This window comes from Schistosoma mansoni, chromosome 2 (assembly GCF_000237925.1).
Source record: "Schistosoma mansoni strain Puerto Rico chromosome 2, complete genome".
In the NCBI taxonomy this organism is placed as follows: domain Eukaryota; kingdom Metazoa; phylum Platyhelminthes; class Trematoda; order Strigeidida; family Schistosomatidae; genus Schistosoma; species Schistosoma mansoni.
The window spans coordinates 22,650,602-22,794,780 of record NC_031496.1 but is presented as its reverse complement, the minus strand read 5'-3'; the positions used below and the strand labels follow the sequence as shown (position 1 = coordinate 22,794,780).

Sequence of the window (144,179 nt, the reverse complement as noted above, 5' to 3'; positions counted from 1 at the left end):
GAAACAACTGATATCCATGAAGCGCTAGAAAAACTGTTTCGTCTTATTTTGAAACTACGCAGATGAATTTCGAAATAAGAATAAAGGATAATGACTATTAGTCTAGAGGTTTTGTACTAAATCTCAAAATGATAATAATAACGCTGCTTACAACACCAACTAATACATTCACTTTATCTTGCTTCCAATCTATGTATATAAAGTGCATTAATTTGGAGAAAAATGTTTCACTAGTTTGGTCCTTCAGTAGACTAGTAATAAAAAAGAGGATCCTTTTATATGAATAAATTTAGTTTAGGTCGAATTTAATTAAGTTGTCAATATTATTAGCTATAACAACCAAGAGAGCTCCGTCCCCATTACTGGCGGTGTGCTAAATATGCGCGTTGCCATTTACTCATATACATAATCATTTCATCGAGTGCTTTCTAAGGTTAAATTATGGGAGAGAAATTAACCAATAATAGGAATCTGTGACAGCTTTACTATTGGCCCATTTTGATGGCTATCTACAGTCTTGCACAAGTGAATATTCAAAATTATCCTCTATAGACAATAATTTCAACATTTTTATCTCGATTTAAGTGCATTCCATATTAATGAATTCTGAAAATGGACTTGATACATGTTACAGCACTATTTCTGGTAGAGAGCGCATTGTAAAGGATAATATATGCTGTCGAGATTTGTTAAGTAGCTGAAAAAATAGTGAAATTACGGTTGATGTAAGTTTCGACAATTTGGACAAGGTTTTTAGAGATTTTATCGAATAGATTAAATAAATTACGCCAAAGTTCTCCGGCTGTAACAAAGGTTAAAGTGAATAGGATTTCGAAAATCCAACTATATGATCAATGAGTACTTTGAATTAGTCATCTTCAATTTTGATGAATGTGTGAGTTGCTGTGATCAAAGCAGCATTACATCAGCATCAGAGAGATGATTGGAGTACTTAACTACGTTGAATTCATTCAGATAGAATCTAGGACAATGATGGAAATATCATAAAGGAACCAGATAAAGAAGTTATTTAGTTTCATATTCCATAATAAGCCAAGTTGGATCATTTATAGTCCAAAAGCATTTAAACAGCTTAATTTATCTTATGTAATTAATTGAAATATTTTTTTTTATTAATATCACGAACGAACCTAAGTTGGAAAAACACTGAGAATCCCGAAGCATTAGAAAGGCATTTTTCTTGGTGTGGGATTTTCGTGGAGTGAGCTTGCACGACACTGCAGCCAGGAATCGAACGCAGGACCTTCAGCTTCGCGCAAGAACACTTGGCCACTAGACCACCACATAGGTTTTCAAGGGTCAGTCAGATAAAACGTAGGATCAGGCACACATACACATCGGTCCAAGTTGCCATACCTCATTAGCACAACAATATTAACATCGAATTCATAGAAGTAGTTAGTTTAGTGGTGGTAATGTATAAAAGAAAGGTTGTACATAAGGATATAGTACAGGGAGAAAGACAGATATTAAGTAGCTTCAATCTCAAGGTTTAAGGGAAGATAAGGAGTGTATACTCATGCGTCATTGTGATCGATTCTGAGCCATGTCACCCACAGTCTCCGGCCATTGGGCGGACCCCAACCAAGGTTTTCAAGGGGTGTCCAAAATAGATTGAGTTCGTGATATTAATGAAATGTAATAGCTTAAGGATATTTAAAAATCAGAATCCATTGCTTTTGTTATATCCTCGATTGGTGAGCTCGACGTAATCCAGTATTCTGAAGACCGCTCCATGGACTTGTTTTTCTTTCGATATCAAGTTACCGTATTTCTATCTACTTAGTGTGTTCTCGTAGTTTTATAACATTTGTAACCTTGTCGTGAAATAAAATACACACGAAGTGAAAATGACCGCACTCCACTGGAAATGTTCTTCGTGTTCAGTAACATCGACGTTGTATTTTTGTTCATTAGTGTGCTGGTAAATGTCGGACGAGCTGCTTTATATGCATATTGTTATATATATTTTTTAGAGAAAATACTTTTATCCAAGTTATCCGATTCATGCGCTAATCCATTTTAAATTATTTTTATCCGGATTTCCGCTTTTACGTAACCCCACAGCCTTTTCTGTGTATATCACAGACGTTTACAAAATGTTTTTTCCAAAACGCACTCATGTCTTTCTTCTTTAGTTTCGAGCTCGAAAAGAAAAGAAAAACAGCAATCTTACACTTCTAACTTATTTAGACGGGTAAAAGTCAATGGTCGTACAGTTGCAAATTCAGCTCTCTCCCTAAAACTAAGAAATCTGAAATTTAATAATTTCGAGAAGTGATTGGTTTGCAGCACCATACAAATAGATCATAAATATGAAAACGTATTTGCATTGACAGTTGAGCGTCTAGACACATGTTGCAAATGCAGTAAAGAATAACTGAATTGAATTAATCTTACCAATCATATTGAAAACAATATCTTTAGTAAAACGGTACGGTAGATATACGAATATTATTCATTATTCGGACGTATAGATTGAGCGCCGAGTATAGAGAAAACATAATTTGTGGAAATTATATATGAAATAATTTCAGAGATTGATGTCAATATCTGAATATGATTAGATGAGCATTCAGTACAGATTTAATTTGTTTGCTAAAAGTTATACAGTCTTTGACAACTTTGGTCATTAGTTATTCTGAAGAGGTCGAGACAAGTTTGCTGAGCGAAACACTGAGGTACAGTAGATAATTATTAAACAAAATAGTGCACATCGAGTAATTCGTATTAAACATGGTATCAGAGAAAGCTTTCGACAAACAAACCATAAGAGCACAGGCATATACTACATATCGTCAAAATAATTCCAAGGGTACATTAACTAGCTACATAATTCTACTGATCGACACCTTTAATGATCTTATATTGCTTTCCCTCACATTGTTCTTAGCTATTCACTATAACATTTCACATAAGACTTAGCTGTCATATGGAGAGTAATACGTGACTTTACTTTTTTTCTGATTACTTTTTGCTCATTTAATTCATTGGCGATCATGTATCTTTCACTAAACTCAGAGAAATATTTGGTAATAACTAATATATCCTGCATAATCTAAGGGTTTTCCCCAGCTTAAAAAATTCTCGTATACAAAGCAACCAAGCTGCAGTTATACGAAGCATCCATAGACTCAAAGATTCAACTTATAGAAACCTAAATGAAGACAAATGGATTGTGTTAATTTTAAAATTGCAGAGTATAACTCCAGGTCACGAACAGACAACATTGAACTCAGGTCTTCAGTGGCTAATCCAGACATTAATATATCCCAACTGTGTATATTGACACATGCTTGCTAGCTCAGTTATTCAAAACGTACAGCCTGGTTCGCATTTACATCAGTCCAAGTGGCCATACTCTAACAGCACAGTGACATACCAGAACGGTAAATGTGCAAGGTTAACATATTTCTTCAGACAAGCTGGCAGACAACCTCACTATCACAATAGTCGCATGCCAAACTAAGGTCAACGACAACTATTTCCGTAGGTCAAATAGTATATCTGTATCCCAGAACATCCTGGAGGGTGAATATTTAATCTATACATAAGAATCAAAGCCTAAATCTAGCCTGACTCTTTATGGTATGCTATTTATAAAGGCAATTTCAAAGTTGTATTTAGGTTAATATGAAGGATATTATACTACTGAAGAGACTGAGAAGATAGCAAGTGAGACCATTCAAATGAGTTTCTCTTCAGCCCCAGATTTTAGTTAGGGTTTCAGTTTACCTAAATGGTAAAACTGCACCACTAACCCGAAAAATTCCAGGGGTTGGTTCATCAGCACTGGTAACTCTCCCTAGCTTTAGACTACTTATGCCCTTTCCAATCTCACTTAAAGTTGGATCAGGATGAAGTGAATAGTAACCCAATATTGGTTTCCTTGATAAGTCTGGATAGTTGCCTACTGTTATCTATCGCTGATGTCTTTTCCGTCTCCTACTTGCGCTACATCCCACTGCTTACGATTATTGCATAGGTTTCCTATCAGCCTACTTCTAAGCTGTTTCCACTGCTTATTGTGTTCGGAGCCAGGCGAGATGAGTTTCCGAGCAATTATTAGCTCTGTAGACCCCGCTGAAATCCACTTCCCCTCCATAACCTTTTGTTTCAAGTTACTTACTAGTAGATATCATCGGCATTTCCAAAGCTGATTGCACACACTAAATAAACGTTATTCAAAGCCATATGCAAACAAATAGGCCATTACAGTCGATAAATTATATCAGAGACAAAATCACCAAAGTACAATATCTCCCCACCGCTCATTGCCCACAAAACATTTGCAGAATAAATTCGGAATCACGACAACGCACTTTCCAGCAATTGCAACGACTTGAGGGTTAAATACTCAGAAACAAAGAAAACCCAAGTCTGGCTAGGTGAAGTAGAATGCACCCACGTGTGACGATTCACAGTCACACAGGAACTATTCATACCAAACACCAACAGACTCGGGTCTTCAATGCTTGATTGAAACGTTGATATTTCCCGACTGTGTATACGGATACATACACGCAAGCTTAGAGACTAATCTCACCATTCCATCCGTAAAAGCAATAAGCATAGAACAACCAGTTTTTAGTCATTACTCCAACCAAAGACAACAATAACTAGGAACCACATCGTGCCAGATATCCCTATAAGTATTACAATATTATGTCTGTATAGTGCAATCAGCTAACTGATTCAACTAATAAGCTATGCATACGCCGAGTGGTTCATAACCAATAATCGCAACAATCGCCATACATGTATACACCAACCCACCACAAGCACCATCACCTACTTCGTCTAGGAAAATATGCATACTACAATCCCTTGTCTAACATAATTAGTCTCCGTAAACTGTCACCAAGTTGTATGTCGCAAACATGATGTTCCGTATGGAAAATCCTAGGCAAGCAGTAGGTAATTCCAAATCTGCAGTGCCGGCAACATCCCGTATAAATAAAAGCCAGTAGTTAGAATAACAGTTGAGGGAATAACTACGTTTCCAGTGTAACTAAGTTGTTTCATGGCTTCGTATAACTAGGAAACTATACACTTGCGACACTACGCGTTACCATCACAATCAAGTCCCTCATTGAAATCACTCGAAAATCTAACACACTAGAAACTTCTGCTGGGTATGATCAACAACAACAACTTTGCATACTTATTCACTTATTCGAACATACAAACATTGGTACAATGGGGCACCAGATACATATGTACTACAACTTTACATCTAATGCTCATGTCACTACTCTATGGAATAAGACCTTCAGTTCCTTGCAAACTTACACCCTACCTTCCGTACTCTTCAATAACTTAACGAGGCAGCACCGAACATGAAACGTCGCCAATGAACATAAAAACATAGACCAAAACAGACCGGTTCATTATAACTAACCAAATCATACGAATAGCCCAATCGTTAGTGTGTTAGGTCGCATAATCAAATCGCAAACAGACATACAAAATGTTTTTCAATGTACATCCTTCTGAATGGTCATAATTTATGTCACAAACAGGAAACTGTCATGAGAAACCAGAGTGATAATAATAGCCACCATAGCACTATACAAGCAAAGCAAACTAGGCAAAATACCAAAGGTAGCAGAGAATAGAGCTAAAGGAATACAATTTTAGAATTTAGCAGGTAGGATAAAAAAAACCTTCAGTACAACTTCTGCTGACTTCAATCCGCATCAGTTTAAGGTACAAACAGTTCACACCTACCTACCAAACGACAAACAGAGCCTAGATCCTTCCACTGCCCTCAAAGTCCCAGAAAGTGGACCCATGGACAAATCTATTGTTTTCATGAGGCTAACCACAGACTTCCAGTGTAGTGTGAAGCTGGTCAGCATAGCATGAATCCGTACATCACTAGTTCTAGCCGCCTCAGCTGGCAAAACATCCCACATTTCTAGTATATATTCGTCCACTTAATCAGTAGATTCAACTATGATGTCTATAACCCCCTCTCAGTGACCTAAACCTATGTAAGTAGTGTAGTTAACATATTTATAAACAAACACTTCAAGTCAAAAACATCTGAAAAGTTATATTTCATACAGATAGCACAACCCATCACCAACAAAGGCAAGCATCAGAGAGTAGACACAGCACATCTCGCTCAGATAGGATTTCCTACCAATAATGTGTCCAGCATCTGGTTGTTTCAAGTCACAAGCACTGTTTCAACAGTCCATATTATTCATCACATTGCGTTCAGCAATATAACAATTAGCATACACCTAGAAACAAAACAAACCTAAGTTAAAATGATCAATTATTTGTAATATCTGACACTTATAGTAATATTCACACGAAAACTAATCAAAGCACCAAATATCTCGTCAAAAACACGAGTAACAGCGGCTAATAAAGCCCAAACACAATCTATTCGCTAAGATATACCTCAAACCAACAGACCAACCGGAACGAGACACTCCAAATGACTAAAGCAGGCAACGCAATGTATCAGCCTTACTTATTGATGCACTATGGGTCGAACTCCACCTGTCATGAAACAATATTTTGTTATTGGCTACTGAAAAACGGCCTACACATTCTCAGTGCTCCGACTACTATATCTTCCCACTAACACCCAACAAGAAAATGTCGTACGACTACTGAAAGCCAACAGTTAGAGGACAGCTGGTAACAAGATCAACACATCGGTCGAGCGAAAACAGTTCAATATACACTAGAAAATCACCACTAACAAAGTTCGATGAAATATTCGTAGGTCCGTGGTAACTTCAAAGCGACATATACGAAAAAGCCATGGTCGAGTAACCTACATCAGGAAAACTTACTCACAGTAGACTGCTGTCCTGAAGCTGTGCACACAATTGACGCTCATACTGCAGAAAATAATAGAAACAACAACAAAAACTGACTACGAATTTTAGGTCTGAGACTATCCACCTCCTCATTTCTAAAGTAAAGAGAGAACTAAACTACTATCCCCGTCAGACAACTTGCAACTACTGAATTATAAATGTGGGGTAATATATTTGGAAGAGTAACACCGCCATTATGGACCTCAGCACATCTTACAACCTAATGAGTTTTTAGTATTATGCAAACAGCTACCCACCTCTGAGACGAGACATCCCATCACCACTCATTTTAATCACGTACAGAAAAACTCTTGGCAGCTAGGTAAGTAATCATAAACTAATAACACCCGAACATTGGATAAGAAAAGTCACATTGGTCGTCACCCGTTTGACAGTGGAGCCAGTTATGGAGTACTGTACAGTCCATGGAAATGATATTTTTGCAAACCTTAACAACCGAGAACTGACTTGATTACAACAAATTGCTGCTAATCAGGTGGGAATTTCTCATACAACCTCACTTACAAACCAGTTAAGACAGTTAGTAAGCAAGACTTAATTGAAAACCTTCCACACTAAGCTCAGTTGACGACCACTCAGACAACATCCTAAGAGAAAGTCGGTTCAGTGAACGGAAAATGGTCTTCTCTATCACATTTTGTTTACGACCAATCAGGGGTGACCTTTAAGTGGCAAGGTCAGTGTCTCATTAAGGCCAAATGAAGTCAACCAATGAACAGTTAATGAGTTATTTGTGAATACATTAGTCTAGATGCTGTCAGTTTTATAATAAATACGCTCGTGCACGCGAAAGTCGATGTGCACGTTTCTCGGCTCTTACTGACAATGAGTGGACGTGGCAAAGGTGGAAAGTCTCGTGCTAAGGCGAAAACGCGATCAGCCCGTGCTGGCCTGCAGTTCCCAGTTGGTCGTGTCCATCGTCTCCTTCGCAAGGGTAACTACGCAGAACGTGTCGGGGCTGGTGCACCTGTCTATTTGGCAGCTGTCCTCGAGTACCTGGCGGCCGAAGTCCTTGAGTTGGCTGGCAATGCCGCTCGTGACAACAAGAAGACCCGTATTATTCCTCGCCACTTACAACTGGCCATCCGCAATGACGAAGAGTTGAACAAGCTCCTCGGTGGCGTAACCATCGCTCAGGGTGGTGTCCTGCCTAACATCCAAGCAGTGTTGCTGCCCAAGAAGACCGACAAGGTGAAGCCCTAAGTGCTTCGACCATGTGACTGAAGAGCTAGAGAACGTGAAACCGGCCCTCTTCAGGGCCACCACAATTTGATTCGACTTGCCTTTTACTTGCCTAGAGTTGGGTTGTCGTTTACTCTGTGCGTGACATGTAGGTACCTATTTGGAGAGTAGTGGGGGACTCGGTGTGAACTAATCTACCCTAGGTCGTAATCGATGTGTATTGACAGCCACTGACTGACTAGCTACGGCCCTAAGTCCGTACATTTATGAATGTAATCATTAATGGGCATGGCTGCATCTCGAAACTAGTCATTGAGGAAGTAAACTTGCCCAACGGACAACAGTCTCGTGGCGGGTTAGTTCCTAGTGCATAGATCGGGTCTAATCTTAGTCAATGTGACATCGGGAGACGGGACTGTGTTACCCAGAGACCTGTATTTAATGTCGGCAACAAAAGCATAGGATTGGTAGTGGTCCAATTGATTCAGCTGACAGTCGTCTGCTGTCCGTTATTCCTATGTTTGTATTCCAACATGCTAGTTCATACAAACTCCACCCGGGGCGAGGCGGTTCATCATGTCGGTATAAGTTCACCTGAACGTGTCTTATTCCCATGGAGCTCTCGCCTCCGAAACTGAGTCAGCACTGTTTTTACACTTGATATAGTAGGTGAATGAGAGGTCAGTTATAGGAGAGAATTCGGTGAATTGCATTACATTACAGAAATAAGCCGTAAGAGATGACAGGAAATCCCATCAAATGTAGTCACAATAACGTCTGTATCGTTGTATGTTGTCGCCGCTCGCATCCGGGTTTATGCACCCATATCAACCTGTCTCGGAATTTGTTAGTTGCCTTCACAGAAACCGATATACCACGAGCAAGCAAGAATTTTAACGCAAATAAACGTTCCTTTATCATCCAGACAGTTCTCCATGTGGGTGCTTCTGATCATAATTTTTCAATAATTAAGTTTTCCCACAAATTGAATTTCAATACTATTCTATGGATATTTGCTGAATATTTAAAACCGGTTAGAAGAAACATAGAAATAGAACCCCTAGAAATATTTGGGAACAACCAACTACCAGAAACAATATCGACAAACATCCCGTGTATCACAGCGTTACATCCAGACGTTATTTCTCAAAATCTAATTATATGCATCAGAGCTTATTATTCTGGGTTTTGCATGTTACTAATTAAGAAAATACATTTAGTTTACCAATCATTAGTTTCCCATTCTCAACTCTCGCTTCGATATTATTGTTTTCTCGACAAGCAAATAAAACTCAACAACACGGTTCTGTTGTATTTATCATCCAAATCGCGCGTTCAGATCGACATGTTTGCATAAAACCATTAACTTTTGATTGGAAAGTGGTAGGTCATCATTTACTTGGTTGGAAAGAGTTGTGAAGATTCACTAGAATACCCAGAGGAATGAATTAACTATGCTGGGAAAATATCCGACAACATTAGTATATACAAATACATACATTAATAAAATAACAGTATGAAGAGTAGTCATTTTATTTCACTCATATTTAGAAATTACTTTTGATTACAGAAGCATCTCGTCCATGACTCGCAACTTCAGATAGAGCATTAGAAACTAAAAAAGTAGTCATCACACATCTTATCTCAAATGGAGTTCGTTTATATTTAATCACTTTAACACTAATTGTGTTTTGAGTAAAATATGGAAACTCACTTTTCCTAAATGTCCATACTACTAAATTACAATATATCTAGCAAAGTGATAAATTTAGAGGAACAACCGATTATTTTTCGTTCACTGTGAAACAATAACCACAGGATAAATGATCTTGCGATGTAACCTGTTATATAAGTACTGTCTAGGTTGATGATCGAGTCATTATATTATGGCTAAAATATTGACTACCAAAATGAGGCCATAGTGTGTGTGTTGTGGCACTAAATTCGCTAAAATAAATGATTTGATTGGTGCTCAAAGCGGTAACTTAATAAATATTTCTGTAATCAACTACATTCTCCAGGTCGTATACATTTCCGTTTACTCAGCATTGGTTGTAATTCTCACGAAAATAACAGTGATAATTTGACTAATTCGAAAGTGGTGGGTTGTAAGCTTGATGAATGTTTTTCATGTGGTAAATTCCACTCACGCAAATCATTCAAAAATCCATTCACATATTCGACTTATCTAATTCCGTTATTCACCAAATCGATTTAAGTCGATGAAATATACGAGGATAGACGACATGTGTATTTCGATGACAATCAGCATATAATCCGATTGGAGTCAGATATAGGACCTTAGCGAAAGGTGTGTAAACCTACTGTTAGCGACCAGCTCACATGGGACTGCATCTCGTAACATTGCTCCACTCCGTTGTGGATTAAACAGCTAGGTCAATGATTAGTGGATTGGCTCTCTAACAAATCCACCTCCTTCGGTTTGGGCACCCGGGCAATATTCGAACCCTCAGACGAATCGAATGAGTTTGTAGATGGCGTCGAGTCGCAATTGACTATGAACACCACTACAATAAGATTACGCGCCAGATAACTACTTGGATCCCTCGATAGGCCGAAAACCAGAAAGCTGCTATTGACCCAAATAAGATATATTTATTGGCGATCTCGTGGTATCGAACGAATACCAAGACGTGCCAAAGAGTACAGGCAAAATGGCAGAGCGTAAGAGAGTTCGCACGAACAAGACGGACAACGGAACGAAAAGTGTTTTTGATACAGTTAAACCAAAAGTAGTACAGTAAAACAATCACTGGTATAATTGTTTATAATAATAAACGCTTCCATTATGCCAACCGCGTTCTCATTGTAAAAATAAGTCACTACAAGTTATGTGACGCAAATATATTTCGTGCCTTCTTATACCAATGTTTATATGTTTAAATAAATAAATAATCATATTGGAGTCGCGATGGTACCTGTGACGAAACAGTTGAACATATATTCAAATCTTCATGCTTTTGAGGATTATTTTGTCATCGAAATACACATGTCGTCTGTCCTCGTATATTTCATTCGCTAATCATTGACCTAGATGTTTAATCCACAAATACAATACGTTCGTTTGTGCCCACCTAGTTCTACCTCACTTAAAGTGCATTATTTCTGCGATTCCTAGTTCGTATAATAATCTGAATGCTCCGAATTATTACACCCATGTAATCGAATATAAGTGTCAAATTAATTTTCAGGTACTGTAAATTGATAAGACGGAATGAGAAACAAAAATTACATGTTAACTCAATATGATTGTTGTTCAAGATTACTACCATTTTTAATTCTATTCAATGTAATATTTATTTTAACTTCAGTGTGCTATTTTATTCGGTAAAACTATGACAATGTCATAGTATATACTTCAGTATGATGTTTGCTAAAAATATGATATTCTTGTATTAAATTAAAGTGGATTATGTTCAGCATGACAGGAAACGTACGATATTGCTATAATCTTATGTGACCTTTGACTAATTAATAATCAGGTGTGTTTATGAACCAATATATAAATGAGATCACTTTTGACTAGAGGGATCGTCGTATTGTGGGGTTGAAAAATCTTCACTTGTATCAGTCTTGATGTCAGTCAGTCAGTCACAACGTAGAACTTCGTACGTACGTACATCAGGTCCAGTTTCCATAATACATTAGCACAGAGATGCAGTTGTCGATTCAAATCTCATAGTGGTAGAAGTAGTAATAGTATAAGCATTATGTGAAAGATTAGGATTTGAAGATGTTATTTAAGGAGTATAATCCAATGAAATAAATTTGGAAAGAGAAAAAAGATAGTAGCATGAATAATTCAGAAGATTAGAATTTGACAGAACACAAAGAGTGGATGCACCTTCGCAATTGCAAACGATTTTGAGCCATGTCATTCAAGGTCTCTAACCATCGGTTGCTATCATCTCGCGATTCCCAACCAGGTAGTCTTGATGTTCTTACTTCGCGTCGTGCGAATTGGAGGGATTCCTCGGTTTCGAGTATAAGTAATCAGCGATGCGAATATAACATGAGTAGAGAAGTATTTGTCCTCCATCATTTTCAACAATATTAATGAGATTCGAATTACGAGGCTTACTGTTATTATAAGACTCAGTGAAATGAACAGTAATGCGATGCCTAGTCTGAATGTGATCAATCTTGTCACATTTGGCGCTTCGAAGAGGGCATGATTTGCGTAAGTGGAATTTACCACATGAAAAACATTCATCAAGCTTACAACCCACCACTTTCGAATTAGTCAAATTATCACTGTTATTTTCGTGAGAATTACAACCAATGCTGATTAAACGGAAATGTATACGACCTGGAGAATGTAGTTGATTACAGAAATATTTATTAAGTTACCGCTTTGAGCACCAATCAAATCATTTATTTTAGCGAATTTAGTGCCACAACACACACACTATGGCCTCATTTTGGTAGTCAATATTTTAGCCATAATATAATGACTCGATCATCAACCTAGACAGTACTTATATAACAGGTTACATCGCAAGATCATTTATCCTGTGGTTATTGTTTCACAGTGAACGAAAAATAATCGGTTGTTCCTCTAAATTTATCACTTTGCTAGATATATTGTAATTTAGTAGTATGGACATTTAGGAAAAGTGAGTTTCCATATTTTACTCAAAACACAATTAGTGTTAAAGTGATTAAATATAAACGAACTCCATTTGAGATAAGATGTGTGATGACTACTTTTTTAGTTTCTAATGCTCTATCTGAAGTTGCGAGTCATGGACGAGATGCTTCTGTAATCAAAAGTAATTTCTAAATATGAGTGAAATAAAATGACTACTCTTCATACTGTTATTTTATTAATGTATGTATTTGTATATACTAATGTTGTCGGATATTTTCCCAGCATAGCTAATTCATTCCTCTGGGTATTCTAGTGAATCTTCACAACTCTTTCCAACCAAGTAAATGATGACCTACCACTTTCCAATCAAAAGTTAATGGTTTTATGCAAACATGTCGATCTGAACGCGCGATTTGGATGATAAATACAACAGAACCGTGTTGTTGAGTTTTATTTGCTTGTCGAGAAAACAATAATATCGAAGCGAGAGTTGAGAATGGGAAACTAATGATTGGTAAACTAAATGTATTTTCTTAATTAGTAACATGCAAAACCCAGAATAATAAGCTCTGATGCATATAATTAGATTTTGAGAAATAACGTCTGGATGTAACGCTGTGATACACGGGATGTTTGTCGATATTGTTTCTGGTAGTTGGTTGTTCCCAAATATTTCTAGGGGTTCTATTTCTATGTTTCTTCTAACCGGTTTTAAATATTCAGCAAATATCCATAGAATAGTATTGAAATTCAATTTGTGGGAAAACTTAATTATTGAAAAATTATGATCAGAAGCACCCACATGGAGAACTGTCTGGATGATAAAGGAACGTTTATTTGCGTTAAAATTCTTGCTTGCTCGTGGTATATCGGTTTCTGTGAAGGCAACTAACAAATTCCGAGACAGGTTGATATGGGTGCATAAACCCGGATGCGAGCGGCGACAACATACAACGATACAGACGTTATTGTGACTACATTTGATGGGATTTCCTGTCATCTCTTACGGCTTATTTCTGTAATGTAATGCAATTCACCGAATTCTCTCCTATAACTGACCTCTCATTCACCTACTATATCAAGTGTAAAAACAGTGCTGACTCAGTTTCGGAGGCGAGAGCTCCATGGGAATAAGACACGTTCAGGTGAACTTATACCGACATGATGAACCGCCTCGCCCCGGGTGGAGTTTGTATGAACTAGCATGTTGGAATACAAACATAGGAATAACGGACAGCAGACGACTGTCAGCTGAATCAATTGGACCACTACCAATCCTATGCTTTTGTTGCCGACATTAAATACAGGTCTCTGGGTAACACAGTCCCGTCTCCCGATGTCACATTGACTAAGATTAGACCCGATCTATGCACTAGGAACTAACCCGCCACGAGACTGTTGTCCGTTGGGCAAGTTTACTTCCTCAATGACTAGTTTCGAGATGCAGCCATGCCCATTAATGATTACATTCATAAATGTACGGACTTAGGGCCGTAGCTAGTCAGTCAGTGGCTGTCAATACACATCGATTACGACCTAGGGTAGATTAGTTCACACCGAGTCCCCCACTACTCTCCAAATAGGTACCTACATGTCACGCACAGAGTAAATGACAACCCAACTCTAGGCAAGTAAAAGGCAAGTCGAATCAAATTGTGGTGGCCCTGAAGAGGGCCGGTTTCACGTTCTCTAGCTCTTCAGTCACATGGTCGAAGCACTTAGGGCTTCACCTTGTCGGTCTTCTTGGGCAGCAACACTGCTTGGATGTTAGGCAGGACACCACCCTGAGCGATGGTTACGCCACCGAGGAGCTTGTTCAACTCTTCGTCATTGCGGATGGCCAGTTGTAAGTGGCGAGGAATAATACGGGTCTTCTTGTTGTCACGAGCGGCATTGCCAGCCAACTCAAGGACTTCGGCCGCCAGGTACTCGAGGACAGCTGCCAAATAGACAGGTGCACCAGCCCCGACACGTTCTGCGTAGTTACCCTTGCGAAGGAGACGATGGACACGACCAACTGGGAACTGCAGGCCAGCACGGGCTGATCGCGTTTTCGCCTTAGCACGAGACTTTCCACCTTTGCCACGTCCACTCATTGTCAGTAAGAGCCGAGAAACGTGCACATCGACTTTCGCGTGCACGAGCGTATTTATTATAAAACTGACAGCATCTAGACTAATGTATTCACAAATAACTCATTAACTGTTCATTGGTTGACTTCATTTGGCCTTAATGAGACACTGACCTTGCCACTTAAAGGTCACCCCTGATTGGTCGTAAACAAAATGTGATAGAGAAGACCATTTTCCGTTCACTGAACCGACTTTCTCTTAGGATGTTGTCTGAGTGGTCGTCAACTGAGCTTAGTGTGGAAGGTTTTCAATTAAGTCTTGCTTACTAACTGTCTTAACTGGTTTGTAAGTGAGGTTGTATGAGAAATTCCCACCTGATTAGCAGCAATTTGTTGTAATCAAGTCAGTTCTCGGTTGTTAAGGTTTGCAAAAATATCATTTCCATGGACTGTACAGTACTCCATAACTGGCTCCACTGTCAAACGGGTGACGACCAATGTGACTTTTCTTATCCAATGTTCGGGTGTTATTAGTTTATGATTACTTACCTAGCTGCCAAGAGTTTTTCTGTACGTGATTAAAATGAGTGGTGATGGGATGTCTCGTCTCAGAGGTGGGTAGCTGTTTGCATAATACTAAAAACTCATTAGGTTGTAAGATGTGCTGAGGTCCATAATGGCGGTGTTACTCTTCCAAATATATTACCCCACATTTATAATTCAGTAGTTGCAAGTTGTCTGACGGGGATAGTAGTTTAGTTCTCTCTTTACTTTAGAAATGAGGAGGTGGATAGTCTCAGACCTAAAATTCGTAGTCAGTTTTTGTTGTTGTTTCTATTATTTTCTGCAGTATGAGCGTCAATTGTGTGCACAGCTTCAGGACAGCAGTCTACTGTGAGTAAGTTTTCCTGATGTAGGTTACTCGACCATGGCTTTTTCGTATATGTCGCTTTGAAGTTACCACGGACCTACGAATATTTCATCGAACTTTGTTAGTGGTGATTTTCTAGTGTATATTGAACTGTTTTCGCTCGACCGATGTGTTGATCTTGTTACCAGCTGTCCTCTAACTGTTGGCTTTCAGTAGTCGTACGACATTTTCTTGTTGGGTGTTAGTGGGAAGATATAGTAGTCGGAGCACTGAGAATGTGTAGGCCGTTTTTCAGTAGCCAATAACAAAATATTGTTTCATGACAGGTGGAGTTCGACCCATAGTGCATCAATAAGTAAGGCTGATACATTGCGTTGCCTGCTTTAGTCATTTGGAGTGTCTCGTTCCGGTTGGTCTGTTGGTTTGAGGTATATCTTAGCGAATAGATTGTGTTTGGGCTTTATTAGCCGCTGTTACTCGTGTTTTTGACGAGATATTTGGTGCTTTGATTAGTTTTCGTGTGAATATTACTATAAGTGTCAGATATTACAAATAATTGATCATTTTAACTTAGGTTTGTTTTGTTTCTAGGTGTATGCTAATTGTTATATTGCTGAACGCAATGTGATGAATAATATGGACTGTTGAAACAGTGCTTGTGACTTGAAACAACCAGATGCTGGACACATTATTGGTAGGAAATCCTATCTGAGCGAGATGTGCTGTGTCTACTCTCTGATGCTTGCCTTTGTTGGTGATGGGTTGTGCTATCTGTATGAAATATAACTTTTCAGATGTTTTTGACTTGAAGTGTTTGTTTATAAATATGTTAACTACACTACTTACATAGGTTTAGGTCACTGAGAGGGGGTTATAGACATCATAGTTGAATCTACTGATTAAGTGGACGAATATATACTAGAAATGTGGGATGTTTTGCCAGCTGAGGCGGCTAGAACTAGTGATGTACGGATTCATGCTATGCTGACCAGCTTCACACTACACTGGAAGTCTGTGGTTAGCCTCATGAAAACAATAGATTTGTCCATGGGTCCACTTTCTGGGACTTTGAGGGCAGTGGAAGGATCTAGGCTCTGTTTGTCGTTTGGTAGGTAGGTGTGAACTGTTTGTACCTTAAACTGATGCGGATTGAAGTCAGCAGAAGTTGTACTGAAGGTTTTTTTTATCCTACCTGCTAAATTCTAAAATTGTATTCCTTTAGCTCTATTCTCTGCTACCTTTGGTATTTTGCCTAGTTTGCTTTGCTTGTATAGTGCTATGGTGGCTATTATTATCACTCTGGTTTCTCATGACAGTTTCCTGTTTGTGACATAAATTATGACCATTCAGAAGGATGTACATTGAAAAACATTTTGTATGTCTGTTTGCGATTTGATTATGCGACCTAACACACTAACGATTGGGCTATTCGTATGATTTGGTTAGTTATAATGAACCGGTCTGTTTTGGTCTATGTTTTTATGTTCATTGGCGACGTTTCATGTTCGGTGCTGCCTCGTTAAGTTATTGAAGAGTACGGAAGGTAGGGTGTAAGTTTGCAAGGAACTGAAGGTCTTATTCCATAGAGTAGTGACATGAGCATTAGATGTAAAGTTGTAGTACATGTTTTGGGGAATAACTTGGTTGAGTAGTTGTTTTATCAACACAATGTCATGCTCAAAACGAGCTTTCGGTTCTAATCTGTCACTCTCCTTGACTCTATGGAAAGTAACTGATCTGTCGCTGTGATCAGACCTCGGCTTGTCAACCCTTTTGGTGGGGGTAGGATTCCCTTTTAAGTCATTTTTCCGTTTTCTCCTTACGACCCGTACCCAATCGCCAACGTTCTTTGGAGTAGTAACCACAGTCGCGTCAGGCGTGCTGTGGGATTCCGGAAGGTTCAGGACAACTTGGGAGGTTGGGTCATCTTTCGCGCTGGAAACCGATCGAGCCTTGCGATTTTGGGTTCCGGATGTTCCCTTCTGGGTACCATTTTTGGTACGAGGGACAGAAGAGACTTTTTTGCGCGAGTTTCTGGTTGTGACAGACCTCTTTGGAGGATGTCCATCCTCCTTTGGACAGTGAGGGTCAGCATTTTTGGGACTCACTTGGGCCTGCCTTATGTCAATCTGCGTGTCGACAGATTGAGTTCTGACTGATGTGTCCCGACCGCGCTTGCCGAGACACTTTTTCGCGGCATTTACTATTGAGATGGCCTCGGTTAACAGGCTATTTGCATCCAAACAGCACTGTTGACATAGCCATATGCATCCATTTTTACTGAACCGCTTGAAAGCTGCAGGCGTTAGATTCGTGCAAACTTCGTGGTACCAACCTTTGCACTCATCGCACTGCATGCCGCTGTCAACGGGATATCGACATCCTGGGCGGTGGCAAATGCTTTTGTTGCATCTTCCAGTCATTTTAGGATGAGAAAGTGGGTTTTGACTAAAAGTAGAAAAAGCTATAAATAGTTAGGACCAAAGTACTAACAGATACAATAGAAAAACAAGGTACTCTGGAGTACCGACGATAAAACTATTTAGGATACCAAAAATGATACTCTAGTCGAATACTTTAACTGAAAGAAATTCAAAGTATAAAACAGTAGTCTTGATACGTTAATAACGATCAAAACAATAGAATTTACTCAACGAGGAAAAATACCACTGTCCTTTTTAAATAGCGCGCCGATTTGTCATAAATCAGCGTAAGACCTGGTACACATTTATATACACCTAAGTAATCATACTACAGTCCTACTGTAAGAGGCGGAAACCTGAAGAACTACGAAAGCCATCATCCAGAAGATACAAGTGTTTATTAACAGTTGTCTACACAAAATGTTTCGGATCCGTTGGCCAGACACTATCAGCTACAACCTACTGTGGGAGAGGACAAACTAGATTCCAGTGGAGGAAGAAGCGCTGAAAGTTGAGAGCACACACATTGAAGCAGCCAGCCGCGTCACAACAAGCCCTCGCATGAAATCGTGAAGGTCAAAGGAGGGCCAAAGAATACATTACGTCGAGAAATAGAGACAGACATGAGAAAAATAAACAAAAATTGTGTAGAGCTAGAAACGAAGCTGCAGGACAGAGTGGGTTGAAGAATGCTGGTCGGTAGCCTATGCTACATTGGGGATAACATGAGTAAGTAAATAAGTTATACTACACATCAGAGCAGTGCAAAGGAAATCAACAATATGGATTGAAAGTACTTGAAATAATATCATTTACAGTAGAAAACTAAACAAGAGATGCACTTCATGAGTAACAGTTAAGAATCATAGAATGTTACTCTAATATCAATAAACGAAAATAGGCAATTATATCTACTACGGTTTCGGCGAGACTATAATTTGTGGGCGAACCAATCAGGTATAAGACAACAGGTCTCGGACTTTGAAACGAGATTCACTCATCCATTTGGCTAAATATAGTTTTAGCATTATAGCTTATGTCAGATCGTGATTAAAACCCTAAATCTAATTCCTAACCTTAACCATCGACTTTGAGTCATAATTCTTATTCCTCACACTGGTTTATAACACTCATTCGGTCCTAGTTATTAAGTGGATACTCTGAAGGTCAGTTTAGCGTCACTCAGAGGTCGTCTATAAATTATAGTCTTGCCGGGGTTTCTGGTTGACCTACGGTAAATTTCTGATAACGAAGGAAAGGGACATGAATGCATTGGATGTCTGACACAAAGTCAGACTTCAGGATTAGTTATCTACACACTGACAGAGAAAACGGGGCTTTTAGAATAGCTTGATGTTCCGAACAGGAGTCAAAAATTGTAAAGGGACAAATCAGTTTATGTAGTAACCTGCAATGACCTTGGAGGGGGCAAGAGTAAACTAGAAGCGATTCAAACTAATCAGAAAACAGCAAAGACCATTGCAGGAGTATGAATTAGGAAAGTGTCATCAAGGTTACTATCTGAAGAGACGGCCAATTTATAATAACAAAAGACGGATAACTTGAGCTCTCCTTAACAGTTACTTAATTCAGGATTTAGAGAAGGGAAAAGAACGAATATATCGACAACGCCAAGATTGATTTTGAGTTATCCAGGAAATTTAATTACAGATTACGATTATGACTACTACCAGGAAAAGTGTAGTTAGATCTTTAGGACTTACGAATGTGTAAAAAGTGGCAGAAAATCTCACTACACCGAACGAGCAGTTTGTAATGTAAAATTCTTTTCCCATATGTGTGGTTGCATGTTGCTGTGCAGGCTTGTTCACTAGATAATAGTCGAGGTTACAATCTAAACTCAATTGACATGGCAAATCTTACAACAAAATTGTGGTAAAATTTTATTCAAGTTATATCTTGTAGTCGTACAGCTTAGGTTTAAACATTGTAGTTTTTAATGAGTAGAATGTAATTGAAATTGTTGAAAGACTTGTGCTGTGTGTAAAATTTTGGACGAGGATTTTTTCAGTGGAACAAACAGATTTCCAAAACTAGACACGTAGAATTGTGTTAATTATGTTAAAATCAACAACAACTATCATAATGACTGGAAAGAACACTGATTTGTTTTCAATATTAAATTGTATCTCATCATATATATATATATATATATATATATATATATATATATATATATATATATAATGTAATATAATATACAAAGTATTTCCCTCACTTATTAAAGGACTCTAACAAACGGAACCGGCAAACAGTCTCGGACTAAAACTCAACGTTCAGTGGAAGGAATTATTTGACACTTTCTTTTTGTTAATCTGTACAATGCTGCAATCTTCGCAATTGATTTAAATGGGCCACAGCTTGATCATATTCTTTCATAGCAGAATACCATTCATTATAAAAATAATTTGCATAGTCTACTAATTTATGATATTCATACCAAGCTGAAATTTGTCTAGAAGTCCAGTGAATATCATTTGTTGTTGAAGGATATTTCTTAAAATATGATGTGGAGTTTTTCGTTTTGACGTTCTTATCGTTCACAGCATCGTCGTGATTACTATCATCATCTGCAGTAGTACAACAAATATCGCCTTCATGGTGATCATGACGGTTAAGTTTCTGATTAGCTTTAGGATTGGTAACAAACTTGTTATCAACACTGTTTGTATTTTTTGAAATTTCTGAATTATTCGATATCTGCATACCATTTTTATGATAATTGGTGAAGAAACTTAGAAGATTTCTTTCAATTTCATCCACATTTTGTGCAGATTTATTTTCCCAAGCTATAGTTGTACCCAACGGCGATACAGAATCGATCTAATCAATAAGAAAAGGCGACAGAAAAGCTGGTGTTCATATAAATATTTTTGACTAGGAAATAAAAATCATTGAAAACTAAGAGGTGGTGTACTATTGCCTCATACTAGTTTAGTATTTCTAGGAAGTGCGCACCCAAACATCGTGGTTTCAGGGATATATCCTTCACCATTCAATTATTGAATCTAATGTTCAGCAGTTAACACTTTTAAGACTCAATTAATTCTTCACTACAAAATAGCCATTATTCATTGTTATTTCTAAGCGTCCTTCTTATTCATCCTGATTAATCATACATTTTACGATTTTCTAATTGAGCTTCAAGGAATTCATTTTTTTGAAATCAGTTTTTATGTCATCACAGATGTCGGTGTCAATGATTATTTGGATTCGACCAGTTTTTATTGAAATATGTGTATCCTAAGTGAACTGCTTCGATATTGTCATTTAATTACACATTTTTAGTCAATTTAAATATTGGCTAAGTGTAGGATTTGGGACGCGTGTACTGTTCTTTTTGAGAATCGTCAACTGAATGCACACGTATTCCATTGTTGGTGCTTCCACTGAGATGAGGTGTATTCAGCTGACAATACTCAAATAAAACAAACACACATCCTGTATTCTAATATTATCCACTATTAAATTTAATAAAACATTTTCAGAATGTTTCGATGGTAAAGTCAAATCTAGACGTTCGTCTGAAAAGAATCAAACAGATTTGTGCAATAATCGTAAAATTCATTCATTTATATAAACGATATGTATGTACGAATTTGAAACCTACTTCAGATTCTATTATATCCATATATTTTGATAACTGTACAATTAAAGCATTTTGATCATTCATTGACTGATAATGATTATCGTTTGTGTTATATTTCACTTGTTTCTTTTTTGAATCTGTTAAATTAGTAGAAATAAATTTTTTCTCGCCAATATTCTCTTCATTTTGTTTAAACAATAATGATGATGATGTTAATTCATTGGATGATTGCATTGAATTATTGTGTAGTTTACTATTAGTTTCAGTTCTTTTGATTTTTGGTGTAGTCGTCTTCCTGATTGCACGTGGTTGAATATTATTCATACGATTTGTTACTGTCACTAGATTATCCAGCTCGATTGAGCAATTCGGTGTTGCCAAATCTGATGGTATAGGATCTATAATAACAGTTTGCGTTTTTTTTTAAAAAAAGAAAGAAGAAGGAATATGCAAATATTTTTGTTTATTTGTATAAAGCTTAATATGAGCATTGAACTGTGAATATTAAACTTAAGAATTAAACAAATAGAAGGATTAATGTTATCGAAATAATTCGAAACTTTATAAGTTTATAAACAATGACATAAGTATATGTAAGCGGACGATATTGTTATTAATTAGATCCTTATCAGACTTTATTTCAATATACAGTAATATTTATATGAATATATGAAAATAAAAAAACCAATCGAGGGAGCTTAACAACATACACTCAGCAATCAGATTTCCATATGAGGAGGAATTCGATAACAAATAACATTTCCTTGACGTTTAGTCAGTTAGTTCTGTCAGCATAAATATGTATAGAAAAAAGTTCTTTGGTAAGCCAATATGTACATTTCTTGGATATGATGAACAGTCAAGTAATCACATCGATGGTTAGTTAGAAACCTCTCTGCCCGAAGCTACAAATCAACGAAGATATAGCTAGTGATGTAGTATGAGACAGACTGACTAAAGCAGTGTAGAGGACCTTTAATGCAGCTAACATTTGTCTATAGTTTTCTGGCCGACCTGTCGTAGATCCTTAACTAAACAGTAAGTTATCTGGTTTGCCACATCCATTCGCACCTACGAATTCAGCCACTCCTGTGGAGAAAGATATGATGGGTGTGCAACCAGACAACTGGGTCAACGAATTATTGAACGCCTCTCTTCGTGGTTAGGAAAGAGAATCGTCAAAACATAGCTCTTTTCTATCACAATTGATCGATAACGGTCACGTAATGGACAGATATAAGTCATTTAAAGTGATTCATCATCTCCCTAGTAGTTTTCCTTGTGGAGTTCGATCTCATCTCCGACACATAGCAGAAGCTATAGGAATTCGAGCTAACAATCCAAATCTTTTTACTTATAAGAAATCTATAACACCCTTATCTCTTCCTTGGATGAATTAGCTTTGACAAAATATTTTATTTATCACTATTTTCCATACTATATATTTACTCTACCAGTGTAATCTGTATAAAGTTATTTAAATGACCTTTGACTAGAAGGGAAAAATTATCCTGGTCAGTATTTCGATAAAAAAAAAACCGGATAGCGTCTTGTGCTTTAGAGATACTTTATAGCATGATCAAATATGACAAATATTGTATTTTGAAAAGTATAGAAAACAAAAACAATAAGATAAAACTTACCCGGTAATTCACGAATTTGTGTTGGACAGTTAGCTTGTAACTTTTTTAATAGATCACATTCATCGCCTACATCTGAAACAATAATTACAGAAGCTCCGTAGCTTCCTAAAAAAAAAGGAAGTTGATATTTTGATACCAATCAATAATATGCTTAAAATTATTTCGAACTATTGGTACAGTTAATAATACTTTCAGAAATTCAAGACGGTAGCTTATCAAAAAAACATTAAAGGATTGAATAGGATAGGGAACTATTTGTTACTTCAAAAAAAAGAGATTTATACAGTATTTTTTTAAGCAGGGGATTGATATCAACTGATGAACCATTGGAAACTACAAAGTACGGGACACCCGTGTTGTCTAACATTAGAATTCTTTGTCAGTAAGAGTTTACAACTCCGCTTAAGTTCTAATCCATAACATTTGAGTATTGTGGCCGACACATTAACTTCAAGTCACCAAATGGAAATCCAATTGTACATACTTCAAGCGTAAGTTGCTTCACAATATAAGGCAACGGTCAACGGATTACATAGGCAGGAGATACGTAACCATGACCCCAAGGGACCGAACCCAGAACGTTCATGTATCGCGACCAGTCAGAATTTATGGGAAGCGGATTCTAAATGGAAGATATTATTCGGAGAGCTATAACCTATTAAATATAAGAAGACTTTCGAATAATTTGTTCATGTAAAAGTGGTGTTAATTAGTACTAATTTGAGAACACTTCATTCATTAATCCGATGTAATTATTGATTGATAGAGAATTCTAATTATATCTTAGGACTTTGGCGAGAATAATTAATTTTACTTTTGGTCAATTGACGATCGTATATTGAGCTATAATTTTTGTAACCTCCATGTGTACACCTTAAAAAATGGGCCTAATGATACATTTAACAAGAAGTTACTCATTTGTTTATATTATCTATCTCCTTACATATCTAAAAGACTTATGAGTGTTTGCAAGTAGACCACCTCTAAATAGTCAAGCTTAAGATGTTAAATTCTACACATAAAAATTTAGGCCAACTTACGTATTATGATCTATCAACAATCCGTATTGTTACATCTACTATCTCGGAAGAATTAAATACATACAATGTGGTAATTATCATAATAAATTCTAATTTATGCACATTCATAAATGCTATTAAAAATTATTACTACTTCGAAGAAGTTATCGAGCAAAACTAGGAATTTCATGAACCTGTACCTATGAGTTAAGAAATAGTTTTAACGGGCAACTGATAAAAGCTTATGATGTATTTGAGAGAGTTACAAAACTCCAATGTCATATTAAATGAATACTTTTGTTATAGTCAAACTTTAAACCAAAACTTGTTTACTGGTTCGCACAAGTACTATTTACATACTTTTAGGATGAGTTGAATATTAGGCAAATAGGTGTAGTTTTACTGATTAAAAATAGTAGTTAGTTAATTGAAAATAGGTTAATCGGTTTGTCATCAAAAAGATCTTATTGAAATTTATAAATTGCACTCTATTATTTTACTTGTGCATAATCACGTGAGTTATGCATCAGGATTATAAAAATACACGTGATTACTGGTCTGAATCGGTTATTTTGATTGGAAGTGACAAATTACGTGGTGTTATAGATCGTGCAAAGTACAATCACTTGGTTGGTAGGTTTAATATTGGTAACATAAAGAGTAGAACATACGGAAAATAAATTGAATTACAACTGTTAGTTTGTAGGTCACCGTTCTAGTGTTCATCTTTGTCATAAGGAACGTTAACCAGAGGTGGTGTGGATAAAAATCTATTCTAAGTGCATCTACGTTTATGTTTTTTTCTTATTGTGGCACTTATCATAAGCATAATATTTTGTATATTATTCAAATATTAAATGGTAAGGCAATACGATTAAGTTCCTCAATTCTTCCGAGTTAGCAGACGTATTCTGAAGCCGAATCAATTTGATAACCGCACTCAATTAAATATAGCCTTGATTACACAGAAGAAATTGTACTTTTTTCTTCATAAAAGTGTTTATGAGAGTTTAAAAAAAACGCAACGGATACATATTACATGTTAGCTATTTACATAGGAGTAAGAGGAGTATGTTTTCGTATCAGAACGCCGGTATAAACATACAACATGAAAACTTATATGATTAGTGAGAGATACTGCTGGGATTGTCATAATTATTTGTGAAAGTGATTTTGATACTAATTAGAAGAGAAAAATAATCTGAAAACATTTATCATGAAATGATCTGATCTTAGAAGAAGATATATGTGTATGTATCAGAAAGGTTTGCTTCGTTGTTACATCTACATGCTCAAAATATACAAGGGAGTAATCTATATTCAAATGATTATCATATTTTATTGGATGAATAGCACATACGTCGGAATAATTCCCTGAAAATAACTACGGAACTGTTAGCTAATAGGACGTCGTTAATGCAGAAATCCACATTGTACGGTATCGACCAACAAGGCACAAGTTTCTTCACTTCAAATTTTGATTTCATCAGTCTTATATAAATCACAGAATTGAATGACAAAATAAGATCCGAACATCATCTACAAAATAAATTATTCCCACTGCGAGAAACACTACATCGGACAAAGTGGACGCCTCCTTCATATTCTGCACAAATATCAACTAGCGGTCAAATGCCATGATGTCTTCGCTTGTAGCAGTGGATGTCGACAATTGTAGACAAACATTCGACTGGAAACATGTCAAATACTTGGGTAGAGAAAACACTAAGAACAGTAGAGAATTTTTAGAAACTTATGACTCAGGTCAATCAACAACACACATCGAATTCGATCCAATTTATCAATCAGAAGATTTTTTGGAGAAATATATCGAACTAAGAATCAGATTAAAGGGAGAGACAATCAAAATAAAGATACAGACAACGACAATGATAGGTCAGCAATATATGAGAACTTTCGTCTAAATTTGAACGGATAGTTCCACAGTATTTAGGCTCTGAGTTAATGTAAGACACTAAAGAGAAAAAGCATGAACCAGATTGCCGGGAGAAACGTTGGACTTCAAATTCAATCGTCGAGATTTTACAAATATATTCTTTCTCCTTAAACTAAATAAATCTTTTAATTAAAACAGGAAATATATTACAGATGTTCGGAAGATAGAAAAAAAAACAATGAAAAATCGACCATTCACATACATCATGATGGTTATATATGAGTGCAAGACAGAAATAAAGATTATCATTACCGAATCTACCAGCACGTCCCACTCGATGTACATAAGTTTCATGCTCCCAGGGAACTTCTAGACTGATTACGAGATTGACATTTTCCGCATCGATCCCACGCGAAGTCTAAGAGTAAAGTATTAATATCGAGGTTGAATTATTTTATGAGTTGAGATGATTAAACTTCCTAGTTTGATAATGGTGACGCTAACTAATCAATTCAGTCTGGATGTAATCAGCATGCATGTGTATAGAAAAGGAATGTATAATGTCGTGAACAATGAACTAACTGGTATAAAAGACGCTGTAAGTTCTCCAAATAGTCGAGTATGTGTGTTGGTTTGCTTTTCAACTTGCTGTCAAGGCGAGTGGAATAGGTGAAAGCATGAAACTTTGGAAGTTGTTCACAGGAAATTCAGCATATATATAACTGTATTTATCAAACAGGTGAGTTATGGTACTTCTGAATTCTTTCGATTGTAAGCTTTCATTTATTTCTAATTATTGTTACATGGTTTCCCGTTCAAAAATAAGGTCAATTAATCAAAAGCCCACTACTCAGTTTCGTACCATAAGTGTTCTAAATATGTAGATATTGAGATTTATTATTAACGGTGATCTATCTTGCAGTTTATATGCATAACCGGCCTAGTTTTAAAGTCGGACAACAAAGAATATTACAAAGTAGTTGTCTAATTTTTTACTGATTTTCTGATTGGGTAGTCTGGGGAAACGGATTAGAATATCACATGGGCCGTAGATCATTTTGGCACACACAACAAACAGTGTTAGCAGATTCATAGATAGTGGGACATATCAAGAAGACTATCATAGCACTTACAAATAAATCAAGTAATCAAACACTAGCATAAGGGAAATATAAAAAATAATACACACATCTACCACTATGCCTTTATTCTTCTCTTTAAAGGAAACGTAGACATTACTTGTCTTGACAAAAAGTTCCAAGAGTTGATTATTCAGTAAGAAAACCTGTGTTCCATGAAGTGGATATGGTTCGTGTTCATCATATAAAGTCAAATTCTATATCCTATAGGTCGATATTTTTATCTCATTCATAGGATTCATAGTTTGATGCAATTTACAGTAGTAAATAACTATCGTTTCTACACAATTTAATCAAAATGAACGCAAAGAAAACAACCCATTTGTACTCTGTAAGACAGATTATTCTACTTTCTAGTTTATATCATGCACTGACCTTAGTTTGACAGCCAGTGAAATTCAAGAATTACTAAACAACCTTCTCGTCCTGTTATGGGGCTTCTTAGCAGTGAGCATTCAAAGGGGATCGGGACCAGGACCTTCAGGATACATGGTAAGTATTCAACCTTTAAACTACTGAGTCGGCGTCTACTGGATTAAATTTGGGCCATTTTCTTTCTCTTCCTTTCACTTGTTTATATCTCACTCGATTTGATGATAATGTATTTTATAATACTGATCTTATGTATCTGAATTATTTAAAACCAACCTACTGTTTACATTCTGATACCAAAAATAAAACAAATATAGTATAAAATTATACTTACTAAATCTGTGGTAATAAGTACACGACACTGGAATGTACGCAATTTATTGAATGCACGAAAGCGTTCACCTTGTTCTAAACTACTAGATATGTAACTAACTGGCCAACCACGTGAACACAATGCATCACATAAATCTTGAGCACTGTAGGAGGAGTTTTCAAAAAAACAAATGGGTAAGAGTTGTGATTTATACCGCGACAATTAGTAGTAGCAGTAGTGGTCGAAGGTAGAATATATATTTCAATTTATATATTCGAATGTATACCTTTTGTTTTACACATAAATAAAGGTTGTCATAAGGATGGTTAAGCTTTGGAAGCATTTTTTGGAGGGGAATGGGAGAGATGAGCGGTGACAATTGTAGTGCAGTTATTTAATAACAAAGTTCTAATGAATTATTTCGAATAATCCTAATAATTTGAAACAGAGTGCGGGGACTCATTTCATCTAAATGTTCACATTCCTTATCTTGAAACACGCAAATATTGTAGCACAGTTATAAAATTGACTGAGCTGTTTGCAAATGTTTGGTAATTAGAGAATGTTCAAACATCATGGAATGAATCGATAGTTGTCCCTATCTTTAAAAAGGGTTCATATTATTTCTGCAACAACTATCGGGGGATAAGTCCATACCCGATTACGTCCAAACTATTGACTTCTATCATACTTTGTAGATTGTTCAAAACCCGAGAAAAATTGACTCGCGAGAAGCAGGCTGGATTTCGTTCTGGTTGAGGATCAAATGATCATTTCTTCACTCTCTACCGAATGTTAGAACACCGTCATACTTATTACAGGCCAACAATCGTATCGTTTCTTGACATTAGGGCTGCCTTCGATTCGTCGGACAGGACTGTTCTCTGGGATCGTCTATTGATGGAGAGTATGTCTGAGAAGTTTATTAACATCTTAAAGGCCCTGTACACGAACACATCAGGCAGAGTGAGGGCATACAACCACCTCTCCCCATTGTTCCATCCAAACAGTGTGGTTAGACAGGGTTGCCAGATCTCACCATTCCTTTTCACCTTTGTTATCGATGACGTTCTGGAAACAGGTCTGATGGATGTAGATAATGGTGGTGTGGATGTGTTGGCTGAAGAAAGACATTTTGACATTGAGTATGCGGATGACACCCAAGTCATGCAATCCGCACATAATCAGTTGGGAATCAGTGTCAGTAGGTATGGTGTGTGCTTTGTACCTTCGAAGTCAAAATTAGCTTTACAAGACTGGCAAGACCCTGATGTCGTACTCACCCTGGGTAGTGAGCAGATGGAAGCAGTCAAGAAGATCGTGTATCTGGGTAGCTGAATAAGTGCTGGTGGTAGCATGGGTGATGAGATCAATTCACGTATAGTGAAAGCCAGAGAGGCTTATGCTAATCTGGGCCATCTTTGGTGCCTTCGTGATGTTAGTCTGGCTATGAAAGGTCGGATCTACAACGCGTCGGTGAGAGCGGTTTCGCTCTAGGCTTGTGAAACCTGGCCTCTCTGAGTTGAGGATGTTAGACGACTCTCTGTGTTTGATCATCGTTGTCTCCGAAGGATTGCTGACGTCCAGTGGTAACACCATTTTAGTAATGTAGAGGTTCGGAATCGTTTGTCAGGGTACAGTAACGCTAATTCAATTGGTGTCATTATTTATTTATTTATTATTTATTTAAACACATATATATTGGTACAAAAGGGCACCAGATACATATGCGCCACACAAAATAATGAAAGTAGGAAGAGAAGGGATGAAAAGATAAGGCGGACTGAAATGTACAACCAGAAGACTCTTTCAGCTAGGAAAGTTAGAACCACTCTTTATGTAGAAAGTAAAAGAAGGTTGCAGCAGGATCGCCACTGGCTTCTATTCTGAGCCATATCTGATAACGTCTCTAGCCACTGTGTTGCACCATCTCTCGGACCCCAGCCAAGGAGTCGTGAAGGACCAACAGAAGCTAGCCCTTTGCAGCTTTCTTTCATGCCACGACACCATGTCATACACTGACCTCCTCTCCGCTTTTTCCAACCAGTCCCAGAGTCGGCAAATAATGCACGACGTGGAATTCTCTGGGACGACATTCGTAAAACATGTCCAAGCCACCGAAGTCGGTGTTTCAAGATGGTGACACCAATTGAATTATCGTCTCTGCGCCCGAACACACGATGCCGAACCTCTACATTACTAACATGGTGTTGCCACTGTATGTCAGCAATCCTTCGGAGCCAACGATGATCGAACACAGAGAGACGTCTAACATCCTCAACTCGGAGAGGCCAGGTTTCACAAGCATAGAGCAAAACTGCTCTCACCGACGCGTTGTAGATCCGACCTTTTACAGCCAGACTAACATCACGAAGGCACCAAAGATGGCCCAGATTAGCATAAGCCTCTCTGGCTTTCATTATACGTGCACCAATCTCATCACTCACGCCACCACCAGCACTTATATAGCTACCTAGATACACGAACTTCTCAACTACTTTAATCTGCTCACCATCCAGGGCGAGTACAGGATTAGAATCCTGCCAGTCTTGTAGGAGTACTTTGCACTTGGAGGGTGCAAAGCACATGCCGTACCTGCGGACACTGATTGCCAACTGATTGAGTGCGGATTGCATGCCTTGGGCATTATCGCACAGTAAGACAATATCATCCGCATACTCGAGATCGAGAAGTCGTTCTCCAGGCAACATATCCACACCGCCATTACTTACATCCATGAGAGCTTTTTCCAGGATGTTGTCGATGGCAAAGTTGAAGAGGAATGGTGAGATCGGGCAACCCTGCCTAACCCCACTGCTCGAATGGAACAAGGGAGAAAGGTGGTTGTATGCCCTCACTCTGCCTGAGGTGTTCGTATACAGGGCCTTTAAGATGTTAATGAACTTCTCAGGCACACCCTTCTTCAATAGACAATCCCAGAGAACAGTCCTGTCCAACGAATCGGAGGCAGCCCTGATATCAAGAAACACTACGATTGTTGGCCTGCGATAAGTATGACGGTGTTCTAACATTTGGCGGAGGGTGAAGATGTGATCAATGCATCCTCGACCAGAACGAAAACCAGCCTGCTCCTCGTGAGTCTATCGTTCTCGGGTTTTAAACAACCTATGAAGAATGACAGAAGCCAATAGTTTGGACGCAATCGAAAGTAGACTTATCCCCCCGATAGTTGTTACAGGAACAACGTGAACCCTTTTTAAAGATAGGGACGACTATTGACTCATTCCATGATGTTGGAATACTTTCTTGCTACCAAACCTTTGCAAACAACACAGTCAGTTCCTTAGTCAGAAAGTCACCACCATCTTTAAAAAGAGCTGGAGGTAAGTCATCTGGGCCAGGTGATTTGTAGCGCTTCAAGAGTTGGAGTTCCTTGCGGACTTCCGCCTCGTTTGGTGGATCAGTCGTCACCGGTCATGGGGGGCAGGACAAATTGGTTGATGTTGCCGGAGCAGCAGGCCAGTTGAACTGCCCTTCGAAAAATTCCGCCCATCGTCCAAGACGTCGAGAGATGTTAATTATTGGCATCCCGTCATCCTCGTAGATTGTTTCACTCACACCAGACTTCTTGCTGCCAGTGGCTCGGATGAGTTGGAAGAGCTTCCGGCAGTTACCAGATGCAGCTGCTGCTTCCATCTCATTAGCACGCTCCGACCACCAGGCTTCTCGGTCCTTACGCAAGCTTTGCCCGATTTCATTAGGTAACAGCCTTCGTTTGTGTTCAAACTCACGGTCACCCGGAGTAGACCGACGGGCTTCCATCAGTTGTAAGGAGCCAGAAGAAACCCAGTGCTTGTAAGCGGGACGTTTCGCGAAGCCGCAAACGGCTTTACTCGCCATTTTCATGGCGTCGTGAAGATGCGACCAATGCTCATCTATACTTTTCGGTGGGATGGTAGCTAGCCTAGAGGCTAGCTCCGCTCGATACTTACTTGCAACAGAAGTTGCAGCCAGTTTACTAACATCGATCCGTTGGTGGTGGTCAATCCTTCGGCCACTGAAAAGTAAGGTGAGATTGGCTCAGACCAGGGCATGATCAGACTCCAGATAGGTACTCCAAAAGGAGCGGCAGTCTTGTACACAACCACGCCAGCGGTAGCTGATCGCGATGTGATCAATCTGAGTCCAGGCTTGAGATGCAGAGGGAGGACGCCAGGTGGCACACCGGCGATGACTGTGCCGGAAGTTAGTGCTAGCCAGAAACAGGTTGTGGTCTGTGCACAGTTGCAGCAAACGGTCCCCGTTATCTGTCCTGAGACCAACAAGTCCCCATCGGCCACCTAAACGACTCTCTTCTGTGCCTAGACGCCCTACCTGAGCATTCAAGTCTCCGGCTAATGCTACAATATCTGTCGAACGCGCTTTCTGGAGAAGAACTGTTAACTGGTGGTAAAACTCATCCTTGATTGCATCCGGGCTGCAATCTGTCGGGGCATAGGCGGAGATGACGAAAAGACACCGTTTCTCACGCCGGTTTTTCTCACTTTGATGGAACTTTCTAATCTAACAGCACATAACCGACTGTTAATGGGGATCCAATCGATTAGTGCTGCCTCAGCCCTAGCGCTTAGTGCAACACCAACGCCTGCAAGACCAGACGAAGATGCCACAGAGTCCCCGGATAAGCGCACGTGAAACAAGCTTTTCGAAGCGACAGATGGAGAGCGAATTTGTAGTACTTCACTAGAGTCTTGAATACGGGTCTCGGATAGACAGCAAACATCAACATTAAGACTTTCCAAAGACATAGCCAGCCTCATCCGTTGTCCGATCTGCATTAGTGTGCGAACGTTGAAGGAAGCCAGCCTGAACGGCGTACGTGGTTTCAGAAATACTGCTTCAGTATTCGTAATCGGTGGAAGTATTCACTTTCAACCAGACAGTGACTGGAGATCGTTTAGATAGGACAGAGTTTCCACCATGGGCGAGCTACTGCATAAGTTGGAAAGGAAGGATACACAATTTGGGAATAAAGGGAGTGAAAAAGCGACGTAGTAAATAATAGTAATAATAATAATAATAATAATAATGGTAATAATAATAATAATAATGTAAATTGTCTTGCTTCTAGTATGAGCGAGAATAGTATCGTCAATAGAATTCATCATTTCATTTATTTGTGTGTGGGCTGTGATACTGCCCGGGTGCCCAAACCGAAACAGGTGGTTTTCTTAGGGGGCCACACCCCAAGCCTTTGACCTAAAGGTCTGATCCACAAGGCAGTGGAGCATCGTGAGAAGATACAGTCCCATGGTAGCCGGTGACCAACAGCAGGTTCATTCGCCATTCGTTCCATCAGGATACTGGAGCCCATGTGCACCATTGGTTTGGAATCAGGGTTTCCCAACTTCCCTAGGTGGACCCTCCATATCTACCAACCCGGTTAAGACGCTGGACATTCGCTTTTCGTCCTCTCATTTTCGTAAACAACACCCCCGCCACGAGAAGGCAGTGAGTAGGACTTCCCTGGCAGAGGCTATATATTCGCGTGGCCATGTGAGAGCATTTCGAGAGGGAGAGTGGACTCTCCCCACTCTCGGCCGTACCAGGGCATTTGGGGGCATTGGTGTCATTATCGTGAAACATATACTTCGGTGGCTTGGACATGCTTTACGAATGTCGTCTCAGCGAACTCCACGACGTGCATTACTCGTCGATGTTGGAATCGTTTGGAAAAGCGGAGGGGTGGTCAATGTCGTGGTATGAACGAAAGCTGTACAGGACTAGCTTTTGTTGGTCTTTCACGACTCCTTGATTGGGGTTCTAGAGATGGTTCAACACAATGTCTAGAGTCGCTATCAGACATGGCTCAAAATAGAAGTCGGTCATGATCCTTCTGTAACCCTCTTTTACGTTCTTCATAAAAGTGAACGTAACTTCTTTAACTGAAAGAATTCTCCTGGTTGTATTTGTCCAAACTGAACTGTTCCATTATTATTATTTCAGTCTCATACACCAATTTTTATTCATTTTTTCTTCTTTTTTATCATACCTTCCTTCTTCTAGCTTTTTCCAATCTTCATTTTCACTATGTGGCACATAAATAATTAAGTGTCCCTTTGTATCAATATTTACGTGTCTAAATAAATAATAAACGTACAGTCAATTATCTTATTGCTCTATTTAATGAGATCATCGTTATAAATCTAGAGATGTTTAATGATCATACCTTGTTGTATGAAATATCTTCATATAGGTTATAATAAATAAGTGATTATCTCATTGATAATATACGTAAATCTAGTTACAAATCGATATCGAAAATTTATTAACAACCTGTAATATAATTGCTCTTGCATAATGGAAGGTCAATCAGTTACCTAAATTCAAATACAGAGCATTACTTCAATATTTAAAAACAAGGATAAACCTATTAAATTCAAATAAATGATTATTTTTCATTGTCAATACTGCAAAAAACGAAAAAAATCAAAGATGGGTAGTGGCTAGCAGTGCTTACAATGCTTGTGAAATAAGGCTATATCGAGGCAATACGCACAGTATACACATATGGCCAATAAGAGACTGACCAGTTGCAGTCCTAAACATCAATGGGAAGATTTAAACAAGTAATACTAAGTGAAAAAAATCAATTTTATTTTCACTATACTACGTAGTATAATGAATAAAATGTTAAAGAGAGTAAAAAGGGAAAAATAATGTTGAAATCAAATTTTCATAGTTGAAATTATGAGTCAATTGAAGCTAGACCACTATGAAAAAGCTGGAAGCACTGGACGGTTAAGTGCTCTGGCGCGAGACTGGTAGGTCCTGGGTTCGAATCTCACGGATGCGGGATTGTGGATGCACACTGCTGAGGAGTCCCATAGTGGAACGAAACGACCGTTCAGTGCTTCCAGGTTTTCCATAGTGGTCTAGCTTCAATTGACTCATGATTTCAACTATGAAAATACTGAAATCTCCAGAAAATCCCTTCTGAAATCAAATTCTTACTTGTTATGAAAATTTGAAAAAATTAAGCATTGTTGAAATTCAGTAGCATTAAGTAATTTGCATAGAAATTTTATTTTAGCATCAAATATTGAAATTGGAGCAAGTGTTGTTGGTTGAATAATATGGAAAAATTGTCGTACACCTATACAACAAAAAAAAAATTATTATTAATAATAATGTATAAGAACTTTTGTCTAAATTAGAGCGAATAGTTTCAAAGTATTTGGGTGCCGAGTTGATGTAAGACATTAAAAATAGGAATAATATATTTGTAAAATCTCAGCGAATGAATTTGAAGTAAATCCAACATTTCGCCTGGCAATCTGGTCCAAGCTTTTTCAAGGAATTATAATATAATGATTTTATTTGAAAAAAGGATGAAGTCAATTTAATCAGTGATAATTTAATTATGTAGTAATTTTATTGAAATCATGAACCCATCTAATTTAGATAACGATTGAAAATCTGGGAACACTTAAGGGTTGTTTCGCTATAGTGTTGGACTCTTTAAGAGTGCCAGTACACGATCCCGCAATCGGGAGTCGGACCCAGGATTTTCGGTTTCGTGTGAACTTTTACATTCTAGACCACTGATATAGTACGCTACATGAAATTGTAGAAAATAAAACATATATGAGCACACGACAGCAACAGCTTTTTGATCGATAATTTTTAATATTGTTCTTTTAGTAAGGTCACCTTGATATAAAGGATAATGTTCTGTTGTCTAAGTAATTTGAACAATACCTTAGTAAGTGTTTACTTTTATAGAAACAAATTCCCAATAAACACGGTAACTTTCTGTCGAGAAGTAGGAAATGAACTGAGACTCATTCTAGTGATAATTTCACGTTTATGATTATAGAGGACTGTAAAAATTGTTGAATTTGTAGTTTTACATCACGGAACGACTGTGCTTGGACGATAATGGTGAAGCGGAAACCACTAAACAAATTTTTTTTCATGGTATGTATGGGCTTTGGAACAAGTGTGTAAATTTCAGACCGCATTGCAAAGCCTAACGATCTGGGTGAACACTAGTGAAGAAGTTCGCATACTGCTATAAAACAGCTAATCAGAGAAATTTGGTTTACAATGAGTTTGACTAAATCGAGAAAGTGGTGTAAGCACACATACATTCATCATAGGCCTACTGCTGGAAATAACACTCTCGTCAACTGAATTCTCAGGAATTGATCTCCTACCAGGAGGTCCACTTCTCGACTTAGGATACGCAGATGACATAATCCTGCTTGGTGAAGACGCCGACAAAATGCTGAGTCTTTTAATAGCACTGAGCAACAATCCCAGTATGTTTGGAATGCGTTTCTCCCCATCTAAATGAAAATTGTTGCTTCAGCACTGGCCTGCGTCAACACCTGAACTAAGGATAGGGTGAGTGAGTAGTCGAACGCGTTGACAACCCCACTTATCTTGGAAGTCTGATCAGCCCTAGTGGGTTGGTGTCTGACGAAATTTCAGCACGGATTCAAAAAGCTCGTTTATCTTTTGCCAACTCACGTCACCCATGGCAAAGACGAGATATCCATCTATTAATTAAGGGACGAGTATACTGCGCAGCAGTTCGCTCTGTTCTACTTTACGTCTGTGAAACATGGCCATTAAGAGTAGAAGATACTCGTAAGTTACTAATATTTGACCACAGATGTCTTAGAAATATTGCTCGCATCTACTGGGATCACCGGGTAAGTAATAGTGTGGTTAGACACAGTGTATTAGGGAATGACGGTATATCAGTTGGTGAGGTTGTGAATCCTCATCAACTGAGATGGTTGGGCCACATGTTACCTATGCCCGAACACCGATTATCACGACGCACAATGCTGACTAGTATTGGGGATGGTTTGAAGAGAGTTAGGGGCGGCCAAACCCAAACGTGGCATCAGTGCTTGAAGTCACTAAATTCTGATCTGAGCCATGTTGGTAGATGCAGACTACCTGGTTGGGGTCCACGTGACTATCGTAACCAATGGTTGGAGACTATGTGTGACATGGCTCAGAATCGATCACAATGGCGTCGGTGTATGCACTCTTTGTCTTCACTTAAACTATGAGATTAAAATTGCTTCGTATGTTTTTTTCTTCCTATACTATATCCTTATATGCAATCTTTCTTTTATATATTACCACCATTGAAGTGACTACTTTTATAAGTTTGATGTTCATCTTGTTGTGCTAATGAGATGTGGCAACTTGGACCGATGTATATATGTAAATATGATCAATTATACCGTTGATTGGTATTCGATTGAATATCAGAAAGAACATATTTTTTTAAGAATAAATATACAAAATGCATCTAGTCAATATTTTGGTCTATTACCTTTGGAAATCGCAAAAGTAATCAACAATTATTTTCTTGATTTCATATTTATAACCCAAATAAATTATCTGATTATTCTACTCTAACTGTATCATTTAAAGAACATTTTAGAAATTAAAATCATGTTATCATTTTATATTGAAATTAATAACAAACCTATTAAAGCTGGATCTTTGACAGCTAATCGTACAATTGCTGGATCATTCATGTAACGTGGAAGATGTTCATTGACTAAATAATCCGTATAGGTAGCTGACAAAGCTAATACTTGTTTAGATTGTGGTAAACTCCACCAAATGTAATTAATATCAGCTGGAAATGCATTATTTGCACTACCACCAGTTAATTTAGCATCTGTACCACCGGATAAAAGTAGATCAGCTTCATCTAATACAAACTGTCTTACATGTTCAGTAGATAGATAACCAGCTTCCAATAAATATCGAACGCGTCCTGGTGTACCGACAACAATATGACAGTCGGATAAATGACGTAGATCATCAGCTAAGGGTAAGCCTAAACAAAAAGAAAAAGAAAGTGTAAGCAATGAAAGAATAGCAAGTTATCCTCTATGAATTATTAGAAATTTCGATGAATTGTTTAATCCGAAATTAAAAAAAAACATATGATAGGCATTGACTAAAGTGAGGTAGTTGGCAATCAGACAAAATACCAAATTGTTAAGATGAGTAAGAGTGTTAAGAATAAAATCAAGAAGTTATACTAATCATATATGTTATCTATATAATATAATTGATTTATTGCACAATCCCCTTCTTTACATTTCATTTATTAGTTAAATTGCTAGATCCATTTTCATTAGTTTGTGTTCAACTACGCGAAATTAATTGGTTTTTCTTGTGTCTATGGTTCAACGTAGACTGGTGTAACTGGTTTTTTTCATCTCGAATTTTAATGAAGTACAACCAGATTTATGATGAATGTATAATTCAAGAACGGAAGACAATCTTCTGACTTAATTCAGGTGAATATGATAACACTTACTAGTGATCTTTTATTTCAGTTAGCACATAGAAATACAGGTGAATCGGACACTTAATAATAAACTTTCTATACTAAAATATTAACTGATGATCAAAGTAACAGAAGGATTAGATTTGAGTTCTAAGGAGTGTCAACCGAAAACTTTCCAGGATAGTTTTGTTGGCAGTCATTTTTTAGTAATTATGATGAGGGGATTTTTACCATAAATCTATTTAATGGATGTAATAGTACTATTTTATTGTCATAGTCTAAGTCTTAAAACTTAATAGCGGTATCCAGAATATGTTACTGCTTACAATAAATCTCTGACTTAAAAGTACTTTCGTAGTTTATATGGGGTATTAGCATGTGATGCCAGAACCCTATCCAATAACTTGTATGTCATGTTAAATAGACATGATAATCATTTATCTGTAAAAACGTTGAGTGTTTATGGATGCTTCTATTTATTTTTTAATTCATTGAAATGAGATGCCCCACATGAATTCAAGACAAATGCTGTTGATAATTGATTGTTTATAACTTTAATTGAAACTATCCATTAGAAAATAGAAGGGGTCACTTTTATTAGTTTCGAAGTAAAGTAAATAATTTTGTGAACAAAACAGTAACTGAGATGTTTGTGAAACAACATAACACCTAGTCGCCTACTTTCCAAAAGAGTGATGTTAGCTAAACAAAAAGAACACATGAAGAATACTGAAATATCGTATTACAATACAATAATACAGAATGAAGTCTTATAATGTTTGTACTTAGCCTTGTAAAAGCTTGTAGATTATCTAGATTCATATCATAAAATAAAGGGTTGTGATTTAGACAAATTTGATGATATGCTTTAGAAACTTCTTTGTGACTTAATTGATTTTTCGATTTGTCTTAAAAAGACTAAACACTTGTAAGTCACTAGGCAACGTTGTACTTCATCGCATGTTTTTCTTGTTCCTTCAATAAAATAACGCTTTTTTTCTAGTGAAAGATTTTTAATTTATATATATTGAGTATTACCATGATTCAACTTACCACCGACAAATAGATGACATTTTAAACCAGATATATGACTGGCTAATCGTTCAATAACCATTTGTGATTGAAATGCAATTTCGCGAGTTGGTGACAAAACAATTGCTTGTATAGTAGGTCGTTTTACATTGATTGCTTCCAAAATAACTACAGCAAACACAACCGTTTTACCGGTACCAGATTTAGCCTTTTTTCCGATATGTTTGAAAAACAGGAAATACAGAGAGTTGAAGGGAATTATAAGAATAATAAACATTTAGGCGGTTTGTAAAGCACAGTTTCACCTTACTTTAGATAAATCTCATACGTGAAGAAATGACAAAAAGTGGATTTGTAGATGATATTTTTCACAGATCGATCTCATTTGGGGTAGCATTGAGAGTCAGGTGACACTGGATAGCTGTTTCGTCCTAAGATATGATTCCTGAGCAATGTGAACCAATGAAAAAATCAGGGGTTAAACTTAGGATCTCCGTGTTTTACGGTGAGTGCTTTAACATTCGACCACTGGGTAGGGATTCGATGGTGTACATTTCCAACTCTAATCAGTTCTGAAATTACTAGAATGATGTAGCTTTCCAGTGACCCCTAGTTTTTGATCGTACCCTAGTTGAGTTCAAGAGTCATTTCTGAAAACCAAGATACTTAGAAAAAGGACGGGGTTTTGAAAAAGTATGCTAAAATTGTTGGCAAGATAAGGATAAACAGATTACACAAATTACAGAAAGGATATTCCAACTAACAAAAGATTTTCTATCAACTAGATGATTCAGGCTTTACCCACTAGACAAGAGATTTGTTTACACAGATCACATCGTTGACTTTGAATGTCATCAGAGGTTGTTTTTTCGCTATACTTATTACAGGAAGGTGCCTAACAGTCTTTGGTGCTGGTCGAATCTTAGAAACTGGATTCTAATGTGACCGAAAGTCTAAATGATTCAACATCAAATGAACTATATATTGATGTTATTGAAGTCAGTTAGCAGAAAGGCCTAGATCTAGGTTTCATGCTAATGGGCACTTATCAGTATTAAAGTATCTGTAGTCTCGACGAAACTGAAACTCTGTGGGATTATTGGTAATTTTCGTATAATATGAGTTAATAGTTCACACAATCCATTGTCAAATCAAATGATATTTACTTACCAGTTGCATAATAGTATACTTAGCTTCGAGATACACTTTATGTGTGACAGGTATTGATACCATCTGGTCGCTCAGATGGAGGTTAGTTGGGCGGATTATGGACCCACAACTTAGTAACTGAAAATCAGACGCCTTAAACACTGAGCCATTGCTTCACTGAAAAATGTTGCATTATTTAACGAACAGGTGAGAACGACAGGAAGTATACTGAATTATTGTTCAATTCTGATCTAAAATGTTTTAGACGTAGCCATTGCTAATTCTTGAACCATTATATTAAAGTTAATGATATATATCTATATAACATAATCAGTAAATATCATCACAATCAACCAATATTCTTTACAATTCGAATTTTATTGACCCTGAAAATTATAATATTTCAACTTGGCTTAAAAAGTCTACATATATATAAAGATAAAGTTTCGTACCTGAACAATTAAATCCATACCTAATCGACCTAAGGGAATAGCTTTAACTTGTACAGGTGATGGTCGAATAAATCCAGCATCGTATAGTCCATGTAATACTGGTGTAGATAATTGTAAGTCTTTGAAATGTATATTACGACTATTAGCACAAGTTTCATTTGATACGTTCTCTCCTAAAACATCAGCAGTACGTTTTTCTTCTTGTGTTAAATCATGTGCTAAATATATGGTATTTTTACCAGTAACTTCATTTTCATCCAAATCAACTGATAACTGAGCATTATCGTCTGACTTTTCCGTCATTATTTGTGCTTAAAAATATAAATAGATAGAGGATAAAAGAAGAAACATGAAATAAACCAAGTTGCTTGATCGACATTGAAGAGAGTATAGACAAAATTACATGGAACCAATAAGTAGAAGTGGGACATATGACGAGTATTTAACGTATTCTTTGTTTGAACTAATATTTAATATGAATATAACTGTTCCTGATATGCTATGTAGTCTACTTCAAGGCCATGCGATGAAAGTACGTTTTATTTTTGTCAAGTACCAAATATAAAGTTTAAAACACCCCATGATGTCAATTAGCTGAAATTATACACAACAAGTTGTGAATGGTGAACTACTGTTATTTAGAATTGGGTTAAATTGTTTGACTTAAAAAAATTATAAATGAAATCCAGGAATCGATGGATGGTAATGTTGACCAGTCTTCAGCACTAACGTTGGGGTGATAAATAAAACTCTCCAATCAATTTCCATTGAGAAAAAACAACTAAACAAGTGTTGATATATTAAAAAATATGAACCAATGCTTCTATTAAATTCATTTCATGAGTGAATTAAGCTTCAACCGGTCTGATTTTTCTTTGCTTTTCGACAAAGTTATAAATACATTACCGGTAGGAATCACCTTAAATCCTGTTGATGAATAATACATCACGTAGCAGCAGTTATACAGTGTTCTACGAGGTCTGATGTTTAGCTATGGATATTTCGTCTCGCTTGATAATATGACTCTATAGTTAAGAGTTTGGAAATCATCACACAATTATCATTATCACTTCAAGTTACAAATTTTTTTAATAACCCGAAACTATTTGATGAATGAACTTGTAGCTTAATTTTTATATAATCAATGATGCATTAGATACCAGTAATGTTAACTTCATTCAAATATGAAGAACTATCTCAACTAGTTTGTGACTGAATTGAGGATTCTTCAATAACCGCGTGTTTTACTAGTGTGCATAGTCTCTAAATAGTTGAAGAATATTATTGAGCTGAAGTTTCAAACTCTTTTCATCTAGTCATCCAAATTATTCTGTGATCATTAAGCAAATTTGCTTGTTTTTAAATAAATTGCTTCTTCAATTTGGTTATTTGAGTATGAATTTCTTTTATCGATAGGTCTTAATTTATCATTAGACAAGTGTAAAATCGAGGACGAAAAAGTATTTTCATCTAGAACACTACCGATGGTGATTGCTCGTATTATCCACAGATATACACATTACGATCCATATATCCAATTAAATAAAGGGACATATTTCTATATGTACTCAAAGTTGATAGTCGTTTACACTAGATGATTATTCAAACGAGACAAAGACAACTAAAAGTCATTATCAGGTCTAGTGATTGGGACTCTAGCAATGCTGACTGCGTGGTCTAGTGCTCCATTCAATCCTTTAGGAGCTGTGAAGTTGTCGGTTACAAACATATCAACATGTATAACCCGACAAGAAATTTTGATAAGATTAGCTTTCTGAAACAGATATTTGGGGATATAGACCATTTAGTTTTTTAACGAACCAATTAATAAATGTACAGGCAACTATACAAACTAAAGACTAGATGAAATTTGCATTTTCTACATTATGAATTAATATTATCCCTACGCCTAAAAGTTTATGGGAACTGGTAAATTCATATTTAAACACTCCCAGAGTGAGTCAACTAGTTCTCAAAAATCTACTGGCTAGTGATCCCAAATAATTTTGAATTATATCCATAATAATAATATAATGATCTATTTGAGTAAGACTTTATTATTTACAAGAATATTTACTTTAGACCGATTACATATAAGAAAACGACTGTTGAAAGCAAATGTTCCTAACTAACTTAGCCCATAAATATTTCTCATAGGTGTAGGCTGAAAGAACTACAGTAAGTACCTGGTTAACACTGAATGTCAACAAACACGGTAATATGACTCTGTTCCATTCTACTGCAATTTTTTAATTAATACAAATTTGCTCTTACACATGGTAAGATAAGCAAAAATGAATATACTTTCATGGAAATGCCTTTACGTAAGATTTTATTTAAGCACATAAATATTGGTACAAAGGGGCACCACATATATATGCGCCACACAAATCAAATGAGATTTGTGTGAGAGCTGTGATACTGCTCAGGTGCCCAAACTGAGGCAGGTGGTTTTCTTAGGGGGCCACACTCGGAGCCTTTGACCTGAAGGTCTGATCCGCAAGGCAGTGGAGCATCGTGAGGAGATACAGTCCCATGGTAGCCGGTGACCAACGACTGATTCATACGCCATTTGTCCCCTCAGGATCCTGGAGTCCATGTGCACCATTGGTTTGGAATCAGGGTTTCCCAACTTCCCTAGGTGGACCCTCCATATCTACCAACCCGGTTAAGACGCTGGACATTCGCTTTTCGTCCTCTCAATTTTGTAAACAACGGTAATGCCACGAGAAGGCAGTGGGTTGGACTTCCCTGGCAGAGGCTATATACGGGTGGCCATGTGAGAGCGGACTCTCCCCACTCCCGGCCGTACCAGGGCATTTGGATGCCTTTACGTAAGAGCTTCTGAATCAATTAAAAAGGACGTAGTTTTAGGAACCGATCACTAAGCCCACTATTCTGTTTTTATTTTTTTTTTAAATTATGAGAATAAATATACTAGTAACTAACAGACAAGCTTCTCAAACGATCCCTTTAACAGAATATTTTAAAAAAGAACAGTTCTATTTGATGACAACAGTTACATTAATTATGCATTTCTAAAATGCATATGTATAAATAGTAGGACGAAAATATAGTATACACACATTATAGATGAGAAGAAACAAGTTGGAAACATTTGTTTTCAAATGAATTATTGAACATTGTAATTTGTATTCATAATAATAATGTTACTTTTATATGGTAATAATAATGATAATAAATGATACTTTATCGATACTATTTAGATACAAATTAAAGTGAGAATATCAAAAAGAGATACTTTATGCAGACAGAACACTATGGATTATACAAACCAGAAAAAAGGTACAAAAATAATAAAACATTAGAGTGAAGGGGAGACTGAAGGAGACAGTGATCTCACCTTCATCTTGCTGATAACAACGTAACTAACTTGATGTTTACAAATATTTGAAACATGTAAGCACATGAATAGAACAATAAATGAAGCACGATTCTTCGAAGTAAGTATGGATGTGAACACGTATGACATGATGGATAATAGTAAAAATATGAAGACAGGAGCGAGAGAAAGGGTGATAATTGAATGAGTAAAAATGGGAAACTAAAAACGCCTTGTATTTGTAACGGATATTTCCGGAGCCTAGAAGTCAATAACTGAGTTCTATACAAAATTTTATATATATATATATAAAGCGAAATGGAAGGAAGAGAACATCTACATAAATCATGGTACAATAATAACAAAAATACAAAACAAATAGTATAACATCATCATAATGATAATGATATTTATTCTAACAAATGTTGACCGGTAGTAACAAGTTCTATGGCACTAGATTTTAAAGCAATTGATGAATTATTAGTATTGTTTAAAAGCTCCATGCATGCTATCGTTGACGATGATGTATCATCGTCCACTATGCTAGCAACATTGGGAACAGTAACCATAGAATTATTGATAGCTGTTAATTGATTATTATTATGTTGCATAGTAGTAGTTTGATGTAATGATGGTGTTGTGGTTTGTTGAATTATTTGAGAGTATTGTTGTTGTTGCGGTGGAGCATAACGCCATATACATACAAGATTGTTATCAGTTACAGCTGCTAGATATAACCCATCTGAGCTCATTTCAACTGAATTAACAACAGGATTACGAAAACCCTGATGTAATACTTTCTTTTAATTGTTGATCTTCATCACGATTACCTTGAACTGAACATTCAGGCCATTCAAGAATCTAAGAATTAATTTTTAGATATTTAAATAGATTTTAAAATAATGTAGACAGAATAATAAAAGAAAATTTTTACATCTCGTACATAGACTAAAGGAAAATGGAACTGTTAAAATTGCATTTTTGTTTAATGGTGTTCTAGTTATCCTCTGTTGTTACTGACTAAAATGCTGTAAATAATAAAGCTTCAGAAGAGTATGTAACAATACGCTGAAACTTACGCGGTTAATAATAATAACAGACTAATAGAGATTTGTTATTGGGAAAATGATATGTATTTTAATTCTACTCTTATTATTAAAGTGTGTTGGTGAAAACTGATAGATCGTAGGTACTAGAGTTGTATACAGTATAATACTTTCTTTTAAGAAGTGATCCTTTATTGGATTATCATTTAATTACAATTCATCTGGATTTTGAAGTGCTTACATTGTGTTTATATGTGAGAAGGATGGTTGAACTCTACTCTTTTAATGCGTTTAGGGTTACATTGAACGAAGTGATTTTCGTCGAGGAACGTAAGTAGTTTAATGAAATCTGACACAAAGGATTTGGCTTATGGTAGATAACATAAAAAAGGTGATGAATTTTATCTAAAGAAAAAATAGTTACGTTCATTTTTATATCAGATGGCAGATCCCAAGGATACTTAATGAACAACGTAAATATCATGAAACTAGGTAGTTTTAACCATTATAAAATATGAGTGAAGATCAAAAATCAGTGGGTAATTTTTATTTGGATCATTATTTGTAATAAATTTATTATTAAGAAAACTGAAATGTTTAATTACACAACATTGTTATTTTGTACTATGTTCCAACATTAGTGACCAGATAGTATAGGATTTTAGTGTATTGAAGAAGCACAAAACTTTACACAGTTAATTACGTATCACAACGATTTTCAGATAAGTATCGAAAGAAAATATTTGAAATCAAACTCAATGTACTTTGTTAGCTATTTAGAGTATTTATGGTCTGACATATTCAAAACACCAGAGGGAAACCAATGTAAATTTATATCATTTGGCACTTCAACAATTTAAAGAGTATATATGATCTGTATCACAATATTAAGAATAAAAAAGTCGAAAGGTCTACGACATATATATTACAGGATGACGTAACTAACTGTAAAATACATTAGTGGATCAATCAATCTTTTCAACCAGCCAGATATAAGTGGTTTTAACAATAGCCGTCCATTATGCAAGCGCTTGGCGTTCAGCTCATTAACGGTGAACAAGGGATAAAGAAAACAGGGGAAGCAACACTGCCTGTTGTTTAACTACTCCCGTTGTTACGACTGGATACTCGACCGAGCATCAGAAATTAAAAATTTTCAACTGAGGATTGAGTAAATGGCTGTGACAGACAATGTGGAACAGAAGAACGATGCTACCTCATATCATGACTTCCATTTTTTCTGGTGATTAGAACTATACACAGCAGCAACATATGAATCTAGGATGCATAAAACTAAACATGAATCTAAATATTGCACGCAATTAGTTGAATAATCAGAGTGAATTTACCGATCGATAAAATTCGATTAATAATGGAAACTAGAATATTTGGATTGATAAGCGACAAACAACAGGTGTAAACAAACTAGAGGATCGAGTCTTAAAAACTTGTCAGCTAGATAGGTGAATAGTACGTCGTTAGGGGATTCGAACAATTTGGAGTTAATTCTGAGACAGATTGCAGAATTCTGAAGACGTGTTAATCGAAACCATGACGCTTTTTTGATGACAAATAACAGATGGATGCAAAATAACTTTAAAAGCAAATCATCTATACCTTGATTGGTTTTACATGAAAACGTTTACGACTAGAAGAATGCAAATCATCCAAGTATGGATCCAAGTCATATATCCAAATTGAACCTTCATTATCACCGCATAGGACGGCACCTAGATTTTGTCTAACAGATACATTGATATAGATTTCATCTGTTTTCTGCCATAGCAAGTGACCTCGCATTTCAATTGGAACAACACGCTGAAGTCCTGTAGTACATAAATAACAAATATATACATATTAGTAACATAAATAAACCACTTCATCACAAAACCAATTGACCACAACTCGTCTGGAAAAACTGAACATGGGTTACGTTTACAACACTCATGACCCAGATAAAATGAACGAAATCTTTAATATATTTTAAGCCGAACTGATACATACCGAGAGTGCCCTATTTGCTGTTAGTTCGATAATACAGAAAGAGGTTGGGGGCATTACTTTATTAACCACCATGGGAAACCAAAGCAACTTTTTGATGGTTGATGGCTATTATGACTACGCACAATCAATGGATGGTATGTTGGTGGAGATTAAAAACTGAAAATTGACCCCAAAAAACAAGACACCTAGATGATTATATATATATATATATATATATCCATTTTAAACGTCGAATAGGCGTCCGTCATCCAGTATTTTTCTGCTAATTTAATGAATAATAGCTAGATATAGGAGCAAACTTTTCACTAGAGATTTTATTTTGAGTTCAAACTTTCATTATGTGCATGTTTCTCATCCGATAGGTTAGGATGCACTACACTAATGCGTTCACAAGACACAAATGAGGATAGTTTCAAATGCTTAAAATGAAATCCTCAGTGAAAATTACACTGATATAAGCAACACTCAATGTGTGATGAAAATGCTCGAAAATACTGGAGACCGTACACGTATTAAACATCGAAAACAGGATGGATAAGCGCACATCTCTTTCTGTAGTAACTACGTTGACAACGGTCTACAAATATTTGCTTTATTTTATGCAGCAGTAAAACGTGATGAGATTTGTAAAAATCTTTGTGATGACTGGACAGCATATACAGATTTTATTTTTTGGATTGCATATAATTTTAGAAAATAATGTAACAAATTAAGGTGTAATTTTAGTTCTATTTCATACTTAACGTTATGGGATTAATTAATTCATTAATTAAACATTCACTGGAAACCGGGGAGCAGTGGATAGCTGTTTCATTGTGATGTGGGGCTTCTTATAAGTATGCATTCACGATCTCCCCAGCACGGATTAAACTATGAATCACGCTCTACAGCCACTGTTTATACTGTGCTTATACTTTTATGATTTTTGCTGAAACATATTACTATTAATTAGAATCCGTAAATACGAACAGAATGATAATGTAACTGATTTTGTTACGCCGAAATATGACTAGAGAAATTTAATATAATCAGCAACTTTTCGGCATTGATATATTACAATCTGAAAACTAGAGCATACATGTTAACAATAAATACATACATATACCCCTATATCTATTAACTAACCTTTACGTCGTTCCAAAATAGATGCAAAATCGAATACCATAATTTCACCAGATTCCACTACTTTTAAAACTAATGCATTATCGCTTAGCTGAGCTAAGGCATCAATACAGACTTCATGATTAAAGTCCAATTTTAACTCCATATCCGGTTCACGTTCTCGTTTCTCTAAACGTAGATCGGTTATCTTCCATGCAAATAGTCCATCTTCACAACCAGCTATTAAATAAGCATAATGTGGAAGGAAAACTAGATTTAATACAGGATTCACATCTAATCTAGGACAACGAAGACGCATTAATAGTTGATAACGTGTTTTATAGTCTGGAACAGATGGAATTCCAATATCCCAAACGATTACAGATGCCTAAAAAGGATAGAAGTAGTAGAAGCGAATTGCATCTAATTAGCAATATTATGAAAAGTGGGACTGATTGATATTATAATACAAATTATGGTCAATGTGTTCAACTTTCAGCCACTAAGTGTCCCAGGTTCGAGCCCTGCCTCGCCTAATCCTATTTAGGTGACCGAGAAATATCATCAGCTTTTACACTTACAGTGTGTCTCGCCCCCAAGTACCTAGTGGGTGAGTTAACGTACATTATAATTTAAATAATATAAATTTTAAAGATCACATACTTTATTAATGAGGAGGGAAATAGTGGAGATAGAATTAATAAACAGTTAATGATTGTGTCTAATTTTATGAAGTCATATAATCGAAATTGTCTGTATTTGCCCGATTGATTTCTCAAACACACAATTGTAGGTGGCTTAACATTTAGTAACCTTTGACTTAATAATCATATTCCGCAAACCTGGACGGAGTGTTAAAACATGTTAGATTACTTTTGTGTGAAAGTTATGCAAAACGAAATGAAGAGCTAATTAGTATAACCATTTTCTTGATTAATCTGTACAAAATATTTTTGGTGTCCATTTAATATTCGAAAACTTATTTTAGAACACATATATGCATAGAATAAACCTCCCAAATATTGTCGGATATTTATTCCGTAAAAGCATAATATACTGAAGACCTTAGGGGACTTATCAGCCAACCAAGAAATACCGCTCAGTTGCAAAGTCATCAAAAATAAAAAGTAATGAAATAACAGCTTGGACCTGAATGAATAACCTTCATATGCCAAATTATTCTTTGTGGTAAAGCTAAAAGGTCAAGTTTACGTATTAGGGGTCGGGGGTCCTGTTATGTGTTAGGGTTATCACTGCATACAAATTTCATCACCACATGGCGTCAGTTGAAATGTAAAAAGGTTAGGTTTAGGTATTAGGGGTAACGCTGGAGTTTCGAGTTGGATTTACAAATTAGGTTTGTGGTTTTCATCGTGAACTGACAGCAGTTATAATTCAATGCTTTGCCAACCATCTGTTTATAAACATGAGAAACTTAATGTTGAGATTTAGGGGATATATTATTTAGCTTCACTAAACACTCTTTACTATACAATGAATCACTAAAGCACTCTAAAACACAATCTGCCTTAGGAACAAGTATGTTTTGTCATTTAGGTTAACTACCATCTTAAATCCACTCTTTGGTTGCCTAATAGATAATTTATATTGATTCCGAGTATCTCAAGAATCAACAATTGTCAATTTTCATCTCCTTAATAATAACATACAAGTTATCTTTCTCTGCACTGTAAATTTCGCGCAAAATACATAAGGAGTTATTTTAATTTTGATTGGTTAACTCCATTCCCTCAGTATGTCATACTTTTACCATTAATCCTTTAAAGACTGTATAAATAAAACTATTGAGGAATATATTTTATCACTGGTATAACACAGACATAAACAATGTTAACAGATATTCAAAATGTTGTACTGAATCGAAGGTTCCACATACTTTAGAATCTCCACTGAATAAAATTGTAGACTGTGTTTGATGAAATATCATAGCTGTCACATCTTCTGTATGACCTTTCATTTCTGCATAACAAACCAACTGTTCTGGATGAAGTAGTCTGATTTCATGCATACGACCTGCAGCAGCTAATATATTAGTACGTTTACTGCCTTCAACCTCAACAGTTGTCCAGGCTATGGTATAAAATTCCTAGTAAAAAAATGGTTATATTACTGATTACAAATAAAGTAGAAAATTGTTTAAGATAGACATGTGTGAGAGTAAATTAAAATTGTTTATTTGGTTTTATACTAATAATTTTTTAAGGATTATCTTAGTTTTACACACATTACACGACGTTAACATTATGTTCCAAGATTGTACATTTCATGTTTCAAAATAGTTCATCGGAATTTCTATACAAGTTTCTAGGATAGTTTCATGACAGAAAAATAAAGGTTTTTCCTACTAGATAGCACCTTTTAGAAGTCGTAAAATAAGTAATAACTTGGGAAATTTCACAGAAATGCCTTTTTCAGTGGGAAAAAGAGATGGGATTTTAGCATAGTGTAATCTGTTTTGTATAATAATCGATACAAATCGACATAAAGACAAAAGTGAATAAAACATTTGTTTTCATTGGAAAATAAAATTGGCATCGCAATTAGGGTTTATTTAATTGCAGTGGTCCCAGTGTAAACATTGTTTAGCTTATGAACCGATTATTTTGATTTCATTTACTTGTAATTTAACGGTAAAGTTATCAAGAATTACATAGTTTAAATAAATCATCTATTTTGGAATTAAATCGAGAATCAACTTGGATACTGACTAGACGGGCCTAGTAAAATGAAAATGTGAACAAACATAGAACAAGTGGGTATAGAATGTGATGTGTGGGCGAGAATGACAGTGATTGGTTGTCTTGATGAGTCAGACATTAGATAGGATGACAGGTATTATATGTGTTATATATATTCCCCTATCCTTATTATGTATTGACTGTTCCTTGTTGATGGACACTTATTGATTGACTGTTTCTTGTGTCGGATTTTTGGTGTGGAAATATATTAACGTTGTGGTCAGGCTAATCTCGTGTTCTTGATCTGAGTTGTGTTGAAGTCCTGTAGAATAGACACTGGGTGGGAATCTAGTGTAGATATTCGTCTAAGGTAAATTAGCGTCCCACATACGCGTAAGAAGTAAAAAGACTAGTTATAACTAGAAACCCCCTAGAGTTATAATCAGCATCCTCCTCTCTTCTACGTTTATAACAGAATGATAAGTTCAAGATCTGGAAGAATATCATTGAAACATATTTTGAAGTGAACCACCTGGGATCTTTAATAACTGATTTTATCAATAAGTCTATGTTCGCTGAACATTAGAAAAATGACAATCTTAAATGAGGTCAAGTATTGTCTCTCTCCTGAGAGGGGGAGAGTAAATCGAATTCGGGAAAAAAAAATAAGGAATTCAAATAACGGAGTGATATTGACCAGTTTTTATTAAATTGCATTTACGTTTTTTATCATCGACCTCAATGAGTAGATCTTTAGTTTCAGCTCAACGTAATATCTTGAAAGGATTTACTTTCCAGTAAATGAAACCACTTCCAAACGCTTTTATACTGATAAAAAAGTATGGAGATGAGGAGAAACAATTAAAATCACAAAATTTGTATTCCATTTACCTATCATAAAACATTTGGCGTAAAGATATGTTCAACACCTAATTAGTCGGTTTCGATTTGTAAAAAAATCATTTTAAACTAATCGGTCAGTTTGATGAATTTGATATCTACTTCTTGTGGTGAATTGAAATGAAATTATTCCATTATTATTACATCAAAATTCACCTTTGGCTTCTCTATTTAAGTCATAAACTGTACTAATTAAAGACGAACATACATACCTTTTCTCAATTTTAATGTCAACAGACTATAAATTGATCGGAAAGACGAAAATGCTCATTCCATATATCAATAGTATGTGTAAAAAAAACAACACAAAAGAGTCTAGGAACAGTTTTTTACCTCTTCCATATGTTTGAAACGTTTCATGACTTTGCCAGTTTCACAGTTGATTAGACAGACACATTCACCACCACAAGTTGCAACTACGTGAGTTGTTTCATCGGGTCTCATTGGATTTGGCTCAAATAGACAACGCCAAACTTTAGTTTCACTATCTCCTGCATCATTGTCCTTAGCATGACAACGAATGAAATGTAATGGATCGTAGTCGATTGGAGTTGCATCAGATCTAGGACCACCACCAACAACTGTATTAGCAGTGGTATTGTTATAGGCATCAGATGAGAATGGAGCATCTGAACAAAGATCTCTTAAACTTCTAAAATATAAAAAGAAAGAGAAAAGTGAAACAAATGATAAAAGGAAATGTTTAGTGTTGCGTAAAAAACGGAAATACTACAAAATAGAGTACAACGGCAAACATAGATGACTAGCAAACGTGTTTCCCATACAGCCAGAACGACTAGTACCATGATAATTTAACACTGAACACTAGCTGGGTGAGTAGCCAGTGTCATGCTTAACCGTCAGAGCTGAATTTAATTCAGTTGATCCATCTTGTTGCTTGTTTCATCAACGACAAGTCTTGAATATCTGTCGACTGAATTTCACACGCTCACTACGCCAGAGAGTTTGGCTTGATTTCATAGTTTTAATCAGTAAAGTAGAACGAAACACAAGTAGTCGTAATCTTCTATGAGTTTAGTTTATGCAAGTATACAAAATAATTTTATTTCTTTAAAAAACTAACAGACCAAGCGGATAATAATCCCAGACATCAAATTATAACAGATCTCCATAAATACAAAAGACAATTATGCTTTAAAGTAGGATGACAAATTTTATAATCGAATGGACACTATAATTCTCTGTTGTAAAATATAAGACTAAATAATCAGTCTAAAGAAAACTTGTAATTAACACTACGTCAACATACTGTGAAACAGCCATTTGACAAATAATAAAACCCTACAAACTAATCGGTTAATTATTCAATTTCAGCTATTTTTCTCTTCGAAAATCTTTCCCATATAATTTTAGTAGCAAAGCTAATAAGGTATATAATGTACTGCAGTAAACTGCACTCAGTGAACAACTAACAGGGATGCAGGACCCAGGATAATGGTTTATAGCGTTAAGGCACCATTTATTCAATGATGATGAGTTATAGGAGATAACTGAAAGTAGTAAGTAATCATAATAACAAAAAACAAGTGCTTTCTAAATAGTCTGAGTGAAGGTTGTAGTGCTGGTAGATGATATCATGAGTGAGCTATAAGGATCATCAGCTAATGTTGATAAAATCCTTTAGTAAAAGGCACCAGATCTACTGTTATAATACACGTTCAGTAAATATTAGGGATAAAAATGGAATCACTATCAAATCAAAAAAGACGTTACCTATGCATTCCCATAGACTTCCGTTTCTTTGGTCGGGGAGGAAGACCACCTGTTGCGCCACCAGCGTCTTCGCCAACATCAAAGTCAACTTTACTCGGTCGATTTGACCCGGTTCGTGAACTCGCCATTTGGTTGGATGTACAAGTTACTCTTTTGGTAGGTGCTCCTGTATTGCCCACTTCAGTGTTAAGTTCGCCTAATGGAATCGTACTAGATGTTGTCGATCCAGGCCAAGAACGTTCCCCTGCTGATGTATTAATTTGATCGGATTTCCGAATTTTACCAGTTCCAGTACGTCTATCAAGTATTCGCAGATACATTTTTTTAAAAATATCACCAAATCAAAAAAATGTTTGTTCAAGTTAGATACATTAGGAAATGATTAACTGTCAACCTAATGTAGTATATACCCCACGACTTAAATTAACACGTAGAATCTAGTATAACAGTACGTAAGATTTACAATGATCTATTCTGAGATATTACTACGGTAAGAAGCTAGCTATTAAGATTACATTCAGACGTATAATCAGAAAGATACATGATCAGAGAACAAGTCAAGAAGGGATACAATAGAAACGAAAGTGCTACTGATGCTGATTCATTCCATTATCGATTGCTACTAATATATATATATAATGTTATGAAAAAAACAAACTGTGTCAGATCACATTCAGATATTCACGTTTCAACTTGTAGCTTTCCAAATCAATAGTCAAAGAAATTGAAGTTATTTAAACTGATAAGATTTGCGGTAGTACCGATTGCCAGCATTATTACGCAGTTCAAAGTGAATGTTGAAGTCTACTAATTCAATAATACAATCCATTATGCTAAATGAGAGAACATATCTATGGAGTAATCTAGGTGAGGTTTTAGGATAGTTGAAAAGATGCTTCTCTTAAACAACAGACGTTTATCTAATAACTGAGAAATAAGTGACCATATTACTTAGCGTCTACCAGACAATTTGTGTACAAAATGATACTTGACAAGGCATTATCAGTAGTATTTGTGATTGATCTCGTCATACACCAAAAATATTGTTAACAGTTGTTTTGATTTCGCGAACCACTATTCCACTGGAAATAGATATTAATAATCAAGAGGGTCAGCAGTAGTCCTTATAATTGAGTCACTTAACAATAACTACCTAAATCTTACGAGAATCCATTTCTTAACGTTGCATGAGTATTTTGCTAATAAGTGCCGAGATACATTAACTTTGAGCTTGATGGGTTTTAGATGATTATCTGCAAATGGTAAAGTCTGAACCTTCTTTAAAAATAAAACATATTAGATTTGAGTTAAGCTGGACTAAAATAGAAAGTGTGATAAAATGTAAATATTTATCTCCTTTGAAAACCTATACACCAAATGGAGTGAGCGTCGTATAAGAAAAGCACAAATTTCTCATACTATAATTTTGTCGATTAGAGGCAATGTTAATCCAGTAATATTATATGATAAGTATGTCTAACAGTTTACCCAAAGAATGAATATGAATAGTGTGCTGGGAACCATTATTATTATTTTGTGATTTATTGAAGAAAAGTATAGTTGTAACGAGGAAACGTAAGGGGACTTAAATGATGCTTATCAAAATAATACATATACACAATTACATAGTCTTATAAGATCATACTCACTTCTTAGGAGTTGTTTTTTGACCTAAAGTATCTTTGACAGCCTTCTTATATATCTCGGAAGCCATATAACCTTTGACATAATCTTTGTTACGCAGTTCACCAGGCAAAAATTCGGCCACCGGTCGTCCACTGATACCACGTGGACGAACAACAGTCATAACTATAGAACGACCCTGACGTAAAGACCGTCCCAAATGCAATTGATAATTTGATAGCCCATTAGTTTGTAAACCTAATTGACAAGCACCATTCGGAGTGAGAAGTACTTGTTGTTGGTGTAAACGACCCATTGAATCCACAAAAAAAGTAGTTTGCAGTTGATTAGCACTTTGAGCTAATAACTGCAAGTCAGGTAAATGAGTACCTAACAATTCGTCGGCGGCATCGAACAGTGCACATTCATCTATAGAATAAAAGATGAGAAAGCTATACATTGACCGTTTTAAAATATTACAAAATGTGTTTGTAAAAGAAATGAGCTACTTACCGTAATCAATTACAGTTTACATTCCGAATATTGAAAACCATGAAGGACCCATTAAAACATGTTACTTTAATGAATACAGTCGAATTGATGGATGTGTAGGGAGTGCAAACTCCTAAGGTATAATATTTTTATTTTAAGTATGAAGTACTTTGAAGATGCAAGTTCATAACAGAAAAAACCATGTAGTAAATTGAGATTGTCCATGTAAAATATCTGATAGACTCTAACAGTCCACTTATCAAAAAGAATCATGGATACGCTTTCAATAAATAAGGAACTTTTTAGTTATTTGTTTTTGCCTAAAGTAATTAAATTGCCGAATAATATCTTTTGTGAAATAGCCAGCGAATAGAATTTAACACGGAGAAAACTATTCAGCATGTGTACTAATTCACTTAAATTAAACTGGATATGTGACGGTAGGAGATCATCTTATCCTTAGAAAAAAGGAATTGGAGTAGAATTTAGCTGTCTAACCAAATAATTGAATGAGTAATCTCAGTTAGTTATAATTTTATATTTGAATAAAGAATTTCTAGGGAAGGTCTCTTCTTTACTTATCGGTTGACGCGTTATCTAACAATGACCCCGTAATACACTTCAGATCTACAACAGTTGACGATTCATTACTTATTATCATTATTACTAACATATATCACATTACTTAAAATAAATAGTGTTCAACAATAACGCATGCAATGATAAATCAAAGACATGCATTTAAATTATAAGTAACAAACCCTTATTAAAAGAAACTAGAGTCACCGGAAGTCGGGTTAACTCAAAACATTTAAATAGCATTGCTAAAAAGAGTCACACTTCATCCATCATGAAGATAACCATGCTGAAAAAAAGCTGGTCAGGATTCTATTTCCAAAAACAGTAACACCTAATAATTGTCAGTATTGACCTTTGCTAGATTAATTGCCTTATGATTTGCAGCTCATTGGTCGAAGTAATATGCCAATATTGAGATACACTGAAACTAGAAACATGTTGTAAATACTTCAACTGAATTATCATAAGCTAGTTCGAATTCCTTAAACCTGGATAAAACAGCAACCGTGCACACTTTCTCATCTACCGTTAGTCAGACTTGGTGACATTCGACTGAAATAATATCCGATAAATGAATGGTTTGGTATTAGTTTGTAAATTATGCTATAGATGTCAGTATTTCTCATAGCTGGATGGTTTGTTAACACTAAATCACGTTAATAAAGTTATGTGTTCCAGCAAGACTACAATCAGTGATTTCTCTTATGCAAAGTATCGAAAGTGAAACATAATAAAGAAGGGATTTGAGATGTCGATATGCCATTGGTAGCCATCGTCAAGTAGGTAAATTTAAAAGGAACAAAATTTTTTCATTCATTTTAGGAAGGAGCAGAATAATGGATAAGATAAGATTATATTTATCCCAAGTTTCTAGCGAGATGAAGAGTATGAAAAACAGCTGAACTATATATATATATATATATATATATATATATATATATATGAGACGTGGAAAAAATAAACAAAAGTTTAAAACTGACTTGCAGCTCGTGCAGCTGCTTCTTTCTCTTCCGCCTCATCATCATCATCATCTTGTATATCGTCAGATTCCAAATCACACGCAGAAAGTTTTGTACGCAACTGTAATGAATCAATATTCTCATGTTGACTGGTGATAGTAGCAGTGGTAGTAGTAATAGTAGCACCACCAGTAATATCGCCATCATTATCATTAGCAGCAGTGTCATCATCAACTGATTTAGTCAAATAGTTATCAGTCATTTTATTTGTGATGGTCTCTGTCAAAGTATGATTCTCATTAGCGGTGGATTCACCTGACTTGACAAATAATTCATTTGTAACATCAGTAGTAGTCGTGGTAGTATTAGTGACATTCGTAGAATTCTCTGCATCTGTAATTGGTTTAGGAGTATCCAGAGAATTAACTGCATGCAACAATTCCCTATCCGTGGCATCATATATCAGGGATCGTAGAAACTCGTCGATACAACGAAACAACTGGGTAAGTGAAGAGAAAACAGACAACAAGTGAAAAGAGATATATAAAAGTGATAGGGCTGATAGTGAGTATGTAAGTAATGGCATGCTACACTAAAATGTTGATTTAATATATGGGGATAAATACATTAATTACGGTGAATGAAGCCAAATTTATGATTTAACTGCTGTGTTGAGTAATTATTTATATGAATAATGACAAGAACGGGACACTAATCATTTAAAAGATCATAGCATGATACAAACGATACTGAGAGAAGCATTAATAAATACCAAGATAGTATTATGGTGGTTTAAAAAAAGAAGCTAAGTTACCTATTTGGGAAATATTAAGTAATGGCAACAAAAATAGCTAATAACATTAGACGCAACGCTAAAAAATATATTTAAAATATCATACTACTATTTTTACTAATAAGTAAAAACATCAAAACTCTCGAGTTTCCAAGGAAATGAACATTTGACCAATATTAATGATAGAATCGTCAAATACTTCTGTTACAATGTAAAACAGTGAAGAATGCACTAAAAGTAGGGAATCGTAAATTATCTATGGTATAAATGTTTATCGAAATCTTAATGAGGGGATACATTAGTTTTCTAATAAAACTGATATAGTTTGGCTCCGAAATATCATTACGCAACATAAAGTAGAACCACTGTAATCTCGAAATATGATGACTGAAACTATGACTACTGTTTTAATGATATGGAACTCATGGCTATCAAAGATGCATATTAAATCACTGAAACTGCACAAAAAACACTGAACAACATGAGGAAAATCTCCATTACATTATGTTGAAAAACACAATCACACTTACCAATAAATCTTTATACTTGTTTAAGGCTTCACCAATCAGAAGGTTACGCTCTTTTATATGTTCCATCATGTTTTCAATCAATGACATACGTTCTTCTCGACTTTTAACAAAAGGATACTGATCAGCAAAGTCTGTTTCCCATTTTGATCTTATCTGAAACATGAGAGCATATAATTAACTGCATGAAAAGACAATAAGGTAAGCATCATACCCTTAAGCTCAGAGCATATATTTTTACGTAAGTACACAAGCCACGAATCAACTTTACAGAAAAATTGAGTTATTTTTGCAGGTTCTTACACAATGCTTTCTCATTTAGTAAGACCAAGCTGTCACATTATGCATCATCACAGCCAAATGAGGGTATCGAGACAAGTGTCAGAGTAGTGGAAGTAGCAACAGTACAAGTAGGACCAGAAAAGATTAGGGATACACAATATGATTCAAGAAGAAAAAATCTCCTCACAGAATAAAGGAGTATAATATAATTTTGAACACTCAGAACCTAAGGGAAAATAAAGAATGAATCTGCACTCCTTGGATCGATTTTGGGCTATGTCACATAGTCTCCAACCATTAATTGTGATAACCGTGCGGAGTCCAAGCTGGCAATTTGCATCTACCAACACAGCTCAGTCCAAAAGTTAGTGACTTTACGAACTAACGTTACGTCTTGGTATAACAGCCTCTTTCTTCTAACCTACTCCTACACCGACAAACATGGCACGTTAGGCGTCGGATGATTTTCGAGTTCAATACTTTAGACACCGTATTAGCCAAACTGATCCATCTGTGGACATCGCAAGAGGATCTGTCTTTTCTCATAGACTTGGGAGATCGGAACTTGTCAGACAGGATTACGTCCGAATTCCAAACTCTAGCTAATATCTCGGTCTATCTCATTGTGAAAACTGCATCACCATCCTTGAAGATCGCTGGAATCAACCTATTAGGGTCTATTGCTCTCTCTTACTTTAAACTAACCATACCTTTTTCAAGAATTGAGGTAATCATTTTAATCTATGATTCTGACTATTTCGGAATAATAGGTAAGTGGAGATCGTTATAATATATGATATTAATTGATTCAATTAAAAAGACGGGTGTTTATCTAGAACTACTTGTTCAACGCAGTAATAATAATAGTAATTTATACCATAAAACCTTCACTTACAATAGGTTCCATTATTGACCGTGCTTCTTGAATAATACGGACCGTGAAATCAGTTAGCATTTCTTCAAAATATATACCATTAATATACTTAAGTTTCGGACAAAAATATACCAGCATTTGAGGGTTTAATAACTACAAAAAGAAACGACAAGTGATTAGGAGATAAATGATGAAATATACGATAAACAGTGGATGACATAATCCGTATTACTAAATATTCCTTCTGATCAACCTAGCAATAGAAAAATTTAAAGGGGTAACATGACCAAGTGATTGTTAGGAGAAATCAACTTAACATTAAGTACTAAATGTTGTCATTCGTTTAGGAGGCTAATAAGACATTTTTTGAAATTAGAGGTTAACCAAGACACAAAAAATCGCAAACCAACAAGCGCGTTTGTATGACCTATCCAATGACAACTTAGAATGGGAGACCACTTAATAATTTCACGATGAGATTATTTGGTATATCCAAACACATGTTTCTTAGGATATTTCTACGTTATTACGTTTAATCGAGTATATCTCTCATATAGTTCTTCAACAATATTGTGTTTAGGCCAGTTTCCGTAAGATGTACTTTTGATGGTGTTTGTCTTTTAAGATCATGTATATCAAACACCGATAAGGAACTACGTGGAACAAAATGTTATGTAGCATATATAGTATTAGAAGGAACAGAACCAATGTAACGGAAAAAGTTCATTTTATTATTACCTTTGATCAAGTGATCAATGAACAACAAGTTTTGTTTCGAAAGTTTTGTATATGATTTGTATTCGTACTAGAAAAGGAAACTCTGAAAGCGATCTCGTAACTAATTATAGTTGGTTTAATCAGTCAACTGCTTTAATAGCTGGGTGAAATTTCAGTGCCAACGCATTCAGATGCACGCTAATTCTTTAGGATTGGAGTACAATGCACTACTGTGTTCGAATCTACAGTCTGAGTGAAAATAAATGAGACTGTTAACCCTATGTAAGATTAGGTAGTTGGTGTCATATCAATACTATCTTCGAATTGTCTGTTAAATATAGTAGAGCCTTTGTATCTGCAATATTGAGACATCGAATAAATTTCTTTTAAGTTTGTTGAAACATTTGCCTGTCTTTTAATAATGTTTATTTCGTACAGTTCAAAATCAGGAGTGGCTCTACTACCCGTTTAAATATGCTAGTCGATTAGTAGTAGGAATTTCTTTTACTTTTCTTCACTAGTATTGAATTGAATTCTGATTTTACAGTTCAATGACTAAACGTTATTACCTCCACATTTGGCTGTTCAGTTGTTGGTAACAATCAATAAAAAGTACTTGAATCGTTACTCGCCTTTCTTGTAATTTACTTATCATTATACTTGTCTATTATCTATGGTTCAAGAGGCAACTTGGCCACCTGATTAAATATTTGAGGTAACTATTTTCAAATATGTAAATGTCGCAAGAAAGTTTGTTATTTTGTGTTTTTTGACTAGCTAGTTTATGTATTGACTGCACAATGTACTTACAGGCTGTTACAGTACACTTACAACACAAACGATTCTAAAATTTAGAAACGAGGGGCGATTAGATTGGAGTTTATGCATCCAATAATGTATGGATTAAAAGAAACCAAGCCGAGTAACTCATAGGAGATATTTGCGATTGAAGATAAACTGTAGATGGTCGCTAATATTAAACCTTTATTTCAAATATATTTTCCGAATATTTATAATTAAAATGTATGTTAAAGAAGGATGTATAGCAATAATGTGAATTTTCATAATGGAGATTCCTTTCGATGGAAAAATTTGTTTCCAGAGTAAGATGTCATTATTATTTTTAGCGGGACATAGATTGGATTAAAGCATGCTCCATGCACGATTGTGTTGGTGCACGCTGACTGGGTAATTTTTATCTAGTCAGCGCTAGTCGGTGCTTGGAGAAGACTCTAGAATCTCCTCATGTAAAAACTATGAATATACTAACGCACTTCTTATTGCGCTTCTTACTTTCATCTATTCTTGTTACTCGGAATATAACTTCTTCTCTGTTCAACCATGTTCTGATTTGGGGACTTGTCGAGTGCATTGGTGTCTAAGAATACTAAGCAATAGGAATAGCTGGGTAATAATAAAGAAAAATTATAACAATTACCATTACCATTAATACCACTATTAATATTAGATGATAGTAGTGGTAGTGCCATACTTATAAATAGTATATGAGTGTTTATTATGACACTTTACATACATATTACAAAGAACAAAAACCAGGCATACTTGTTTCAGTTTGTCGTCTAAATTCAATCGAACGAGTTTAGGAAATTGTTCAAACAACGGTAGGTGTATAAATCTATTCCCTGTAATGCTAAGTTTTGTTAACTGCGGTAAATGCAGACGTCTGGGGAATACGCGTAATGCATTCTCTGATAAATCTAATTCACGCAGATTGATGCATTTAGCAAGATCACTAGTATTTATGCTTGTATATCCGGAAGCTGGGACAGACAGGACACGAACACGATCCAGACATTTTGCTTTGGTTACACACAAGATCTCATCTTCATCTAAAGGTCGATCATCTTCTTCGACGGATAAACTCAGAGGACAGTTTGCTGCAAATGGATGTAAAAGGTGAAGATATTTATATGAGCAGCATGGTCGGTGTGAAACAACTATGATAAAATGATTAAATATACTAAACACTAACCTCAATACAGAGAACTGATGGATGCTCGGAAACTCATCCCGCCTGGCTCCAAACACAATGAGGAGCGGAGGCAGTTTGAATGTAGGCTAATAAAAAGCCTACGCAATGATCGTGAGCAGTGGTCGGCAGCAAAAGCTGAAAAGATGGAGAAGGCTGTGGCGATAAGTAACAGCAGACAACTGTTTAGACCAACCAAGAAGACGGGTAGTAAAATCCGGCTTTTAATCAGACTATCTCGGAAACAGATGGGGTTATTATTCACTATCAATCCTGAATGGAAAATTGATGTAAGTCGTCCAAATCTTATTGAGGGTGAAAAAGATATAAGCAATCTGAAGCGGGGGATAAGAGACAGGGATGGTGGACTAACCCCTGAGATTTTTAAAGATGGTAGTCAGTCAGTCAGTTACAATGTAGGAACAGGCACATATATGCACCGGTCCAAGTTGCCACATCTCATTAGCACAACAAGATGAACATCAAACTCATAAAAGTAGTCACTTCAATGGTGGTAATATATAAAAGAAAGATTGCATATAAGGATATAGTATAGGAAGAAAAAAACATACGAAGCAATTTTAATCTCGTAGTTTAAGTGAACACAAAGAGTGTATACACCGACGCCATTGTGGTCGATTCTGAGCCATGTCACACATAGTCTCCAACCATTGGTTACGATAGTCACGTGGACCCCAACCAGGTAGTCTGCATCTACCAACATGGCTCAGATCAGAATTTAGTGACTTCAAGCACTGATGCCACGTTTGGGTTTGGCCGCCCCTAACTCTCTTCAAACCATCCCCAATACTAGTCAGCATTGTGCGTCGTGATAATCGGTGTTCAGGCATACGTAACATGTGGCCCAACCATTTCAGTTGATGAAGACTCACAACCTCACCAACTGATATACCGTCATTCCCTAATACCCTGCGTTTAACCTCACTATTACTTACCCGGTGATCCCAGTAGATGCGAGCAATATTTCTAAGACATCTGTGGTCAAATATTAGTAACTTACGAGTATCTTCTACTCTTAATGGCCATGTTTCACAGACGTAAAGTAGAACAGAGCGAACTGCTGCGCAGTATACTCGTCCCTTAATTAATAGACGGATATCTCGCCTTCGCCATAGGTGAAATAAGTTGGCAAAAGCCAAACGAGCTTTTTGAATCCGTGCTGAGATTTCATCAGACACCAACCCATTAGGGCTGATCAGACTTTCAAGATAAGTGAAGCTGTCGACGCGTTCGACTACTCACTTACTCCGTATTCTTAGTTCAGGTGTTGACGCAGGCCAGTGCTGAAGCAACAATTTTCATTTAGATGGGGAGAAACGCATCCCAAATATCCTGGCATTGTTGCTCAGTGCTGACAAAAGACTTTGTATTTTATCAGTGTTTTCACCAAACACGACTATGTCATCTGCATATACTAAGTCAATAAGTGGACCTCCTGGTAGGTGATCAATTCCTGAGAATTCAGTCGACGAGTGTTATTTCCAGCAGTAGGTCTATGATGAAATTAAACAGAAGTGGAGATAGCGGAAAACCTTGTTGGACACCACTTGAGGTTGTAAAATCAGATGACAGTTCACCATAAGCTCTGACTCGACTAGTAATGTTCAAATAAAGAGCCTTCACAATGTTTATATACTTCTGGGGTACGCCTTTCAATGACAGACATTGCCATAGAACCTCTCGATTTACAGAGTCAAGTGCTACTTTCAAGTCAAGAAAAATCATCAATTCCTGAAAATTCAGACGAGCCAGATGGGTTTACGTCCACCTCCCAAATTTTAGCTAAAATATTGGTCAACCCAATCGCTGAAACTGGATCACCATACCTTAAAGACTTCTGGAGTTAATTCATCTGGACCAGCTGCTCTTCCTTGTTCCAGATCAACTACAGCTTTCTGAACTTCAGTTAGATTCGAAGGGCCTATTTCAATGTTCTATTCAGTCTGTTTGGAAATGGTGAGTAGCTGAAGGTCAGCTGAACTGCTCCTCGCAATGTTCCGCTCATTGTATTCAACGTCTGAACTGAGGGCAGACAATGTCTCTCCTTATGCTTAAAGGCAGTGCTTGTTAGAAATGGGCGATTGTCTGAGCACAGTTGCAGTAGATGGTCACCAATATCTGTTTGCTGAGCCGGAATACCAAAATACCCACTTAAATTTCTTTCTGTTTGGTTTAGGCTACCCACTTGAGCATTAAAATCACTTGCTACCATTCAAGTAAATACTTCTATGAATCTGGTGTTCATCTTGTTGTGCTAATGAGGTGTGGCAATTTTGACCGATGCATATATGTGCCTGGTTCCGCGTTTTAGCTGACTGACTGCTACGAGCATTATGTTTGAGTGTCTAGCTTTTTTGAAGTTTAGAAAGATTTCTGTGAAATTCATCTCCCACTTCATCCGGGCTGTAGTTATTGGGAGTGAAAGCAGAAATGACGAAAAGTCAACGACGTGTATCCCTACCCCTCCAAGTTCTTACGGAGCCGTTTAGCCGAACAGTATATGGGCGACTGTTAACACGGATCCATTCTAAAAATGCTTGTTCTGCCTTCATGATTAGTGTTATGCCTACATCAATCAGTCCAGGTAAACGGAAAGTGTATCACGTCGGCTCCCCTTTCTGGCTAGGTGAGGTTAAGTGAATGACCACACAAGGATTCTGTATGTGTGTTTCGTAGACACAACATAATACAGTGGTACAAGGTTCCAGGGTCCTGACCAAGGACGTCTGCTGGCCGATTTGACACAAGGTACGTACATTGAAGGCTTCAATGTACAGTTTGGAGTGAAGTTTAAGTAGACCTGGTGTTATGATTCTTTTTATTACTACCCAGCTGCTCTTATTGCTTAGTAATCTTGGACACCACTTCACTCAACAAGTCCCCAATTCAGAACAAGGTTGAACAGGAACGTGATTATATAACAAGATTGGATGGAAGTAGTATCACAACAAGAAAAACATTAGCACACTTATAATTTTTATACAACATTCTAGAGCTTATCTAAGTATCCACTAGAGCTGATTGGTTATTTCCTAACTAATCAGCGTACCCCAACACAATCCTACACGGAACTTGCTTTAATCCAATCTATATCCTGCTGACACTTGCCGCATATATTTTGTGTCTCCTTGTACCAATGTTTATGTTTCTGAATAAATAACACCTGGGATAGTATTTCGCGTACTAGAATCGTTGGCCATGGTGACACTTGAGGAGGAAGTTTAGAGTTGATAGTCAAGGTGGCAGGAATGATGGGAATTGAAGAGGATAATTGATTATGAATACAGTGGTCTTGAGTGCTAGAGGTATGAGGGCAGTTATAACTTTTCGGTTGTCCACACCGTGGAGAGGTTCTTCTATAGGTACCTGAAAAGGAAATTGGGTTAGAATTGGTCTTAGTGACCTGAGAGTGTGACCGCAATGCCCAAGGTACAACTGCTTGGGGCCAATCACACACGACCCTTTTGTGGGTAGTCTATTTGCTAGATTTGTACTTGTCAAGACCTTACTGCAGGAAAAGAAAATCCGTGGGATAAGGCAAAGTATGCATTTTTAGGGTCGACCTTCTCTAACCCCGCCCTCCCTTTGTGAGAAGGTTGCATCGCTGTCGTGCTGGTTGTGACAGACACCTTACTGCTGTCACACCTCTGTACAGTCAGGACAACGACTTCACCCTCGGACCTTGGATTTGTTGCTTTTAGTCTTACCGCTCTTGAACTGACCTACCTGGTATGGTGGGACTTTGGAGAACGATTGTTCCAGCCAATATAGCTCGACTGGTTCATCACGACAAGCAAGTCTGACCATCACGTCAAGGCAGAAGTAACGGGCAGGATCCGACACCAGATGTATTCCTCAACCTTAAGATGGCGTTCAACCGTTGATTGTAAGGTTTTGTGGCAGTGTCTGCCACTAAAAGGCATACCAAAGAAGCATATTAACCTTTTACAGGCTCTCTACTCAACACTCCAGGCCGAGTCAGAGCTTATGGAGAACTGTAATCGGAATTGGTTACTTCAAGTGGTGTTTGTCAGGGTTGTACACTTTCTCTATAGGATGTCTTCAAAGCATTTCCCGTGTATTTCGGGACCACAGAGTAAACAGTCTGAGTTGGAAATAGGGTACTAGGTAAGGGAGGTAAGTGGATTGATGAGGTAGTATAACCTTATTGGCTGAGGCGAACTGGACATGTGTTACGTATGCCCAACCACTGCCTACCTCGACGGCGATATTGTCGGTGTAGTACGTTGGAAGAAATCCAGAGGCAGCCAAACCGAAATATGGCTCCAGTCCATGAATTTACTGACAATTGCACTGAGCTATGTTAGTAAGGGTCGATTACCTGGCTGGGATTCGCGTTATTATCATAATCAATAGTTAAAGACTTGGGATGACATGGCTCGAAATTGTTTGCAATGGCGCATGTGTATTTATCCTATTTTCCACCAAAGTCTGAACTTCTAAATTTATCATAGCTTGCTTTTATTTTAACAATTTACATTTTCTTAAGTCGTATCTTCGATACCTAATCTTTTCAATCACTAATGATAAAGTTACTACCCCTACCGTTCTGTGACTTGGCCGGACAATTTCATTTTTCTGTCCTAATGGGGTATGGTGACTTGAATCAATGTGCATTCGTACCAGGTTCTGCGTTGTAACTGACTAACAGACCACTCTAAATCCAATTGAATTTATCAATACTGCACTGGTTGATAGCTGAGTAGTATCCGATATTTTTCTAGTTTTTAGTGCTGATTGAGTTCCGTCGACTACGTCATAATATGATCACTAGTCTAAGCACAGCTCAACATTGTGAACACGAAAGCTAGATTCGGAGCGTTCAGTCGATTGCTCCCGGCCACCTACCTATCAACATTATTTATTAAGCTCACTAATGAAGTACAAGCTCTCGCAGTAGATTTCGAGTTACAGTTATTTCATGAAAACTAGTGGCAGCATCCTGTTGCCAAGTAAGGGGGCGTTTGAAGCTACCATTTAACTGTGAGTTGACTGCTTGGAAATTGGACTGTAGCTTTATAGACAGGATTTTACTACTCAGCGACTGTTTGAAAGATTGTATAGAGATACAAAAATAAAATTGAACTGAGACAATTGTAGGCCAATTTAGATCCAGTAAATATTAAAATAACAGTTTATAAATTTTGCTTCGGTTTGGGCACTCGGACAGTATCTCAGTCCTCACATAAATCAATGATAACTGCTAATGGTCTCATTGTTGTTGTGTGGTGCATATCTATTTGGTGCCCCCTTGTACTAATGTTTATGTGTTCAAATAATAAATAAATAAATCAACAGTATAAGATCTATGTCATCGAAACTTTATTTACTAGACAAACAAAACAACTAACTTTTATTGAGTGAAACATAAAACGTTAACCTGTGAAATGCCATACAATTGGTATTGTAAACACTCAGGTACATGAACTTGTGTTTGGTCTATTAGCTAAACAATAAAACCTTAAAGTACTTCCTCGCGAAAATGATTATTGAACCTTAGAATAAGCCAATCCAGATATTGACACAAAAATTCACATGTCCGTCAAAGTGATTTTGAGGTCAGTGATACATGCGTTTATTAAGCAGAAAACTAACATAACATTAGCAACCCACAACTGATAAGTTCCGATACTAAATGTACGCTCAATCTTTATTAGGTCTCACCATTTAGTTAGTGTTCTCAATTTTCAGTTCGCTACTTTAACAGATGTACTGTCCGTTTTAAGAAACTAGACCAATATACTAATAACGTAATCCGTTTCAAACGTACTGATTTCTAAATAACCATAATTTTCAAGTCATAGGGTAGGTTAGGCAAGTAATGATCTGTGCAAAAATTGGTCGGTTGACTCTCACTAAATATCTACTTCTTAATAAAGCTTTTTCTGTGAATAGTAGGTTCAACTCCGAATATCTTCAGCCCAATAAAATATAAGATATGAATGGGGTGATTTGAATAAGCTGAATTCGAGAGTTAATTTAATAAAAGTGCACTACTAGTGAGTTCAATCATACTCGTTGATTATTGTAAACATCTTGTGATTGTCCAGTTCAGCTACGAAACTTTCTCACTGAAAACGAGTCTGGTAAACATCTGTTTTGAGCAGGTAATTTGAACAATCAAAAAGGATAAATCAGCAATTAAATGTAACAAAAATTATTCCTTAGATTTGTCTATTTGTTGTGATACAAGTTACAAAAATTCCAGACAATAAAACAATTTAACTAATGAAGAGAATTACTAGTGTAGGATGAAACGAGTAAATTATACTTAAAAAATATATCTAATAAACTTACCCAGCTCACTGTCAGTCCTAGGATCCACGATAGTAAACTGTGCACGACCAAGTTCTTCTAGTTGACTGTCTGAAAGCTGGGCGATAGCTTGACTGCCTCCCAACAACTGAACAAGCTCACTATTATCTAGTCCTGAGTGACCAAGTTCATCATCAAATCCCAACATTCCGCCACCTAGACTTACACTTCCACCTACTGAGTCAACATAATAGGGTACACCGGAAGAAACACCATAACCAGATAGTCCACCGAACATATCCATTCCGGATAAACCCAAAGAATCGCTACTAGGATAGGAATCACCCTGTAAACGTATTTGAACGACGTCGCTGGACGATCCCAGAGAGCTGACGCCAAGCCCATACTTGCTCCCAAGCCCACGAGTTGATCTGCAAAAAAAGCCAAGATTTAATTCCAAAAGCATGGGCAGATCTTCCTAGCAATAGCACGAGACGAAACTATCAAGATGAATATCAGAGATTGAGATAATCAAGTCGCAGCGACAATGAGGAAGACCATGGATCAAAAACAGAGTTCGGAAGGACAAAGTAGAAGGGTACATATGGAGGAATACTGAAATTTAAGATCGAGAGGAAGTAAATGTAAACGTGATGTTGCGAACGATTTCGAGCCATGTCACCCAGTCTCTGGTCATTGATCATGCGGACCCAAACAAGATAGTCTGCACTAGCCTACATAGTTCAGTTTAAGTCAGTGACCTTACGGACTGATGTCACGTTTAAGTTTGGTCACTTGTACCTTTTTATGGATAAGAACATGCTTTTCTGATAATCCACAAAGCACACAAACAGCTACTAGAATCACCCCAGGATAATGTAAAAAAAACATGACGTCATGAAACAGGAATCAAAAGGGTAATTATAGAAATGCCTTCTAGTACTCTGGTATGGCCTGGAGTAGCAAGTCTGCCCTTTCTCTAGAAATTCTCTCATATGACCACAAACTAACACCCAATTCCAGGGAATTACCACTTACTGCCTTCTCTTAATGGTGTCGCTTAAGAAAGTCAGAATCGTAAATGTCCAACGCACGAGATATTTTTTCCTAATCATCGCCTGCCAAGACGAGCGATACTTAATGGGTTAGATAAGGGTTGGGAGAGAGCTGAAGCGAAGCAGACGAAAATATGGTATTAGTATACGAATTCACTGAATTTTGGTTTAAAATATGTGGGTAGACGCAGATTGCTTGGTTGGGGTCTGCGCAGTAACCACATTTAGAGATTAGGGATATCATGTGACGAATAGGAATCTACCACAATCGCGCGGGTGCTCCGCATTGATGGTGGCTGGCTAGAATTAGGAAGTGATAGGACTAGAAATGGTCGGTTATGTTCCCCATCTACACAAACTTGCTGGTCGAAATCTATCATAAAAGCCCAATACCTAGGGGCTCTAATATTTGTGCTGCATTGTGACGCATTAATGAAAGCTAAATTTCGACATACCAAACGTCGTGGAACCTAGTGCTGATTTTCGTTGGTTTGGGTTACCACACTATATAACACATGGATGGAATTAACAAGAAGAGCAGAAGGATTAGAATTTATTATTTTATTTAAACACATAAATATTGGTACAACGAAGCACCAGATACATATGCGCCATACAAATCTCATTCGATTTGCTTGAAAGCTGTGATACTGCCTAGGTGCCCAAACTGAAGCAGGTGATTTTCTTAAAGGCCCACACCCGGAGCCTTTGACCGAAAGATCTGGTCCACAAGGCAGTGAAGCATCGTGAGGAGATGCAGTCCCATGGTAGACGGTGATCAACGATTCATTCGTACGCCATTTGTTCCTTCAGGATACTGGAGTCCATGTACACCATTGGTTTGGAATCTGGGTTTTCCAACTCCCCTAGGTGGACTCGCCTTGTCCACCAACCCGGTTAAAGCGTCGGACATTCGCTTTTCGTCCTCTCGCTTTCGTAAACAACAATAATGCCACGAGAAGGCAGTGAGTAGGACTTCCCTGGCAGAGGCTATATATTCGCTGGCCATGTGAGAGCATTTCGAGAGGGAGAGCGGATGAATGTATTTAACCTTGGTTCTCATGAATACACAAATATGGTTGATATATATTTTGGAAAAAACGTGTACTCACGAAGGTGCTAGCCGGGAAATTATTAGTGAAGAAAAGCAAATGCTATCTATGAATAATATGGTAACTTATCAGTCCTATTTATTTCAATGGACTGAAAAAAGCACACACATTAGGGATGGAAGACGTTACCGCTATTCCCACTTCAATCGACATAAAGTGCATTTTCATGAACCTTAATACTGATATTTCACAGATTAAACTCAAGAATATCGATGACAACTAAGTGAGTCAGCATAAAAGCCTTATTCGACAGATTATTCATTGGAAAACCTGCAGTAAAATATAAAATCTTTGAGAAGTGCGATTCAAATAGCATACGGATTTTTACAAAACCAATACGCACATTAAACAAATCGACCTACCCAACTATACCACTCATTATGCGATGACCTGAAAATTTAAATAGTCTTGAAGCCTTGGAGTTAAAAGTTCAATGATCAAATGACAAAATCGGAAATCAAAAAGTTTCATATAGTTCTGAATGCAGCAGAAGAAGCTTTCGCTTAACAAGCCAACGTTTCTGGTAGCAGTTGACCATCGATGCATCCAGGTAAGAATTAAAGTACATTTGACGATAAAAGGGAAGAAATCAATAAATCATAGTGAGATATCGCCCCTAGTTCTCAACAATATGTCAAGTTTCCCCTTGAAGGACTCTTGGGAAGTCTCTCTGACAAGCTCAGCAGTCAGCGAATTCCGGCATTTAACTATTCGTGAAGGGCAAAAGGTGCACCTACAGTCCGTTCTGTTGTGTCGTATCTCCAGTTTCTGGATTTTTCCCTGAGGTTTTTGTTGCTGCTGAGCTTAAGTAGGTGTTTAAGGGGATGCCCAGAAGTATTTAGGATCCTGTGTGTCATTAGAAGGTCACCTCTGAGACGCCCATACTCTGATGGATAAAGGTTTTGTGATTGAGGGTGCTCTTCATATGTCCTGAATTTGACTTCCCGAACTGATTTCGTGGCTCACCGTTGGATACGTTCCAATGTATCCTTATCTTTTTGGAGTAAGGGAGAAAACACTATATGTCCATACTCTAAATAAGAGCAAATAAATCTGCTGAGGATTACGTGGGAAGTTCCACTGTCAAACTGGACAAAAGTGGGCCCCAATGTTCACAGTGCAGGGCTTGTTCGAGAGGCATTTTTGGTACAGTTGACTTATGACTCTAGATCATGAGGCACTAACACTTTTAGATTTTTTCAACTTAGGATACGTCTAGAGGGGAGTTACCTAAGTCGTATTCGTAGTCTGCAACATGTCTCAGATGGACTACTTTACGCTCTGAAGTGTTGGAAGTGAGTTATACCAATTTGGAAGTCGAGTCAAATCCTCCTGAAGTGCCAGTTTACCATCGTGGTTTCACACCTCTCTTTAGAGTTTCACATCGTCAGCGTGACGAAATATGTCAGAGGACACTTGCTGAGGAGGGTCACTTATGTAAATTAAGAAAATAATAGGTCCCAGTACTGAACCCTGAGGGGCCCCACTAAGCCATTCCGTAACCTGAGGAAAAGTAAAGTTTGTCCTGTCGGTTGCTTGGACGTGAAGTAAGTCAATCAATTAACGGTGACTTGGTACCTAATCGTTTGAGTGTATTGATGAGACGTATATGACTGACCTTATTAAAAGCTTTTGAGAAGTCAAAGTATGTGACATCAACCTTCTCCTTGAGGTCAAGGGTAGTTGCCCATCTGTCCACCGCGGTCAGCAGGTTGGTTATACAAGAATGACTGTTCCTGAAACCGCGCTGTTGAAATGAAGTTTATGGATAGTAAGTAGTTACGTAGACTGTCGCATACCAGGAACTCCATGATTTTTGAGAGTATTGAGAGAAGTGCTACTGGTCAGGAGCTTGAAGGTTTGCTGCGTCGACCTCCCTTGAAAATTGGTGAAGTGTGAACCAGTTTACAACTTTCTGGCACCATGTCTCGGTTTAGCAAATGTAAGGATTGCTGTCAATGTTTTTGCAGACCTGTCAACAGAATTTTGATGTTGCTCAATACTGAAAAAGGGCAGTTATGAAACGAATAAACAAACAAAGACGCTCAGTAAAGTAAGGAAGAGGGTCTTTGGAAAATAATATTTATGGGATATGCAACAAAGATGGTGAGGATATGCTGAAACTCAGCACAGCCAAAACATCGACCGGGTTAGGCTCTCTCAGCAGACTCGTGCCCCCCAGAGCAAGCCCTTCAAATGCAACTGTTGTCCCATGGTCTCCTGCTATAGGCGAATAGACCACTGTAAACGGGGTTTAGAAAGATCGAATGTCACCATTGAGAATGCTGAACAGCCCGATTTCGTAAGAGCATCAGCTACTGAATTGGCTACGCATTCTACCCACAGGATTGTCCAACCAGTCAGCAAAGGGCAATTTCGATGCTAAGCGTCTTTTAACGGTGCGGCTATGGGCTATCACCTGAATCTGCCTATACATATTAGTAAATGCATGTAACCATATATACATACCATATTCCGAGCACAATAACATCGGGAACATGCCCAAGGAATCTGATCACACGTTCCTTCGCGGTAGTAATATCATTGTACAAGGTGCCCCAGAAAACACGGACCCTGATTATGCAGACTATGATATTCTATAGTGGAAGTTCATAAAACACTCCTTGAGGCTCAAGAACACATCGACTCAACAAGTGGTATGATTAGTCAAGAGGGATAGGAATTGTGAAGAGATAATATTCTCATCCTCCCAAATGATGCCAATGACTGCCACTTTCGAAGCACTTCGCTCTAACAGACCTCGATTACCAACTGCAATCCACATGCATCCGGACAGGCCACATGATGCAAGGACGAAGCACAAAGGTAAACTGGAATAAAGACAGAACACAGAAGGGACAGGGGCTACTAACTCAGAAAACCCTGTGTAGGTGGGTTGCCTGTTCATTAACATAGCGCTAATTCAGGTAAATAGGACAAAGAGACTCACACGTTTCAAATCGAAAGCACCAACTACCTGTGTACGAACACCATGAGCTTTTCCGAACAAAATGGATCAGTTGGGTGAACTAAGTAACGCTAGTAATACTCGTCTGGTAGTAACATTCGAGGCATGGGAATCTCCTCAAATTACAGACCAGGAGCTAGCAATACTCGTCATGTCTTCGTTTATCGACGACAGAAGAACAGGAATGTGGGTGGAGCAGCCTTGTGTCTACGATTATCCCTTGTAGCACATCAAGTGTACACTCAAAAGTTTATCAATCTTGATGATTCTGTATGGGACTTAGTAAGATTATCTAACACCTCGAAGTGTCTAGTTGGATTCATCTACAGGAAGTTCGCTACTGACAACGAGTACGATAACCATATACTGGGGGATTATCCCGCCCTACTCGTCTCGGATACACTCGTATCCTGATTCTCGGAGACTTCAATCTTCTTAAAGTCCATTTCACCGAACTCACATACATTGGTGACAACTCTACTGAATCTCGGTTCTTCAACCTCATTGAAGATCTGGGGTTATTCGGAAATGCGAAGTCAGCAACTCGCTGGGGATTCGGCAAGACGTTGTCACTTTCATATTTCATACTTACAAAGGAAGAATTCCTAATTCACAACCTCTTAATCCTACCTCCTCCGGATAAAGGTGATCATACCATCATTGCCTTCAATTTAATCAGCAAAACTGAGCCCAAACGTCCTACTGATAACAGGCGTTGGAATTTCAAAAGATTGGATGTGTCAACTTCACAGGCAAATCTGCAGCAAGTGGACTAGGAAGTCCATCCTCAACGTGACGTGAACATTCATTGGGAATTCTTACTGCACACGATTTTATGAGCTGCAAAACAATCTGTCCCACAAACGGTCCCGAAAAATTACAATCAATCTACAGTCACCAAGAAACGCGCTCTTCGAGTGCTGAGACACAAAGGGCACTACTGGGTGAAATGTAAAGCAGACTTAAGTATCAAATAAAAGTTGATCAATGCATTTATCATCGATCTGAAAAGCTTGCTCTGTCGTGCAGCCTTCTATCGACAAACTGAAATCGCGTTTTCCCAGTTGTCAGGTCCTCATGGCCCAACCAGCAGTGATAGTGATGTCGCCGACCTTCTGACAGAACAGTATTTTTAAGCATCTCAACTAGTCCATACTAACTAAATCAACGACAGCTTCACCTCAAACTCAATAGAGCTCTTGGAAGTGAACATGAGCGCTGACTTGTTGTGTTAGAAGCTACAGTATATAAACAATGAATTTTCTCCTGGCCCGAATATGGTTCACTCTGTTATACTGAGGGAAGCAGCTTTAGTCTTGACAAAACCGCTTAGCATTATGTTCTTACATTTGCTAAACCGAGACATGGTGCCAGAAAGTTGTAAACTGGTTCACACTTCACCAATTTTCAAGGGAGGTCGACGCAGCAAACCTTCAAGCTCCTGACCAGTAGCACTTCTCTCAATACTCTCAAAAATCACGGAGTTCCTGGTATGCGACAGTCTACGTAACTACTTACTATCCATAAACTTCATTTCAACAGCGCGGTTTCAGGAACAGTCATTCTTGTATAACCAACCTGCTGACCGCGGTGGACAGATGGGCAACTACCCTTGACCTCAAGGAGAAGGTTGATGTCACATACTTTGACTTCTCAAAAGCTTTTAATAAGGTCAGTCATATACGTCTCATCAATACACTCAAACGATTAGGTACCAAGTCACCGTTAATTGATTGACTTACTTCACGTCCAAGCAACCGACAGGACAAACTTTACTTTTCCTCAGGTTACGGAATGGCTTAGTGGGGCCCCTCAGGGTTCAGTACTGGGACCTATTATTTTCTTAATTTACATAAGTGACCCTCCTCAGCAAGTGTCCTCTGACATATTTCGTCACGCTGACGATGTGAAACTCTAAAGAGAGGTGTGAAACCACGATGGTAAACTGGCACTTCAGGAGGATTTGACTCGACTTCCAAATTGGTATAACTCACTTCCAACACTTCAGAGCGTAAAGTAGTCCATCTGAGACATGTTGCAGACTACGAATACGACTTAGGTAACTCCCCTCTAGACGTATCCTAAGTTGAAAAAATCTAAAAGTGTTAGTGCCTCATGATCTAGAGTCATAAGTCAACTGTACCAAAAATGCCTCTCGAACAAGCCCTGCACTGTGAACATTGGGGCCCACTTTTGTCCAGTTTGACAGTGGAACTTCCCACGTAATCCTCAGCAGATTTATTTGCTCTTATTTAGAGTATGGACATATAGTGTTTTCTCCCTTACTCCAAAAAGATAAGGATACATTGGAACGTATCCAACGGTGAGCCACGAAATCAGTTCGGGAAGTCAAATTCAGGACATATGAAGAGCACCCTCAATCACAAAACCTTTATCCATCAGAGTATGGGCGTCTCAGAGGTGACCTTCTAATGACACACAGGATCCTAAATACTTCTGGGCATCCCCTTAAACACCTACTTAAGCTCAGCAGCAACAAAAACCTCAGGGAAAAATCCAGAAACTGGGGATACGACACAACAGAACGGACTGTAGGTGCACCTTTTGCCCTTCACGAATAGTTAAATGCCGGAATTCGCTGACTGCTGAGCTTGTCAGAGAGACTTCCCAAGAGTCCTTCAAGGGGAAACTTGACTTATTCCTAAGGACTAAGGATAACATATTATTATGATTTACCAAATTTTTTTTCCTCTGTTATCGTTCATATACTTAGGTTTTTTCCTGCTATCAGACACGGAAGCCCGTTAAGCGAAAGCTTCTTCTATTCCGTCCTTAACCATTTGAACCTAATTGTGTATCCGTTGTTTGAAGTTTTACCTTGGCGCATTTCCGGAATTTGACCAGTATTTTTAACTGTTTTAGGACTACTTTTTAATGGAGTAAGTTATTGCTCTAGTTATTTCTGTTGTCATCTATATGCGTATCTGTAACTTTGGGAGACACTTTATAATACTTCGGTCTATGTTGATGGTTTTTGGTATAACGTTCTTGTATGGTTACATTGCTGGAGAGAATCTTGCAGGCTCATGGAGTTATGTTTGTTTCGAGGTCTTTTTACTATAAGATTTTAATTCTGTTTGTTGCACTGAACGCGTCAAATTACTGGAATTCCACGGTTAATGTGATGCATTTCGAATGATATCACTTGAAAGAATTCACCTAATGGACAGTGGGTCGTGTCATGAAATCGTTGTGGTTCCACTGATGTTTTGGATGCATCACTGCAGCGCTTTCCTACTGTTCATTTTCTCAAGTCATGTTCTGTTAAGTGTTCAATTTGTTAAGGTTCCAAATCCTGATATCTATGACAACTATTTAATTAATTGGTAGAGCAAAACTACATCGAAATTAATTGGTATAATTACCTGAGAATTATGTGCACAAATTTTAGTTCCACTTAGAGACGCACTGTTTGTTGCAAAACTATTGTGTGGTTGGTAGACTGAGTTGAGAACCGACGTTGAATCCTTCGCCATTTGATCGCTTAAATCTCGTTTCATCACTGACGAGAATGGAGGGTGTTAGGGACGCATTTCCCTGAAATAATAACATGGGTATTAGTTTATTTAGGATGGTCCCCAGTAGCTATACACCGCACGTTTTGTTCCGACTAAATTTGCTTCTAAGAAGCTTATCGGCTTTCATGAATGTTTAAGGACTGTCTACCTCGTTCTATCTTGTGATTGTAACGTTGGTCAGTGAGCATTAAGGGTTAAGTGGTGTAGATTCACCGTGGTAGTATTCCAAAAGGCCTTAAGCTGGTAGGTATTTTGTTCTCAAGGGAGTATTCAAAGCGCCATTTGGAACGTAAACTTTATTGACACAGGTTACCAATAGCTAAAAGTCAACTTACATTATTTAGAAACGGCTGGTATGCAATTTTTTTAGTTTCAAACCATCCTTTGCATCCGTATAGCAGGCCAGATGTCGCCACTGGTTTTCATAAACACTTATTCAAGTTTTAGTTAATAAACTGTGCTTGTATTAACTGTCAACACATGTTAAACGAAGTTCATTTAATTAGTAATTAAATAATCGAGTACTTTATCTGAAGTAAGGTACGAGATTTATTTATTCAAGCATAAATATTTGTACAAAGGGGCACCAGATATATATGCGCCACACAAATCTCAATTGGTTTGTGTAAGGGCTGTCATACTGCCCAGGTGCCCAAACTGAGGCAGGTGGTTTTCCTAGGGGGCCATACCCGGAGCCTTTGACCTAAAGCTCGGATCCACAGGACAGTGGACCATCTTAAGGAGATGCATTCCCATGGTAGCCGGTGACCAACGATTGATTCATATGCCATTTGTTCCTTCAGGATACTGGAGCCCATGTGCACCATTGGTTTTGAACCAGGGTTTTCCAACTCTCCTAGGTGGACTTTCCGTGTCCACCAACCCGCTTAAAGCGCTGGACATTCTCTTTTCGTCCTCTCAATTTCGTAAACAACAATAATGCCACGAGAAAGCAGTGAGTAAGACTTCCCTGGCAGAGGCTAAATACGCGTGGCCATGTGAGAGCATTTCGAGAGGGAGAGCGGACTCTCCCCACTCTCTGCCGTACCAGGACATTTGTGGGTGCGAGATTTATCACGACTTAGTATTACTACGTGCAATTGTGCGTATTTCGTTTTGAATCACACTTTTTAACTTCTAGTAGTAATAATCTACTCCCCAAATTCATTTAGACAATATGGGTGTTGAACCCGGAATCTATTGGTTGAAAACCAACTGGTTCGTCCAATTACGGTTAACTTAGTGCAGACACCTAATTTCTAACCAATTATTATTGTGGTATTATATAGTGTAACTCATTTACAAAGTACAGACATATGCATCCAACTTAGTGTCACTGTGTAATAACTAGAGAGGTCTGACATCCCAAAGTAGGTTGAACAGGGTTCTAAACTGCTACCCAGTAGCTCATTGTCGAGTGCTGTAACCACCAAACCATTGTCTCACATTATTTGTGTTCAAAAACCCTTCGTTTCTCCATCCGAAGTGTGTAAAATGGTCTATGTCAGCGTTTCGCTATATGGAGATTCATAGTAATTTGTGTCTAAAAAGTGTCACATCTCGTGGTCATAGCAAACAAAAGTCCATGAAATTAGAAGTAAGACAGGTAACATGGTAACATAGTTGTGCACAACTAACTATAGCAATTGCAGTTCAGAAAGTATGACTAAAAAAATAGAGTATGTGCTGGTATTACTTAGGGTTTAAAGGATGACCACTGATACTGATAACAGCTAAGAAAAAAACCAGTCACACTCACCGTTTACCCAAACTTCAAGATAAAGATTATCAAAACTCCATTAGTCGTTTAACGGAATGTAATATTCGGCCTGTTAATCACCGTTGTTCACGAATTTAAGGGCTAATTCCGAAGCCTTTACCTTCAGCGATGTGCACGTTAGGTATTGTTTATCAGCTTCTGGTTAAATTCATATTCATCTAAAAATAATTTACGTAAGTCAGAAGGTCTAAAGTTCGTCTTTGCTTCGCCCCTCACATGAAAAATGTCTTTTATAGGATTTCGTTTATTTACTTTTCTTTGTCGTTGAAATCTTCATTTTTGTAATTGTAGTTGGTATTAAACAATGATGAAGTGCCTCAAGGTTGAGGATGCTCTATCCTACCTAGACCAGGTAAAGGCTAGGTTTTCTGGCCAGGGGGCTATCTATATGGACTTTCTTGATGTTATGCGTGATTTCAAGGCACAAACGTAAGTTTCATAAAATATTATTTATGTTTTAAGCATTGGGACGGAGGTTGTTATTCGTCGGGTACGTGAATTGTTCGAGGGTCATCCCGATCTTATTACTGGATTTAATACCTTCATACCTCAAGGGTATCGAATGGATACACTCACATCTCATCAATCTCTTAATGCCAAGCCTACTTGTACCGTTATCCCTTCGAGAACAACATTGTCTATATCCTCGGCAGATAATGTTACTCCAGTAAAAGGAATTTGTGCTTTACTGAAAATTACTGAGGCACCTAGTGAGTGGACTCCACCAGGAAGTCTAACAAGCTTAGTTAGCAGCCACCATGAACCTGCTAGTCGTCCAAACTCCTACGTCCCGGTTGTATCGAACAGCCTGCCGTTAACTAGTGCTTCACCCGTACATGTTTTAACTCCTAATATTCAGCCTGACAATCCCAGTCTTAATTCATCGAGTCAGCAACAGTTATTACCGACTGATTGCCAAGAAAACCTTCCTAACGTTATGCTTAGAAGCTCCCATAATACTTCAAATTTAACTCATTCTCCTCATGTATATCAACAGCATCAGCAAATTCAATCATTCCATCATGCTCTCCAGTACGTAAATAAAATAAAGGTAAATTGTATCAAATTTTCTTAAACATGATTGATTTAGAATCGTTTCCAGGGTATACCTGATGTCTACAAACGCTTCCTGGATATCTTACAGTGGTATCAAAAGGAACAACGGCATTCGGACCCCATGTGCCGCAAACAGGCAGAATTACAGGTTTATCAGGACGTCGCCAAGCTTTTTGGCGGTCAAGAAGATCTACTTCAAGAATTTAGTCAGTTCCTACCTGAATCATTTGGTGTCACAAGTGCTGTTGTAGGTTTTTATCTTTCTTACGTAATTTCCCTTTATAATAGACAGAGACGATAATAAATAGGAAAAATTCCAGCTATTCACAGCTTAGTGGATCTGATGTATTAGATCCATCTGTTCCGGTGCCTCACTTGATAAATCGTGTTTCAGAAGGTATCAGCTTAGCACTATCTTCGTGTAAACAGCGTCCAGGTCAGGAGGGAAGTCCTGCGAATCCTGATACCAAAAAGTTGAAACGACTTGCTCCTGCACAAAGTATATTCCCAAACGTTGTCCCGTCTCTCAACCCACCTAAAAAGTCACGTTCGTCAGTTCGAGATGTAAGTGTTGTTGATGCAAACCAACTGACTACGGGGATTGGCATTTCACTATTACAAAAGGTAGGTCATTGTCGTAAGTTTTTATTTCCCCACTAGATTCGAGATGCTTTAGATGCAGACAGCCCAGTTGGGAATCGTTCTTATCAAACCTTCCTACAAAATGTTTGTCTGTTTAATCGTCGGATAATTTCAGCCGATGAATTATTGGAAGCAACTCATCCCCTGTTTCTGAGACATGTAGAAGTTTGGAAGCGTTTCAGTGACTTTGTCATGGTAAGAAAACGTTAAATGTTTTCCTCCCTACATTTTGGATTTATGGGCTTGATGAAAAAACTCAAATTATACTCAATACGACTGCGATTAAGAGTGATTTGTTTCAAAACAACTGTCATATAATCCCATTAATTTAGTCGACAATGCATACCATGCATTCGATGTCTTTTCCTCATCGCCTACAATCTGATAGATTGTATCCCAGTCGCGATCAAGGGTGGGTTCTACCACCAGTCAACTGTTCTACAGAAAGTGAGTTCGATAGATATTGTAATATTAGTCGGAGACTTGGATGCTCAGATCTGGCTTCTAGGCACAGAAGAGACTCGTTTATGTGACCGATGGGGACTTGTTGGTCTCAGGTCAGATAATGGTGATCGTCTATTGCAGATTTGCGCAGAATACAACCTGTTTCTGGCTAGCACTGATTACTGACACAGTCATTGTTCTAGTACACGTATCTAATGTACATGAGAAACAGCTTATCAGTGAACCCTTAAACTTGATTACTGCAAACCATGATCTTTAATTATTCGGGTTTCTAAATCAAGGTAAATAGAGCGGGGTTCAAACCTGCAACCTAATTGTTGAGCCTGATGCCTTTACCGCTGAACGACCAACCTAGTTTAAAGTGGTGAGAATTGTATATTACGTTGATTAAAACTAGTCTCTCTAGCCAATTGTTTTTTCCTGTGAATGTCACTTTACGGTCATGATTATGGTTGTCGTTCTTTTTTGGGTGATCTAGTCATCACGTAATTCATCTCAAGAAGGATTTGGACATCTTCAACCTCATACTCATGGCTTTGGTCGAGATAAGCATGATCGTGACAAACATAATATCTGTAGTTTTTTATGCGATCCTCATGCCTGTTCTGATGCCCTACCAAACAACATGAACAATCAACCACCTGCTTCACTAATATCACTTGTCAGTGAAGTATCACAAAAAAGATTGGATCTCGATTTTACTAAACTCCGAACATGTGGTGTAAGCTATCGAGCGCTACCATCAAATTTTCCACAGAGCAAGTGTTCTGGTCGTCAAAAATGTCCTGTTGCAAAGGAGGTAAGCCATTTGTTACGAGTTTCGAAACATTTATAGTAGTAGTTTCATGGTAAGTTGAATGCTAGTCATTTCAACTTGTGTCAATACTTTCGGCACTAAGTACCAAAATTTGGAAATTTTTCGTTAGGACGTCAATGCGATTCTTCATGAGTGAAATGGCGGAGATTTTAGTTAACCAAATAGCTGTGTGTTAAATAACGGATATATTTTATCTCGCAAGTCATAATTCTAGTATTCAGAGTACTAATTAGTGAAGAAATCGTGACTTAGGAGCCTGAATGTTTAATTCTCGGATTTTAAACTGTAGTTTTAAACACTCCTACTCCAGCCAAAATGTCTTAACGGTGTGGTTAACTCTCACAATAATATGCAGTTCTGTGGTCACTGATTAACATATGTTTTGAAGAAAACACGAACAACGGTTTGGGGAGAATAATTCATTTGTTAGATTCTCATTAGCTGCTTACAAGTTTCACGTACATAGCGTTGGTGGTCGATCATTATTCCTTGAGAATTGAACTATTTATTACAGTACTTACACTTGTACATAATCTCTGTTACTAGCTCTGTAATATCGCCCTTAAGACGACTTTATTTGCGAATTTCGCATAATATTCTCCAAATTTCTCCATCTTCATACAGTTTTTTATTCGTCCATAGATCTTTACATGACTTCAGTTTGTAAAATTGACCCTCACATTTAGTGCTGTAATATTCTAAGGAATTCTGTTTGAATGAAAACTCAGTGTAATGCACTGGCAACCTGTCATTGTTCCTTTTTTGTGATATGTTTTGCGATGATCTCATTTTTTTCTAAAGAAAATTTTTACCTTTTATTGCAGGTGTTGAATGATTCGTATATCAGTTTCTCTTCGCTTACTTCTGAAGATTCTCAGTTTGTATCATCTAAAAAGAACCAGTATGAAGAAAATATGTATCGAGTAGAAGATGAACGTTATGAGGTAGATATGGTCACTGAACTAAATCGAGCCGCAATGCAGAATCTTGTTGTCGTAAAAAGATGCATGGACAGAATGAGTAAAGAGGAACTTAACCAATTCCATTTGGATGACAAACTAGGCGGGACATCTGCAGTTTTAATGAAGAAAGCTATACACAGGTGTTAATCCTTATTGTTATTATTGTTGCTATGGTCATAATTGCAATATGTTTTAGTCGATTCAACCCACAATCTTTTCAAGTTAATTATCATGTTGAGTAATTGTTTCCAACTTTTCAAATTGAAATATCCTATCTCTTTGAGATGGTGTATAAGAAATGATGCAAGAGTGAATTAGTTATTAGGCAGATATTGCATATGCATGTTTGCGATTCCCATTTAGATGGATAGTGGCTATTGTACTTGATTGAATCTAGTCGATAATCCGTGTTAAATATGGTAATGTTTTTCATCTAGTGACTGATTAACCTATCATTTTTTTTATTCAGGATTCCATTCATAATATAACATGTCTCTACTTTTGTTGGTATTCAGAGTTTATGGTGATAAAGCAGGAGATGTAATATATGGCCTGAAAAATTGTCCTAATACTGTTCTCCCGTTAGTCATACAACGTATGCGTCAGAAAGACTCTGAGTGGCGAGAAACTATTCGTAACTATCAACGTTCCTGGGCAGATCAGGATGCTCGCAACTACTTGCGTTCTTTAGACCACCAGGGAGCAACATTCAAGCAACGAGATGCTCCATTCATTCGTAGTAAGACTATGATTAGTCAGATTGAAACAATTGCACGTAATGATAAGGTGAGATTTTTAGTTAAATTATTTCTCTTTAAATCTATTACGGTCCCCTTGTTATTTAAAAGAGAAACAATTAGTTTTATGTAATACGTAAGTGGCAAGCCAGTTGACATAAATGAACCAAGGATATCACCTACTGCTCGGGTCCTCAATTCAAGATACTCATAATATTTTCAAATCTCATTTGCTTAAAGAAAAAAGATCGATTGTTAAAGCCACTACCACTACTTGTTAATCTTAATGTTGATCATCTATTCAGCAGTTGAAGAAAATCCAAATAATTTTCAATTGTTAACTCGCTCTAATGGAAATCTAATTTTTTAATTGAATGGATTTAAATGATTGTGACCAATTAATTTTGAAGCGTATTACCCAGTGTCATTACCAGAGCTCAAGTTGAAGAATCTAAACCCCCATGTACGATACAAACCGCTAATCATTGTCATCAAGTTTAGTTAAGCTACCCTGAATCTTTTTCGAACGTACTCCAATCTTTTTAGTACATTTAGATGAGACGAAACCTGGTTTGAAACATAACATTCTCTGAATTTATTAGAAATATTGTAAATTGAACCGATGTAATCTTGTGTTTTTACATTGAAAAACCCTAATATTTGAAGATATTTTAGAAATAATTAAAAGGTTTGAGGTTTTTTCGAATTCAGTTCGTCTAAAAGGTTAGTAATCAATTTTCTAAGGTACAAGTAATTTTTCACTAACTATTTGTCTGCCACTGATATCGTGAACTCTCCAACTTTATTCTAATACTTGCTGTTTTTATTGCACAGTTTAAGTAGTTCCAATTGGTTTTGTTCATTTATTTTTTCGCTTTTTCCGTCCAGATTCCACCGTGTCATTCCACTTCAGATCCTGTTGGCAAAATGATTTCTACTCTGATTACTCAACGAAACCTTATTTCCCGAGATATTAGTAATCCAGGAACTATGGGGTCTGCGTTAGCAAATGTATTGGAAGGTAATAATGAAGATGAATCAGCTCATCTTACTTTGGTGTACCCACCACCAGATGTTAGGAATACACTTTTGGAAGATGCTGCCTCTCTGATCATTCATCATGTTAAAAGGCAGTCTAATGCAAGCAAAAACGATAAGCGTTCCATGAAATGTTTGGTATGTTTATACGGTATTACATAACCAGTAAATTTTTGAACGTTCTCTGAAGATGTCTTAATACAACCCAGCTACTCTTATTGCTTTGTATTCTTCGGACACTACTTCACTCGAATAGCTCCCAAATCAGGAAACGGTTGAACAAGAACGAAGTTATATTTCAAATAAACAAGCTTGAATGGAAGTAACGATCACAATGCGGAAATTTTCAGTAAATTTATAATCTATACACAAGAATACTGTAGAGTCTTCTTCATCCGTCTTTTAGCTCTGACTAGCTAAAAATAGGTTAATCAGCCTGACCAAAAATCATCCTTCATGGGAAATACACTAACCCAATATTTTGCGTACTAGCATGTCCCACTACTAAAGTTGGTATATTTTTCTGATTATATTATCGATATATCAAAGTGCGTAACTTTCGATAGTACTTATATTGCTTCCTAGAGTTAGATTTTTTGTAGTTTGGATTCAGTTCAACATCGATAAATATTCTGCTAATACATTCTGTACAAAATTGTTTAAGGAAATATAAGTATCAGTAGATATGTGATTTACTAGGTTGGATTAAGTGATGCAAAATTTGTGGCAATAAAGCTGATTTCGTATTTAGTTATTTAGTGCTAAAAGTTAGACATTCTATTATCTTAGTTATGTTGTCTTGTATTTGTTCATGTCTGTACTCATCAACCAGTGCACTTCGATATGACTCAACTCGATTGAGAATGAGTGTCTAGATAAAGTTTATACACGAAGTCCCTAGCAATTTTAGTATTGTTTACCAGCACTGATTAATCTGCAAGTGACCTATCAGTCTGTCCATACAATCATTGAATAGATAAATTGTCAAGGCCAATCGTTTTGAAACTTTTTAGATTTTTTTAATGCACGTTATCTAAAATTTAAGTTTGTTTTCAGCCTTGTAAGCTTTCTGGTTGATGCCAAAGCAGTATTACATAAATTTGTTAATTTTTAAAAATAGTGCTGTTGAGTAATCGACTTTTCCAAGAAGTGATCTTACTGTTGGATTTATCAAATCCCGTTCTGCTTGCTACACTATTCTGTTGATGTTAAGCTGAACATGTGTACATTTTACGTAGGACTTTTTATGCTTTATTATCTCAAGATTTTATTGTGTTCTAAAGAAAAGAATTATTTGTGTTAAGTTTGAACTTCAAGGTAAGAGAAATTTGGTGAAATAAACGTAAAATGTTGATGGATAATAAGTACTATAATTGAGATATTATTAAGTATAGTGTTTATATTTCATTATTACACAAAAAAAAGTTTATACAGTGGAGAATATAGGTAAGTGATATTAGAGTTGTTCATATGTCGTTGAGATTTTAGTATAAATAAAGTCACAAATCAGTTGCCGTCGCTGCATAAACGTCTTCGCATTATTTTAAATAATAGTTTAATTTAAAATTCGTCGACAATTGATTTTCCTTCATTTACAGATTCGTACTGTGTTACAAGATATTTTTATGGCAAATCGTTTCCCTATGTCTGATGATGAAGATGATGAAGATGAAGATGAAGATATGAATCAAAAAGAGGATGAAGACGAGCCGACAGCAGATGATTTGATTGAAAATGAAGAACATTGTCGTATTCGATCTGTACGTCAACCTAAGTCAACTAAGCGTTTTCTTGAATCTCGAAAATCTGTCCCTACTGAACAAACAATATATAATCACACTGAATTTGATCAGTTACGAAAAGATGATATGAAAATTCAGACAGAGGCACTTGGTTCCCAGACTAATGGTTTATCTTCGAAATCGAAATCAGACGATTTAATTTTTCCAGAGTTGTCTATGCAGAGTAACTCTATGCCGTGTCACATAAATCAAGATAATTCTGAAAATGAACTTCGTAATATGGAGCTTTCTTACATAGCTAGTTTACCTAAAAATGAGTGCTACTCTGTACTATATGGAAACAACCATTGGTTAGTTTCTTGTGTAATTATGTTTTTAATTTGCATGTCATGATTTATAACTATAATTACCCATAAATCAATTTCATTTGTTGTATGTAGTTTATTCATTGCTTTTGTTAATTATGGTGAGGTTATCTGTCGTTTCACAAGAGCTGTTTGTTTTCCGGAAGTGATCTTAAGCTACTTATTAGACGCAGAGATGGTTAATTGTTTATCTGTTATCCCTACAATAGTTTCAAGTGTAATAAGGTACCTATTTAAGGTTAGACTAGGTTCTATTTATCTTCTACGAGCGCCTATGGATGTACTGGACTCGATTTACTTATGATTACCGGGATCTGTAGGTTGTTAGAATACAGTGGTCTTGAGTGCTGTTAGAGGTAGGCGCTTACGTGTTGATTGGAAATCACACAAAAATTACCTGATTTTAAGCAGAGATGGATGGTGAGTAGCAGTGTAATGCAGGATGCGCGTTCCGTCTTGTTTCAGACTGGTCATCTGGATGTGCCTGCATTCCAGACTTATCGATTGCGTTCTTAAAAACCAATGGAAGATCCAAACAAGCAATCTATATGTATTAAAATTCTTTAACTGCTCCGAGACCCTGAATTATATATACATCAGTTTCGTCTTAGATCTTTTGAAACATGTCAGCGTGCATTAACTTTTATTAATTCAGGTCACATAGTGTTTTAATATCATTAATTTGATAAGTTCACACGAATCAGCCAACGGGATACTTCAGGAAAATTAGTCGATTCGCGAATAACGCTAAACTTCATCTCTTAGGAGGCTACCTTTGTCAACTTCAATACAAGCAAACAGAAGAACGTTGAATCTTGTGAAGGGAATGGATATAAACAAGTATCCGAAAATATACCGGGTTCGTCTGAGTATGTTAATCGCTTTTTACAACTTATAAAAATATTGAAGTTAATATGTTCAGTGTTCTGCGTAACCTCTGTATGATGTACGTAATCCCCACTATTTCGGTCTTTTTAAAAATAGCAACCGGGTATCACCCCGATTGATTGGACAGGAATACGAACGTCAATTCTTGTAAATTGATTGTTTAGATAAATAAAGAATTACTGATATTAAGACGTATTACGTATAGAGAAAGGATATAAATACTTTCAACTACTACTTATTTAATAGTTATCTATTCCAGAGTTTATTGTTATTATTATTTTTCATTGTTAGAACTTGTTGGAATGCCAAATGCCGTTTTATGTTGAGTCTCTGATTTATTAACATTACTGAGTTACTAACCATAAAGATGAGATTTATTTTCTGTTATTTCTTAGGTATTCTTTTCTGAGGCTGCATCATCTTCTTTTGTGTCGACTACATCACTTACGATCTTATTGTGCCGTAGCTGCTCAACAATTTACATTAGAGCGGGATGAATACCATGTGCAAGCTGCAGAAGTGCTTCGACTCCGTCGGCACGGTAGGTTTATACTATATATTTGATGGAATTATTTTGGCAGATAATAATGAACATTTTGTGCACTACGTATGGACGAATTGCAACATATGCTAGCCAGTTGACAGCTACTTCCATCATTTTTAGTTTTCAGTTAGGAATATTTATTAATGGTCTGGATAGCATAGTAAATAATGTGTTTGTCTGCTTGTTTCATCTTTATTGTAATCCTTAAGATAGATGAGTCTTCATGGTTAGTTGAAAAATCTACAACAATCTTGTATGGTTAATGTTCATTTCATCTGTGTTCTCATTAAATAAAACTGCTGATTTTGTACTTTAAGTCGATAACATGAATTTCAGACAGGGCAGTCGTTGAGAAGTCAGTTAAAAAATTATCATCTATGAGACAATTATCAATGACGAGATCCAATAAAAATGTTAATAGCCTTGGCATAAATCACTTTTACTGAACGACCTGAGTGTTAGTTTTTAGTAACCTGTTGATCTGACTTCGATTTTGATGAATGTATGAATATGCTATGAACATAAATCTTCGATTTAACTCTGTATACTACCTGGGCTAACCTCGTTTGTGTGACGGCGGTAATAAGAAGCCAAATACTGGTTGCATTGGATGGATTTATTTCAAGCACTCGTTTATCCGGACAGACATTCAGAATAAGATGCGAGAATACGGAGCTGAGAAGGCAAGTGAACCAGCTCGTTTTGATGAAGCGAGACTCAATATTTGTAGTCAGACAAAAATCAGCTACAGGGTAATCAATACACACACCTACGCTCATATAAAAACAGTCAAGGATAAAAGGCAAATAAGTAACAAGGTCAAAATGTGACTCAAGAAAAATGAATAAACTGGTTTGCCCAGAAGCTAGAATGACCCATTTGGGCTTTGACATGATACTAGACAATTCATTTTCTGATGTATTGTTTGGTCTGGTTCTTTCCTTTTCACTTCAGGATTCGGAGTCACGGCTCTTCATTCTCTTGTTTATTTCTCTGTATTCGGTCTGTGCTTTGGCTTTCTCTGCTCTTGTTTGGCTGTTGTTGAATGCTGTCTTCTCGTTCTTCCTTTCTTGAGTCCTATCCAGGGTTTCGATAGAGATCCATTCCTTGTGATGATGCTTCTTGAGGCCCAGCACTTTATGACACGTTGAAGTTGTACTAAAATTTTGTAATGTTGTTTCTCAAGTTGTTGGGTGTTTCCTTAGTTTTGATTTTATCGTGTCTAAAACTAGGTGGTAATCTAAAGCTATGTCAGCTCCCATTTTTATTCTCACGTCCTCCATGGATATTCTGAATTTTTTATTGATTCAAATATCTATCTGTATCTCTGGTTCTGTTCAATTAGACCGATGTAGTGCGCTTTCTTTGGAATTATGTAACTGATTCGATCTACGAACAAAACTCTTTTTTTCTATAAAAATAATAAAAATTGCTTTGATATTTCGTGTTCAGACAGGTAGTGTTCTGTAATTAATCGTTAAGGCGCGAATTCATTGACCATTCTCTTTATCTTGTGCGTTTAATCGACTCTAATAGGTAAAAGGCTAATAAAACGACAGTTCCTTTGCAAAAAATTCGTTTAGGTTTCAATAACTTCAACAGTCTATGGCCCAGTGAAACATTACCTAAGCTTAAAAATATATGTACACTGCTTATAATTATTCTTAGTTCTCAGACCTTCCTTGTGTGTGGTGAAATCACTAAAATACTTGTACGGAGGATATAAATAGATGGGTTCCAGGTAAATACGATACATTTTATATACATAATTTCCTTTATCATCTTTTAGAGGACAAGAACAAAGATTTGAGCAGAATAACATGGGTTCATTGTATCTCGTTTAGTTCTCGTCATCTGCTTACAACCTGTAATATTTAAAGTTTAAATTGCTTACATGAAAGAGTTTAGTTGGAAGTTTCTATGATCATACATCAGTATAGTATCACAAGGGTATAAATAAATTCAATGGACCGAATAAATTTTCTGTAAATATGTACGTTTTGTACAAAAATACTACAATATTAATAGTAACAAAAGTCGGAATGGTGGATGGAAACAAGGGGTTACATGATGAGTAAGCTCTGATAACAAATAATTAAAATGAGATTACTATTTGAAAAGACAGACTCCTGATAGCAACAGCTTCAGAAGACAAGCTTGGTTGTTTACTATTCATATCGAAAGATTGTCAGGTATTGACCTAATGTACTATATCTATGAGATGTTCAGCGATTGAACTATTTAAATGACCTCTTCCGCTTGACCGAAGTCATTTTAGACACATGACAAAAAACAAAGATATATCCCCTTTTCTGTCCGGTCAATGTAGCTGTTTTAGCAAGTACATATATCTTGAATTTTTTTGAGCATGTTCCTAAAAGCCTTCGGATAAGATAAAGAACTGCTTTCAATAGCGCAATTAATGGTTGAAACTATGGCTCAAAGTCAATCTCCATAGTACGAACGAGTTCTTATTTTTTCTCCAAACTTTTCATCATTGCCATTTCATACTTTCGAAATTTTCCCTGTTTTCTCTCATTTGACTCTTTATTACTATTGGTAGTTTTATTTTTCGTAATAAGTTCATCTTGATATCCTGATATTATATTTTGAAAACACAATCTGATATATGTTTGCGTCGTAGTCCTTTGATGTTTACTTCTGTCTAGTTAATAGTACTTCGAAGAATATTCTCGATTAGCCGACAGCTATTTCCAAACTGTCTAACTATACTAATATTTGTATTATGTAAGAATAACTTGTATATTTGTACTTTCAGTGCGTCAATTAGTTTAACAGCCGTTAGGATGTATTCGCTATTATAACGAGCTTCTTAATTTCAACATCGAAGATTTCTCTGCTGAATTTCATCTTTCCTTTCCGGTTTTACGTTTAGATGTCAATGTATTCGTTGATTGTTTCTACGTGATGTAAACATCCTAAATTGAATAGTAAAATTACACAAAATCTCCTTGTAGTGAATGAGAACACAAGTGGGGACAATCAAATGTATTTGAATACAAAATTACAGAACGTCTTAGTAAAGTCTGAGAATCATACAGTAAATACTTAATTTGCGAAATGTCAATAATTTGTCTCGTACTTGACTGTTCTTTTTTCAAATATCAGTCAATCGTCTCAGATTTCATTGTCCCTGCATTTTTATACCAATTGCTTTCCGTTCCCGTTCTTTCCTCCTCGATCTTCTGTCAGACATTCTCGTCCTGACTATCGTTATACACTGCTTATTTGGATATAAGTAGATCATACCACACCCTTAGCTCCACTATACCTTGTATTTTTTATTTTCTCTTTAACCAGTTATCTTTAGTACTTAATTTGATAATTTTATGTGTTAGATCATATTTGTTGACAAAATAGTCCATTATTTGCGATGAGTCAACAGTAGTCGGAAATACATTCCATATAAGTCTTATTCAGTATTGTACATGTACTAATTATCCTTTCAGGTGTACCATTTATTTTGACATGTAGCACGAAGTCAGGAAACCGGAAAAAAGTAACCTGGAATATGTGCATCTGCACAAAACACTTCAACTATTTTCCATTTAAAATTGATTGAATTATATTAACAAAACTGATGTTACAACTTTCATTTATGTGAATATATACAGGTGGTACTGAACCGTCGCAATATTACTCTCGCGCTCTTAATTTAGTCAAAGATTTATTAGATGGAGGGGAAGATATCAACACATTTGAGGATCGATTACGAGATATGTTTAGCATTTATGCATATCCATGGTTTACAATGGATCGTCTTATAATAAATATAGTTCGTCAGTTGCAAGCACTTGCAAGCGGTGACGAACTAAGTCGTCGACTAACTGCTTTACATCGTTCTTGGATTGGAAACTCATCATATAGTGATCGAAACTCTCAGTCAACTGGTGTTGCTTCAAATTTTCCTCAATATTCGTAAGTTCACTGTAGCTCACTAAATATACTTTGATTTTCTTTTACGTTTGAGCGTTATTTTTTTCCTAGTTTTGATTAATATAATGTAGAGTTTATACAGTCAGCTCTCCCTTTCGAAATGCTCTCACATGGCTACGTGCATACAACCACTATCAGGGAAGTCCTAACCACTGAATCCTCACAGCGAGGGTGTTTACGAAATCGAAAGGACGAAAAGCGAATGCCCGGCGCCTTTAACCGGGTTGATGGATGCGGAGGACCCACTTAGGGTTGGAAAACCCTTATTCCAAACTAATGGTGCACATAGGCTCCAGGATCCTAAGGAAAAAATAGCGTATGAACCTACTCTTGGTCACTGGCTGCCATGGGAATGCATCTCTTTATGTTGCTCCACTGCCTTGTTGATTAGACCTGTAGGTCAAAGGCTCGGAGTGTGGCCCCCTAAGAGAACAACCTGCTTCGGTTTGGATACTCGGGCAGTTTTCTAGCCCTCACACAAATCGAGTGATTTATGTGGCGCAAATATATTTGGCGCCTTCTTTCACCAATCTTTAAATACTAAATAAAAATAACATAAATTGTGTAAGTTGACCACGGAAGTTAAAAATATGGAAAGGCATAGAATGATGAACTACTTACAATTCAGAAACTTACAAACAGTTTGTTCATTTAGATCACTGAAATCAGTTAGAGACATGTAAAATAATGGTTTTCAATTACTGGGTTTAATTCTTCTATAAAGACTCCTTTTTATGATCTGTAAAACTTATATAAAGTATTTAATTTGTGATAATCGGCTTTACCGTAGTTTGTATTTGATTCGTCAGTTGGGATAGTGGATTTGATTCCAATGATGAAATGTAGTTCCCATTAAACTTATATATTCTTAGATTTGCCACATTGAACAATGCAACAAGGCTGAATACGAAATGTTATCGGGAATATAATTCAGAGATATACGTATCGGTAGACATATTGAGAAAGTAAATATACTAACGTAGCTTGGAAATTTGTGTACTATCCAACTCATTGGATAGTTTTGTGTTTCAGTTTTTATGGTTCACGTAGGTAAAGGGGAGCAGATAGAAACATAAATATCAAACAGCACATGTATATGTGCTGGATTAATAAAGACAAATATAAAAAGGCATGCAAAATAACTCGTAAGATTTGAGTGGTTTATTTGTCATCTGATCTGTCTGACTTAACGTTTGTTCAGAACATGACAGATTTACGGAGGAGTTTAATAAAGACTGGTTGTCTAAAACCTGTCAACCTACTTTTATTGATATGAACTGTAATTTTTTACTTACTGAAAATGCATATTAAAACTGATTCTGAAGTACTTTGAATGTTTTTACGTTCATACAACCTTAATATTGTTAAATACTCATCAAATACCGTGTCGTATATTATGAGTTTAAGATTGACTGGACATGTTGAGACTCGAGAAGCCTAGTATGCACAAATTACTCTTTATATATGAGACATATTCCATAGAATAGTAACTGAACTTGTAGTTAGTTGCAACCAAATCTGAATAAAATTTTATATGAATTTGTAAACCGCATCTTTTTCTCTGTAGGAATGTTTGTGGTCCATTATACACTCGTGTGTGTAGGCTAGCTAATGAAAGTGCATACTATTCTCAAGCTATGTCTATTTGTTCTGCCTTTGCTGGTGCTAATGGCTCTTGCAACGTTGGATCTAGTTCTGGAATATTTCCATCCAGTACTAGTCAAAATAATACGAATGTTACTTCCAACAGTAATACTACTTCCTGGCCAAATTGTTTTCTAATTGTGGTACTCTCGGAGTCATCTACTATGCTCATCCGCCTTATGAAACCTGTTCATTCAACGAAACTTGAGGGGGAGAAAAGTTATGATTCATGTTTTCCTTATTCCAGTCACGCAACCCTTAATCCTCATTCATTATTAGTTTCTTCGGAAGATCCTGGCATCGTAGATCGGGAGGTTCATCTTCACAGAGAAAATTTAAAATCGAACCTTTCAATCCGGCACTGGTATGACTATCTTACAACTTATCTTTCATGGACTATTGGTTATGTTCCACATAGTATTTGTTCTCGTATTCGGCCGGTATTTCTATATCGAAACGTTCGTAGGTGCGTAAATGCTTTGACACGTGATGCACTTCAAAGAAGACAACAGCTACTTGTTGATACTGGAGATATACAACCTGAGGAGGTTTGTTAACTGTTACCATTCTATATATAATTTCATCAACCTTTTTTGTAAACTGTTTTTGAAAGTAACTTTATCCCTTTTTAAAAGGTTTTCACGGATTAGTTGCACATAGTTTCTTGATAATGTTGTAATGTAAACCGTTGGCAAGATGTAGATTGGGTTAAAGAATGTTTCGTTCAGGGTTGTGTTGGGGGACACTAATGAGCCATTTTCTAAGCAATCAGCGCTAACGGATTCTTGGATATGCTCTAGTTAGCGTTTTTTAAGCAAGGTTGTTTTCTACGGTGCGGGGTTACCGATACCATGCCCAACATTCCTCATTTATCCGGGCTTGCGAATAACAGCAACCCTATTGTGATTCCTGTCTCCATTCAGTCTTGTTTATTTGGAATATAACTACTTCCCTTTTCAACTTCCTCACGATTTGGGGACTTGTCAAGTGAAGTAGTGTCAGAAGAATACTAAGCAATAAGGGTAGCTGGGTCGTAGTAAGAGAATTTAAACCTGAACAAGAACAGTAAATTGAACACAAAATACCATCTTTGTAGACTTATTCTGAACAGATTTGATATTGTTTCGAGCTATGTTGTCAATGTGTGGAGTAGTCTTTATCAACAACTTCAAATTATCATCAAATCTGTTAACCTCTTTTTGTTTTCGAAGATGGTTTTTGCATATATTTTCATTGTGGTGTTGGGTTAGTATTCTACTGCTCATGTATAATGGAAACAAATAAACGTGTTTTACTTCTTATTCGTCTTTTTAAATTTTAGATTTTATCACAAGGTTTAGTCTCTAGTGGTGTTAAGAATCCGATTTCAGCAAACAAATCTGAAACAGATGAGCAATTTAAATCTCCTAACGCATCGAATTTTGAACGAGATGTATGGGAGTTCATGATCCGAGTATTCAAAAATAATCTCACACATAAAGAGGTAAATTTATTTTGATTTAATTCCATTTCTTTTATTCTGTTTTGTGTGCATAGGTATAATCTTTTTTAGTCTCTTGAAGGTGGAAAATCTACATAAAGATTACAGCAACTAGATAAATTATATTTAGCAAACTGTGATTTGTTAAGGTTAAAACTGTTCTTTATTTCAGATGCCATATGCATGATTGCGTTATAAAGTCTAATGGTATATTAATCATACTCATTTCAATTCATTTATCCTTCATAGGAGATAAACTCATAGTATCAATAATTGTAATAAATATACAATGGTTAATTCGACCATAGTAGTTTGTAGTAAAGTATACAGTCAATACTGAAAATTGTCACGTGTTGTATAAAGAGGTTAGGTCGACAAATCCCTTGAAAAGCGTAGTACATTTACTACTATATAGAACTGTATTCTAAATTGCTTACAGTTAAGTCGAAATTCGTGTTCATTTACACAGTTGTATGAATTATTTTCCTTTTCCATAGTTATTCCGTGATACATTTTCAAGTGATTGTATGCATTTCACTGAGCGTTTGGATTCAAGAGTTACTCGTAATCACAAAATTAATTGGTCCGTCGGTTCCTACGGGATTTTCATTCGATATCGTAGACGAGTGAGTTGAAGTAAAACAATTTTTCTGAATAGGACTAATTTATAAATGCCATGTTTTGAAAAGAAAAATCGAGTTACTTTGTGCTTGTATTATCTTTTCGAAAGCAGGTGCTATCACTCAATATGCGTATTGGTTTTTTAATGCGTATAAAGATGTATAATCCCTTATGAAAAATAAGTATTTAAAGCCTTGTATCTTCAACTTCTAGGGTCATATGATTGAGATTAGAATTCACATAAACAAATATAAGCAATGTTGTTGTTCAAATAGTTTTTCTATCTTAATTGACCACAATCTATGCTGTATGAAAGGGGTTTATGATGTTAATCTGGGAATACAACTTGTTTGTTCTATACCGATCATTGTTTGTCCATAATATTATTTACTTTAAATATTCCGGTTTCAGACTTCTCGAAATTATTCGCCTACCAAGTGGCATAAATTCCACTCTGATTGGCTAGCAAAGCATCCTAACTGTGTTCATTCACAAAATAAAGATGAAACACAAAATGTCAAACCAGAAATAAACCTTGAGACTGAGGAAGTAAGAAGTTCGGCTGCCAGTAGCGGAGTAGAAACAATTATTCTAGAAAAGCCTATTCACGAAAAATTAGATATCGACATTAATGACAACCACTTTTTTGGCGACGTACAAAGCACTTAAACTGTCAAATATTCTAATTAACAATGTGACGATCCGAAGATTTTACACCCTCAAAAGGACAAAATGCTTCAATAAACATTTCTATTTTACGTTGTAAATATGTTTTCTAGCTTAACTAACAAACTGACCAACCATCAATTTAATTTATACATGTACATACAATATTACTTATTATAGTGCGAGCAGTCCATGTGTATTTGCTTTTTTACCACAATTATCACCACAATGACGATAATCTCCAATTTATTAATTCATTCTTCACCTCGAAAGTGTTTTGTATCCTTTTGTTTTCTGTTTATTCAATGATATGCTCTGTATGTATACATATACCACTTATTATACACATAATCCAGACTGGTTCTGCTCTTATTTTTATTTTGTCTAAATGAAATCCACATACATGCATTGTATTATTGTTTGTTATCATTCATACACTACTACTAAATGTGGACGCTCTCTCAGTTTTTACAAATAATAGTGTACATGATACCGACCTGTTGAGTAATTTGTGCTATTTTGTTACATTTGGATAGATATTGTAATATTTCATTTCTATCAAATTTAATATGTACCCCAAACTTACAGAAATTACTCTTTCTATTATTCTTTCCATTAAAGTTGATTGAGGCTCTGCCTATTGATGATAGCATGCTAGTACTAATTTTTACTCTCTTTACATTGATAGAGGCGCTGAACATTAATATGATTGCACACTAACTTTTTGCATGGAGCACAATGTAGAATTCTAAAAATCCAATGCCTAACTTAGAAACGTCTCCAGTTCACTTCAAATGTCAAAAAGAGTTAACTATTTGCGTTGCAGCTCGTTAGAAGTGTTAAATAAGGTTGAAAAAGTACAAAAACATGGACATCATCCTCGTACAATAAGTATACGTCTGCTGGAAAGCTGTTTATTTCATCGTGATTAAAATATAATGCGAACATAGTTTTATTGACAAACATTTTTTGTCTGTACAAAGTTGTTTAAAAAAATAACTCAGTCTTTCACATATGATAATCAAAGTGCAATTTTGTAAACATGACCAGCAGCGTTGTGAATTTTTGTAGGTCGCGGTTCTGTTAGTACCCATTCATACCATACATACCGACTACTTACATTACGCCAGAGATACAAAGTGATCTTATCTCTAGAATGAACATGGATTGGATACTCAAATGGAAATACCAACGGGAACCAAGATACCATTTGAGGGCTATGACGGTCCGGATGTGTACCTGGAAAATAAGAATTATATGGACGTTGTTTATTATTTCCAGTCATATTCAGGGTTTGGAGCTTTGAAAATTCTAGTGACACAGGCTTTTATTTCGAAATGAGAATTATGGGTATCTCACATCACTGTCAAGTTCAAGATAGTTTCGTTAATATTTTGATGTAAAGCAATCACGTAATAGATGCTTTTCGTCAAGTCGATAAGCATTTGAAGGAAAACAAACTGTTGCTTAATCCATTCGTGTGAAAATTTTAGTGGGAAAGCTGATTTTAAAATGCGACTGATGTTTACCAGTTAATTTACACTGTGATATGTTAATTGAAACTAATCACCTATTAAAGATGATACAAAAACGGGAGAGATCCTAAAATACTCTTAGCAAAATGTGTGCTTATTGAGTGCGGTAATTACTTAGTGGTTGGTTGCCCCTGGAGGTTGAGCTGCAAATAACATACTCTTTTTTGAAGAGTTGGAGAGTATTATGAGACATCTCTACCTGGAGATGTTGGTTCAGCCGTGTGCACAAACGTTTATTAAGTCACAGGGGTACTTTTCATTTAGTATGTAAAATTGCTGAAAAACGATTAAGTACTTTACGAATAAGAATATTTTAGTTTCCTTGGAAATCTGTTTCGTATAGGTAGCGGTACAGCATAGTACAACATCTCAAAAATAATTTAACGCAATAAATTATTTGGGAGAGAAAAATAAGTTGGTAACATAAGTGAAAGAATGTTAGCTAAGTGTCAAAAGTCGTTTACATGTTTCATTTGACTGTTGTCTAATGATCACGCATTTAGTAAGACGTTAAAGGAAGATCCTTAATTGTGAGGTGACACCGATTTTTTAAAATTACGTTAAAAATACTAGATTTTACATGCATTCATTCTGATTTAAATTCAGAATATACTACTAGGAGGAGGTCATTAGTCATTTTATGTACGTCAAGTACAAAATATATGTTTAGTTAATAAGTGCTACTATGACAATTAGTTTTAAAATAAAAAAGAACGATGTTTAGTGATATGTTAACACGTAGTAGGACCCTTAATACCCATACACATTTAAGAAAAATGGTGAGAAGACGCTATTTTCTTAAACAATCAGTAAGCAAACCAGTTTGTGCAAAACTAGAGAAGTTTTAAGCATTCCCAAATTTAACTTATAGGTGTTCGAATACTTCCGTCGTTGATGTTAAGAACTGAAACTGGTCAGTCTCTTGGCATCTCATGTGACTTGCCTGGCAACCAATGTGGATTCTTGTGAAACCACTCAAACATATAAATCATAATAATTCCCAATAACTTACTGAGTGTTACGTCCTTATAGAGAACTGCTTCGAAATAACCGGCAATTCCATGTACAACAGCATCTTGTTGAATGTTAAAGCTACAACATACTTCACGTGCATTCGACTGATTCAAGTCTAGAAAAAAAAACGTATGTCTTATAGTTCAATGGGAATATAAATACTTGGAAATGCAAAATTTTCTAACCATATGCTTATTTACTCACCTTTTTTTGGATGTTCAAATGTAAAAGCTGGTTGAGGTGAACTCAATATTTGACAATTACGAAGTCGAACAACATAAGGTGTTTCCATGGAATACCCGACTCTATTGGTCTGAAGTATCGAAAAAAAGTACAAGTAATAAGGTAAATTTTGTCTTTCCAAGTTTAAAACAACTTATTAACCAATCAGTGGGACAGGTCTGGAATAAATTAAAACCATAGGGTGGGATGATAATTGGCAACTAATTAAAATCTAAAAGCATTAGACGAAAGTATTTGATGTATTTTTTTTCCGACCTTAATTCTGGCAGTTGAAACTAAGATGCGAGACTTATTTTCCCAAGAAGGGAATATGATACGTTGGACCAATCTAATGTAGGTAAGGAGATAAATGCATGTTACTAGCCATATCTTGGTTTTATTTTTTAAAGGATAACAAATCATTGGCTTAAAATGTGGCTTTATTTGTTGGATAACAACATCAAAACAACTGTGATTTAGATTTATTATTTACACTCGGCCCTGCATTAATGAATAGTTTCCTACCCCTTTGCACTCAAACCTGATGCTAAATAGTAATAATTTTAAAAATAATGCATTTGGTTATTATTGTTCCACAATAGATATAAGAGCTAATAATTTGTGGAATGATTATTATATTTTAATAACAATGAACTCTAGCAGTCAATAGTTTAGATTCAAGTGCATATGCAGTTACGGACAGGGCTAATTTGTTTCTCAGCATACTATAATTTTTATATATTTTTTGAGGAAAAAAGTTTACATTTAGATATATTGAGCACTTATTTCGTGAACCCTTGAACTAACGACTATTTTTTAGAAAAAATATTTATGATCATACCTTCAAAATGCATCATTAGGGGTAAAGAAAAAAGTACCATATTCATCTTAATTTCGACCTTATTTTCTAAGGGAAAAACATGTGTATTCATGAGTGTGCATATATTCTCGATTCAATCTTAGTCAATAAAGTGTTATTTTTACTTAAGAAGATGGTTTCGGGCTTGCGTTTAGACTTGAATGACTGTATAACATAACAATAATTAACAACTAGTCTATCACACATAAAAAGCTAAAAATATTAGGGCTACAGTAAAGTGGATCGCTTGTGCACATGTTGCTACTTTTGTACACATAGTTCAAGTATGAAACATTGAATTGTTAAGTGGTTCTGTAGTGCTGTTATACGATAAAAATAGGCCGTAACTACGACTGAACTTAACAGCAACAACGTTACAGTTAATCAATAGATGTCCTTTGTTTTCACAATATAAAAAGTTGCTGAGGTAGGATACATGAAACGGATCCATAAAAAAGAAACTTTAAAACGACTGTTGAATAGAAGATTCACTTATTCAATGCTGATCTCAACTACACTGAAATGTAGTTTACTGGATCTTAGATTATCATTTATAATTTATGCAGAATAATAACAATAATACTTGCTGCTCTTCACTATATTTAAAAACTTGGAAAGAAAAATCAAAGAGTAACCAATCATCTTACCACATCTTTAGATCGTCTTGTTTCATTATATATTTGTAAGGATTGTAAAGGAGCAACATATGATGTGTAGGAACATGGTATACTAATTCCATCATCTAAGTGAAATGAATAAGAATACATAATATGTAAAGATTCAGACATTACCATATTTACTTCTTTTTATAGGAGAGCGAATTTTAACAAATGCAAACTACTTACACACAAAAGTTAGTTAGAAATTACAAAATGTTCTGAAAGTTATTCTGATAGAATTGAAGAAACATTGGCAAGTAAAACTAACTATATCAGTAGCTTGCATCACGAACTGATTTCAAGTAGAAAACCATTGTAAACCATGGGACATTGAATGGCTATTTTATTCTAGTTTGTATCTGACTTATCAACAGTATTTTTTACCCACAATTGCACCTGAAATTGAACCCATTACGCCCAAGGTTCTGGATAAGAGACCACTAAGTTTGGATCCACTGATTTGGTTTGAATTTTCAACGTTTATCGGTTAAGGCCGCTTACCAGAATTTCATGAATCCCTCACGATATATATATATAAACAGGTCCAACATTTCTGTTATCTAATATGATAATTTATTTTTGAATAAATATCTTAAAACTTTCATAAAGAACTTTATCTTTAAGAAATGAAAGTTTTTTCTTCAAAATGTTTGGGGATAATTTACCATATTTAATAGCTCTGCCTTCTATCAATTCATTGTTCAAAATCTTATAATTTACTTGCAACTTTGAATTATTCCTAAATAAACGTAGATGATAATGACAGTTTGTAGAATTAATATATTCTTTTTATTATCATGAGTCTGGTGTAAAGCTTAATGGTCTTCTTCAATCTGCGAGAGGAGGGGAAATGAAATAAATTGGCTAGCAACTGTATGATTGTTGTTATAGACTACTCAGCAATAATGTTAAGTTGCATAAACTAATTTATTTATCGATTTGATGCTGAGATGATTTATTAGCAAATATACATAAACAATAGTTAATGAAAAGAGAGCGGAGCAAATAATTGGATATTAACATCTACAGGAGTTACACTGAAGTCGGACTGTTTCATTCATTACTTTGTTAATAAGAAAGTTTTAAGAATAAGAGGGTCAGCTTTTCAATTTTAAAAAATATCAAAGCAAATATCATTGACAGTTAAGGAGCAAAATATCTTGACTAATAGCATAGTTTACAATCAAGCTTTTTCTGAAATCCTGTGAGAAACAATTAAAGATTGATTTTTGGAATGGTAGTTAGATAAAAGGTCAAAAAATATGACTTTATTGTTTAAACTCAATAAATTAGTGCTTATAGGTTGAAATGGAATTCTCTTTTGTCAGTTGATAGATAACTTGATAACCTATGATGATGATGACCTAATGTTGAGTGAACATAAATTGTATAAAAAGTGTATATAATGAACTATGCTAGTAAAATGAGAAGCAATTTTTATCATATTTCATTTTTATTTTGTAATAAATAATTCTGCGTCATTCATAACGTGTATTCGTGATTATTTAGTGCATTCAGTAGAAGGTTTGTAATTGAATGATTAGTGTGTTAGAATTACAACAATTTCTCTTCCGAGGAAAACCCATACCATGTACGAGCCTCTGCCAGGGAAGTCCTACTCACTGCCTTCTCGTGGCATTATTGTTGTTTACGAAATTGAGAAGACCAAAAGCGAATGTCCGGCACTTTAACCGGGTTGGTGGACACGGAAAGTCCACCTAGGGGAGTTGGAAAACCCAGATTCCAAACCAATGGTGTACATGGGCTCCAGTATCCTGAAGGAACAAATGGCGTATGAATCAATCGTTGGTCACCGGCTACCATGGGAATGCATCTCCTTAAGATGGTCCACTGTCTTGTGGATCCGAGCTTTAGGTCAAAGGCTCCGGGTGTGGCCCCCTAAGGAGATTTGTGTGGCGCATATGTATCTGATGCTTCCTTGTACCAATATTTATGTGTTTAAATAAATAAATAAATAATACGAGATTGATATGGACACCGTTTAAAAATTAGTTGCAAATCAGGAAGCAATACTTCTTGAAAGGCTTCGTAATTACTTTTATTACTAAGTAATTGATGAAGACGATCTTGTTTGACTTACCAATAGTTTAAAAATACAAATTCAGAAACTATTAAATATATAAGACTACAATATTAATATTCAATATTGAAGTTCAACTATGATTAGAGAGTAAAATCAAAGGAGAAACTTACCTTTTAACATTGGTTGTGCACCATCTAAACATTCTGGACTTAATTCATTATCACCAAATGAACCAAGTAGTTCACTGACAAATATATCAGCTTGTTCTGGTGTTTTTAAATTACGCATATCACCTTCAATTAATTGTACATCTAATCCTTGCCATTCATGATTTATCCTAGACTGAGTTTGAGGAGAAAAACATTAACAATAGAAACTGAACAAGAGATGAGATTAGGAAAAATATTCATAGATTTGATATAACTCAAAATGTTTTTTTTAATGAATGTTTGGAAATATAATTCATTATAGGCTTGAAGCTGTAAAGATGCATAGATTCATCTTAATTTTACGAAATTCTCAGCATAAGTATTGTTCTCTATTTTTTTAGTTTGTTTTATCTAATATTTTTTCACAATCTAGTAATCGACAACTATTGGTAGTATTCAAAGATGGGTAGTGGCTAGCAGTAGAATCCAGGACGCGCGTTTCGTCCTATTTGGGACTCGTCAGCTGGATGTACGTGCATCTCAGAGTTGATGTTCACTCTGGGACTCGAACCCGGTACCTTTCGCTTCAAACTCCATCCACTCGGCCAGTGAGTCCTGATAGCCACTTGCTTGTGCAATGAGGTGAAGTTTAAATTCACTTAGTATTGTTTGTTTGGATCTTCCCATCGATGTGTTTAGGACTGCAACTGGTCAGTCTCTAATTGGCATATGTGCATACTGTGCGTATTGCCTCGATATACCTTAATTCACAAGCATGGTAAGCAGAGGTGGATAGTGGCTAGCAGTGGAATCCAGGACGCGCGTTTCGTCCTATTTGGGACTCGTCAGCTGGATGTACGTGCATCTCAGAGTTGATGTTCACTGTGGGACTCGAACCCAGTACACTCGCTTCAAACGCCATCGCGTTATCCACTCGGCCAGTGAGTCCTGATAGCCACTTGCTTGTGCGATGGGGTGAAGTTTGAATTCACTTAGTATTGTTTGTTTGGATCTTCCCATCGATGTGTTTAGGACTGCAACTGGTCAGTCTCTAATTGGCATATGTTCATACTGTGCGTATTGCCTCGATATACCTTAATTCACAAGCATGGTAAGCAGAGATGGATAGTGGCTAGCAGTGGAATCCAGGACGCGCGTTTCGTCCTACTTGGGACTCGTCAGCTGGATGTACCTGCATCTCAGAGTTGATGTTCACTCTGGGACTCGAACCCAGTACACTCGCTTCAAACGCCATCGCGTTATCCACTCGGCCACTGAGTCGTGATAGCCACTTGCTTGTGCGATGTGGTGAAGTTTGAATTCACTTAGTATTGTTTGTTTGGATCTTCCCATCGATGTTTTTAGGACTGCAACTGGTCAGTCTCTAATTGATATATATGCATACTGTGACCTTTATCGAGGCAATACACACAATATGCACATATGCCAATTAGAGATTGACCAGCTGCAGTCCTAAAACATCAATGGGAAGATTCAAACAAACAATACCAAGTGAATTTATTGGTAGCATTGTTTACACTTAAGTTTAGTTTTCTCATTTTGACGCACTGTTACATGTGTAGCGATACAAATTGATACAGTTGTGTCAGATCCTACGTTGTTTAAAATTAATTTGGGACAAATATTTGTCGGCTTGGAGAATGCCGCGTTACATATTACAACAAAGAGATGTGAAACGAAGGAGTTAAAATAATAGCAATATCAAAGATAGTGCCACTCTCTATGTTGTTTATGTTTTTTTTACTTAACAGGAACCTATAAGCGCAATTAGTTAAAATCAGTTTCACATCTTGATAACGAACATTATAACAAGCATACCGGCCAAATGAAAAGTTATATTTATTATTCGTCATCGAAGCGTGATTTGAACCTATGACATCCTGGTTGAGAGCCAAAGACTTTAAAAACTAAACCTTAAAATTACGACATGATTGCACGGAAGTATGGTAGATATTATTAGTTTATTGAATGTTTTGCTTATTTGATACCTTTGACAAAAACTATCCATAAAATACAGACGAAAACATCAAAAGGCTTTAAAAGACTGAGACTGTTACTTAGTAAGTAGCTGGGGTCATAATAGCAGAATAAAAACGTTACTTAGAATGTTCTCCTCCCCAATTTATTTTTTCATTAATGATCAAGCAATATATGTCATGCATGAGAGTAGTGAATATCTACTTTATCGAATTCTACGCCTTCGTATTGAAACATTCGCATAACTTCCATTAGTATTGAAATCAGAATATTTAGACTAAATCTTGACGATAAATCTCCTTTAAAATAATAGGTTATTTTCCAAACACATGCATAAAAGTGACTTTTCAATAAATAGGATTGCTAACTATGTAGTGTTATGCATATTACTATTCAGTGTAATCAACATAATAGTAAATCCGCCTGTGGCTCTTCTAGGGTTACTGCCGGTCTCGAGCCCGGGTAAAGGAGAAGGGTTGGGCATAAGGTCAGCAACTCCATCCCATGCAAAACAACCTTGCTAAAAATTGGCTAACCAGAATAAACGATTTAGGCCATTTAAAATCTGCCCTAGGAGTGGAAGGATCTTCATCAAGAAGAATTATGACACCTCATGATGAAAGACGAGATTCTTCGAAAGTCACGAGGTCGATGCCTCGAGACCCTTGGCAGGATTCAAGACAGGAAGAACAAGAGAGTGAGGAGGAGTATTAGAGCTGACGAGCAGAATTACGTGGAAGATATAGCAACAACAGTGGGATAAGCTGCAAGAGAAGGGAATATGAGGCAACTATAAGATATAACTCCTGAATAGATCCGCCCCAATGAACCCTCCGGACATCGAAGCAGCACACACAGACCTCCCTATAGATGTCGATCCCCCAACGACCGAGAAAACCAGCATGGCCATTAGACAAATCAAGAGTGGCAGGGGAGTATGATCAGACGACATACCAGCTGAAACACTGAAGTCAGACGTATAAGCAAATGCAAACATGCTCCATGTTCTATTCAGGAAGACTTGAGAGGAAGAATAAGTGCCGACAGACCGGAAAGAAGAACACTTCACACCAAGAAACCAAAGGAAATCTGAGCAAGTGTGAAAACTACAGAAGCATCAAACCACTATCAATACCGGGAAAAGTTTTCAACAGTGTTGTTGAACCGGTTGAAAGATTCAGTAGATGAGAAAATTCGAGATCAACAGGCCGGATTCCGCAAGGATCGGTCTTGCACAGACCAATTCACGACACTACGGATCATCGTGGAACAATCAATTGAATGGAACTCACCAATATGCATCAACTTCCTTGACCATAAGGAGTTTGAAAGTGTGTATAGAACCTTATGGAACACTATAATGTACCTGAGATCTTTAACATCATATAGAATTCATAAGACAGACTACACTGCAGAGTTGTGTATGGAGGACAGCTGACAGATGCATTCCAAGTGAGGACCGGAGTCAAACAAGGCTGTTTACTCTCTCCCTTTCTCTTTTTTTTGGTGGTCGACTGGATTATGTAGACCTCCACATCTGAAGGGAAGCACGGAGTACGATGGACAACTTCCATGCAGTTAGACTAATTGGACTTCGAAGATGACACAGCTCTTCCATCCTTATACACACGAACAAATGCAGGTGAAGAAAGCCAGTGTAGCATCAGCCTCTATAGCAGTTCGCCTCAACAAACATAAGGAAAAAAGCAGGATCCTCAAATACATAACAGATAGCCCCAAATATATTACACGTGATGGAGAGGTGATGGAACAGGTGGAAAGTTTCTTGTAACTGGGCAACAACATCGACAAACAAGGAGGATCTGATGAAAATGTAAAGACGAGGACTGGCAAAGTAAGAGCAGCATTCCTACAGTTGAAGAACATATGGGACTCAAAACAACTTTCAACCAATATCAAAGTCACACTCTTCAATACGAACGTCATAACAGTCCTACTGTATGGAGCTACGACTTGGAGAACTACCACAACTATCATCAAAAAAGTACGAGTATTTATAAACAATTGTTTAAGTAAGATACTCAATGTCCATTGAATGGATACCATCAGCTACAGTCTGTTGTGGGAGAGAACAAACCAGCTCCCATCTGAAGAGGAAATTAAGAAAAGACGTTGGAGTTGGATAGGACATACATTGCGGGGATCATCAAACTGCATCAGGCGGCAAGCCGTAACTTGGAATGCTGAAGGGAAAGGGAAAACAGGAAGACTGAGGAACACATTGCGTCCGGAATCGGAAGAAGATATGAATAGGAACTGGGAAGGATTGCCCAGGACAGAGTTGGATGGAGAATGTTGGTGTGAGGCCTATACTACTTTACGAAGGGTAACAGGCATAAGTGACATCAATGTGCTGGTGGTTAATTAAGCCAGATGCAAACTGGTCAGACGGTTATTGCAAAAGTTTTATAGACGTGGATAGATTTAAAGATGCGTTAAAAACAAACACAGTTGTGGTGATAACTTGCCAACAGATTTTTTACTAGAAACTTGTCTCTATACAAATAACTCTATTATCATTAACAGATATTTAGGAACTCACACGTAATGTACATAATGCATTTGGATTTTTTTCAACTGCATATATCCGAACTTTACATTGAGCTCTTTCAGCAGCATTTATAGTCGCATTGACAAGGGGACCACGACCTGCACCCAATACCATAACTACTTGACAAGTATTTGAATTATGATTGATAGACGCGTTTACATGCTCTTTAGTTTGTGATGATTGTGGAGGCTTGATAAGGTGATTTTCTGTAACTGTATTTGATTCATTATATTTGGATAAACGGTCGCAAAGAGCTTTGTAAATTGCCTAAATTATTACAAATATATTATCATTACTAATGGATTTTACAAAACCGATATTAAAATTTCACTGTACTAAAGAGCAAATGAAAAATCTGTCTGTAGCTACTGCCGGTCCTAAGCCTGGATAAAGGAGGAGGGTTGGATATGGGGTTAGAGACCCCATCCAATAGTAAACCAACTCGCTAAAAAAACGCTAACCAAGGAAGTAAAGAGCAAATGAAAGATATCATTAGGAAAGAAATTCAATTATAGATAATTCTTTAGACTAAAGGCAAAATAATGAGTGTTTATTCTCACCCGACTTCCGTTTATATAAATTAATGTTCTACACTTGGAGACATTTGACGACACAACTCGTACTTTGGATATAACGAGAAATAATTTAAACTATATTGAGGTCTTACAACGTGTATTGATTACTATCTTTGGTGAAGGCTAGGAGACATTTAAATAATTGGATTTCGGTAGCTTTATATCACGTGGGAAGATCGTTGATTTGCGAAAAAGAAACCAATGGAAACGAAATAAGTAGATCGGAGTTTAAACCTGGAACTTACTCGTTAAATGATATGTTGTTTTTTTACGTGAGTAAACTAATTAGAACGATGAAAACTATTGGGGCGTCAAAACCTTTCAACACTTCCTTCAAACTCAGAAAGCGACTTTTGACACTATTACTACTGACACAAATAATTTTATTTAACTTAGTTAAATAAATCTCCGGTGCTTCATACAAAATTAACTGTTTAGAAACTAATTGCATATCAAATAGCTGACTTAATGAGAAGAGTAGTATGAAAGTAGAACTTGTAGGACTATCATGAGAGGAATTATTATTTATATTTTATTGTATGGTTAGTAGAAACTTGTACTGTTGTGTTTCTATATTCTATTCCTGTGCTTTTTTTGATCCATATGTAATTTGTCTGTATAAGCATAATAAACTAACAACCTAGAATGACCTATTACCTAATCAGTAGTGCTTAATTACAAGACAACTAACAATGAAGAAAAAACTACAGCGGAATGATAGTTTAGGTAGGATTAATCAAGCCTTACATTTTGAATTATTTATTATAGCAAAAATGGTCACCTTTACGTGTTAGAAGTTGTGAGTTAGGGTTATATCATAGGTTTTGCACCGACTAGCATCAGCTACAATGCAATGAAGCTTTGGGACTCTTGTGTATAAACTTAAGAAATTTAAGGATGAGATTTAGAGTTAAGAGTTACTGTGGGAGAATATTATTTAACTACATAAACACCCTTGGACTGTGCACTGAATCACATCAGATACATACATATAGTCACCAAATGCCCTGGTACGGCCGAGGGTGAGGAAAGTGTGCTTTCCTCGAAATGCTCTCACATGGCCACACGTATATAGCCACTCCCAGGGAAATCCTACTCACTGAATCCTCGCAGCGAGGGTGTTGTTTACGAAATTGAGAGGACGGAAAGCGAATGTCCAGCGCTTTAACCGGGTTGGTGGGTACAGAGGATCCACTAAGGGGAGTTTAGTCAGTCAGTCACAACGTAGAACTTCGTACGTACGTACGTACATCAGTTCGAGTTGCCATAACACATTGGCACAGAGATGCAATTTTCGATTTGATTCCCATAGTGGTAGAGGTAGTAAAAGTATAAGCAGTAATCGGAAAGACTAGGGTTTGAAGATGTTATTCAAGGAGTATGATTGAGTGAAATAAATTTGGAAAGAGAAAAAAGGGACATGAAGAATTCAGAAGATTTGGAAAACACTGATTTCAAACCAATGGTACACATGGGCTCCAGGATCCTAAGGAAGCAAATAGCGTATGAGCCTATTGTTCATCACCGGCTCCCATGGGACTGCATCTCCTAACCTTGCTCCACTGCCTTGTGTGGCGCATAATTATTCGATGCCTCCTTGTACCAATATTTATGTTTAAATAAATAATATATCGGGAGCAGGCACTTCTTGTAATTTAGCTTAAGGGCCATGTTGTGCGCACTGGTTGGAGAATAGATATTTTTCATTAATTCAAAACATTGTAGGGACCAAATATTGCTCAATTTTATTTAGATCCTAATAACATACAAGTAATCTTTACCTTTCACTATGCTTTTAATTTTGCGCAAAAATCTACGAAACCTTATCTTAATTCCAACTTTCTTACTCAAAACTGCCAGTATAATAAACTTTTACCACTGAGTTATTTGCACATTGTAATGCTCTAATTGTGTTGCTCTGTGGTTGGATATATCAAGTATATTATCGTGTGTGTTAAGTCATGATTGGATTGAGTACGACAGAAAACTTGATTTATTTATTTAAACACATACATATTGGTACAAAAGGGCACCAGATACATATGAGCCAGAAAACTGGTCTTATTCTTACCCTTGTCACTTGGCTAGCCGCTGGGTTAGAAGGAACTCGAGCACCAATAAGCGTTAAGGCCTTATTCGTTGTTATTGGTCCATACATCAGTTGGTAAATAGGTCACCCATCCCAGTAGTAATAATATGGCTGAACTAATCGATAACTAAACTAGAGGGAGATCATACAACTGCTGCCATGTAATTATGCCCCGATCACAAGGGACCAATACATCCAAACATTTTTTCCCAACATAACAATAATCTATTGATAGTTTCTTTAGGAAATGATCTAACTTATTTACAGATCATGGAAAAACGTAGATTCTTTATAAAATACTTCTGAATACTGAGAATTTGTTTTGTTTGTTAATAGTAAAGGAAATGAAGCCATAACAGTAAACCATGTTCATCTGTAGTCAAATCATAGACTAATATATATGAATGTGTTATTTGTTGTTAATTTTCCCGTTTTACTTTTCTAAGTTATTATATTATGTACTGTCTATATTACTAGATAATCAGTCAGGTGAAATAAATTTAATTGATGATCCCTAAGTTAAATACAGACATCCAAGCATATCGAAGGGATATATGCATGAATTCTCATGACGTTATACTTATTACTAAACAATTGATCAGTCATATTCTACATGAAACGACTAAGCTAAAAAATTTACTGTACATGTTAAGAATCGATCAATGAAACATTATGATCCATTATCATAAATGTAATTCTTGATTAGAATTTTATCCATTTAATGTGTTATGTTTTGCCTAAATACCTACATTGGTTACCAGTTTCTGTATTGGTTTCATTATGTTTACACTTTTTAAACGAATGAAGTTTTAACACCAAGTTGTAACAATTTTAAATGAATAATCTCTAAATTGCATTGTGGAGTAAAAAATAGAACATTTGTGAGCAAATTAAATCCGACAAATGGTTATTTGAAAGCATAAAATATTATTTTATATCTTAGTTAAAACATCAGATTCTTCGAGGATGAAAATGAAATTTGCTAGTGAATACGAGGCAAAGAATCTCCAATCACTAACTTTCTTGTCTGTTTACTCCTCAGTATCACCATTAGATCTAAGTTTTAAGCTCACATTAACTCATTCACAAGGTATTTGGATATGAGCCACGCTCTAAGTGTGAGGTTTAGTGATACTATCCGAGCCGAAATGGATGAGATTAAGCTCAGACTTGTGACTCAGAGTAAAATGCCACAACCACTAATCCCCCGCTTCACTCATAAGTTTGGCGTTGGAAATAATATTAAATAGCTGTGGAATAAATAGAAAATAAGGAAATAATCCATATAAAGCAAACTAATTTAAAGACTTACAGTTTCATACGCTTGATATTTAAACGGATCCATTTCAAATATTGAATATGTTGTAGAAGATAAATTATCCCGAAGCGGTTGCAAAGGCTCCTAACAATAGCAAAATATAAACACAGAATATGACATGACTAGTGTTTAGACTAGTTAGATACAATTTGATGTGTGTGAACCGAGTTATAAATGATCAGGGAATCAGGACTAACGATAATAAGTAAAAAAATATAACCAATGTTAAAATAATGGGGTATTTAAATACACAAAAAGATGTTACTTGCAACTGATGATGAGTGGTACATAACATGAAAAGCCGTTTCAGTCAGTTAGTAGCGTAGAACATTATTATTATTATTAATTTAAACACAAATATTGGTACAAAAAAGCACCAGATAAATATGCGCCTCACAAATCTCATTTGATTTGTGTGAGAGCTGTGATACTGCTCAGGTGCCCAGACTGAAGCAGGTGGTTTTCCTAGGGGGCCACACCACGAGCCTTTGACCTGAAGGTCTAGTCAACAAGGCAGTGGAGCATCTTAAGGAGATGCAGTCCCATGATAGCCGGTGACCAACGATTGGTTCATACGCCATTTGTTCCTTCAGGATACTGGAGCCCATGTGCACCATTGGTTTGGAATCTGGGTTTTCCAACTCCCCTAGGTGGACTTTCCGTGTCCACCAACCCGGTTAAAGCACCGGACATTCGCTTTTCGTCCTCTCAATTTCGTAAACAACAATAATGCCACGAGAAGGCAGTGAGTAGGACTTCCCTGGCAGAGGCTATATATTCGCGTGGCCATGTGAGAGCATTTCGAGAGGGAGAGCGGACCCTCCCCACTCTCGGTCTTACCAGGGCATTTGGGGGCGTGTAATGGGTATCGATTATATTAGTACAACCAGATGAAATTATAAAAACAAATACCATAGTATTGGAAGCAGTAACAGTATCAGTGATGATAGAAAAGATTAGGGATAGATGATATGAATTGAGGACAATGAGTGAAACTGTGAAATGAAAGGCGAAGTGGAGTGTTCAAATAATTTTAATTATTGGTTATACTTATTTCTGGTTTAACATCATAGTGCAGAGAGAATACAAAGTACTATTCAACTAAATATCGAACCTAGTAGAGGACGTCAATAAAATGTATGGGTATATTTTGTAAAATAAACTTTCAGACGGATTATGACATTTATTATCAGTTTATGTAATTCATTTTATAACATTAAATAAAGTTTTTTTCAATTTTTTTGATTTTCTGCGCTCATTAATTAAGAGGAAACTTTGGGTAGACTAATATGTCATGTTTGTGTAATAAAACTAACCTGTAATTGATCTTCTAATCCTTTAGACTGTTCTTCATACAAATCAGGAGCATCTTGAGATTGCCAAAGCCATGTAATATATTGTTGATAGGCTGTATAACCTTTATCATTTCGACAGGCACCAGTCAGTACGATTTGTACATTCAGCTATAAAGTGAGATTCGTAAACTTTCCCGTTATATTATTAAATCAAAAATAAACTGAATTAGTACAAAATATGAGAATTTAACAGGTGTGTATTTGATAATCAGTTTGTACAATGAAGAGTTTAGTTTCTTTTTCATGAACAGTCAACTCCGGAAGAATTTAATAAAAACTCAGAAGCAATGATTATCAACTTTATTCTAGTATTTAAACTTGTTCACTAAGGGACAACCAATGGAAAGACTTCACAAATCGTATTTTAGATCAGTGAAAAGTGAGCGGTAGTTTATCGGTGCTGTTACTACCATTATTTCTAGTATAAAAGGACTGACTGACCACTCATCCGGTAATTCTTGATTTGCAGTATTTCTATACGTTCCATCTTAGTTGCTGATCAGAATTATTTGCTATTAGATTTCTTGGACGATAGAAATTTTCAAGCTGTGATGGAAATTTGTGATATGTAACACAAGAGCACATCCCCACTGGTGATATTAGAAACTAAGTGTGTCGGAACACCAATCAACTTAAATTAAACGGTGCAGATTGTTGGATTTCTAATAAGTGTGACTCAAGAGCAATTTACTGATGGGAATATGTGAAAGTATTGATTTTGATCCAATAAAGAATCCTACGCTGGAAGTGAACAACTAGTCTAACATCATCGGGATCCTGATGGTTTTCAACAAACATAAGGTCTAGGTAAAAAAAATACATTTGAATTAACCAATTTTGTGAAATCGTCTACTTCAATGGAATAAGGAGGTTAAGAATTTGACGTCAGAAAGATGACGCAACTGTTCTATGAAATATCCAGATACACTAGAACTAAAGTGCTAACAATTAAACCGGATTAATTCATGGTTATATATAATCTATTGAGACTGGAGAACTGTTCCAGATGATGTGAGTCTCAGGTACAAAGACTCGAAATATGGTTCAAGCGAAGATTTATTTGTTCTTACAATGATAACAGTGAAGAGACGGTTTTAAGGACGAGAGCCTTATTCGCACTAAAGTTAGTTAGGTCTTGAATTTCTTTAATTTTTCCAGGTGAAGAAATTGGAACGATTACCGGGATCAGTTTACATTTTTATTAGCTTTTTAGTTTTGTGGTTTAATAACAATCTATTGTCGGTATTTTACAGTCATCTACTTCTTTGTATAGTTGTATATAACAGATTACACCAACCTTTATATTTTACAAGCAAAACGTATTCTTTTTGTGACCAACAATCCAACTTTAGACAAGATCGATTAGTTTCAATCGGTGTACAACCCAAGTGTTTATGGGATGTCAACTAATGTTCTAATTAGAGAATCACTGGCGGATAATTGACTTCTTGAAAGCCTAAGAGATCAACTTGACTGTGCAAACTTATCATTTTAACAGTCCCTATAGCTTTTAGGAATCTGATTAACTAGCTAGATATACTTAGTTTTTGAAACAAGGAGCAGTAGTCATGGTACAAATGAGTTAGTGTAAAGGAATAAACAAAGCTATAAAACATCTGTAACACAGTACTAATCCATACGAAGACTAAACAGGAACTGAAATGTGATTGCCTAGAGGTAACAAAACCGTGTTATTATATCCATTAAAAGAAACGCATGGGAACTCATAAGTACCTTAAAGAACCGGCTGATGATATACTGATGACTCTTTGGTAGTACAGGGTAGCCCTTGGAATTTGTCAGGAACAGTTGTGTATCGATTAACAAACAAACCACAGGCTCACTAAACCATCGTGAAATCACTGACTCATTGGGTAGGTCATTTGGTATCTCAAGAACGATGCCAAGAGCATCTGTGATGTCAGCTGTCATAGTAGATAGATTTAGCCACCAGTGCCAGGGTGAGTAGATTGATAATTCATCCGGTGTTGATTCTTTGTTGTCCATTTTACTCACTGGAATAAATCATATTGATAAATTCGCCACAACGACGAAGTATAAATAGCATGAATAAATTCTAAAAACTTTAAGTACGTTGCATTAGCTGGGATAATGAAAACCAGTAGCAGGTTATTTTATGAACAATTAGATCATGATGGAGTCAAGCACGACAATGTACTGCTTAAAGCTAATATAAAGTGAAATGAAAAACAACTGCCAGACAACCTATAAGCCATTAAGAATAGGTTGGTAAAAAGACCACTTCGTGGAAGATTCTCAAACCGCCAAGCTTTACAGCAAGGGGCTACTTGGCATAGCGAAGAGCTAATCGCAATTGCAGAGGATTAACTCTTTATTATATAATTAGTGATTATTCCAATGTTATGAACCTGTTCTCTTTTGTTATGCTCATGTCTGCCTTAACACCCCCACATTTGCTGGTTTCTTTATTTGGGTACTGTTGCGACAACCTTAATAGATAAACTTGCAAAATGACAAGTGGTTTCCTCAGGTCTCATTAAGACAGTATGTTCTTACATTTAGTCATCAGATGACTTGGTGCTATGTGTTAGTCTGAGTAAGAAAAAGTTATAAGCTTTGTCTAGAAAGCTCCAAAGGCTTTGGTTTTAAAATTTCAAATTTAAACAACCCCGGCATGGTAATGTAGATACAACTTAGATGAGTGGATTACTCTTATATTGACAGGACGATCAGCAATACACGGCTGGGGCAAACGAAATGTTTGTTAATTACGATTGAGTTAAGTAGCTAAAGAACCAAACTTGATCCTTCTAATGTAACTATTTACTAATGAGTAACTATGCCACAATATGCGATTAATCTGACTTTTTATGTTAGGAAATTAGTTTCCCCGAACAAGATTTTTCTATTTACAAATCATTAGTTTGTCTAAGAACAGACATGCTGAACTCTGGAGCAAATAGTCAGTTCTGAAGTCTTGGACAATTTATCGAACTAGACGCTGTATTTGAGGGTTTACCTCATAACACCAATGAGTAGGACAATTAATCGCAGCTGCCTTTGTGAGGATTAATTGCCAGTGAGTTCGAGAACAGTTTGCTTAGTATCATTTTTAAACACGAAGTTTTTTATTTTCAAATTACTAACTAAAAACGTTTTTTAAATGTCTGTTGAGTACATAACACGTAGGTTGAGTTGCTTTCTTATGAACTGTGAAGTAACTAAATCGCCGTCATGTTTTGAATTTTCATGATAACTACGCGTGAAAATGAAGACCTTACATAAAATTTAGATGAATGATCTGAAATTCCACTCACTTTTATTAGAGCCGTTGAGGTTGATTACCAATGGAAATACTAGCCATACCTTTTAAAATGTTAGCTAAACCAAAGTAAATACCTTAATCGGGGTGTATTCCCCACGTATAAAATTTATTAGTAACCTGGCCAGATTAGGATTGGTTGGACGATTGACTCTGATGACAACGGCAGGTAAGCCTAGATGTGCAGCCCAACTAAGTTCCTTCATTAATAGTTGAGCACCGGATTGACGGATGGATATTATGTCAGCATCAACATCAATCGTCGTCGATAACTTACCTACCAACGACTTCGTGATACTTTTGCCTAAAGTCTGAAGGAAACGAAAGTAAGTGCATACCATTTTTTTCATAGGCAAAGTCAGAACGTGGATCAGGACCAACAGAAGTAATCGACAGATCTTCAAGAATGGATTTTGGATGAAACAAGTCTATGCAAAGAAATGAAAACCTGGAATTGAATAATGAAATAGTTTAATCTTACCCAGACGAGAGAGCTGAAGAATATTGTGAAGAAACGTCATTTGTGAAAATCAGGTCAAGACCCACCAGGGCTTCAGAAACCATACTCTCAACTAGTCTTCTAGCCATGCGGAGACCGACCTAGAGCATTCGACCCTTGAAGGTCAGTCGTTTACCTTCATTCAATTATAGAGAGCACTCAAATGTAAGACGAACAAATATATCAATATTTAATGAGGACTCGACTTGATTACATTGATCAGTGACAGAAGTTGAAGTTCATAAGAGTTAATGACAGCTTACATGCCGTATCTAGTACTGGCAGAACTAAAGTGATAGTGAAATTACATTAACTTATAACTGAACGATACCTTAAGTTGAATATACACTACCTTTGGAGGTTTACATAAGACTTTGATTGTTACGTGAAAATAGAGGAGGTTTGAAAGGTCAATCGCGGAAACATAATCTGGAATACATGGCTGGGTTTTGGATTGTTCAGTTCTAAAGTGTTTTTACGTTTCAAAAGGAAAGTAATGTAAGATTCCAGGGAAATCGCCACCGAACTTGAATCCAAGATGTCTGATAATCTCTGAAACAAATATTGTATATATTCTCCTGGATTCTATCTCATGACTGATGATAGACAAATATATATTTGTCATCCAACTGCATCATCTCGTAATCTGTCAGACGAAGAACTACTTCTACTACTTTGCGAGAATCTTTAACGACGAATACTGATAGTAGGACTCCTCGGCTTCCCAGATATGTCTGGTCGTCACCGGATTCGGACTCATGTGCTAACTTCAAGTGTGTTATTTTAAATGTAGCACGAGACTTAAGAATATCCCTACCTAATCTTATTTTTGGCAGTGGCTTTCAAACGGTAAATATCTAACAGTGTATGACTACGCAGAAATAATAAACAATTCAATTGGGTCACATTGATGGTTAAGTTAACATCTCAAGTTCAGATATAGGGACTGTGAAGTGCGCGGAAACAGAAGGGTGTGAAAGTTCGGTCACGCATCGGGACCAGATGAAGAGTGGAAATACCGTGCTCAAGTTCTCCTACAACCGCTAGCCGGTTTAGATCGGTCACTTCTAGATATATTGATAGCCAATCAAATATATCTTCGAACCTCGTCGCTTCTGATTTCCGATTTCTTTGGGTGGGCACGTTTCGATTATAGGTGTTACTGGTAAAGGTGTTGTAAAACTGCAAATACTTGTGTCATCTTCGCACTTGTTACCCTTCGTAAAGGAGTATAGGCCTCACACCAACATTCTCCATCCAACTCTGTCCTGGGCAATCCTTCCCAGTTCCTATTCATATCTTCTTCCGATTCCGGACGCAATGTGTTCCTCAGTCTTCCTGTTTTCCCTTTCCCTTCAGCATTCCAAGTTACGGCTTGCCGCCTGATGCAGTTTGATGATCCCCGCAATGTATGTCCTATCCAACTCCAACGTCTTTTCTTAATTTCCTCTTCAGATGGGAGCTGGTTTGTTCTCTCCCACAACAGACTGTAGCTGATGGTATCCATTCAATGGACATTGAGTATCTTACTTAAACAATTGTTTATAAATACTCGTACTTTTTTGATGATAGTTGTGGTAGTTCTCCAAGTCGTAGCTCCATACAGTAGGACTGTTATGACGTTCGTATTAAAGAGTGTGACTTTGATATTGGCTAGAAGTTGTCTTGGGTTTGTGAAATTATTGCTTAATTCTGTACATTTGCCTTTGTTACTATTAGAATAGCTCTAATCCCAAAATTGAACACTTGTCATAATGTGACCACCTAGTCTTATAGATCTTACATCGAAGTCACATAACTTTCTATACTGACTCATCCTATGGTGACATTGGCAACATGATGTTTAGCAGTTCTAAAGAAAAGAATGGAACTGACGGAAGAATAATATATTTGACGCAAATAGGAACAGTTTAGTCCGAATGACCAAGACTGCGAAACAGAGCCATGCGGTACCGATTCAGTGTCCTCGCGTTCACCACCGTTGACTTTATCAAGGTGTTACCTATTGAATCTAGATCATCAAAGTAATTATATGACAGTGTTCGAAGAACAAGGGGTTAGAAGTGAATACCACTACACGGTTAAGAAATGCACAATGAATAGAAATTGGTCGATAAGATTGCTAAGAGAACAAATTTCGAATAATAAATGAAATATTCGGCCCAAGTTTATTCAGAAACCTTCAAATATCTCAACCAACAACAGAGTCTCATTATAAGTCGCAAGTCAACAGTCGCTGATAAGTATTATTGAATAGTATCGAAACAGTAGTCGAATGCGATGGCAATCGATGCGAATAGAGTAAGCAGAATTATGAGTATTTTTGATCATATAATGTGATTGAATGCTTACTTATTCCCTAGGACAAAGATTGATACCATTTCTGAATTTTTTATTCTGCTCGCTATAGGAAGTCTTATATTTCAGTAGCAATTTAAAATTTTGTGTGACAACCACCATATTCACCAATGTTAGTTGCTTGACATGCTCAAGAACTATGGAGTGTCATGACGTTAACTAGTGATGCGCACAACACATAATAATCTTCTTAGATAACATGTAAATTCTTCTCCAACTTGACACAGTGCCATTCAGAATCCTCCTTATTTTGAATAAATACATCGTTTAATAATGCAACACACCGATATATTTCCCAAACTTTTAAAATGTACTCTTGGCAATATAATATGATATATAAACACCACGACTGATACAAGTGAAATTTTCTTAACCCTAAAACACGACGACCCTGGGTGAAAACGCATTCATAATATCCAGTGATCGTTCACTCATTTCGACTAATAGTTAAAACGAAATCACACATATTAAAAATAATCTTATGGGACTAACTGTCTTATTATAATTCATTAGGATTCACCAAAATGGGTTAGAATGAGACAGAAGAGATGTTTGGTGTATATTTGCCACTGCCTAAGTAAATGACCTAGTAATGGGTGGATCAAGTGGTGTTTATTTTCATAATACAACATATTTTCGTTTTGATAAGTATTCATCATAACAACGAAACATCTATCTTGTAGTTTTGCAGGTAATCAGGCGAATGATATTAACAGTAAGTCAATCATTATTTTAAACATACTGACAATATCCACATTTTCAATGACTATTTGATGACGAACCGTTTCCGTAGTAAAACCTAAAGCTTTCAGTCAGATGGTCATGGTACCTATCGACTATGATAAGCGAATTCCGTATAATTAAAACAGTAACATTGAAAAAATAGAAAGTAGAACGAAACGACGAAAGTCGACATCTATATATAAGAAGGTAAATAATATAGCAATATAGCGATATAAGACCATTAGTAGAAAATCAGATCTTGTGCGATGTATAATATTTATTTTGTGCTCAAAAATATCAATTGTAAGTGGGTTTGTTAAGGGGTTAATATTACTACCGTATTATTGAACAATTAAGTTACAAATAAAAACAATTACGGACAATATAATTCGTGATGTGGATACAAGTGAAATATCTAAGTCAGCATTCTTATGCACAGAATAACTGCACTTCAGTACTTATACTCGAGTTTGCAGAACAGTGTTTTGGAGGCAACGCATTGTGAGTAGTAAATTGATCGTAATGACTGACTGAAGACACTTATGTGTACATTTGGCATCGTGATGTGAAGTTTATTGAGAGTTAAGCAAGCAGTTCATTGTGGGGTCCAAACACACACAAGTCGAATAATGTAATTGATTGTTCAGCAATGATTTTTAGTTCTATGACCCTGTCTGTACACAACCAATCCTCATGGAATTCATCCTATTGATGACCAAGTTGGGCACTACTGAGTGTTTTATTCGTCCCAATAACACCATGTTCAAATCTATTCCTGGTACTGATAGTGGTGTGATTCTTCTCCAGTGCTCACACTTGCTGAGATCTTTTCTTAGTATCATGATGAAGTGCCCGTAATTCCAATCTGTTTGTATTTTTTCTTCCTCTCAAGTCTTTCTGGGCTGGATATGGAGTATCTCTGGAGTTACCTTTAATTCTGACTTCACTACTTCAGATGGTATGTTGTCTGGTCCTGCTGCTTTACCACAACTAATTTGTCAGATAGCGATATTGGTTCTCCAATAAAGGTGGGGCAACAGTTTTGGGAAGGTTAGTGTGTTCTGCTCTGATGTCTGGTGGGTGCAATGAAGCTGAGTGGTTCAAGAGTTCTTCAAAGTGTCCTATTGACCTGATTGACCATTCCTGAATCGCAATGATTAGCTTGACTTTTCTATTCTTGACTGGCCAATCTGGTTAACTATATTTCTCTAATAGTTTTTTGTTGTATCAGGTAGTTGTTTGACATTTTCTTCTATCTCAGTGTTTTCACTGTTATTGCAATATCTTCCATATACTTCTGCTTGTTTGTTTTTGTATATTCAGTCGGTGCTTTGGCCTACTCTGCCCTTGTTTAGCTGCCGTTAATTGCTGTCTTCTTGTTCTTCCTTTCAGCGGTCTATTTATTATGATGGTACTGTGGTGTGAGATACTTATATCGACATAAGTAGCATATATCGTGAGTCAGGATTAAAATATCTGGGAGTGGAAGATTGAGAAAATCTAGAAGGGAAGAACAGAAACAGAAAGCAATCAATATGGAAATGCAGGAATGATGAAGCCTGAGAACATTTCGCAAATAAAGTATTAGAGTATGGTTTTTCCATTTTACCAAGTAACTTTGTAATTTTGTGCTAAATAGGTAGTCGGTTGACCTCACCTGTGTTCTTATTCACTGAGGATCCAACTCTTCTTAAGATGTTGAAATTACAGTTTCTTTAATTCCTTTCCAATTGTTCTCCATAGTAGTTTCCTCTTATTTATTCGATATTTTAAGACTTGGAACCTGTTGTTGAGAGCTATTTGAATTCGTTGAGTTTATCGGTATCTCGAGGGAAGGCTGTATTGAACTTTTGCATTTATTTTTTCCAGTCTTCCAGTGTTTCTTTAGCCTTGATTTTATCTTGGACGCAACCAGGTGGTGATGTGAAGCTATGTCAGCTCCTACATTTGTTCTCATGTCCTCCATGGATATTCCGGATTTTTTATTGATGTAAATATGAAAAATGTGGTTCTCTGTAATGTGATCCAGTGAAACACATGTAGCTGTGTGTACTTTTTCGTGAGGGAATATAATGTCACTTATGACTATTTAGTTAAATGCATATAAATTTGCAGATTTCTCACCATTTTCATTACTTTCCTGCAGTTCCTGTCTTCTCATACTTGGTGTTGTCCATTCCGACTTTAATGTTGAGACCTCCCATCAGGATGGTCATGTCCTTTCTCGGGCACTTCTGTACGATCAAATACAACCTGTCATAAAACTATCACTGGCGAGTTCATAACACTGGATAACGTCTGTTCTGACTTTATAAAAAAGGGCCGTTGCCAATTCGTTACGATTTTATGTCCGGCTTTTTATCACGTAATTTATTCACCAATCGAAATACGACTTTCTAATCTTAACACTGTGACAAATCAATGACGTTCGACCAGTGTGAGTAGTCTAGCGTCCTTATTTGTCCCTTGTCCGCCAAACCCTTCCAATTGAGTTCAGAACACCAATTGCAGTTTCTGTTATATGGATCATTAATTTCAAGCATACTCGGTTTATGTACCAGATAGGCAGACCGCATCACACCGTAAAATAGAAAATAATATTTGTACAAGATCGAGCCAAATGTGGCTGTGAATGTAGGAGGCAGTAATTAATAGACTGGGGATAACTGAAGAATGGTAAATCGTATGATAATAGTCTATAGGTCAAAATAAATCTTATAATAAGAGGGACATGAATATGAATAGTTTAGTTACTTAGCAATTATACAATAGGAAATATACATATCACATAGGTCCATAAATAGTTCTCAAAGTTACCATTCATAAATCGCTTTGGGATATAACAATTAGTTACTGATATAAACTCTCAATAGAAGTGTGTCAATATTTTACATTAAAAAGTTAATAAGTTATTCATAGTGTGGTATCTTTTTGAAAAGAGCAGTCGTAACTATTTGAACAGGATCATAATAAATTTTTTAATCTTGTAGTTTAAAAAACTAGACTGATTCCAGCTAGGTGACCATTGAAAACCTGGAACTACTGAATGCTGACTTTTTGATCCAGTGGTTAATCGCTAATCACAAGTACTGTATTTTCTAGGTTTGATTATTCGGTGGGGAATCAGAAAGCTGCCAACTGAAATGGGATTCAATCCTGAGCTTTAACAATCATAGAATATTGACGCTTACAGATATTAATAAATACTATAGACGTTGAAGTTATTAACTTTTAAGAATGTACAGCTAGTAAACGACGTATTCAGGTTGTATTGACTTAACTTAATGCATTGACTCCATGCCATAAACAACCTGGTATGAAATAAGGTGTGGAATATTGGTGAATCACAGGCTAGAACGTAACATTTATTCACTACTCCGTAGTTTACAAAATTTGGGTTTGTAAATTCAGTTCGTGATGAATTCTGTATAATGTTGAGTATTAACGTCATATTTGACCATTTAAACATGCTAAATATAAAACATTTGCTTCTTCCATATCAACAAACACGTTTTAAAGAAAGAAACGGATTAACCAAATTTTGAAATTAGTATCATGGATTAATCAAAGGTGACTACAATATATGACATGCTACATGTAGCTTTTTTTATAATCTGTTTCTATAAATGTCATTATATTAAGTACTGTGAATACTTTTATATGGTCAGTGAAGAAGCATGGATACGTAAGCTTTCATTAGATGGATTGTTGTGATTTTTTTCAAAAATGATCAGAAAATTATCGCTCACCAATCAAAATATGAAATCAGGAGAACTTGATAAAAAGCAAGAGAGCTGTCCATTCATTATCGACTGATTTTTAAGGGCAATCGAAAAGTGTATAAACCTTTTGTATTATGTGCTACATAGTGTGTAATGTGAATGTGAAATTCAAAATATCAAATGAAAACATTAGGCTCACAGTTCATCCTAGATTACATCATTGTAACAAAATTTAGTTTGATATATCGTGTGACACTTGAAAAGCGGGAGTGTATTAGTGTATCATACGGTATTGTTATAGAAACTTAAATAAACAGACAGTGATGACAATTCAAAGATCGAAACACTGATTCTACGATAAAAGAATGTCTTCACATTGTAGCACTGTTGAACAGCAACATGAATTAGGTTGTGGAGTATTATAATATTTTTTTTCTGAAAATAATAATTACAGAATTCATGCCAGTTTCTAAGCATGATTAGCTTGATATAAGTAGTAACATTAAATGTAGAGAACAAGCATGTGATATAAGATTGTTTTAAGTTTAATTTAAAGATTGTTTAGGTACTAAACTTATGACATGTATTACAGCAATGAAATGCATTGACCGAGAAATTTTACTTCTTCTTAAGTGAACATCCTGTGGATTTACGAACGGTGCATTTAAGGTCATTTCCTGCACCATAACGAATTAATTATGTTTATCTACAGCTAGAGAAAATAAAATGCAAATAGAGAGCGCTGCGCAACAAAGTAATAATTAATAAAATATGTCAGTCGGGTCTATCATAATGCATGTGTCATCTGACTCACTGGCATATTGTTCATGTTAGATATTATTCAGATTAGTTGGGGTTTCCAGGGTCGGTGTTAACGTGAAGTAACAGCAGATAAGTGGTTTGACTTAGTGAATTCAGTCAAAATAATGGCTAAATATTTAAAGTTCCTATAATCTCACACAAATAAGTTTAGGAATAAAGCAACTCAACTGAAAAGAATGGTCATTCTATAAGTATGAGTTATTGATTTTGGAAAATCGCTGATTTGAACAGTCGAGTTGTGAGAATATTTATATATCATTCAGACTAAATACTAATCTCAAGTAGTGGAAGAAAAAACATGAAAAAGACAGTGTTATATCCGGACCAGAATAAATGAGTAGTAATCGTTAGGAATTATTCTTGAACTAATATTATATGAATATTCTTATTGTATGATTATTAAGTAACCATTTTATATAAATATTCCTGTTCCTTTCATTGTAAGCTTATATTTGACCTATTAACTATTATCATACGATTTACTATTCTTGAGATATTCCCAATCTATTAGTAACAGTTCCTTACGATCACAGTCACTTTTGATTTGATCTTGTACAAATGTTATTTCCTCTTTTATGGTATGCTGCGGTCTGGTTTGTTTGTATATAAACCTAGTATGTTTGAAATATACAATTTATATCGTGGAGGCTGAGATTTGTGTTTTGAACTTAACAGCCAGTGATGGGCGGAAAAGGGACCTATCGGAACGTAAGGCTGTTCGTACAGGTGTATGTGTCATTAGTTTGGTCGTATAAGTCAGAGTATCTAAATTGGCAATCTTATTTTCGCGATGTCATATAGTTAAGGACACAAAAGATAGACTAAATTTAAGTGATTTTAGAAATCTTAAACAGACGACGGAATTCAACCATAAAACTCATAAACTTTCTCGTTTGATTAGACACACAAGCTACAACCATTTATCGAATATCTTTACAAGTTACTTATCAAATATGTTCTTTCCAAGAAATACCATATCAATCTGATAAGACATTGTAAATTTAAAATCAGGATTCGTCAACAAATATTTCTAGACCAAAACTTACTGTTGAGAATCAAATAATGCTGATTCCAGTAATCGGAAAATATATGTGTACAAAAAGTGTCACCAATGCATAACAATTTCGATAAGTGATTTCATTCTAAACTAGGTTCATCCACGTGAAAATGTGTTGTAAGATTTATTCATTGATGCAAATATTCAGATAAATAGGTAATCATCAGTACAGGGTTGTGGAGATTGATGGGTTTTAATTGAGATCATGAACCGATCAATGATAGACCATCAATAAAAACGTGGATGTACTGGACGGCCGTTTCTTCCCAGAATGAGACTCCTCAGTAGCGCTCATCCACGATCTCTCACATAGGACCGAAGAATCTTGGTTCGAGTTTCAATCTCATAACCACATTCAAAATAGAGAACTGTCAAAATATTTGGAGTTTGTTAGACTTCAGACAGTTGTATTACTTTACACAATGATTGTGTTGAAATGATGGACATTATATCACAAGGCTTAATTTATTTAATCAAATAATCGAATCTAGTTTGTAATCATACCAAAAATCAAGCAGATATTCACTTACTTCTTCAATTACAAAATTAAGACTATGATCTTAACTAAAAGGTTCATTTTATTTCATTTCATAGTAGCAATCTTTAGAAAAACAATCACATGGTCCTATGCACATCAGTCACATTTCCCGTACAACGTAGTGTTAAGTCTCAGTAGTCTGGTCGACGTGTACGAAAGTCAAAGGTTATTAAAATTAAACACGAAATCATGGAAATATATGAATTTTTAATGTGTACATCAAACTAACATTTAAACCTTTTTCAACAGGAGTTTAGAAATTATATGCAAAACATACGTACTGTATTGGAATTAATTCATGTACGACAACTATTGGTTTTGGGTAGTAAACCAAAAATCTAATTTATCTACGAAAAGCTAACCTATAATTGGTAACTGAAGTGATCAATCATTAAAAAGGTCTTTTTTTAATATCCAGTGCCCCCCTCCTAAATGCATGTATACTAGAAAAGCAAGGTAGCCTTTAAACACGCGAACTCCCTCAAATATAAAATGCTTGCCATCGCTTTAACTGCTCATGGTCACATATGCGAAAGACAAGTAATTTCAATTAGGCGATTGTCTTTACCTTATGAAGAAAATAAGAGTGTGGTTTGTTTTTATAAAGGGAGTTCATACATTATAGTATACAATTAATGAAAAAATGTTTAAAGACAATATATAGGAAAAAGGCAGGAAATAAATTGGAAATATGAAAATAGAGGAGTCCCACAATAGGAAGAAAAGGTCTTTCAGTGCTTCCAGGTTTCCCATGATGGTCTGGCTTCAATTGACTCATGATTTCAACTATATATATAAAATATCTTAGTTGAAGAAAAAGGTAATTGTTAATGTTTAATGAAGAGTCCAAGTACACAATTGAGATCTCTTGACATAACCACCAACTGTCATTTAAGCTATAGTATGTTGCAAAAAATGTCTATGTTATAACATTTTTATTCCAAACATTAACAAGTAGTGTAAAGCAATACAAAGAAAGTGGGTTGAGTGAGATGACAAGAAGAGAGAGATGGCAAATGAATTTATCGATAATGTTATCTTGTCACTATACAAAGAAACTATGAAAGTACTCAATAGATAGAACGGTAAGTTTTTCTAAATATTTTTCGAGGTATAGGTCACACTATATATATGTCAACCAAATTGAAGGTGCTTCAGATTTACTGACTTTGAGTAGTAATAATGTTGAGGATGTTAGACCCCAAGAACTCACTTGAAAAAGGTCCTAGTTTTGTAATTTTATTCTGAATATTTGAATTTTATGTTTCCGCGCAAAGAAACGCTAAGTTGACCTACAGCTTACATTTCCCACTCGGAAATTCTTGACTGTCATTGGTTGACGGATTTTTTAGTACGTTATTTTGTGGCTCTCCCAAGGGCGTTTTTATCATTGTATAATTAAGCTTGATTTGTGTGCTTAGTGACCTCGTATTTTCTGGGTACTTGTAGAATACATTCTCTACGCCCCATCAAGATTTCTTGATCTAGTTAGCAGGGCCGGGACAACGGATTAGAATAGCCTATCGTGTCACTGTGTCTTTGACCTTCGTTGCGTTTACCAAGTAAGGTGAACTCGTAATAGTGTCAAGCATATCAAATAACTTATGTCGTAGCCCACCTCACTTTATACATTCTTTGAAGTATTTACATCCCTTCCATGTCAATAAGTGATTAGAATTTTAGTGGAGTTTTTTGTCTGGACTGGTGCTCATGAATGTTAGTTATTTCAGGACTCGTCAGCTGGATGTACCTGCATTTCAGAGTTGATGTTTACTCTGGGACTCGAATCCAGTACCTTTCGCTTCAAACGCCATCACGTTATCCACTCAGTTAATCACTTAAGGCTTTAGAGTTTCAACATGCTATCATAGTTTTTAATTTCTTAAATATTACTAGAAGCATCCCAACTTAACAGATATAAGTTTATAATATGAAATCAGAGACTATCTTATTTGAATTGTAAATAGTGAATATGAATGATCTGATATTCATTTTAGTAACATAGTTCATAGGGAAATTATATTAGCAGATATTTAAATTAATAGAACATTTCACATATAATCACATCAATATCACTAGACTATACTGTTGTTGTTTTTTGAAAGCTAAGTTTAATTACTGCAAATAAAATTATTATCACTACTGCTATAACTAATAATAAGATGATGGTAGGTATGAGGAGAAGTGTATCTGTTCCAAAGTAAAACCTTTACATAAGTTTGGAATTTAAAGGTGATCGAACACCAAACGTAATCAAAAATCGTTTAACGATAGTGATAATAAGAACATTCTATGCGACAAAACTGCAAATAACATTCACTAGTAGGAACTTGTGTCCTGTATCCGTAAAAGATAAGCTTACGCGTCTGGTCGCCTTCATGTGCATCTACCAGTTCACCTGCTCTTGTGGAGCAAGGTACATTGAGCGTAGCTAGCTCTCGCTTTCAACTCGGATACGAGAACATATCCCAGTCTAGTTCTACAAGGGTTAAAGAAAAGCAGTTAAAAGTTCCATACTTGAACATCTAATCGACTGTAATCATTTTACTGATCCACAGTTTGATTTTAAGATTGTATATACGATTCGTCTAAATCAACTTACATTTCTTCGTCTCCAACTCCTAAAAATAGCCGAAGCTCTTACAGTCCATGAGCTCAAGCCAGAACTATACGTACAGAAGAGGTACGTTCTATCGTTATTGTTACCTTGGACTTAATTTATTTCACCCTTTACTTATATCTCATATTCTTATTATTTTATTCATAATTGCTCATGATATCATTTCATTGATTTCGCATCTCTATTAGCATTAATCACCTACAATTATTGTGACTAAAATATTTTATCATCTTTATATAATTATAATCATTCAAGATAAAACTATTAATTGAAAATGAGATCCATGAAGTAACCAAGATCAAATGATGGATAGGGAACTCCTACGAAGATTTTTTTCTCATTCATAATGATTATCAAAAAAACACTCAAAGAGCCCAATTTGTTAACGAGATTTCAAAAAGGACAAAAATAAACATCGCCATATAAATTTATCAAATAAGAATGAAATAATTTAATAAATTAATATGAACTTCAAACTTCACTACTGAAGGTTTTAATTCAGACATTAATGTTATTAGATGAAAAGCTCTGATATCAAACAAATCTCGAATCATATATGATAGACGAAGAACAGATGGAATGCCACTCAGAAACATCGTAATTTTTCATAGATTCTCTCCTCATCAGTCTCTGATATAATTGGTATATTGATTCTTCCTAAGTATATAATCAACCTCCCAATTTCTTCACTTCCTTATATATAAGAAAATCAAATGTGAAACTCATTTCTTTTTATTTAGTATAAAGTATTCATTTCAAACAAAAAAACAATCATTTGCCATTCAACAGAATCATATAGTTATGATAAATAATATGACATGACAGGTAATTAAGTTTTTCAATATTGTTCTACAGAGTAATGTCGATGAATATGAATAGTGAGAACAAACAATTTTTTTCCATTCATAACAATGTCTAACATATTTCATTATGAAAAGAGTTAACTTTATACAAACCTTTAATGATTCTCATGAAGAAGACAATGACAATGAAGATAATTGTAATAATGATTGTATAGAGTAAAATGAAGAACTTGATGACAATAATTGTTTTTCATTTGAAAATTTACTCATTAAATTTTTTTAATGAATTCTGTAGTGTAATCAAGAACTAGTGCATGCATTGTATGATGTAGTTTGTCAATCAATCAGTAATGTTATATTAATTGGATTTGCAGTTAACTAATCTGACGAAGTATTATTATCATTATTATTATTATTAGTAGTAGTAGTGGTAGTAATGATAATAATAGTGATAATAATAGTGAAATTAATTATAGATATGAGTTTTGTATTGAATCAGGAACTCGTGCTTCTATTGTATGATGTAGTTTGCTTTTCTATTTGTCAATCAACCAGTAATGTCATATTAATTAGGTTTGTAGGTAATTAATCAGATGAAATATTATTATTATTAGTAGTAATGATAATAATAATAATAATAGTAAAATTAATTGTAGATATGGTTTTGCATTTAGTCATCATGATTATCTAAAGTGAAATGAAATGTAAATCTCAATGATGGTTTTATTGAAATAAATAAATAATTGACTTGAATTTTCTTTTTTTTGTTAATTTGTAAATTTTAGATTAAAATTAATTTTTTTCATTTTATTTTTATTTTTACTTTTTATTTGTATTTTTGTTTTTATTTTTTCTTTTCTTTTCATTTTTTTCTTTTTTAATTTAATTTAATTTTTTAGTCTTTGATTTTATTTTTTAATGTTATTTTCATTTTTTTATTTTTTGTCTATTCATTGTTGATATAAATTATGATTATTATAAATTTCGCAATAAAATTTTTTTCTAATTTTAAAACAAAATTAATTTGATAAATAATTTATTGTTTTATCATCACATATAACTTTTTTATATTTTTTACGATTATATGTAAAATAAAATAAAATTAAATCAGTTATTATAGTAGATATACTAAGTAAAGCTAAACCTGAACCAAATTTCATTGTAAATGATAATAAATTAAATTTACCAGCTATACCATTTACTCTTATAATAAATTGTATACCATTTACATGAATTAATATACGTCTACGTTGTTTTATAAATTCTGTATCATAACCATAATATGCGGTACTACGTAAACTGGAACCTTCATGAATTGTTATTACTTCTTCATTATCATCAATAATATCATCATCATCATTATTATAGGATTCATATACTTTATAAGTATAATTATTATTATTACTTATTTTAGTATAGGTAATATTATTTGTTTTAATTTTTCTTACTTTATGTACACTTTCTAATTCTAAAAATTTATAATTAGGTAAACAATATTTAATATTATAATCTAAATTACATTCCCATTGAATTGTAATTGTGATAACACCACCAGTGGAATCCAGGACGCGCTTTTCGTCCTATTTGGGATTAATTGAAATATATCATATAAACGAAATCTTGGACAATATTTATTTATTGAATGTTTTGAATTATATAAACAATTTTTAAGATAATTATTTGTCATCCATTTTAATATATTACTTAATTTAATATTAAATAATGGAAATTCTATACTATTTTTAATAAATATAGTAAAATTTATAATTTCAAAAAATGGATCAATCAAGTGTTGAGTACGTTCATTTAATTGACGTTTATTATCTAAAAAATTTAAATCTTTAAAATAATTATAATAACCTTCTAATATATTTGGTGGTTTAATTAAATTTAATTTATAATGACGTTGTTTATATAATTCATATTCATAATCATCTGTTGTTGGACACCAACCATAAATTTGACATTTTTTAGAATGTATTAAACATTTCCCTGTGAATATACCATGTCCACTTTCATCAATTATTATATTATTTTCATTTGGTACAATACCATCTGGACCATATGGTTTATAACCAGCTTGATAACCAATAGGACAATCTATATCATCATTACATAATGCATCTGGTAATTTATCACTTTCACCACATGTTGTCATACGTTGTATAACAAAATGTTTAATTGTTGTAATTAAATAAAAACCTGAATTTTGTGTTGGTTGTAATAAATAATCACCATTATCTAATACAATTATACCATTTGTATCATGATTTTGATATTTAAATATTTGTTTCCATGCTATACCATTTACTTTAACAGCTACACCACTTATAGGATGATCAAATGTTTGATAACCTTTATTTAACCACATTACATAGATAATAAAATAAGTTAATATACCGAATTGTATTAAACGATGTAATATAGCTAATCCTGGTTTACGTATATGTACAACACGTGGCATTTCAAATATAAACATTGTATTCCGGGAATAAATTTTAATAATTTTTTAAAATTATTTGAGTTTAAATAATCCGGTTGAATTTATTTTTGTTGCTAACTGGCAACTCACCTACTTATATATATACATCTTCATAAGAGAGTAACTAATAGGCTAACTTATATCCTAAAAAAAACATTTTTGATCTTTTTCCCCCTTTGTAGTTTATATTATTTGATTCGATTATTTACATTATGAATTATTATTTTGTTTTGTATAATTAATTGTTCAATTATCCAATCAGTTTATGAAATGATTAGTAAAATAGGTTTAATGTAATCTGTAAAAATTCTCATATATTGTGATTCTTTATTTTTCTAACCTATTCCACCTTAACTCGGATACAAATATTATTATACTTGTTTTGAATAAATAAATGCTTTTGAGAGCATTCATACATACCGAATGGTAGTACAAGTGTATTTGTATATTGACCATTGAATAGTAGTACAAATAACAAAGATAGTATAAAGTAATTTACAATAATGATATGTAAATGATAATAATAATAGTAGTAGCAGTATTATGACTTAGATACTCTATTATGTTAGAGATAAAATGATGTTTCTATGTTTTATTCTCATTGTAATTGTTATTATTATTAGATGAATATATGTTGATATGATAGAAATAATTAAATGAATAATGATGAGTGTAATCTATACTTATTTATTTTGTCACCGAGCTTACTTACTTACGCCTGTTACTCCCAATGGAGCATAGGCCGCCGACCAGCTTTCTCCAACCCAATCGTCACCGAGCATAATAGGTAAAAGTACAAGTTGATAGTGGGTAGACAGGTGTACTGATAGTAGTAAGAATACTAAATTAAGATAACTTATTTATTTATATATAACTATCAATTCGTATTTATTATATATTATATGATTATTATTAATTTAGTTTTGTTAATAATAATAATACTTTTCTATACTAATACATTTACTCTACAGTGTGATAACTTCATTGACAAAGTTATCATTTTATAATGATCACACTAACTGTCATTGAATAACAATGCTAAGTAGGTGTAAAATAATTAATAATTTAAAATAAGGGAACATCAATGGGAAGATTCAACAAATAATACTAAGTGAATTTAAACTTCACCTCATTGCACAAGCAGGTGGCTATCAGGACTCAGTGGCCGAGTGATTGACGCGATGACGTTTGAAGCGAAAGATATTGGGTTCGAGTCCCAGAGTGAACATCAACTCTGAGATGCAGGTACATCCAGTTGACGAGTCCCAAATAAGACGAAGTGGCGCGCATCCTGGATTCCACTGTTAGCCACTATCCATCTTTGCTTAACATTAATATTTGTTATCAATAAATAAATAATATATTTGTAATAACCCAATGAGTAGAAAAATTAGATTTTCTAACGTTTCGTGACTCAGTGTAAGCTACTTCTTCAGAGAATAAATAAACAAACCCTTAACTCATATGATTACTGTGAATAAGATTAACAAATCTAGATAAACGGATTTATGTGACCAATAAATGATATATACACTTGGGAGAATAGCCTGGAGCCCCGACTGGTCTTGTTCCCTGCCTGTTAAATCCAGAACACAAATATCAGCCTTGTGATATGAATCATATATTTCAAAAATATTGTTTTTATATACAATCCAAATAGATCACATCAAACTATAAATAGAAAAATAACATTTGAACAAGTTCCAGCCAGAAATGACTGTGATTGTGGGAGACTGTAATGAATATACATAGTTTAGTTACGTAACAATTATACAATAAAAATATATATGTAGTATAAGTCCATAAATAGATCCCAACAGTTTCCTTTCATTGTTCTTATCGGGATATAAGAATATTCATTTCAAATTAATATTCTAATGAATACTAAGAATATAAACAATAGTTATATATATCAATAATATATTTATAATATCCCAATGAGTAGAAAAATTAGATTTCCTGATGTTTCGTGACTTAGTGTAAGTCACTTCTTCAGAGGATAAATAACTAAATTAACATTAATCCAAGTTTAAATAGTACAACGGAACAACATGAATATTAGGTGCGATCAATCAAAAATGCTTAATTTATTCAAAATTATCAAAACTTGGTAATAATTATATGAGTCTATACAACAAATTGACTTATAGGTATTTCATCATAATATTTGATAAGGATTTGATATAAACGGATGAAAAAGACAAAACTACATTCTTTTACTCCTAATGATACTTGAACAATAGTTCTTCTGTTTTTAGTTCAATGGTTTAAGTTAGACATTAACACCATTGGATGCCGGATCGATGGTCTATCGGTTAAGTGCTCTGGCGCGAGACTGGTAGGTCCTGGGTTCGAATCTCGTGAGGCGAGATCGTGAATGCGCACTGCTGAGGAGTCCCACTATATGACGAAACGGCCATTCATTGCTTCCAGGTTTTCTATGATGGTCTAGCTTCAATTGACTCATGATTTCAACTATGAAAATACTGAAATCTCCACAAAACCCCTTCTGATTTTAGTTCAATGTGTTAATTACTCAGTGTAGTAATTGTTTTGTTTTCCAGTGTGATATTTTATACGGTAGAATATTAATTTATCTTAGTACAATGTTTGTTTAAGATATGATATTCTTTGTATTAAATTAATCTGAACTATATTCAGCATGAAATACAATATGCCATTTGTTATCATTTCACGCATTTTTCATATATATGTGACTTTTTTCATAATAGGTCTACAGTCACTAAATAAATTAATGTACTTTCGACTACGATAGTCGTGTTTTTAGGGTTAATAAATCTTTATTTGTACCAGTCTTTGTGTTCTTATTTCGCGTCATGATAATTGTAGTGGTACCTCATTCTCAAATATAAGTAGTAGGCTACGTAAGTATAAAAAGATTTGAAACAGTTAAATGTATTTTAATAGAGTGGATATTATTTGTTAACCTTCATCCAACTATTTGTGATTGCATCAATAATATGAAAAGTTTGAATTATTTCTTTGTTGATATACTTGACTGAATCTTGTTTAGTACTTGTTGGACTTGCTGACTCAGCGGATAATGTTATTCATACTTAAATGAGAGGTACTAGTTTCGATGTGAACATCAGCAATGGGATTCAAGTATGTCCGGCTGACGAATCCCAAATAGTATGAAACATGCGTCTTCGATTCCACCACTAGCATTAAACCATTTGTTCTGTTTATTACTAATTTAATTTGAAACCGATTTTCTTAGTCTAATAGGATGTCAGGATAAATGAGATTGATACAATCAATACAGTTAAACTACATTCAGATAGAGTTAAAATATGTAGATTATTATGTTAAAGTCCAGCTAGACTATATGATAAGTATACTCTACTTTTTGGAGAATTCAAATACTCTATATTTAAACATACGTACAATTATAAAACTCAGCTATAAAGGAGAACTTCAAGCAAATAAGGAAACTTGTTCATTATTACTAGGATTTCTAATTTTTACCTACTTTTCATTAAAGCAAGTTTTTTTATTTAATTTTATTATAAAAATAACTGCTGATCCGTTTTAAAACTATTGATTGTTAGGAAGATCCAGAATATTTCTCGAAAAAAAACCCAAAGGAGCTTTGAAAAATCTAAGATACATTTTTATCCAACCAGCATTGAATAGAAGTTTCTCAGGGACATCTAGAAAGTGAAAAGTCACATGTCACATTTCTGATTCAATGATTACATATTTTGCTACTATGTTTGATAGGGTTCCAGAACTTCTCAAAAGCACAAGGCCAACTCATGTGCAATAAATACTCTTGATTTCCTGTACATAATGACCACATTTCGCGCCTTTTCTCTCTTGTTCAAGCTGTCGTGTAGATTCATCATGGGGTTACAGAAGAGCTTAAGAAAACTATGCAAGGATTCAGTTACAAGACTTATCACTGATTAAACTATTTACCATAACTTCGACTAACATATTTTAGTATTGTATGTGATGATAAAAATTGTTGTCAATAAACCTTTGTTTATTTTTATATTTATACTAGTTAGAACGTCGGATATTGATTATTTGAATAAATATTTTGTTTTATGGTAGTGATCAGAAAAAAATCCACAGTTTCTCTTATGTTGATGATATGATGACAAGTTTATTATTAATCGCACAACTTCCACTTTTTATTTTCTTAACTTAAACTTCACTGACTCACAAATCTTATTATAACGCTTGCAAACGTTTTGGGAAATTTATTTAGCACCCACTGATATTTGTTATCAGAAAGGAGGTTCCGTGGAGATTGTAGTAATTTTTAATAGTTGAATTCATGGGTCAATTAAAGCTAGACCACCATGGAAAACCTGGAAGCACTGGATGGTCGTTTCATCCTAGTGTGAGGCAGTTACAATCGAAGATGGTCGCGTAATAAAGTGAATAAATTGAAGCTAGACATTAATTCCATTGGATACCTGCTCAGTGGTCTAAAGGTTAGGCGTTCTCGAGTGAGACCGAAGGTTCTGGGTTCTAGTCCCTTTGGTGCGGGATCATGGGTGCTCACTACTGAGAAGTACCATACTAGGATGAAACAGCCGTCCAGTGCTTTCAGGTTCTCAATGGTGGTCTAACTTACATCGACTCATGAATTCAACTATTAAAATTGCTACAATCTCCACAAACTCATATTCTAATAGGAACGAGGAAACACATGAATGGTAATGGTTTCATTTGTATTAGCCGAGACCTATTATTACCCATCAACTGAGACGACTAATATTTATTCAAGTGAATGGAAAAGCACTATATATATATTGAAAGTGTACTCCTCTGTGTAGCTACTAGAAAATGCATCCATTTGCAAATTTATAACAGTTTGTGATATAAATCTTTACTACCGATTGACATAATAGTAAATGTATACTTTTTTTTATAAAAAAAACTCTGTTATAGATATTATCTGAGATTACTGACAAGTAATTGTTTTTAGCAAAAACCAGTAATTAATTTATCTACTTGTGCATCTAAACTTCTATAAATCTGCAATTTATTTCGGTGAACATATGATTTAATTACTTTTAATTTATAAGAAATATTAATGATTACATATGATTTCTATTTTTATAATAACAAATATGTGATATCAAGACTCAGTAGCTGAGTGGATAACGCGATGGGGTTTGAAGCGAAAGGTACTGGGTTCGAGTCCCAGAGTGAACATCAACTCTGAGATGCAGATACATCCAAATGACGAGTCCCAAATAGGACGAAACGCGCTTCCTGGATTCCACTGCTAGCCACTATCCATCTTTGCCTACAAAAGATATTCTGATTTATAGATTCATTTCATTAGTGTTTAGTTCTATTTATTGAGGTATTTGAAAAGGTATTTCATGGAGTTCTAGTGAGAAGCCATGACCAGTGGAGTTCAGCCGGATCTATTGTGAGATAGTAACTCATTGAGGACAATGGTGGACAGTTGCTCAATTTTGTGGATCGGTTGAAGTTAGACATTAACACCGTTGGATGCCGGCTCAGTGGTCTAGAGGTTAAGCGTTCGCGCGCGAGACTGGTAGGTCCTGGGTTCGAATCTCATGAGGTGGGATCGTGGATGCGCACTTCTGAGTCCCAAAATAGGACGAAACGGTCGTCCAGTTCTTCTAGGTTTTCCATGATGGTCTAGCTTCAATTGACTCATGATTTCAACTATAAAATAATTAAAAGCTTTATTTTATTAAATGAAGAATCTAATCTCTATCTATCAATTGTAGATTTTATTTAATAAGATAAATTACTTTTTTTAAAAAAAAGCTTTTGTGAAATTCCAGTGTAATTTTGAGCATTCAATGAGTTGAATTGTAATAATCATTGGAATGTAGAAATCAATGGTTATATTTTAGTTTGATATACTTTGACATTAGATATGTATGATCATATAAAGAATGGAACTATGACTGTTAGGTCTTGAGGTGAATATAATCTGTGCGTTGAAATCAAGAGTTTCATATTTATTTCTAGCTGATATAACCTAATCTTTATTTATTATCTTTATGAAGTTATAATTTTAGGAGATAGGTTCTCTTTGAGAACATGACTCCTTTATTATACTTGATTAATTTTCTGAGTATATGATGATCAAAACACTATTGATATACCCTTTGTCAGATAGGATTATATTTGTTCCTACTGTTCTTCATGGCTCATTTTTTCATGTTTTTTTTATTTTTTTGGAACTATTCATTATTGACATATTTGTTGCTTTCATAACCATTATGACAGTTCATTTTTACTCCTTACTTTCTATATTTTCACTAAGAAATGATGGGTGAGACTGATAGATAGGGAACCATGAACTTAGGTTTCATGTTAGTTGACATTCATCGGAAAAGTATACTTGTAGTCTTGAGGGAACTAATGTTCCATAAAGGATTTGATCCTGTGACTGACCCCTTATAAAACTGAGATTTATTGATTGTTGATTGATCGTTGAGTGGTCAGTTATTTGTTTAAACAGTATCACTTTATGTACGATATAAATGAAACTATTGTGTACATTCTGTCAATTATTTGTTAACTGGTAAGTGACCTAGTCATGGTATATTGATTGGGTACTTTGTATAATAAATAATAGTTTCAATTCTATTATACTCATTAAAACAATGAATTGGGTAGTGCTTTTGCTTTTTAAAAGCACGTCGGTTAAGAATTGAAGATCTATTCAGCAAACATTTTTTAAAAATTCTGTTAACTTATTGATACCAAACATTTTATCGCTTAATTCATCCTTTATAACACTAATCACTTATTAAGGGTAAACTGTCATTCAGTCACAGTGAAGAACGTTTACTTGTCAATGCAGTAAAGTAGAATATAGAAACAAAGTACTATTCAATGTAACTGAGAAATGATATTGACTATTCTATATGTCAGTCAATATTAATATTCCCATTATTCTGTTGAGTAAAGTAACTCTTTTGTTTGCTAAAGTAATCTGTTTCTCATATGACTAGATCAAAATAGATATTTTGAAAATAACCGTCTACACGAATTATCATTAAGGTAAACTTGTAAAGTGTTGTCAGTTTTGATGATATTCTTCGTAGGATAAAGATAAACGGAACCAGGGGAACGCTTTTTTAAAAAAAAGTTAATTAATTAATTAATTTGAAAGTAATCATAACAACACTAAATCACATCTGATTATGGACTAATGCAATATGATGTAAGGGATAGATAGATCTATTGATTTACGATTGAGTGGTAGCCAATATCATATTTGTCTAGCCCTTAATGCTGAACAAATTTAATCAATTAGTTTGCGAAACAGCCACAATCACTTGATGGCCTACTTGAACATCTGGGTTACCTGTTCCTGACATCTAGATATTTCAACAAGTTATCTATTTTTGCCTCTTTTAACACATCATTATGTTTATTAATCGCATAACCTATTCAGGTGCGTTTCTGAAAAGTGTACAATCTTTCGTTGTACAAGTTACAAAAGGCCCAATCAGTGTTATCATGGTTGCTAGCAGTATGCAGCGAAAAGAATGTACATTATTTGGATATCGATTTACTGGACTGCAAACATCAATGTCTTCATGAAAAGCATACATTAAATGCTTCATTTGCACATCTTCCATCAGTTATCTTTTGCAAACTTTATTGCTCTTCCATTCCTGTGGTTATTACAATTTCTCTCTGGTTACATTCCTGTTCTCTGCAATTCAAACTTCTTAATGTTCTGCTGCCATGCATCCCACTTCTGATTGGTGTTACATACTACAAATATTTGTCAACATAAGTAGCATTCAACATATATATTTGAAAATAAAATCAGTTTCAAACATAAAATTATGTCGTGGACTTGAACTTCTTTACTGTACTCATAAATATAGGTCTCAGAATTTCTACAGTCACCTACAGCATGAATGCAAACATTTGTTATTCTCTCAAAGTTATCTTTTCATTATATTTAGCTGAAAAATAAGACATTTGTTGACTGGTTTATGACACCCAGTTGTTTGAATAAACTTTAAGTAAAAATACCCAGATCCCGGTATGATTTATATATTCTTTTGATAGGAAACGGTGTAACTGGATATCAACATCAATGTCGTAGAAGTTTCTTTTTGCTTTAAATAATCATTTAATTTTGTCATATCATCTGAATAATCTCATCGGATATTCTACCGTCTTGTTAAACTTAGTTACAAATAAGTTATCAGCTGGTATTTATTTCATCATATATAAATTCAAATCACTATTATGTGAACAATCTGACGATAGACGGTAGCTAGATTGTAAATGCTACAATCAAATATTATCAATTATTCATTAATGTAGTTGATGAGAAAATTGGCACTATCTCTAGCTATTTTGAGATTAAAATTACTATAGTTTCTCATTTATTTCGTTTCAAGGATTTTCTTTCATAAATTAAAAAATGTAAGAACAAATGAATTTAACTCAATGAGATTGCTTAATATTAGAATGGGAGGTTTGTGGAGATCTTAGTGATTTTACGTAGTTGAAATCATGAGTCAATTAAAGCTAGCCCACCATGGAAAACCTGGAAACACTGGATGGCTGTTTCGTCCTAGTAAGAGATTCTTCAGCTCCGCGTACTTATGATCCCGCTCGTTGGATTCGAATCCAGAACCTGATCGGTCTCGTGTGCGAATTCTTAACCTCTAGACCACTGAACAGGAATCCAACACTTAGTTACCATTGAAATGAATCAGTAACCAACTACATAACACCTACGCGTTTATTTATAAGTGAATCAAATTTTTAGTCTCATTAACTGCAATTAATAATTATCGATTATTTAAATGATTGTGTAAATTGATAGTTTAATCAATAAGTAATTTGTGTGTAAGTTGTATAGACATATTGAAGTGTTGAGAAACAGACATTCCTAATTTACATACATACAAATGAATGTTCATCTATTCATTCTAATTAATATCACACTTCATACTTCAATATCAAATACATCGTTAAGCAACGACGAATAAATAACGTTGTCGAATCAAATTATTTAACCGAATAATAAACGATTCACTGTCTAACTGAATCAATCTGTTGAATTTCGTCTAAATAGTTGTCCATGGAATAGATTATATGGAAAGTTATGGAATATATTAAATCTCTCTATCTCTTATGCTATTACAAATAAAGAAAGGTATCATTCTAGTAGTGGTAGAACAAGGGGAATTATCATTCTGAAATTCATTTAAAGAAATAAATAAGAATTATTATCCATTTTGTTTATACACATGTCGACTGGTGGTTATCATCATGCAGCAATTTTATCACCGGCTTTCTATGCAAGACAATGTTATTCAGATAATATTAGTAATGATTCATCATATTGGAAACATGAAGATGCTGCTAGACATTTATCAAATCATGTTATGAATAAATATCCTAATTTAAATGTTTTATGTTTAAATAATTCAACTTATATGAAAAATGATCTTTGGTCAGATTCAACAAGAATTAATGCATGTTTATTTTCTCAAGCTAGTCGTATTGTTTTATTTATACCGGATGATGCAGCTGAACATATTACTTATTTTAGTCGACATTGTTTACATCCATTATTGTGTAGATCACGTGATCAAGGTGGACGACCAGAATGGCATTCACGTTTTATTGCTGTTGCTATTGGTAGTGTACAAGTGCCGAATCAATTAAATCCAGATGTACCATTTATAAATGTAATACGTTTTCGTGAAATAGGATGGTTTCGAGATATTATGGGAATGATGTTGTTGGAAAAAGCAATTAAAGGTCAGTTAATTAAGTATTGATTGTGTATATTTCGCTTAGTTATCCTAATCCTTTGTTATTAGTGTGAAACTAACTTAAGTATGATTACTGGTTACTTACTTACTTACGCCTGTTACCCCTCGTGAAGGAGCACAGACTGCCCACCAGCATTGTACATCAGACTTTGTCTTGGCCAATCCTTTCCACTTCTTTCCAGTTGTTATTCATCCTTTTCATGTCCGCTTCCGATTCTTGACGCAGTGTGTTCTTTGGTCTGCCACTTCTCTATTTACCTTTAGGATTCCAAGTTAGCACTTGCTTCGTGATGCAGTTAGGTGATTTTCATAATAAATGTCCTATCCATTTCTATCGACTTTCCCTAATTTGCTCTTCAGATGGAAGTTGGTTTGTTCTCTCTCACGGTAGACTGTTGATGATGGTCCAGTAAATGGACATTAAATATCTTAAACAATTGCTTATAAATACTCGTACTTTTTTGATGATAGTTGTGGTAGTTCTCCAAGTTTCAGCTAAGTACAGAAGAACTGTCTCGACATCTTATTGAAGATTGTGACTTTTATATTGGTTGACACATTTTTGGGATTCCATATGTTCTTCAATTGTAGGAATACTGCCCTTACTTTCCCAATTCTCGCCTTTACGTCTGCATCGGATCTTCCTTGTTAATCGATAATGCTTCCCAGGTACATGAAAAATTCCACCTCTTCCAGAGTTTCTCCATCAAGTGTGATTGGTTTGGTGTTCTCTGTTATATTTAAGGATCTTGATTTTTCCCTTGTGTTGAGGCCTACCGATGCAGAGGCTTCAGTCAGACTGGTTGCCTTGACCTGCATTTGTTCGTGTGTATGAGATAGTTCAGATAGGTCATCTGCGAAGTCCGGATCATCTAGTTGACTCCGAGCTGTCCATTGTATTCCGTGCTTCCTCTAAGATGTGGAGGTCTTCATAATGCAGTGATAATCTTATTTACCATAAAACATTTTTAGGTTAATATTTTAGGTTTTACTGTTTAGTTCAAAGTATTCGGTTTGTTTAAAATTTATAAATACCCAAGATCATCTTCATTGTCTTCTAGTTAATTAAATATAGAGAGTTAATTTTGTTCAACTGAAGTGAAAGATAACTCCCATAGTTTATATATGTTCTTAATTATTACAAATAGTCTAACTGATAAGTTATATTAATTTTAATAGTTGAGATCATGAGTCAATTGATGCTAGACCACCATGGGAAGCCTGGAAGCATTAGACGGCCGTTTCGCCCTATTGTAGGACTCCTCAGCAGTGCGCGTCCACGATCCTTCCTCGCGAGATTCGAACCCAATGACCTACCAGTCTCGCGCCAGAGCACTTAACCGATAGACGCTACTTCAAAATTGATCTCATTCTCAACTTACCACTGGACACAATTTTGTCAGTTCTCCAATACTGATATGAGCATTATTATCATCACCCAGAACCTATCAGTCTCACTGCTGAGAAGTCCCACAATAGGTCGAAACGGCCATCCAATGCTTTCAGGTTTTCCATGGTGGTCTAGCTTTAATTGACTCATGATCTCAACTATTAAAATTACTATATTATCCACGAAATCCATTCTGATAAGTTATACTCCAATAAACTGTATTTGTTGTTATCATTAAATGCATATCCTACATTTTTCAACAAACCTACGAACTTTTATTATTTTGATCATGGAATGAATATTTCAGCGTGTACTAATGACGAGTCCTACAATCAGTTTGAACGACAAGTTTGTTTTCAATTGTCTTTCTGAGTTGCAGCTGTATATCAAACGTTAAACTTTTAAGCACTAAACAGATACATTACTTAATAATTTAAGACAAGTCGAGCTGTTCATACTAACTGGTTTGAGTTTTAATAAACGGGTGACGACCTTAGATATCATGACTAGAAATTTGTTGCAGTAATGTAGATAATATTCTTTCTTTATCTTGTTCTAGAGTGTAACATTCAATAATATTAAATAATTTTCATTGAATGACTTCGTTCTTTCTTTTCAAAACATATTCCTATTTTTAATTTTATTTTTGGCATCATATACACTTTTATTATTTTTTTTATTATTCA

At 35.6% G+C, this 144,179-nt stretch overlaps 7 protein-coding genes and 3 non-coding genes across 10 annotated transcripts in view; 3 read left to right on the top strand and 7 right to left on the bottom strand.

Annotated features, from left to right (window-relative positions):
- Positions 1–7,709: 7,709 nt before the first annotated feature.
- Smp_089840 (putative histone H2A) lies at positions 7,710–8,087 on the top strand (the record flags this gene model as incomplete). The annotated part of the gene is made up of 1 exon (XM_018796113.1): positions 7,710–8,087. One exon carries the CDS (start codon positions 7,710–7,712, stop codon positions 8,085–8,087), a length of 378 nt encoding a protein of 125 aa, XP_018650358.1.
- A 12,287-nt stretch (positions 8,088–20,374) lies between these two features.
- Smp_171180 (hypothetical protein) lies at positions 20,375–41,266 on the bottom strand (the record flags this gene model as incomplete). Its single annotated transcript, XM_018796112.1, has 9 exons — positions 20,375–20,887; positions 21,675–22,051; positions 23,297–23,401; positions 26,525–26,630; positions 28,058–28,199; positions 35,012–35,153; positions 37,512–37,871; positions 39,384–39,570; positions 40,964–41,266. 9 exons carry the CDS (start codon positions 41,264–41,266, stop codon positions 20,375–20,377), a joined length of 2,235 nt encoding a protein of 744 aa, XP_018650357.1.
- A 3,450-nt stretch (positions 41,267–44,716) lies between these two features.
- Positions 44,717–71,471, bottom strand: Smp_171170 (putative dead box ATP-dependent RNA helicase; the record flags this gene model as incomplete). Its single annotated transcript, XM_018796111.1, has 13 exons — positions 71,453–71,471; positions 68,966–69,354; positions 62,200–62,534; positions 59,941–60,072; positions 58,767–58,919; positions 57,759–57,942; positions 55,440–55,842; positions 53,791–54,087; positions 52,390–52,708; positions 50,355–50,564; positions 48,482–48,845; positions 46,970–47,178; positions 44,717–45,091 (listed from the first exon to the last, which is right to left on the bottom strand). Exons 1-13 carry the CDS (start codon positions 71,467–71,469, stop codon positions 44,717–44,719), a joined length of 3,387 nt encoding a protein of 1,128 aa, XP_018650356.1. The 5' UTR covers positions 71,470–71,471.
- An 8,210-nt stretch (positions 71,472–79,681) lies between these two features.
- On the top strand, positions 79,682–97,754 carry Smp_171160 (putative sin3b; the record flags this gene model as incomplete). Its single annotated transcript, XM_018796110.1, has 16 exons — positions 79,682–79,806; positions 79,840–80,428; positions 80,468–80,680; positions 80,722–81,057; positions 81,094–81,280; positions 81,584–81,632; positions 82,225–82,339; positions 83,182–83,352; positions 84,945–85,232; positions 86,693–87,186; positions 88,485–88,630; positions 92,269–92,572; positions 94,158–94,782; positions 95,556–95,717; positions 96,212–96,340; positions 96,747–97,754. 16 exons carry the CDS (start codon positions 79,682–79,684, stop codon positions 97,002–97,004), a joined length of 4,191 nt encoding a protein of 1,396 aa, XP_018650355.1. The 3' UTR covers positions 97,005–97,754.
- A 268-nt stretch (positions 97,755–98,022) lies between these two features.
- Smp_171150 (putative shk1 kinase-binding protein) lies at positions 98,023–117,305 on the bottom strand (the record flags this gene model as incomplete). The annotated part of the gene is made up of 13 exons (XM_018796108.1): positions 117,176–117,305; positions 117,033–117,142; positions 116,772–116,998; positions 116,690–116,738; positions 115,125–115,405; positions 113,352–113,498; positions 112,030–112,119; positions 108,045–108,215; positions 103,505–103,676; positions 101,279–101,373; positions 99,755–99,863; positions 99,549–99,665; positions 98,023–98,240 (listed from the first exon to the last, which is right to left on the bottom strand). Exons 1-13 carry the CDS (start codon positions 117,280–117,282, stop codon positions 98,023–98,025), a joined length of 1,893 nt encoding a protein of 630 aa, XP_018650354.1. The 5' UTR covers positions 117,283–117,305.
- Smp_tRNA_01509_Gln_TTG.1.1 lies at positions 104,036–104,094 on the bottom strand. Its single transcript has one exon. It is a non-coding gene (tRNA).
- Positions 104,362–104,427, bottom strand: Smp_tRNA_01205_Gln_TTG.1.1. The gene has a single exon. It is a non-coding gene (tRNA).
- Positions 104,693–104,763, bottom strand: Smp_tRNA_00807_Pseudo_TTG.1.1. The gene has a single exon. It is a non-coding gene (tRNA).
- A 12,566-nt stretch (positions 117,306–129,871) lies between the features above and the next one.
- Positions 129,872–132,300, bottom strand: Smp_089780 (putative p2x receptor subunit; the record flags this gene model as incomplete). The annotated part of the gene is made up of 3 exons (XM_018796107.1): positions 129,872–129,948; positions 130,966–131,142; positions 131,790–132,300. 3 exons carry the CDS (start codon positions 132,298–132,300, stop codon positions 129,872–129,874), a joined length of 765 nt encoding a protein of 254 aa, XP_018650353.1.
- Positions 132,301–141,572: 9,272 nt separating this feature from the next.
- The window catches only part of Smp_171140 (putative serine-rich repeat protein), a gene marked incomplete at both ends in the record, with an annotated part of 26,027 nt that continues 23,420 nt past the window's right edge, over positions 141,573–144,179 (top strand). Inside the window, one exon of the mRNA XM_018796106.1 lies at positions 141,573–142,089. Within this exon, the coding sequence (XP_018650352.1) occupies positions 141,573–142,089 (517 nt within the window). The remainder of the gene's footprint in view (positions 142,090–144,179) is intronic.